Raw genomic sequence first — 144,179 nt, forward strand, 5'->3', positions numbered from 1 at the left:
TGATTGATAAAAGATCTGAAGTAGGAAGGCTGATAATATATATATATATATACTTTCTTCCCGTGGAAGACTTGGTTGACCCTTTACACTGTTTCCTAACAACACACCTCGCTGACATCATTTACACCCGTGTTGCGGCTATGGTACTTCGATAAATAAATTGAAATATAAAAGAATGACTATCATCAAAGTTTGCCTTACAATGAGAATTTGTTTTAAGGACTGTGAAATGAATTCGGTAACTTTCTAACATTTAAATAATGCACAAAATGGTATCAATTCCATAGGTATCTTGCTGAGCACGAAATCTAGATCCACCACAGATTTGATGAACTCTTTAACATTTAAGGAATGATCATATCTTCATAACATGAGTACCTTGTTAAACAGAATATCCGTATCACCTATGGAAAAAACTGAGGCTGTGACAGGGAGCTCCATGGCATCTAGAATATCCGGATGAAAACTAATTACTAAGTGAAAACTATCTCATCCACTGTCCTAGTGCTGTAAAGCAAATCGTTCTTCTATTCATTGTTGTATTCATTAAGGATGCCTTTTCCTTTGAAACCTGATCACCTTTTCACAGTGGATAGCCCTCAATAATGCCACGGGGATGAACATAAACTCTTAGAGTTATTTGTGGGGAACGAAGGGTTCATAGATTCCATTCAGGTGATTTTCATTGCATAATCAGTGGTTTGTTTGTTTTATGATTCAATTATATCTAGGAGCATATGATTTAGTGGCTCTTATAATGCTCCCCATGTTTTACATTATAATGATTGATATGCTTTTGAAAAGCAATTGGAAGGTCAAGGAATTTCAGCTGAGCGGGCAACTGGCAGGCACCGTCCATCCATAATATTTAGGGGTTGACTTGAAGTACTGAATAAATGTCGGGGGGCACTGTACATTAACCTATCTCCATTACATCACACTTTGAGCCTGCCAGCACATTCCGTATTGATGGTGGATTGTTTTCTCTCAACTCAGTTGACTATTTCCTTTTGTTTTTTGGGGTATTAGTGACAGCTAAAGCAAAATTTGCCTGCCATCTTTTCAAAATGAATCGAAACCCTCAGTGGGAAATCTTCATAATGCCTTCTGCACTGATGAAAGATCCCCACAGATTTCCATTAGGTCTCAGATTTATTCATGCACAATGATTAAGTAATAGAAGTAAGTTAAAAAGGGCAAACAGCAGATCCCTTTACCAGGGTATTTTGCAAGCTGACAGCGATGGTTTTGCATTCATGGCAGGCAGGGAGGGGATAGTAATGAATATGAATGAACCAAACAAATTTCGAAATTCGCTCACTTGCCCCACTGTTACTTCGTCAAACTCATCGTCATTGTACTTGGTACTCGCTAACTCTACTATGTGGACTTCTGTCCACTTTCAAATTCCACTTTAACTTCGTGTTTTTCCAGCAAGCGAGAGCTGTGGGTTTTCCTTTTCAGGGTTTTAAGTCAAAGATCCGAAGCTAAATAAGTGGAGGTGAATTCTCAGTGTCCACAGTCAATGATGAACACTGCATTTCTGATTTTCAGTTTGGGGATCAGCTTTATTTTTCAATGTGAGGTCCAGTGCAGGTGGGCCAAGTCCATGAATTTGATGGTAACCCTTAAAGCACTAGATATTAGACTAAACACTCTAGTTTTACAATGAATGACTGGTTGGTTTATTGTATTTTTATGTTGTTTCGTTTTGTTGGTCAAGTTAGAAAATACATCAGGCTTGGACATCATTATTAATATCATTATCAGTATTTAAGTAGGATTCTTATTCAAAATTTTTTTAATCCTATCACATCACTGAATGATTTAATAGTACACCTTATCACAATCTATTCTACCCAATAGGCTATTGAGTTTCTATACTATTTATTGAAAAAATAATAAATAAGTTTTTATTAAAAAACAATGAATATTTATTAGATTTATATACTATACCAATACACAATAAAAAAAATTAATGAATAAATTAATGATTGATTTATTGAATTTCCATTTTATCAGTTAAATAAAAATAAGTAATATTAAGTAAAGCAATATGAAAATATGAATAAATTAATAAAAATAATATGATATTGAATAGAACATATGAAAATATCAAAACAGTGAATCAATCATTACTTTATTACATGATTCAATAAGGCGCTCGCTTCAGTGGCTTTTTTGGACTTTCCCGTGCCGGAATCCAGCGGAACAAATTGAGGTGAAATATTGATTTGTGTTATTTAAATTAGTTTTTTGACTCTAGATTCAGCACCATCAAAAATTTCTAGGGCACTTAGATTGTGTGAGTTACCCATCAAACTTGTGATTTCAACAAATTGAGGTGAAATCTTGATTTGTGTTATTTAAATTGGTTTTTTGACTCTAGATTCAGCACCATAAAAAATTTCTAGGGCACTTAGATTGTGCGAGTTACCCATCAAACTTGTGATTTCAATAAATTCATCGAGGATTTTAGAAAAATTAAACCAGAAAAACCCAACAAAAAAAACTTCCAAAAAATCACGCTAAAAACAACTAGCTTCAATAATACTTTGAAATTCCTCCATATATCCCATTAATTATGTTATTAAATCCACAGCGTACGGCTTTTGCTGACACTGTTAAGGTAACGTCGCTCAGATCCCAAAAATGTCCAGTCGACTATCACATGTATGTGCGTAATGGTAGGCATCTTCGTCACCTTTTTGTAATCAAGTGTGCTCTTCCATCGTGGTAGAGTCATGAAATCCAGTAAGACCCTTCATTGGATAATTCAATATCACAGATTCCAACTGCATTCCAGAGTTTCTTCCGGACTGATCTGTAGTATTATTCCTTATAGGTTGGTTGACCATCCAAGTTGTTCTTAAGTAATAATGAGGCGTATCTGGCTTTCATTCCTCCCCCATTAATCATTCGACGATCTACTTAAAAAGGAGTTCAGGTACAAAGTACCACATGCGCGAAATGAGATATGGCTGAAAATGGAGCTGTCTTCAATGACTCGCCAAGTTGTTAACAGCAAATGCTACCACTATTGCTCAATAGTATGTTGATAACAAATCTCATTATTTGAAGGAAAAATAATTTTTTGTCAATGATTCGACCAAACCCCATCGTGGCCATGGTGTACATGCTAATATTAATGATAAAATATGACCAGGTAGTTGAACGCTAGTGTAATTTGGAATTTGGAATCAGGATCAAAATGCGGCCAATGTCCCTGTGGGGATATTGGAAGGCTTGTTTAGTTTAATGAACAACATAAAAATAAAGTAAATTAATGGTTCACTTATTATTTAGTATTTAATAATTTATTAGATAATATAAAATTTTATAACTTATTTTTATAATTTTCAATCATTTTTACAAAAGAAATTATTTAACATATATTTAAAAAATTATATATACATGTAACTTATTCTCGCAACACCAATTATTTGATCAAATTTTATTAGGTATGAAGATTATATATATCTAATACTAATAATATTAATATTAATATATAGATTATATATATCTAATACTAATAATATTAATATTAATATATAGATTATATATAATTCGATGATATAACCTGTTGTGTTTTTTAACATGAGGAAATAATATTTTATCATAAATAAAATAATTAGAGCTTATTTAATCTACTATTGCCGTGATTCCAATGTCCAGTATTCTATTTTATGTCAGGGTTTCCTTGTTGCTACATCAATTGTTGCCCATGACTAGCCTCCCATTTCTTTTATGTGAATGTAAAACTTTGTTTACACATAGATGAACAATCGTCCTAGGATAAAGATTGAATAAAAAATACGAAGGTTTAGTTTATATCAGTCAATTATATTGTAATATAATAATGATAAAATGATGATTATTATTAACATTTACTCATATTAGTATTAGTAAATTATATTGTAATATAATAATGATAAAATGATAATTATTATTAACATCTATTAATATGGTTTATGTGATATTAAAAAAATAAGTGATTAATTGATAAAGCATTACTAGATCATTATAATTTTTGTTAACGTAACAAGCTAAGAAGGTTGGTAGGATTTTGGAAATGAGAACACATGTAAGAGCCCAACAATCCAAGAGAAATTTTTTTTCATTCTCAATGATCTTAGTATTGGAAAGGTCACAAACTATTTTGTCCCAAAGTGTTTTGGGAATTGACCAATCCCTAGTTTCACCTCGAAGCTCATTAGAATTAGTTCTTACCTTGGCTTAGAATTTAAAAAAGTTAAATTATATTTTTAATATTAGTTTAATATAAAAAAGAATTATTTTATTAGATATAATTTATTTAGGTAGCTAAAATAATATATATTTTTTCTCTTTCTAATTTTAATTTTCAAAATTCTCATATATTTTAATTTAGAAATTTATATCCACTAAATTAAGTTATAACTATATTAATATAAGAAGTAATATTTAATTGATAACAATCTTATAATAAATAGACTCTTATATTTATTTATAATATTATTTTTAAATGAAGGAGTATCTGATTTAAAGTTAAATAAAATTAAGAAAATTTAAATTGTTTTAACCATGGTTTCATGGAATCATTCTCAACATTTTATATTCATAAAAAAGCCAAATTCAATTTCATTACGTTTCGTTAGCATTATTTATAAGAGATTTGAAAGTTGAATGTTGTTGAACACACAATTCGGTGGAAAATGAAATCAACTTTATTATAATGATCAAACAAATAATGTACATAGTGTACATATAAATACAATATGAAAATTGTTGATTCAGTTTCCAAGTTTTCTTGGACTCTAATAACTACGCACCATATATACACTAACCCAAACTACAATCCCGAATACTAGGTCTTTAACAGTCCCCTCTTAATTCAAAAGGATGTATCAAAGTACAAGAATGAGAGCTAAAATGCAAAAATGCATCACAACCAAGAGTTGAATGCCTCTCAAAAATGGTTTTCAAGGATGACCACAAACCAAGGATGGTGGTTTTTAAGATAACACCACAAACGATACTAAAATATGGGAGAACACAAAGGTATGAACCAATGATGGTTTAAAGATGACCACCAACTCTGGAACTATCATAGTAGTTCCTGAAAAAATTCTTAGCATGCCAAAAACATGCAATCATGTTCATAGAGTATAAAATCTCATGGAGCATAAATCAAAACAATTTGTCTACAAATCTGAATCTGATTTATGAGCTTGGGCTCTAGGTTGTAGCGGTACAACTATGATTATCTTTGACTCAGACTCGCTTGATAAATATTTAAACCTGTAGTAGACCATCGATTCCATCAATTCCTCCCTTGTCAGATACAGGGTGAGAATATGAAGTACTCTTCACTACAAGAATGGTAAACACTCTTGAACATAACCGGTGGTATGACCTATAAATTTTCTTAGCAATTTTAGACCAATCCCAAGAAGCAACCCACTCAAAAAAAAAAATTCTCTTGCAATACTCATATGCTTGAAACATTCATTTTAATGATGATTTTTCTTTCCACAATGTTCATAAAGATGAAGATCATAACAATGACCTTTCTTATGTCGAACTCTGTCACAATATTAGCATCTAACAATTTGTTGTGGGAGAGAATCATCCAAAAATCTAGCACTACGAAACTGTATAGTCTTTAAAAATTTAGGAACATAAAAAAAAACATCTTTATCATATCCCACACAAGTTTTATTTTTGTTGTGCACAATTTCTTCCCAAGGTCTAACAAATGTTTTGGGAACAATAGGTTCATCTTTATGTAAATATGCTCCTAAAGTGTCTCCATCAATCTTCAACTATTGATGGGAATCAGACTCAAAGAGGGAATTGTTCTGAACAAAAACCATTTCATAAACATAACAATTTTGTTGAAATTCATCTCGTTGGAATTGGGAGTCAAGTTACAGAAACTCGATATTCTCTTGTGCAGTTTGCAAACAATATCTAATGTTAGACAAGATGCCTTTGTTAAATTGGACTGTGTTATGAACAATACACAACATTATACTACTTAATAACTCTAGCAAATCATTGAATCTCGTCATTTTCTCTAGCTACCTATCAAAGAAAAAATGCAATCAACATTGAAAAGGGTGTAGGGTTCAAACGAAAATGAACCCACTTGCAATCAACGTAACCTCATCAAAATTTAAAATACCCAAGAGAAAACTTTTAAAGTGAAAATAAATATCCACTCATACATATCTTACTACCAATGTCACCATTTACATTTAAAATTTACTAGTTAAAGCACCTTTATCAATGAAAAAATAACAGCATGAATAGTGGAAAGAGTGGCAGCTATAGTGTTGGTGCAGTTGAGCCCGTTGTTTGTTGTATATCCACCATGATCCCTGATAATCTAGCCCTGAAGCTCATTCATGTCCTCTTCTAGGATTCAAAATCATCAAGTAACTGCGTATTGGTCTAAACTCCAAAAGTATATCTAGACATAAAGGCCTTTGCAGTTCTTGATATTTTCAGATGAATAATCTTTTATGATCTTTGAAAATTGCAATAATCAGGCTTCACTGTAGATGACAGTGATGGGGGATATGATATATTTGTTCGTTCTGATGCAACAACACGTTTTCCACTTCACACGTAGAAGTCACTACAACGTACGCCTTTAATAGTTATGCAACATTAATGAACACTGAAGTGTAGAAACTAAACCTAGAAAATAAAACGAGAAGAGCAAAAAAATGTTCAAGAGGCACACGTAGCCTTACAACATGCCCACTGGTTTAGAAATTTAATGTTCAGGACCATGCTAATTTGGTCAACATATGGCTTATTATTAACTACACACAAGATTCAAAGAATAGAGAAGGCATAATTGACTCCTGAATACATAGTGATTGTAGAAGTATCTTTAGTTCAGTGATTCTTCCGTTGCTTGATTCCAAATTGTCTATTGTAAACTCAAAATCATGTCTTTCCCCCGATGAAACTGCTTGAATTTCTCAACATGGGTACTGGCCCCACATAGAAATTAATCATATGAACATATAAAGAAAAATGAATATCGACATACTTGGGATACATCTCTTAAAATTTCTTTCGAAGGGTTGTTGTGACACAAATTTAACTTTTCAAAGACTAAAAAAAACCCACATATAGTGCTTCTTGTTAAACACTTCTTTCCCTATTCGTCTTTCTAGTCATGTATTTTAATGTGTTTTGATTCCAATCTCTATGTGTCTAGGTCCTTCATCTCTAAAAGTGGTTAGTTTATGGCCTAATCCTATTGCTTTGTCACAGGGAGAATCATGTTCTTGATGGATTTCAGTCTACAACAAATTGACTTCTAAGAGCAGCAATTCCATCCACAACATCCACATAAATTCCTCCAAAAGATAAATAAAGCTGGTACAAGCAACATATCATGGTTTATTTATTAGAATCTTCACGCAATCATCAACATTTATTTTTTATTTTATTTTTTTTATTTGAAAATTGTTACAGATAATTCACTATTTTTTTTGTTAAGCTTGGCAAGACCTTTCATTTTCTATTTATAGTCGACAAATTTACACCACATAGGTTGGCTAGGTGGCCTCAACTTGCCCAATGGGAAACCAAGTCTGTTGGCCACGTATCCCTGTTGTAAGCCATCCAAAAACAATAAAGTTTCAATCTTTCTAGCCAAGCTATATATGTCTTTGTTTCATGACTAGACTCTATATATCTATCTATCCCTATACATCCATGACGAAAAGTAAATGCTAACCACATATATAATAAAAGTAAACATGGTAAATTGACTAGCCCTTCTGCTCCTTCGATGTCGATTCCACAGGTGTTGGATCCTTGACTATTGCTCCAGGCATCTCAGACAATTCTAGGATGCATGGACTATGTCTTTCAATTATGTCCAGTCTAATGTCCTGCTTATGGAGTTGAAACTAAATTCTCTGCAGATCATGTTTGTAGCTTGGAATCCCTTGGAGAGAGACTGCAATCCCCACCGAGATCTATTCCATGGCCTTACCCAACAGGCTTTTCATTAGCCAGTAGAGGTATAATGTCTACTTGAATTGGGTTATCCTTCCTATGGTATTACCAGGGTCCAGGACAAGTGTCCTCTAGTTCTCCATCTCCTCCACTGTCTCACTGCCCTACTTTATTTCCTCTTCCCATTCTTCTAGAAAGTTTCGAATGCCTTCATCTATTCCCTCTTGGTATGTCGAAGTTGCTTCACTGATAAGGTGCTCCACTGATTTCCTTCCTCTGCGGGGTTTTGACATGCTCGGGTCCTTAACCTTTCCAACCTTCCAGCCCCATCTCCCATGTCCTCGCCCTCTCACTGGTCGAGCCATATTACCATGGTTTGATACCTGTTCACGGGAAAGATTTGTTAACCATAAGCACTGTAACATATTATATCCATGGTTACTGTCCCGATTGGAATTGCCAATATCAACATTCTCCCCATTCATTTCCTTTTTCCATTTGCTAGCAGTATTGGGGGCAAGATGGGAGGAGAGCCAGTCCTGAGAAAGGGTTGACCTCCCTATCCCTTCTAGCTTTTCACCCCTCCCTCCCTATTGCCTCACGTACTCAGTGTGGTTGAAAAACCTCGGCCAAGGCCATGCAACTGAGCTAAGCCTCAACACGACCAGTTTCCCTCCATTGAGTGCAGTCCCATTCCCCTCTGCCCAGAAAGCCATAACAATTCCTTTGCCCTCATCATGCCTGACATCCCCCACATGAGTCCTATCTAGTCTCTTAGCGCAGTAATTACTCCCAATTCCCCATAGTTTTCCATGGTTACGACCACTGGTCCAGCCTCCTACCCAACATACTAGTTTCCCTTTGCTACCCTCAACCTTCAATGCCAAGCTTCTGCCTACCCGACCCCAATGACCAGCCTCACTCATCCCATAGTGTTATTGGGAAAACTAGTGTCCATTCAGAGCTGCTAGTCCCACTAAGATGGGTAGATATCTTAGAAACAAACAAACTAAAGTTACTTGTGTTTTCCTTTATGAGAGATAGATGAGAGAGAAGCAGAGAGTACCAACCTCAGTCTTTCACTAGTCTCCTTGCTTGTTTCCTCTCTCCTTTGATAGAGCTTTCACCACTCCTTTCTCACTTATCCTACTTCAAAGAACACCTGTAGAGTCAAGGCAGCAAAATACCATCAAAGCATAGAGATCTATAACCATAAACAATTGTTATAGACATATTTGGGCACTACAACCCCAATCACATATGTCCATAAACCAAGGGCTTCTAAGTCCCTAAAAGTGTTGTTTCATACCCTAAAGGAGCAAGGTCAGCTAATTACATCATCTCCCAAACGTTTTCCATGAAAAACCACTCAAAACTGGTCAAAGCATGACCATACAGATTGCCCAGTGCAAAGGGTGCGATGCATCTCATCTTCCATATGCAAAAAGTGTGATGCATACTGAAAAGCCCTTCTATAGGGTGTGATGAGCGAGAGCAGACAAATGGGACAAGAAGTTTGCTAGGTGGAGACCCTGAGAATCTTCTAGAAGCTTCTCATTTGACACTTGCCTCCCTGAATTCGCCCAAAGATGAGTAGGAGATCATGAAATCTCCAAATGGAACCAAGAACTATCAGAGAGATGACACTAATCAAAATCCCAGAAGCTGACTCACCCCCCTGCAAATATCTATAAATGGATCCCTCATCCCAAAGATCCAAAGGTTGGAATTTGGTAATTTGCAAGAGGTGCTGTTGGTTTCTCTTTGAAGACATTTTTGGGTGATCTTGCTTTGTGTGAGGTGAAGAGGGCTTTCAAGCTGGGAGGATGGCGCTGGGTTAGACCAAGTGGTTGTAATCCTCTCTTCTACTACTTTTACTAATAAAGCTATTTGAGTTTTCCTCCATATTCTTGTGTATGTTGATATATGCATGTGTGTGGTCAATATATATCTGATCCTATATTGTTTACAGTGAAATATCTCTATGCTTTGATGGTATTATGCTGATATGAATCTACAGGTTCTCTTTGAAGCAGGACAAGTAAGGAAGCAGTGGAGAGATTCTGTCAAAGGGGAAAGGAAACAAGGAAGGAGCCAAGCAGAAGACTGAGGTTGGTACTCTCTACTTCTTTCTCATCTCTCTCTCGTAAAGGAAAAACAAGTGACTTTAATCTGTTTGTTTCTAAGATAGCTACCCGTCTTAGTGGGACTAGTAGCTCTGAATAGACACTAGATTTCCCGATAAAAAAAATGGCGACTCCACTGGGGAGTGATTAGTTTGATTGATTGTCTCTATTTGTTTGATTCATAAACCATAGATGGAGCCTGAAATTAAGCCAGCTAGCCTTCGAACTGCATTTTCTATGCAAGTGAAAAGTAGATCAATGCTGCTTTAGTCAATCTCCAGGTTTTTTTATGAACTGAACAATTGACTTGAAAACATCCTAAGTGCCTTTGAGGTAGCTTGAGTAACCTCATTAGATTAGCCCCCGTACTTTGTAGTTACTGACTATCATTTGCTCGACCTAAATCCCTGAACTAGGCTACAAACTATGACTAAAAACCGAGTTAAAGTCTCGTCCTTGGACCATCGCACCTTCTCTTCTTGGAAATCTGGATGCATCACACCTCCTATGTGTAGTAGGTGGGATGCATCCCTGTTTCCCTATGTTATAGGTGTGATGATTAGACAAGACAAGTTCTGCCCCCAGATTTTGGTTTTTTCTTCACTCTCTTTAGCTTTATTCAAGAGTTTTGCTATCTATGATCAGTAGACCACTATTGAAACCCCCTTTCTTTGCATCATCCAATCTCCATTGTGCAAAGATTTGTGAATGTTTTTATGTATTTTTCACCATTCACAGTTCTCATTTACAAAATGATAGCTTAATCAAACTGTCGTCTTTGGATCTGAAAGTGTCACAAGTTTCGTTTTCAGTCAAGGAAAAGAATCCTTCTCTTTTTGATAGTTGATTACACTGTTACTCTTGTATTTGATCTGAATTAGTAGTATTTCAAGTGTCGAAATCGGTTTTCAATTCAAAATCGTAAAGTGTCGTCTTGTCTCCTTTTCGTTTTTTGAAAAGAAAATCGTTAGTACTATCGCTTTGAAAGAAGGAATAATTCAGATTTGTACTTAGCATTCTTTTTGTCATTCACACATTAAGAAAACGAAAACAAATACATGCATATGAATTTTCATTTAGACTGCTTGTTTATTGTGATTTAGGACAGTGCATCTAGTGTGTGCTCTCTGCTCTATGTTGAAAGAATTTCATTTCTCTTTCATTAGTAGCTAGGATTTTCATTGCAAAAAGAAGATTAAACAATTGTTTATCATCTTAGATTGCATTTTAGGAGTTGTATATCTACATCATGCGGTGAACCTGAAAGGAAAATTTCTTAAGAAATATCAACTGTAAAATAAATTCAATGAACATAAAAATGCTTTGGAACCTAATGCACAACATCTAGAAGTCTAGGATAAAGATGTATTCTAGCATCGTAAATCCTGGTAACTGTCGCTTTCATCATAGGTTGGGTGATTCCTCGTCTTTGAGACGACAAGTGCCAGTATGGACTTTTGCTCCCACGTACCATCGAGTATATATTGGGAGACCACAATAGGCTATATCCTTTATCCTTAGGAAGCCGTGTCTGCCGCCCTATCGATCGCAATGCACTGAACACAGCATTCAGGAAGATTGGCTGCCGTACCGTAAAAGGTATTCTGCAGTTTTGCGATTGGTTGGTAATCCCTCTGTCTAAATTTCCAGAGTAGTCTCTTTCGTTCCTTTTTAGACTCCTTAAAAGAAAAGGTCCATCTGAGCACTTGTCACTTCAGGCTCATTAAAAATTGAAGGTGACTAGAGTCATCTTTAGCTTTTTCTCGACTCTTAAAAATTGAAAAAGCAAGTTGTGTCAAAGCATATAAAATTTATTTTTAATCGGAATAATGTCACTGTTCCCTCGTTGGTCTTAGGTTGAGAAAATGGAGTCCACCAACCAAGGATTTCCCCTTGGGGTAAATCCTAGTCCTTTCTCCTCTTGGGGAGATGTTGGTGCACCTCATATGGCCACATTGTCCCGTCCAAGATTGACAATTGGCCTGCCGATATGGCTTTTCTCAACCTCTGTTGTTCAAAGCACTGTGATTCCTGAACAATCGAATCAGCAACTATATGATACCAGAGTTCCCCCCAACCTTCTACTACATTTGTCTCTCCCTCTCCTTCTTCCTCTTCGCTTGGTGAAGATAGTAAAACTAAAAACCAAGTAACTGAGAAGAAGAAGAAGGGGAAGGAGGAGAAGAAGAAGGAGCCAACGAAAAAAAGGGGCAACTGTGCATCGTCTAGCAAAAATCCACACACTACACCATCCAAACCTAAATCTCCATGTGTCATCTGCAAAGGAGACCACTATCGCTGAGATTGTCCATGCATCCCACTGATCCTAAGGGACTGGTCTCCCTGCTTGCACAATCCAGTGTCTTCAACCTCTGACGATCATGTTGAAAGTACACCATTAACTAGTGAAATCGAAGTCACCGGATAGAAAGGAAAATCTAAGTTTCCCTGCAAACTGTGTGAAGGCGATCATGCCCTCCACCATTGTCCCTTCCTGGACGAAGCTAAAAGAGTCTTGGATAATCATCCTGCATCACCGCAGTGACTCCCTCCTCGATACAAGAAACTCTTGCCGAATCCATTGCTAGTTGAAAATCTGACTGACCCACCTATGGTGTCGATCGAAGCACCTATCATTGAATATAAACCCTCTGAGTCCACATCGGACCAAAGTCAATAGGTCGAGATGGCAGTCAACCCCATCTTGAATTCAGAAGATTTACCTTCAGGTGATACAGTCACCAAAGAGAATGAAAACGACACCGTTCAAATTCTTTTCGTAAACACAGACTCCAATGAACATGGGGGCAATCTGCCCATTCCTTTACCATAGGAAGGAAGTTTTTCAGAGTTGTATCCGACCATTTATTCGGTCCCACCCCCAAGAAACCTAGTCGTTTCCTTCGATTGAAATCTACTAGGCAGACCCCATTTACCATCTAATGTACCATTTCGAATCATAGTGCAAACTTACAAAATGGTCATGGTTGGTACCATCATAGATGAAGGGGCTTCTGTGAGTATCCTTTCCTCAACTACTTGGAAAGTGCTTGGTTCGCCATTGCTTTTGCCTGAGATGCAAAATCTGACAGGCTTCGATAAAGGAACCAGTCGACTGTTAGGGATCCTTCCAAGTTTGCCTATAACTTTGAGAAGGAAAACCATTTATTTGAACGTAATGGTAGTCCAAGGACCTTTAGATTACAATCTACTCCTTGGGCGTGACTACATTTATAGCATGGGAGCCATTGTCTCCTCACTCTTTCGAGTAATGTGTTTTCCGCATGAAGGCAGAGTGGTCCAGCTCGTAGACCAGCTTTCATTCCCTGGTTCACACATAGCTAATAGTCAAATGCCATCCCTAACAGGTCTTTTTGCACAAGGAATGTCTCATCAATCTCCAATTCGTCCACCTGATGAGCGCGAGTGATTCGGTGGTCGTGACTGAAACCCAGGGGGCATGCACCTTGGTCTGCTTCGGCAGGAAAACTTCAGGTATAGGGTAGGTTTCCGCAGAGGATATATGACTGGTTTGACACACCCATCCATTTAGGAAATTGGGATTATACCGGAATAAGATACCTCTGTTAGAAGGTAGGCCTTTCCCTATAGAACAAATGTTTTGTCTGCAAATTGAGGGGTAACCTGGGAAATTCTACTTCGCTATACCTGGGGACATGCAAACCTTTTTGCGTGAAAGTGAGGAACAACCATTTATTTTCTTAGTTTGTAGGTTCTTAACCCTTTAAACTCATAGGATTGGTTGTTCCCAGTTTACATAATAAAAGGAGTCGGAGCATAATTTTGAATGGTGCAAGCTCCCTAAAAAATGAACCTATCGATGAGACATCCTTATTATATGACTAGCACGAGCAGTTTTACGTGAAGTTAAAGCTCGTTAAAAATTAAACCTGGCAATGAGCATATGTTCCACCAGAGTTTAAGCTCATTAAAAAATGAAGCCACCTTCGGTAAATAACCATTGTGAACAATTATCATCAGATTTTGAGCCTTGGTCATGTTCTTACCATCACTTCCACTCTGTTTTAGCCGATCATTCGCCTCCATTTGATTGTTTACCCCTTTTGAGGAACAATTGCGACATGTGATCCTATTAGCCACCTTCTTTACACTGTCGTGATTGGAAAGTTCCAAATCTTACTTGGAACCAGCTGCTATCTGAAAACATCACTCGTTCCTCAAAAAACGAGTCTCCTTTAAGCTCTTTTCATCTAACTCGTAAAATATGAAATGATTGCCGAGAAATTGGCCTTTACAGCTCATTAAAGTGATTGGAAGTGCTATCCCTCCTCTAGATTTTAATCTTTTTGGACCTGAGGGATTATTACACAAAAAGATCGAGCGTTTGTCTTGTTCGGCTCATTAAAACTATCAAAAAGTCATCCCTTTCGTATTGTTTTATACTTTTTCGGACTTAAGGGATTATATTACGAAAAAGGAATATTGGAGTTTTCTTTCCATCTCTTTTCAGACTCTCTAAAATTGAAAAGGACTGAGTTATCCTTGTCGTTAAACTCATTAAAACAATAGTGACAAACTTGTCCATTCAGACAAGAGCGAGTTTCACTGTCGCTAGGCTTGTTAAAACATAGCGACGGGTTTGCCCGAAGGGAAAATTATAGAACAAGCATATGTTATCCTCCTCAAGCTTGAAAAAAATAAAGAGGTACTGGTTAGAAATGACTGGGGAAAATTGGGAAGAAAACTTGAAGAAACTTTATTGGTAGCAGGTCGCTCTTAAACATGACACTTTCACTCCATCAAGATGATTGAGTCGGGTTGGGTTATTTCATTCACCGGTCATATCACCATTGGTCCACCATACCATCCACTTTTGGGGTTAACGATACCAATCCATTTCAGTGTTGTCGATGTGTTCAAGAGAATTCGCTCAGAGAATTCACCTACCCAGCTTGTGTCTCATCCACTACAATACCTTCACGCTTCATTCTTTCATGACCGCCACCCTAAACCTTGTATCATCAGATCATTTTCACCTCTACAAAATCATTTGCTCTGTTCCGTGTCGTAGATGTGGGATCCATTAATGCCCTCCTACGATAGGTCACTTCTTGTTGACATCAGCTCATTATCCAAGAATCCGACCTTGGGACAACCCTTCCAGTACTTTGAAGCTTGCATGCCTCAATGGAAAGTTTCTCACTTCCGGTGGCAGGTTTACACTAATGGCCTTCGACCGAAAGATTTTGCGTGGTGTTTGACATCAACTCATGTATTCACACCACGTGAATTTTACTGCAGTACCTTGAGGGTCATCATCATCATCAGTGATTCCTCTCGCGTCTCTTAACAGCTTACATAATTGGCTGGTAATCAGGCAATGTCCTTCCATGTTCGACATCAGGACATCTTTTTACATGGATCGACTTGTACTTTTGGGCGAAGATTGAATGAGTTTTGAAGACCCCGGATCTAGTTTCATCTATCTGGGCTACGATATATTTAGGAAAATAAAGACATCAAATGTACATCATTGTTGCACACATAATCATCCAAACTAAGGGATGATGGCTTTACCAGAATCATCAGTCTGCACATAGACGATTGTCTGTCCTATGTACATGAAAATGAATTTATCAAGCTGAGCATGGGAATGCCCACCTCAGCTAGATCACAAAAATATTATGAAGATAATGCATTGTATTGTATCTTATTATAGGTCACCTTCCAGTGCGAAAAACCTTGGATCCTCATTATAAAGCATTTCACCTGACATCAAATCATTTACGACCTCATGCTTTAGGGGGCAACTGTTATAGACATATTTGGGCACTGCAACCCCAATCACATATGTCCATAAAACAAGGGCTTCTAAGTCCCTAAAAGTGTTGTTTCATACCCTAAAGGAGCAAGGTTAGTTGATTACATCATCTCCCATAAGTTTTCCATGAAAAACCACTTAGAACTGGTCAAAGCAGGACCATATAGATTACCCAGTGCAAAGGGTGTGATGCATCTCACTTGCCACATGCAAAAAGTGCGATGCATACTGGAAAGCCATTCTATAGGGTGCGATGAGCGAGAGCAGACAAATGGCACAAGCAGTTTGCTAGGTGGAGACCCTGAGAATCTTCTAGAAGCTGCTCATTTGACACTTACCTCTCTGCATTCGCCCAAAGATGAGTAGGAGATCATGAAATCTCCAAATGGAACAAAGAACTATCAAAGAGATCACACTAATCAAAATCCCAAAAGTTGACTCACCCCCCTGCAAATATCTATAAATGGATCCCTCATCCCAGAGATCCAAAGGTTAGAATTTGGTAATTTGTAAAGAGGTGCTGCTAGTTTCTCTTTGAAGACACTGTTGGGTGATCTTGTTTTGTGTGAGGTGAAAAGGGCTTTCAAGCTGGGAGGATGGCGTTGGGTTAGATCAAGTGGTTGTAATCCTCTCTTCTACTACTTTTGCTAATAAATCTATTTGAGTTTTCCTCCATATTCTTGTGTATGTTGATATATGCATGTGTATGGTCAATATATATCTGATCCTATATTGTTTACAGTGAAATATCTCTATGCTTTGATGGTATTATGTTGCTGTGAATCTACAGGTTCCCTTTGAAGCGGGACAAGTAAGGAAGCAGTGGCGAGATTCTATCAAAGGGGAAAGGAAACAAGCAAGGATCCAAGCGAAAGACTGAGGTTGGTACTCTCTGCTTCTTTCTCATCTCTCTCTCGTAAAGGAAAAACAAGCGACTTTAATCTGTTTGTTTCTAAGATAGCTACTTGTCTTAGTGATACTAGCAGCTCTAAATAGACACTAGATTTCCCGATAACAACAATGCAGGATCAAATGTACATTAACCATACAAATGCATATACAAATACAAGATTCAGAGATATACAAGCATATGGAGGAAAACTCAAATAGCTTTATTGATAGAAGTAGTAGAAGAGAGGATTACAACCAAGTTGTCTGATCCAGCATCATCCTCCCAGCATGAAAGCCCTCTTCACCTCATACAAAGCAAGATCACCCAACACTATAATGTCTTCAAAGAGAAACCCACAACACTTCCTTACAAATTACAAAATTCCAACCTCTGGATCTGTAGGATAAGGGATCCATATATAGATGTTTGCAGGAGAGTGAGTCAGCTTCTAGGATTTTGATTAATGTCATTTCACTGATATTTCTTGGATCCACTTGGAGATTTCATGATCTCTTACTCATCCCTGGGCGAATTCAGATAGGCAAGTGTCATATGAACAGTTTCTAGAATATTCTTTAAGTTTCCACCTAGCAAATTGCTTCTGACATTTGTCTACTCTTTCTCATCACACCCTACAGAAGGGCTCTTCAGTATGCATCGCACCCCCCATGTGTAACATGTGAGATGCATCGTACCCTTAGCATGGAGCAGTCTGTATGGTCTAGTTTTGACCAGTTCTGAGTAGTTTTTCAGGGAGAACTTCTGGGAAATGATGTAATCAGCTGACCTTGTTCCTTTAGGGTATGAAACAACACTTTTAGGGGTTTAGAAGCCCTTGGTTTATGGACATATGTGATTGGGGTTGTAGTGCCCAAATATGTCTATAACAGTTGCCCCCTAAAGCATGAGGTCGCAAATCTTCTGATGTCGGGTGAAATGATTCATTATGAGGATCCGGGGTTTTTCAAATTGGAAGGTGACCTATAATAAGATACAATACAATACATTATCTTCATAATATTCTCATGATCTAGCTGAGGCGGGAATTCCCATGCTCAGCTTTAGAAATTCATTTTCATGTACATAGGACAGACAACTGTCTGTGTAGCAGACTGATGACTCTGGTAGAGCCATCATCCCTTAGCTTGGATGATTATCTATGCAACAATGATGTAGATTTGATGTCTTTATTTTCCTGAATATATCATAGCCCAGATGGATGAAACTAGATTCAGGGCCTTCAAACTCATTCAATCCTCGCCTGAAGTACAAATCGATCCATGTGAAAAGATGTTCTGATGTCGAACATGGAAAGACATAACTTGATTACCAGCCAATGATGTAAGCTATTAACAAGAGCAAGAGGAATCACCGATAATGATAATGATCCTCAAGGTACTATAGCACAATTCACGTGGTGTGAATACATGAGTCAATGTCAAACACCATGCAAAATCTTTCGGTCGAAGGCCATTGATGTAAACCTATCACCGGAAGTGAGAAACTTGCCATTGAGGCATGCAAGCCTCAAAGTACTGAAAGGGTTGTTCCTAAGTCAACTTCTTGGATAATGTGCTGATGTCGACAAGAAGTGACTCGTCGTAGGAGGGCCTTAATGAATCCCACATCTACAACACAAAACGGAGCAAATGATTTTGTGGAGGTGAAAACGATCTGGTGATACATGCTTCAGGATGGCAGTCATGAAAGAATGGAGCGTTAAGGTATTGTAGTGGATGAGGCATTAGTTGGGTTGGTGAATTCTCTGAGTGACTTCTCTTGAACATATCGGCGAAACTAAAATGGATTGGTAGCATTAACCCCAAAATGGATGGTACCGTGGACCAATGGTGATATGACCGGTGAGCGGAATAACCCAACCTAACTCAATCATGATGATGGAGTGAAAGTGTCATGTTCAAGAGCGACCTGCTACCAATGATGTTATTCAAGTTTTCTTCCCTTTTTCCCCAGTCATTGCTGACCAGTACCTCTTTATTTTTGTCAAGCTTGAGGAGGATAACATATGCTTGTTCTATAATTTTCCCTTCGGGCAAACCTATCACTATGTTTTAACAAGCCTAGCGACAGTGAAACTCGCTCTTGTCTACATGGACAAGTTTGTCACTATTGTTTTAACGAGTTTAACGACAAAGATAACTCGGTCCTTTTCAATTTTAGAGAGTCTAAAAAGAGACGGAAAGGCAACTCCAGTAGTCCTTTTTCGTAATATAATCCCTTAAGTCTGAAAAAGTATAAAATAATATGAAAGGGATGACTTTTCGACAGTTTTAACAAGCCAAACAAGGCAAGCGCTCTATTTTTTGTGTAATGATCCCTCAGGTCCAAAAAAATTAAAATCTAGAGGAGGGATGGCACTTCTGATCGCTTTAACGAGATGGAGAGGCTAATTGCTCGACAATATTTTCATATTTTACGAGTCAGATGAAAAGAGCTTAAAGGAGACTCATTTTTTGAGGAACGAGTGATGTTTTTGGATAGCAACTGGTTCCAGGTAAGGTTTGGAACTTTTCAATCATGGCAGTGTAAAGAAGGTGGCTAATAGAATCACTCATCGCATCTATTCCTCAAAAGGGTAAACAATAAAATGGAGGCGTATGATCAGCTAAAAAAGAGAGGAGGTGATGGTAAGAACATGACCAAGGTTCAAAAGATGATAATTATGCAATCGCAATGGTTATTTACTGAAGGTGGGTTCATTTTTTAATGATCTTGAACTCTGGGGGAAAATTTGCTCATTGCTAGGTTTATTTTTTAACGAGCTTGAACTATGCATAAAACTACTCATGCCAGTCATATAATAAGTATGTCTCTCATTAGAGGTTCATTTTTTAGGGAGCTTACCCCATGCGCAACTTTGCTCTGGAGCCTTTTGTATGCAAGCTAGGAATGACCAACCTACGAGTTTAAAGGGTTGAGAGCCTACAAACTAAGAAAATAAAAGGTCGTTTTTCACTTGCATGCAAAAGGTTTGCATGCCCCCAGGTATAAAGTAGAGTTTCCAGGTTACCATATGGAAGTTCTCGCATTAGAAAGATTTTTCCATCCGCGTAGCAGACAAAACACTTCGTTAGCTTCGTCCATCGAAATGGACAAAGGGTGACTGTTGTTAGTGCCAGTCACATAACCTTTGATGGGGGAATCCTTTTCCAATCTAAATCCATTTTCCTAAACGGACAGGGGTATCAGACTAGTCATATATCCCACGCGAAAACCTACCTTATATCTGGGGTTTTCCTGCCAAAGAAGACCAGGGCGCATTCCCCCTGGGTTTTAGTCATAGTCACTGAATCACTCGTGATCATCAGGTGGACGGACTAGGGATTGATGAGACATTCCTTGTGCAAAAATACTAGCTAGGGATGGAATTTGACTAGTAGCTGTGTTTGAACCAGGGAATGACATCTGTTCAACTAGGTGGACCACTCTCCCTTCATGCAGAAAACACATCACTCGAAAGAGTGAGGAAACAATAGCTCCCATGCTATAAATGTAGTCACACCCAAGGAGTAGATTGTAATCTAGAGGCCCTTGGACTCCATCACATTTAGATGAACAATTTTCCTTTTCAAAGTTATAGGCAAATTTGGAAGGATCCCTAACGGTCGACTGGTTCCTTTGTTGAAGCCTGTCAGATTTCGAATTTCAGGTAGAAGCGATGGCGAACCAAGCACTTTTCAAGCAGTTGAGGAAAGGATACTCACAGAAGCCCCTTCATCTATGATAGTACCAACCATGATCATTATGTAAGCTTGTATTATAATTCGGAATGGTACATTAGATGGTAGGTGGGGTCACCCTAGTAAATTTCAATTGAAGGAAATGACTAGATTGCTTGGAGGAGGGACTGAGTAAATGGCTGGATAAATCTCTGACGAACTTCCTTCCTATGGTAAAGGAACGGGTAGATTGCCCCCATGTTCATTGGATTCTGTGTTAATGAAAAGAATTTGAATAGTGTCGTTCTCATTCTATTTGGTGATTGTATCATCTGAAGGTGGACCTTATGAAGACAAGGCTGGGTTAACTGTCGTCTTGACCTATTGACTTTGGTCCAGTGTGGACTCAGAGGGTCTATATTCAATGATAGGTGCTTCGACCAACAACAATGGTGTGTCAGTCAAATTTTCAACTAGCGATGGACTCGGCAAGAGTTTCTTGTATCCAGGAGGAAGTTGCTACGGTGAAGCAGGATGGTTATCCAAGACTCTTTTAGCTTCGTCTAGGAAAGGACAACGGTGGAGGGCATGATCGCCTTCACATTGGCTTCGCTTTCACTAGTTGATGGCGTGCTCTCAACATGATTGTCAGAGGCTGAAGACACCGGATTGTGCAAGTGGGGAGACTAGTTCCTCAAGATTCGTGGGATGCAGGGACAATCTTAATGATAGTGGTCTCCCTTGCAAATGACACATGGAGATTTAGGTTTGGATGGTGCAGTGTGTGGATTTTTTCCAGATGATGCATGGTTTCCCCCTTTCGCCATTAGCTTCTTCTTCTTCTTCTTCTCCTTCCCTTTCTTCTTCTTCTCGATTACTTGGTGGGGGAGCAACTCGGGAGAAACAAACAAAGTAGAAGGTGGGGGAGAAACTTCAGTATCATTTGGTTACTGATTTGATTACTGAGGAATTGCGGTGTTTTGAACTAAAGAGGTCAAGAAAATCCATACTGGTAGGCCAATTGTGAGTCCTGGAAGGGGCAATGTAGCCATGTGTGGAGCACCAACATCTCCCCAAGAGGAGAAGGGACTAGGATTTCCCCCAAGGGGAAATCCTTGATTGGTAGACTCCATTTTCTCAACCTAAGACCAATGAGGGAACAGTGATGTTATTCCGACTAAAATAAATTTTATGACGCTCTGACACAACTTTCTTTTTCAATTTTTAAGAGTGAAGAAAAAGCTAAAGATGTCTTTAGTCGCCTTCGATTTTTAATGAGCCTGAAGTGACAAGTGCTCAGATGGACATTTTCTTTTAGGGAGTCTGAAAAGGAATAAAAGTGAATACTCTGGAACTCTAGACAGAGGGATTACCAAACCAATCGCAAAACTACAGAATAATTTTTACAGTACGGCAGTCAATCTTCCCGAATGTTGTGTTCAGTGCACTGCGATCGATAGGGCGGCAGACACGACTTCCTAAGAATAAAGGATGTAGCCTATTGTGGTCTCCCAATATTTACTCGACGGTACGTGGGAGCACAAGTTCGTACTGGTACTTGTCATCTCAAAGAGGAGGAATCACAAAACCCATGATGAAAGCGATAGTTACCAGGCTTTACGATGTCAGAATACGTCTCTAGCCTAGACTTCTAAATGTTGTGTGTTAGGTTCCAAAGCATTTTATGCTCATTGAGGTTTATTTTACAGTTGATATTTCTTAAGAAGTTTTCCTTTAAGGTTCACCATGTGATGTAGATATACAATTCCTAAATATGCAATCTAAGATGATAAATAGTCATTTACTTTCTTTTTGCAATGAAAATCATAGCTACTAAGGAAAGAGAAATGAAGTTATTTCAACATAGAGCAGAGAGCACACACTAGATGCACTTTTACAAAATCAATTATCACATGCAGTCTAAAAGCAAGTGCACATGAATGTATTTTTTTCCATTTTCCTTAATGTGAGAATGACAAGAGAAAACTAAGTATAGATTTGAACTACCTTCTTTCAAAGCGACAGTACTAACAATTTTCTCTTCAAAAAACGAAAGGAAGGCTAAGACGACACTTTGTGATTTAAAATTCAAAATTTCTTTCGACACTTGAAATACTATTAATTCAAATCAAATACAAGGGCAAAAGTGTAATCGACTATCTAAAAGAGGAAGACTTTATGACACTCTTTTTCTTGATTGAAAATGACACTTGCGACACTTTCAAATCAAAAGACAACAATTCAATTAAGCTACTATTTGCAAAGGAGAACTGTAAATGATGAAAAATACATAAAAAACATTCACAATTACTTATTAATGGAGGCTGAATAATGCAAAGGAAGAAGGTTTCAACAGTGATATACTGATCATAGATAGCAAACCTACTGAATAAAGCTGAAGACAATGAAGAAAAAACAAAAATCTTTAGGCAGAAATAATCTCACTCAATCATCGCACCTATAACACAGGGAAACAAGGATGCATCTCACCTACAACACATGGGAGGTGCGATGCATCCATATTGCCAATGAGAGACAATGCGATGGTCCAGGGACGAGACTGAGCATGGTTTTCACTGACAGTTTTCAGCTAAGTTCAGGGATATAGGTTGAGCTAATGGTTGCCAGTAAACACAAAGTATAAGGGCTGATCTAATGAGGTTATTTAAGCTACCACCAGGGCACTTAGGATCTTTGCAAGTCAGATGTTCAATTCATAAACCAACTTGGAGATTGACTGAAGGAGCGTTGATCTACTTTGCAGTTGCATAGCAAAAGCATTTCGAAGGCTAGCTGGCTTAACTTCAGGCTCCATCTATAGTTTATAAAACAAGCAACAGTAACAAAACAAACAAACTATTCATTCCCCAACGGAGTCACCATTTTGTCATTGGGAAAACTAGTGTCCATTCAAAGTTGCTAGTCCCACTAAGATGGGTAGCTATCTTAGAAACAAACAAAATAAAGTTACTTGTGTTTTCCTTTATGAGAGATAGATGAGAGAGAAGCATAGAGTACCTACCTCAGTCTTTCGCTAGTCTCCTTGCTTGTTTCCTCTCTCCTTTGATAGAGCTTTCGCCACTCCTTTCTCACTTGTCCCGCTTCAATGAACACCTGTAGAGTTAAGGCAAGAAAATACCATCAAAACATAGAGATCTATAACCATAAACAATGTAGGATCAGATGTAAATTAACCATACAAATGCATATACAAATACAAGATTCAGAGATATACAAGCATATGGAGGAAAACTCAAATAGCTTTATTGATAGAAGTAGTAGAGGAGAGGATTACAACCAAGTTTTCTGATCCAGCATCATCCTCCCTACATGAAAGCCCTCTTCACCTTATACAAAGCAAGATCACCCAACACTACAATGTCTTCAAAGAGAAACCAACAACACTTCCTTACAAATTACAAAATTCCAGCCTCTAGATCTTTCGGATGAGGGATCCATATCTAGATATTTGTAGGAGAGTGAGTCAGCTTCTGGGATTTTGATTAGTTTCATTTCACTGATATTTCCCAGTTCCACTTGGAGATTTCATGATCTCTTACTCATCCTTGGGCGAATTCAAAGAGGCAAGTGTCATATGAGCAGTTTCCAGAAGATTCTTTTAGTTTCCACCTAGCAAATTGCTTCTGCCATTTGTCTACTCTTAATCATCGCACCCTACAGAAGGAATTTTCAGTATGCATCACACCCCCTGTGTGTAACAGGTGATATGCATCGCACCCTTAGCATGGAGCAATCTGTATGGTCTAGTTTTGACTAGTTCTGAGTAGTTTTTCAGGGAGAACTTCTGGGAAATGATGTAATAAGATGACCTTGTTCCTTTAGGGTATGAAACAACATTTTTAGGGGTTTAGAAGCCCTTGGTTTATGGACATATGTCATTGGGGTTACAGTGCCGAAATATGTCTATAACAGTTTCCCCCTAAAGCATGAGGTCGTAAATCTTCTGATGTCGGGTGAAATGCTTTATTATGAGGATCTGAGGTTTTTCAAACTAGAAGGTGACTTGTAATAAGATACAATACAATACGTTATCTTCATAATATTTTCATTATCTAGTTGAGGCAGGCATTCCCATGCTCGACTTTATAAATTCATTTTCATGTACATAGGACAGACAATCGTCAATGTGGCAGACTGATGATTCTGGTAGATCCATCATCCCTTAGCTTGGATGATTATCTATGCAGCAATGATGTACATTTGATGTCTTTATTTTCCTAAATATATCACAGCCTAGATGGATGAAACTAGATCCAGGGTCTTCAAACTCGTTCAATCTTCGTTCGAAGTACAAATCAATCCATGTGAAAAGATGTTCTGATGTTGAACATGGAAATACATCACCTGATTACAAGCCAATGATGTAAGCTGTTAACAAGCTGGAGAGGAATCATCGATAATGATAATGACCCTCAAGGTACTGCAGTACAATTCACATGGTGTGAATACATGAGTCTATGTCGAACACCATGCAAAATATTTCGGTCGAAGGCCATTTATGTAAACCTGTCGCCGAAAGTGAGAAACTTGCCATTGAGGCATGTAAGCTTCAAAGTACTGAAAGGGTTGTTCCTAAGTCAACTTCTTGGATAATGTGTTGATGTCGACAAGAAGTTACCCATCATAGGAGGGCCTTAATGAATCCCACATCTACAACACAGAATGGAGAAAATGATTTTGTGGAGGTGAAAACGATCTGATGATACACGGTTCAAGGTGGCAGTCAGGAAAGAAAGGAGCATTAAGGTATTGCAGTGGATGAGGCATTAGCTGGGTTGGTGAATTCTCTGAGTGACTTCTCTTGAACATATCGGCGACACTGAAATGGATTGGTAGCATTAACCCCAAAATGGATGGTACAACAGACCAATGTTGATATGACCAGTGAACGGAATAACCCAACACGACTCAATCATGGTGATGGAGTGAAAGTGTCATGTTCAAGAGCGACCTGCTACCAAGGAAGTTATTCAAGTTTTCTTCCCTTTCTCCCCAGTCATTGCTGACCAACACCTCTTTAATTTTGTCAAGCTTTAGGAGGATAACATATGCTTGTTCTATAATTTTCCCTTTAGGAAAACCTGTCGCTATGTTTTAACGAGTCTAGCGACAGTGAAACTCGCTCTTGTCTGCATGAACAAGTTTGTTTCTATTGTTTTAATGAGTTTAATGACAAAGATAACTCGGTCCTTTTCAATTTTAGAGAGTCTAAAAAGAGACAGAAAGGCAACTCTAGTAGTCATTTTTCGTAATATAATCCCATAAGTCCAAAAAGGCATAAAATAATATGAAAGGGATGAATTTTCAATAGTTTTAATGAGTCGAACAAGACAAGCGCTCGATATTTTTGTATAATGATCCCTCAGGTCCAAAAAGATTAAAATCCAGAGGAGGGATGACACTTGCGATCACTTTAACGAGCTGGAGAGGCCAATTGCTCGGCAATATTTTCATATTTTACGAGTCAAAAGAAAAGAGCTTAAAGGAGACTCGTTTTTTGAGGGACGAGTTATTTTTTTGGATAGCAGCTGGTTCCAGGTAAGGTTTGGAACCTTTCAATCATGACAGTGTAAGGAAGGTGGCTAATAGAATCACTCATCGCGGTTGTTCCTAAAAAGTGTAAACAATCAAACAGAGGCGTATGATAAGCTAAAAAAGAGTGGAGGTGGTGGTAAGAACATGACCAAGGTTCAAAAGCTGATAATTATGCGATCGCGATGGTTATTTACCAAAGGTGGGTTCATTTTTTACTGAGCTTGAACTCTGGGGGAACATTTGCTGATTGCTAGGTTTATTTTTTAACGAGCTTGAACTTCGCATAAAACTGCTCGTGCAAGTCGTATAATAAGGATGTCTCTCATTAGAGGTTCATTTTTTAGGGAGCTTACCCCATGCGCAACTTTGCTCTGGAGCCTTTTGTATGCAAGCTAAGAATGACCAACCTACAAGTTTAAAGGGTTGAGAGCCTACAAACTAAGAAACTAAAAGGTCGTTTTCACTTGCATGCAAAAGGTTTGCATGCCCCTAGGTATAAAGTAGAGTTTCTAGGTTACCATATGGAAGTTCTCACATTAGCAAGATTGTTCCATCCGCGTAGTAGACAAAACACTTCCTTGGATTTGTCCATCGTAATGGAAAAAGGGTGACTATTGTCAGTGCCAGTCACAGAGCCTTTGACAGGGGAATCCTTTTCCAGTCTAAATCCATTTTCCTAAACGGACAGGGGTATCATACTAGTCATATATCCCAAATGGAAACCTGCCTTATATCTGGGGTTTTCCTGCCGAAGCAGACCAAGGCACATGCCCCCTGGGTTTCAGTCATAATCACTGAATCACTCGTGATCATCAGGTGGATGGACTGGGGATTGATGAGACATTCCTTGTGCAAAAAGACTAGTTAGGGATGGCATTTGACTAGTAGCTATGTTTGAACCAAGGAATGAAAGCTGGTCAACTAGGTGGACCACTCTCCCTTCATGCGGGAAAAACATCACTCGAAAGAGTGAGGAAGCAATAGCTCCCATGCTATAAATGTAGTCACGCCGAAGGAGTAGATTGTAATCTAGAGGCCCTTGGACTACCATCACATTTAGATGAATGGTTTTCCTTCTCAAAGTGATAGGAAAATTTGGAAGGATCCCTAACGGTCAACTGGTTCCTTTGTTGAAGCCTGTCAAATTTCGAATCTCAGGCAGAAGCTATGGTGAACCAAGTGCTTTCCAAGCAGTTGAGGAAAGGATACTTATAGAAGCCCCTTCATCTATGATAGTACCAACCATGATCATTCTGTAAGCTTGTACTATGATTCAGAATGGTACATTAGATGGTAGGTGGGGTCTCCCTAGTAGATTACAATCGAAGGAAACGACTAGATTTCTTGGAGGAGGGATCGAGTAAACGACCGATAAATCTTTGATGAACTTCCTTCCTGTGGCAAAGGAACGGGTAGTTTGCCCCCATGTTCATCAGATTCTGAGTTAATGAAAAGAATTTGAATGATGTCATTCTTATTCTCTTTGGTGACTATATCATTTGAAGGTGGACCTTCTAAAGACAAGACTGGGTCGATTGCCATCTCGACCTATTGACTTTGGTCTGGTGTGTTGGAAATAATACTGAGAGGGGGGTGAATCAGTATTATCTAATTCTTTTAATAAATCTTCTTTATTTGTTCTTTGAATTATTTTTGCATGTCAGTACCATAAAATAATGAGCATGAACAAAAGAAAAACAGATAGTCACACCAAAGAGCACAAGATGTAAGGTGGAAACCCAATGTGGGTGAAAACCACCTGCTGCAATATGTCTCTATCTTCTTTCAAATTAGAAACTCCTTTTACAATGCTTTTGTACTGGTGCAGTCCTTTACCAGTACGCAGGCTGCAACCTGCAGAGAGCTACAACTCTCTCTCTCATTTTCCAGTCTCTCCTGGAAGGGAGCTACAACCCCCTACTTCTTTTCTTACAAGGACCACTTTTCATAAATTTTCAAACTGGATCCATAAGCATCAAATAATCATCAAGTATAAGAGAATCACCCAGTCAACTGTAGTAACCAGATCAACAATAATAGGACCAAACCCAGAACACAACAATGATAAACAAAGATTTTAAGAGAAGTAAGCACCCTTCTCAACTGCTCGCCTGCTTACATAAGCACCCTGCTCAACTGCTGGCCTGCTTACAGTACTCACCCTGCTCAACTGCTTGCCTGCTTACAGTACGCACCCTGCTCAACTGCTCGCCTGCTTACGTACGCACCCTGCTCAACTGCTAGCCTGCGTACCTCGCTCTGAGTCCATTGAACTGCCTGCGGACCTCCGCACCTGCAACCCTTCTATGTCTGCGTACCGGCGCACCTGAAACCCTTCTGTGCCTGCGTACTGACGCACCTGAAACCCTTCTGTGCCTGCGTACCGGCGCACCTGAAACCCTTCTGTGCCTACGTACCGGCGCACCTGAAACCCTTCTGTGCCTGCATATCGTCGCACCTGAAACCCTTCTATGCCTGCGTACCGGCGCACCTGAAACGCTTCGTTCCTGCGTATGTATGCACTTTTCTCTCACTGTACCTACGTACCTTCGGGCATAGATGATTTCAAGATTTCAGAAGTAACCCAGACAGTCAGATCTACAGATCTGAACATGCGCCGAAGAGATCTCGGTCCATTAGTAGATTCACCTTATTTAGATCTAGACCAGATCTAGCCCTCATAAGATATTCAACCAAAACACATACTCAAGCCAAATGATCTCCTTTGCTTTATATAGGAAAGCTCTTCCTTAAATCATGGATCAATACCACGAGCCGACACCATAATAACACAATACCGTCGGCTAAATACCAAGAGTAAAACATAAGAAAACCCCACATGTGAATTTCTTTGCCTTGAAATGTGTGCACTGGGGGTACGCACCTCCTGAACGGGATAACTGCGGGTATGTACGCACTTTATGTTACACTGACCTGCGTGTACGCACCTTATGCAAGGTGTACCTGCGTACCCCTTATTTTCTTCAATATTTGATAGCTGATCATCAATCTCTGCTGCTGACTTGAAGTACTGTGATCTATCACCTGAATGGGTTGCCATCAAGGACAACACTTTAGCCATAATGCCAACAATCTCCCCCTTTGGACTTGATGGCAACCTCAAAGCTTCAGCTTCATTCTCCCCCTTTGACATCAAGGGCAAAGGTTTATGCTCCCCCTAAGAACATACTCCCCCTGAATATGAACCGGATTTGCAACGAAGAACCATAATCCACCATGAAAGAGATAGAGACATATTGCAGCTACTTTCAAGATCTCCTTCTGCACATCCTCCATAATGCCAACAATGCATTATATGCTCCCCCTGAACCTGTACCATCAATCAGAAGAGGTTCAGCAATAAGATGATGCATCAACAACCCCCAGCTTTTGCCTGAGGTATTCAAAAGTGTCCCTGGGCAATGGTTTGGTGAGAATATCAGCAACTTGTTCCTTAGAAGGAACATACTCCAACTTGACCTTCTGTTCAAGCACTTGTTCCCGGAGAAAATGATACTTGATTGGTATGTGCTTGGTTTTTGAATGCATAACAGGATTCTTTGAGATGCTGATTGCACTTGTGTTATCACATAAGATGGGGATTGGTGGTGTACAAGTGATTTGAAAATCCTGCAAAGTCTGCATCATCCAAAGGAGTTGGGTGCAACAAGATGCAGCAGCAACATATTCCGCTTCAGCTGTAGACAAGGCAATCGAACTCTGTTTCTTGTTGAACCAAGATACCAGTCTGGAACCCATAAAGAACGCACCACCACTTGTGCTTTTCCTGTCATCCACGCTTCCGGCCCAATCTGCATCTGTATAAGCATGAAGTGTAAGATCTGTATCTCTAGGATACCATAAGCCATAATTTTGAGTCCCTTGAAGATATTTGAAAATTCTCTTCACTGCCTGAAGATGAGTCTCCTTCGGATTTGCCTGAAATCTTCCAACTATTCCAACTGCATGCATGATGTCTGGTCGGGTACCTGTCAAATAAAGTAAACTTCCAATCATAGATCTGTAGGTTGGTTGATGTACTGCTGCAGATTCATCATTTGCACTGAGGCTACATCCTGTGACCATGGGTGTACATACTGGTTTTGCATCTTCCATACCATATTTCTTCAAAATCTGTTTGAGATACTTGGTTTGAGATAAAAATATTCCTCCTTCTTTTTGTTGGATTTGCAAACCAAGGAAATATGTCAGTTCTCCTAGCAAGGACATTTCAAATTCTTTCTGCATGACCAAGGCAAAGTTTTGACTCATAGCTTCTTCATTGCTCCCAAAAATAATGTCATCTACATACACAACAAGTATTAGCAATTTGTCATTTTCAACTTTTATATAAAGATTGTTATCTGCCGATCCTTTTGAAAAGCCTTGTTGATGAAGATATTTGTCTAAACGGTAGTACCAAGCCCTTGGAGCTTGTTTGAGACCATAGAGAGCCTTTTTCAATCTTCATACAAGATTTGGATCATTTCCAAGAATGAACCCATCTGGTTGTTCAATGTACACTTCTTCTTCCAAGTCCCCATTCAGCAAGGCTAATTTCATGTCCATTTGAAATACTTTGAAGTTTTGAAAACTTGAGAGAGCAAGGAACATTCGGATGGCCTCAAGTCTTGCAACAGGAGCAAAGGTTTCTTCAAAGTCTATTCCTTCTTGCTGCGCATACCCTTTACAAACAAGTCTAGCTTTGTTTCTAATTACTTCTCCATTTTCATTCAATTTGTTTTTGAAGACCCATTTTGTCCCGATAACATTCTTATCTTTTGGTCTAGGAACCAGTTCCCAAGTGTTGTTCTTTTCGATCTGCTCAAGTTCTTCATCCATTGCTTTCACCCAACATTCATCTTTGCATGCCTCTTTCACATTTTGTGGTTCAGTAGAGGAGAGTAATGCCAAATAGCTTGAAGCTTCTGCAACTGTTCTTCTTGTTTGTACACTTGCTTCTTTCTGCCCCATAATCTGAGATTCTGGATGGTTCTTCTGAACATATCTGGATGGAGTCTTTTCTTCTATTCTTGTTTGCTCCTCAGGTTCTTCTTGAGGTTCTTATTGAGGTTCTTCTTCTTCATCATTCTGTCGTTGGGGGTAGCCTTCATCTTCTTCGATGTCTTCATGATGTACTTGCCTAGGAATGTATCCCTTCTCATCAACCACTACATCAATGCTGTCAACAATTCTGCCAAGTCTTTTATTGTAGCATTTGTATGCTTTGCTATGTGGAGAGTAACCAAGAAGAATGCCTTCATCTGCTCTAGGTTCAAGTTTGCCAAGCTGCTCATCATTATTCTTGATATAGCATTTGCTCCCAAAGATTTTGAAGTGCTTTACTGAAGGAGTCCTACCATTCCAGAGCTCATGAGGAGTTTGAGTGCTGTTCACCCAGACATTTGTTTTGTTGAGAATAACAACTGCAGCATGTGCAGCTTCACCCCAGAAAGTTGCGGGAGTTCCTGACTCATCAAGCATAGCACGAGCCATTTGTTGGACTGTTCTGTTCATTCTTTCCACAACTCCATTTTGCTGAGGAGTTCTTGCTGTAGAGAATTCTCTTCTTATCCCATGTTCTTCACAGAAATCGAAAAATTCATTTGAAGTAAATTCCCCACCTCTGTCGGATCTGAGGCACTTAATTTTGTGACCTGATTCATTTTCAACCAAGGCTTTGAAGGATTTGAATTTTTCGAATGCTTCATCTTTGTGCTTCATAAGTCCTAACCAGACAAACCTGGAGAAATCGTCAATGAATAATATCAAGTATTCTTCTCCTCGAGGTGTTCTTTTCCTAAAAGGACCGCATGTATCTGTATGTACTAGCTCAAGAGGCATGCTAGCTGATCCTTCTTTCTCTGGAAAGTTAGTTCTGGTTTGGTTTCCAAACTGACATGATTTGCATATGGTGTTGTCAGGAATTTTGATATCTGGAAGATCGCGAACTGCCTAATATTTGCATGCTTTCCTTATTTGTGAAAAGCTTAGATGTCCCAACCTCCGATGCCATAACCAGTGCTCATCATCCTTGCTCAGATAGCATTGTTGTTGTCCTTCTTCAAATATGTACAGATTATTTTGAGTTCTTTTGCCTTTGATCACTGTTTTACCTGTAACAAGATCACGAACAAGACATCCATTTGATCTGAATATAACCTCGGTTCTTTGATCACACATCTGGCTGACACTTAGAAGATTATGCTTCAATCCATCAACATACAAAACATTTCCAGCCTTGACCTTTTCTTTTAACTGAGCAATGCCTTTTCCTTTTATAGTTGCAGGAGTATCATTTCCAAAAGAGACTTTCTTTCCCTTTTCTAGAGTAGAATAAGACTCAAGTTTTTCTTTATCACCTGTCATATGCTTCGAACATCCACTGTCAATGTACCATAGATTTTCCTGTCCCTCTGCATAAAATGCTATCCCACATCTTTCTGTTTGAGGTTCCTTTATTCTCCATGTTTTGGTGCTTGAGGCTTTTTCCTTTTTCTGCTGAAACCTGCTCCTGCATTCAAAGTCTTCATGACCAAAGTTATTGCAAATAGAATATTCAACTTCATTTTCAAGAATCGAAAAGTTGTTATAGGTCCTTTTTGTAATCCCCGTCATACTTCTTTGTTTTTGAGCTTCCCTAGTCATGATCGTTTTATATGCAACACATTGAGCTGCTTTGTGACCAAAGTTATGGCAAGAAAAACATTGTCCATTGAAGAAACTTCTGTGGTTATCGAATCTACCAGCCAATTGATTGTAATTTCTATTGTCATCTATTCTTGAACCAAATTGAGAAGATTTTACCTGTGGTTGGTTGTAGCTTTTGTTCACCCTTAAGATGGATTGCCCCTGATAGTTTCTGTTTGTAATTCGTCCTTTCTTTACCTGATGATCTTCATTGTGCTTTTGCTCATTTCTTCTTGCTGCATCAAGATAACTTTTTGAGGTGGATGCTTGAGAAGTTTCTCCATTATAGCCCAGACCTATCTTGTTTAGAGGAGACCGCTGCACATTGATAATCTCATCCAAAGTTTCAGATCCTTTGACAAACTTGAGATTAATAGCTTTTGTTTTCTCAATCTCTTTTCTAAGACCAACAATTTCACCTTCTAATTTTTCAAGATGTTTTTCCTTTTCATCAATTTGAAATTGTAGAGTATCAATGATCATGTTCTTTTCTTCTATACATCTCTTGAGTCTAGTAATTTCATCATAAAGGTTATCCACATCTATAGCATCCATATAATCATCATCTTCAAATGCCATTAACAACTTATATTCATTACCTTGTTCATCTTCATCACTGTTTGATAGACCATCACTATCTTCATGAGTGTAGTAGCTTTTCTTATTTGCATTCTGTTTCTTGTTCCATCTAGCAGGTTCCTTTCCTTTATCCTTATAAGGACATTTTGCAGCATAATGACCTACTCTTCCACAAGCAAAGAATTTAAAAGGTAACTTACCTCTGAACCTTCCAGAACCCCTTTGAAGATTTCTGACAAAATTTGATTCTTCTTCCTCTTCTTCTGGGACGTGGCTCGCTTCATAATAATTTCCTTTGCTTGATGCCTTGAAAGCAGCTTCTCTTCTGTCTGATGGACCTCCCTTTCTCATTTCATAAGTAGTTAGAATTCCATGTAGCTGAGACATAGTAAGAATTCGTAGATTTTCCTTTTCTTCTATTGCAGATACTTTAGATTCAAACTTGGGGGACAATGATCTTAGAACCTTTTCAACCACAATAGCCTCTTTTATTTCTTCACCCAAATTTTTCATACAGTTAACAACCTCATCTACCCGAAGAAAATAGTTAGCCACACTTTCATCATTATACATTTTGAGAGTCTCATACTGAATTCTGAGAGTTTGAAGTTTAGCACGCTTTACCTGTTCATCTCCTTCATAGCTCGTGACAATTTTGTCCCATATCTCTTTTGCGGATTTATAGTGCATTATCTTCATGAATTCTGATTGAGATATACATCCTAATAGAGTACTGACTGCTTTCGCATTTGTTTCATACTTCTTTTTCTCGACTGCATCTGTAGGAGTAGCTGAAGGAAAAGCGTAGCCTGTCTCTACGATGTCCCAAACTTCTGTACCAAGAGATTGAAGATAGGCAGTAACTCTTACGTTCCAATAATTGAAGTTTGTCCCATCAAAAACCGGTGGCCTGATTGATGCTTCTCTCTCGTAGTTGCTCATGATGAACGATCTACCTTCAAGCGATCAAGCTTCTCTGAAGGACCTGCTCTGATACCAATTGTTGGAAATAATACTGAGAGGGGGGGGGTGAATCAGTATTATCTAATTCTTTTAATAAATCTTCTTTATTTGTTCTTTGAATTATTTTTGCATGTCAGTACCATAAAATAATGAGCATGAACAAAAGAAAAACAGATAGTCACACCAAAGAACACAAGATGTAAGGTGGAAACCCAATGTGGGTGAAAACCACCTGCTGCAATATGTCTCTATCTTCTTTCAAATTAGAAACTCCTTTTACAATGGTTTTGTACTGGTGCAGTCCTTTACCAGTACACAGGCTGCAACCTGTAGAGAGCTACAACTCTCTCTCTTGTTTTCCAGTCTCTCCTGGAAGGGAGCTACAACCCCCTACTTCTTTTCTTACAAGGACCACTTTTCATAAATTTTCAAATTGGATCCATAAGCATCAAATAATCATCAAGTATAAGAGAATCACCCAGTCAACTGTAGTAACCAGATCAACAATAATAGGACCAAACCCAGAACACAACAATGATAAACAAAGATTTTAAGAGAAGTAAGCACCCTACTCAACTGCTCGCCTGCTTACGTAAGCACCCTGCTCAACTGCTGGCCTGCTTACAGTACTCACCCTGCTCAACTGCTTGCCTGCTTACAGTACGCATCCTGCTCAACTGCTCGCCTGCTTACGTACGCATCCTGCTCAACTGCTAGCCTGCGTACCTCGCTCTGAGTCCATTGAACTGCTTGCGGACCTCCGCACCTGCAACCCTTCTGTGCCTGCGTACCGGCGCACCTGAAACCCTTTTGTGCCTGCGTACCGGCGCACCTGAAACCCTTCTGTGCCTGCGTACCGGCGCACCTGAAACCCTTCTGTGCCTGCGTACCGGCGCACCTGAAACCCTTTTGTGCCTGCGTACCGTCGCACCTGAAACCCTTCTGTGCCTGCGTACCGGCGCACCTGAAACGCTTCGTTCCTGCGTATGTACGCACTTTTCTCTCACTGTACCTGCGTACCTTCGGGCATAGATGATTTCAAGATTTCAGAAGTAACCCATACAGTCAGATCTACAGATCTGAACATGCGCCGAAGAGATCTCGGTCCATCAGTAGATTCACCTTATTTAGATCTAGACCAGATCTAGCCCTCATAAGGTATTCAACCAAAACACATACTCAAGCCAAATGATCTCCTTTGCTTTATATAGGAAAGCTCTTCCTTAAATCATGGATCAATACCACGAGCCGACACCATAATAACACAATACCGTCGGCTAAATACCAAGAGTAAAACATAAGAAAACCCCACATGTGAATTTCTTTGCCTTGAAATGTGTGCACTGGGGGTACGCACCTCCTGAACGGGATAACTGCGGGTATGTATGCACTTTATGTTACACTGACCTGCGTGTACGCACCTTATGCAAGGTGTATCTGCGTACCCCTTATTTTCTTCAATATTTGATAGCTGATCATCAATCTCTGCTGCTGACTTGAAGTACTGTGATCTATCACCTAAATGGGTTGCCATCAAGGACAACACTTTAGCCATAATGCCAACAGTGGACTGAGAGGGTCTATCCTCAATGATAGGTGCTTCGACTGACAAAAATGGTGTGTCCGTTGGATTTTCAGCTAGCAATGGACTCGGCAAGAGTTTCTTATATCCAGGAGGAAGTTGCTATGGTGAAGCAGGATGGTTATCCAAGACTCTTTTAGCTTCGTCCAGGAAAGGACAACGGTGGAGGGCATGATCGCCTTCACACAGTCTACAACGAAATTTAGATCTTCCTTTCTTTCCATTGGCTTCATTTTCATTAGTTGATGGTGTGCTCTCAACATGATCATCAGAGGTTGAAGACACTAGATTGTGAAAGTGGGGAGACCAGTCCCTCAAGATCCGTGGGATGTAGGGACAATCTCGATGATAGTGGTCTCCCTTGAAAATGACACATGGAGATTTAGGTTTGGATGGTGCAGTGTGTGGATTTTAGCTAGATGATGCATGGTTACCCCCTTTCATCATTGGCTTATTCATCTTCTTCTCCTTCCCTTTCTTCTTCTTCTCAGTTACTTGGTTTTTACTGTTACTAGCTTCACCAAGCGAAGAGGAAGAAGGAGAGGGAGAAACAAATGAAGTAGAAGGTGGGGCAAAAACTTCAGTATCATCAGGTTGCTAATTTGATTGCTGAGGAATTGCAGTGTTTTGAATGACAGAGGTTGAGAAAATCCATACTGGCAGGCCGATTGTGAGTCATGGAAGGGACAATGTAGCCATGTGTGGAGCACCAACATCTCCTCAAGAGGAGAAGGGACTAGGATTTCCCCTAAGGGGAAATCCGTGATTTGTAGACTCCATTTTCTTAGCCTAAGAACAATGAGGGAACAGTGACATTATTTTGATTAAAATAAATTTTATGACACTTTGAAACAACTTGCTTTATCAATTTTTAAGAGTCAATAAAAAGCTAAAGATGACTCTAGTCGCCTTCTATTTTTAATGAGCTTGAAGTGACAAGTACTCAGATGGACCGTTTCTTTTAGGGAGTTTGAGAAGGAATGAAAGTAACTACTTTGGAAATCTAGACAGAGGGATTACCAAACAAATAGAAAAACTGCAGAATACTTTTTATGCTACGAAAGTCAATCTTCCCGAATGTTATCCTCAGTGCATTGCGATTGATAGGGCGCAGACACAGCTTCCTAAGGATAAAGGATGTAGCCTTTTGTGGTCTCCCAATATATACTCGACGGTACGTGGGAGCACAAGTCCATATGGGCACTTGTCATCTCAAAGACGAGGAATCACCCAACCTATGATGAAATCGATAGTTACCAGGCTTTACAACACCAGAATACATCTCTAGCCTAGACTTCTAAATGTTGTGCGTTAGGTTCCAAAGCATTTTTATGTTCATTGAGGTTTATTTTACAGTTGATCTTTATTAAGAAGTTTTCCTTTAAGGTTCACCACGTGATGTAGATATACAATTCCTAAATATGCAATCTAAGATGATAAACAGTCGTTTACTTTCTTTTTGCAATGAAAATCCTAGCTACTAGGGAAAGAGAAATGACGTTCTTTCAAGATAGAGTATAGGGCACACACTAGATGCACTTTTCCTAAATCAATTATCGCATGCAGTCTAAATGAAAATGCACATGCATGTATTGTTTTTCAGTTTCCTTAATGTGAGAATGACAAAAGAAAGCTAAGTACATATTTGAACTATCTTCTTTCAAAGTGACAGTACTAACAATTTTCTCTTCAAAAAACAAAAGGAAGGCTAAGATGACACTTTGCGATTTCGAATTTAAAATTGCTTTTGACGCTTGAAATACTATTAATTCAAATCAAATACATGGGAAAAAGTGTAATCGACTATCTAAAAGAGGAAGACTTTATGACACATTTTTTCTTGACTGAAAACGACACTTGCAACACTTTCAAATCAAAAGACGACAGTTCGATTAAGCTACTGTTTGCAAAGGAGAACTGTAAATGATGAAAAATACATTAAAAAACATTCAGAATTCCTTATCAATGGACGCTGAATAATGCAAAGGAAGAAGGTTTCAACAGTGATATATTGATCATAGACAACAAAATACTAAATAACGCTGAAGACAATGAAGAAAAAACCAAAATCTGGAGGAAGAAACAGTCTCACTCAATCATCGCACCTGTAACATAGGGAAACAGGGATGCATCTCACCTGAAACACACGGGAGGTGTGATACATCCAGATTACCAATGAGAGATAGTGTGATGGTCCAGGGATGAGACTGAGTTTGGTTTTCAGTCAAAGTTTGTAGCTAAGTTCAGGGATTTAGGTTGAACTAATGATTTTCAGTAAGCACAAAGTATAGGGGATGTTCTAATGAGGTTATTTGAGCTACCACCACGGCACAGAGGATGTTTGAAAGTCAGATGTTTAGTTCATAAACCAACCTGGAGATTGACTGAAGCAGCGTTGATCTACTTTGCAGTTGCATAGCAAAAGCAGTTTGAAGGCTAGTTGGCTAAACTTTAGGCTCAGTCTGTAGTTTATAAAACAAACAAGAGTAACAAAACAAACAAACTATTCATTCCCCAGCGGAGTCACCATCTCGCTATTGAGAAAACTAGTGTCCATTTAGAGCTACTAGTCCCACTAAGATGGGTAGCTATCTTAGAAACAAACAAACTAAAGTTACTTGTGTTTTCCTTTATGAGAGATAGATAAGAGAGAAGCAGAGAGTGCCAACCTCAGTATTTCGCTAGTCTCCTTGCTTGTTTCCTCTCTCCTTTGATAGAGCTTTCGCCACTCCTTTCTCACTTGTCCCACTTCAAAGAACACCTGTAGAGTCAAGGTAGCAAAATACCATCAAATCATAGAGATCTATAGCCATAAACAATGTAGGATCAGATGGACATTAACCATACAAATGCATATACAAATACAAGATTCAGAGATATACAAGCATATGGAGGAAAACTCAAATAGCTTTATTTATATAAGTAGTAGAAGAGTGGATTACAACCAAGCTGTCTGATCAAGCATCATTCTCCCAGCATGAAAGCCCTCTTCACCTCATACAAAGCAAGATCACCCAACACTACAATGTCTTCAAAGAGAAATTAATAACACTTCCTTACAAATTACAAAATTCTAGCCTCTGGATCTCTAGGATGAGGGATCCATATATAGATGTTTACAGGAGAGTGAGTCAGCTTCTGGGATTTTGATTAGTGTCATTTCACTGATAGTTCTTGGTTCCACTTGGATATTTCACGATCTCTTACTCATCCTTGGGTGAATACAGAGAGGCAAGTGTGATATGAGAAGTTTCTAGAAGATTCTTTGAGTTTCCACCTAGAAAACTGCTTCTGCCATTTGTTTGCACTCACTTATCGAGCCCTATAGAAGGGATTTTCAGTATGCATCGCACCCCCCATGTGTAACAGGTGAGATGCATTGCACCCTTAGCATGGAGAAGTCTGTATGGTCTAGTTTTGACCAGTTCTGAGTAGCTTTTTAGGGAGAACTTCTGGGAAATGATGTAATCAGTTGACCTTGTTCCTTTAGGGTATGAAACAACACTTTTAGGGGTTTAGAATCCCTTGGTTTATGGACATAAATCTTCACCTCATACAAAATTCCATCCTTTGGATCTCTAGGATGAGGGATCCATATATAGATGTTTGAAAGAGAGTGATTCATCTTCTGGGATTTTGATTAGTGTCATTTCACTGATAGTTCTTGGTTCCACTTGGATATTTCATGATCTCTTACTCATCCCTGGGCGAATTCAGAGAGGAAAGTGTCATATGAGCAGTTTCTAGAAGATTCTTTGAGTTTCTACCTAGCAAACTGCTTCTGCCATTTGTCTACTCTTGCTCACCGCACCCTATAGAAGGGATTTTCAGTATGCATCGCACCCCCCATGTGTAATAGGTGATATGCATCGCACCCTCAGCATGGAGCAGTTTGTATGGTCCAGTTTTGACTAGTTCCGAGTAGTTTTTAAGGGAGAACTTCTGGGAAATGATGTAATCAGCTGAACTTGTTCCTTTATGGTATGAAAAAACACTTTTAGGGGTTTAGAAGCCAATGGTTTATGGACATATGTGATTGGGGTTGCAGTGCCCAAATATGTTTATAACACATAGTATGCAAAGCTCGGGTTCCCATTGCCACCCACATCAAGGTCCACACAAAACACAAGCAAGGTCAAATCTCGGTAGGCTAAAAGAAAAGACACATAGCCAAACTATTGTATCTTGACACCTCCTCCATTTCCCCGTGCATTTTCCCCAATTACCCTTCTCTAGTATCTCCCTCTCCCCCTAGCAATAATTAAACGAGGTTGACATTACAAAGGAGGCAAAGATCCAAGCTACATACACGTTTCTACTCCAAGGTTGATGTCGCTGTTTTCATCACCTTCCCTCTCTACTGTTCTATCTCCTTGCTCCACAAGCCAAATTACAATTCTTGCCCATATGTCTCATCTTAATTGCTATACATCCCACCTCTCTCGTGCCATCTCTGTCACATTTCCCACCACCCTTGCATGTACTCATGCCAAGGGCTACTGCACCCATCACTTTGACCGTGTGGGTGGTGGTGGTACATAGATCACCTGTACTCTTCACGACTGCCTGCAAGCACTTCCGTCCTCTGGCACACACCCTGATCAAGGTGTTACAGGTAATTCACTATTTTTCTATACATGTTAGTTAAAAAAAAAAAAAAACTCGTAAAAGACCATTACTTTATGGAAGACACTCAAAATAAAACACAACACATTCTTAATCTTGAATTCAAAATAAGCACCTCAATTCAATCACAAACTCTCGTTTGTAGCATAGAACTCTAGCCTTCTCTTTCGAATGAAAAATTCAATTATGGTAGTTTCTTCAATACAATATTTGACAACGCATTCATAGACAACATTTCATCAACTTTAAACTTTTTATGTAAATATAAATATGTGGTAACAAATATCACAATATCTCTTTCACCACATATCTCATATATCTGAGGGTTTCTAGAAAATAATCTCGAAGAGTCGAAGAATCATTTGGATCCCCTCACGCGTGTCACATTTGCATTCATTGCACTTTATCTTCCACGAACTTGTAAAGCTCATGCTCACTCTTCATGATCCTTTGTTAAGGCAGAGAAGATAGTACCCACTAGAATTAAAACTTACGTTGTGACTTTTCCTTCAAGAATTCTTTAGGATCTTCAGATTCAACAACACATGCAGAACTCCATGAATTTCTTTCATATGATCATAAAATGCACTGAGGATGTTCTACTTGCTCACATCTTGCTTTCTATTGTGATCCCTCTGGAGGTTCTTCGCACCATGTTGATTTTGGGAACCACATCTCATCGCATGGTGTAAACCAATATATTTATTACCAACAAGAGATCATACTCACGAGCCTCAAATTTGTTGAATAAGGACATAAAACTAGTGGCTCAATCTATTCAACATAGCAGATTAACCTCCGCTCTGATACCACTGTTAAAAACACAATTTGGTGGAAAATGAAATCAACTTTATTATCATGATCACACAAATGATGTACATAGTGTATATATAAATACAATATGAAAACCATTGACTCAGTTTCCATATTTCCTTGGACTCTAATAACTACACACCATAACACACACTAGCCCAAACTATAAGCACGAGCATTAAATATTTAAAAAATCTCATGGTTTACATAATACTTCAAATCAAAACAATAACCAACTGAATTACACATTCAATGTTATTAAATTTAAATAGAAATAATTTTAAATATTTATTCAATTATTAAAAATGTCTTTTACTATAAATAAATTTTTTATTACAAATAATTTTACTATATTTAAATATCACCGTCAAAAAAAGACTATCACACATAAATTTTATTTAAAAAATTAATGAATTTTAAAAAAATAATGAGTAATACTCACTTTATAGTTTTTGAGATAAATAAATTTTAATACATGTATGTTTTTCTATAAAGTGGAGCTAAACACTAATTTCTAACAAATACATGTTTAATGTTTAAATTTAATGTTATTGTGAATCAACCCTATCATTGAATTTTATTATATATTCATATTCCTAAGTTACTCTAATTTAAATTTTCTCCTTTTAGAATAGGTCAATATTTTAAATCTACAAAATGTTGGCAAAAATAAATATAAAATGATTAATTTTACAAAAACATTAAAATTTTACGTATGTATATGCGTATTAAATTTTTAATATTTTCTTAGATATATTCATAGCACCAATACAAATTAATTATAAATTTTGATATTATAGTTAGTTAAGAAATTTAAAGTTTTAATAGTAGATTTTAATATATTTTGAAATTTTAAAATTAATATTCATGAGTATTTAAAACAGTAATTTTTAATACACTCTTGTGTTTAATTTTTAGAGTGAGAATAAAAATGTTTCATTTATTTACAAAAATATTATGATTAGCCACATTTTAGCCAAGTTATATTGCCTTATTTTGGAAAAGAAAATTAGCCTTTGGCTTGAAAGACATGGTAAAAAAGCCAAAGACTAACTTGGGTTTAGGAGATATCACTCAAATGTTGACAATCTTGCTACAATAATATAATTGATCTCTTTTTTTGTTTCGTTGACTTTATAAAAGCTTTGGAGACCATTCATAGAACAAAGCTATGGAAGAGGGTAGAGGAGATAATGGTTCCTCTTGAGTTGAGGGTTGTTTTGACAAGATTGTGCGAGAATGTTTTTTCCAAGATTAACACCACTTAGGATTGGTCAAAAGAAATTAAATGTAATATTGGAGTCAAACAAGGGTGTCTCTTATTCCCTACCTTTTTTGGCATATATATTGATAAGATAGAAGAGTATTTCAAAGATACAAGTTGTGTTAGCCCCATACTCATTGGTATGGTCATAACTCTTTTCCCTTATACTGACAATATTGTTCTTTTTGAATGAGTAACTACAATCTTAGAGAGAAAATAAAAATCCTCTAAGTTTTTTACTACAAGATGGATATGATTGTAAATATCGACAAGACTAAAGGCATGATAATTAAATCTAGAAATATCATCCACCATACTTTTATTTATGGTAACATCTCGTTGGAGGAAGTTCCTTCATACAAATGTACGGGAATCGACATCCATCATAAGCTAAAGTGGAATTATATACCTTGAAAAGGATAAATGGAGGTTGGAAGGTTTACTATGGACTCTAAAATGATTGTAACTTGATAGATCTTTCGATCTTGGATAAGAAAAAAACTCCTCTATGATAATCTCGTTACTCCTTTTATTTTACCTAGATGTGAGGTTTGCATTTGTAGTATATCGAGATGTCATGGAGGATGATTGAACAGATCCAAAAGTACTTTATAACCTACAACCCTATGCTATCTTCCTAACTAAAGAAATAATTTCTGTTAATTTGGCAGCTCAGGGAAAATTTCCCTCCATTGGTCAATCTTCCTCGTCAAGGAAGACCCCTTTTATCCCTTAGATGGATATAAATACAAGTCAAGTGACCCTATTTTGGAGATAATCATCAAACATTCTTCTTTCTCGTCTTTGGTTTTGGCTCGCACAGGTTTAAAATTGGTTCTCAAGGAATTTGTTCATACAGGTTTGAAATTACAGGGTCCAAAGCCTGCACATGTGATTAGGTATTTTAGTTAGCAGCTGCGGGGTTGCCACTAGAAAATTTCGGCTACAACTGCATGCACGCAAGCTTCTATGTGCATCTAGAAAGTTTTAGTTGCATGCATATCTCTCTCTCTATGCGGCTGGGACCTAGGGTTTCATTTGATAGTTTACCGCATATTTCAACTGTTGACTGCAGATTTCAACAATTGACCACAGATGTTCACAATTGACCATAGGCTTCAGAATCATGGTTTCGACTAGTATTATTGCTTGGTTTATCTTTGGGATATAATTTGATTAATTTTTCTATATAACCTTGTGAATGAAAACATGCATTATTATACTCTCTCTTTGTTGAACATTTTATGATAATATAATAATAAGTAGAATTTTAAAGGGTTCCCCCTTATGGGGTTTTTCCCTGGTCTCCAACCAATCTTGGTGTCTTTATATGCGAATTATTTTCTTCTATTGTTCTTTTATGTTCAACTGAATTGATAATAATATTGTTCTTTCTATATAATTGTATAGGTTGCTAATGATGTTTAAATGTTGTGGGGTGAATTCAACATGTAAATAATGAAACACAATTATAAAAAAATGAATAATATAGCTCTAAGGAAAATTAACTTGGTATCAAAGTTGGGCTAAAGAAAAGCCATTGAGATCACCCTTGTGATGACACCTTTGAAGGAAGAAAGTGAAAATGGAGGAGACCTAAAAGAATGCTAGGGTTTGAAGGAAACCCCAAACAATCTAGGTATTAGGGTTTTATGGATATCATGAGGCTAGGATTTGGAAGAAACCCTGGGATATGACAAAATCTTGAGTTTTGGAGTCTTGAAGCCCTACCATGAACAATTAGAATTTGTTATAGCACTTGTGATAGATTTAGTGTATCCCTAGTTGGGCTAGTCTTAATTAGGTTCGCTTGATGATGAAGTATGGGAATATTGAAGGATGGATAGTGGACAATATTAAATTTTGAAGTTTGTTCTAAAAGGGAGATGATAACCTCTCGTTAAAAACAAGTGCCCTTTAGATTTGTGTTATTTCTTTGTGATACTAGACTTATTGTTTTGATTGTTTCTTAGATTTATGTTTTCATTGTGACAACGACCCTCCAAATTTTTTGCCTAAGTCAATTCTAGAGCCTACATAAACCATCATTTCGAGCCCCCTAGTGTCATCACATTGTTTGATTTATTATTTGTGTGGTTTCTCCTAGTTCTGCATCCTCCTACATCAATGTTTCCTACGTATCGTCTCCTAACCCTTAGAAGTGCTTAAGTTATCTATCCCATGGTAGGGTGAACTCATGACTTGTCTTGACAAAGAAATTTTCCTTACACCATACACATACTAGAAAAACACTCAAAAGCATAGAAAAAGTAAACAAAATCAAGAAAATCACCTTTAAAGGAAAAAGTGCACTCCAAGTTGGTGAAGACATGTGCTTGTGTTGAGCGCACTCCTTCAGTCTGAAGAACTGCACCCTACTTGAGCGAAAAACTTCATTTTGAGAAAGTGTACCCTACCTGAGCACACTCCTTCATGCCAAAGACATGCACTCTTCTTGGGTGCATGCATGAGATTCTTGTTGCATGTGTGCACTCCTAGGAAATAGGATCCCACTTAACTTCCCTTAACTAATTATTTCACTCATCGACAAGTGGCGATCATGCATGAATTAGTTTTGCATGCAAAATATTTTAAATCAACCCAGTTAATATTTCATTGGCATAAGCATTCTCATCTTAGTTGAGCACACAACTGTGGATCAAGAAACTCCTTATCAACCGACATTACAAGTAAGTCTTCCATGTCAAATATTTTCATTTCCTTTCATGGTTTCATTGTCATTCTTGCTTTTCTTGTTGTTGTTTCTTTGTTTTTTAGTTTCATTACTGGAATTTCTATTCAATCTTCATTCTGCAAGTGTTAATTTATTATCACATGCAAAAAATCTTCACATTATTCAACCCTTCATATTTCACCATGGATGCAACAACATCTAAGCCTGCATATCCATCTTATCATCATTTTTATCATGAAATCTTGTTGTTAAACTTATTTATGATCTTCCAACAGGGACAGCACACTTCTAAGACTTGAAGCCCAATCAAATTTGAAAATTGTGCCAAAAATAACCAAGTTTTCCTGTTGTGTTCACTTATTCACCATGAAGAATTGTGCCCTCCCTTGTGTGCATAAGCACACTACAAAGACTTGAAGAAATTTCCTTAATCCCTTCGGCATGTGCTAGTGCACCCTCCTGGACTTTTGGTGCATGAGATCATTGTGAATGCCTGAAGCTTGCCAACATGCTCCTTCATCCTTTCGGAGTGCGCCAGTGCACCATCTCTCCCCTTGAGTGCATGAGTTCATTGTGAAGATCTAAAGCATTGAAAACCCATTCCTTCATCCCTTCAAAGTGCACTAGTGTGCCCTAGATGGTTTTTTTCATTTTCATGAGTGCATGAGCATACTACAAAGCCTTGAATGACCCTTGATCTTCCTTCTTGCTTTGAAAGTGAACCATCCTTGTTTGCTTCATGCAAGTGATTTTTTCTCTCTTGTTAATAGATTTTAATGATCAATTACCTTTGATGGATATTTGTACATTATTTTCAAGTATTGTTGCATAGTTAGTTTGCTTTAAGCTAATATTATCATTATGAGTGTGATGCCTATTATCGGGAAAACTAGTGTCTTTGCAAAGCTACTAGTCCCACCAAGGCTGGTAGCTACCTTAGAAACAAACTAACTAAAACTACTTTCGTTTTCCTTTATGAGAAATAGATGAGAGGGGAATAAGGAGACCAACCTCTGTCTTGTGCTTGGTTCCTTGCTTGATTCCTCTCCCTTCTGATAGATCTTTGCTACTCACTTCCTTTTCTACCCAGCTTCACAGAGCACCTGTAGAATCAAAGCAGCATAACATTATCCAAGAACATAGATCTATTATCATAAACAATATAGGACCAGATATATATTGACCACACAAATGCACATAACATCAATTATACAAGAATGTGGAGGAAAACTTGAATAGCTTTAGTGATAATCAAGAAAGAGCAAAGAGGATTACAACCAATTGTTCTGACCCCACATCATCCTCTCAGCAAGAAAGCCCTTCCTCACCTCATGAAAAACTTAGATCACCCAACACTATGATATTGCACCAAGAAACCAACAACACTTCCTTACAAGATACAAAATTCTAGCCTCTGGATCTCTGGGATGAGGGATCCATATATAGATGTTTGCAAGGGGGTGAGTTAGCTTTTGAGAGTTGATTAATTTCCTCTCTCTGATAGTTCTTGATTCCACATGGAGATTGATGATCTCTTACTCATCCCTGGGCGAATGCAGAGAGGCAAGTGTCACAGGCAAAGTTTCTAGAAGATTCCATGATCCTCCACCTTGCAGAATGACCCTGCCATTTGTCCACTCTCGCCCATCACACCCCATAGAAGGGATTTTCAAGATGCATCACACCTACTGTGTGTATTTAGGTGAGATGCAGCGCACTTTGACCATGGAGCAGGTGAGATGGTCGAGTTTTGACCAGTTCTGAGCAGTTTTTCATGGAGAACTTCTGGGAGAAGATGTAATTAGTTGACCTTGTTCTTTTAGAGGTTGGAACAACACTTTTAGGGACTTAAAAGCCCTTGGTTTATGGACATTTATGATTGGGGTTGCAGTGCCCAAAAATGTCTATAACAGTTGCCCCCTAAAGCATGAGGTCGTTAATCTGTTGATGTAAGGTGAAATGCTTTATCATGAGGATCTGAAGTTCTTTCAAGCTGGAAGGCGACCTGTAATAAGATACAATACAATACATTATCTTCATAATATTTTCATGATCTAGCTGAGGCGGGCATTCCCATGCTCAACTTTATAAATTCATTTTCATGTACATAAGACAGGCAATCGTTTGAGTGTAGACTGATGATCCTCGTAGAGCCATCATCCCTTAGATTGGATGATTATCTGTGCAGTAATGATGTACATTTGATGTCTTTATTTTCTTAAATATATATCGCAGCCCGAATGGATGAAACTAGATTCGGGGTCTTCAATCTCATTCAATCTTCACTCAAAGTCAAGTCTATCCATGTGAGAGATGTTCTGGAGTCGAACATGGAAAGACATCGCCTGATTACCATCCAATGATGTAAGCTGTTAACAGGCGCAAGAGGAATCACCGATAATGATGATGACCCTCAAGGTACTACAGTACAGTTCACGTAGTTTGAATAAAGGACTTGGCATCGAACACCACGCAAAATATTTTGGTCGAAGGCCATTGATGTAAACCTGTCGCTGGAAGTGAGAAACTTGCCATTGAGGCATGCAAGCTTCAAAGTATTGAAAGGGTTGTTCCTAGATCGACTTCTTGGATAATGAGCTGATGTCGACAAGAAGCGATCCATCATAGGAGGGCCTTAGTGAATCCCACATCAAAGACACAGAACGGAGCAAATGATTTTAATGGAGGTGAAAATGATTTGGTGATATAAGGTTCAGGGTGGCGGTCATGAAAGAATGGAGCGTAAATGTATTGCAGTGGGTGAGACACAGGCAAATTCTCTGAGCGACTTCTCTTGAACATATCGACGACACTGACATGATGGATTGGTAGCATTAACCCCAAATATGGATGGTGTGATGGAACCATGGTGATGTAACCAGTGAATGGAACAACCCAACCCGACTCAGATGTGGAGTGAAAGTGTCATGTTCAAGAGTGACTTGCTACCGATAAAGTTTCTTCAAGTTTTTCTTCCCAATTTTTCCCCAGTCATTGCTGACCAGTACCTCTTTATTTTTGTCAAGCTTGACGAGGAAAACATATGCTTGTTCTATAATTTTCCCTTCTGGTAAACCCATCGCTATGTTTTAACGAGCCTAGCGATAGTGAAACTCGTTCTTGTCTGTATGGACAAGTTTGTCACTATTTTGGTTTTAACGAGTTTAACGACAAGGATAACTCGATCCTTTTCAAATTTAGAGAGTTTGAAAAAGGGACGTAAAGAAAACTCCAATAATCCTTTTTCGTCATATAATCCCTTGAGCCCGAAAAAGCATAAAACAATACAAAAGGGATGAATTTTCGGTACTTTTAACGAGCCGAACAAGACAAGCGCTCGATATTTTTGTGTAATAATCCCTCAAGTCCAAAAAGATTAAAATCTAAAGGAGGGATAACACTTCCTGCCCCTTTAACGAGCTGGAGAGGCCAATGGCTTGGCAATCTTTTCATATTTTACGAGTCAGTTGAAAAGAGCTTAAAGGAGACTCGTTTTTTTAGGAACGAGTGATAAATTCGGGTAGCAGCTGATTCCAGGTAAGGTTTGGAATTTTCTAATCATGGCAGTGTCACAAGGAAGGCTAACAGGATCACTCTTCACAGCTGTACCTCAAAAAGGGTAAACAATCAAATGGAGGTGAATGATCGGCGAATATAGAGTGGAGGTGATGATGAGAACACGACCAAGGCTTCAAAGGCTGGTGATAATACATTCACGATGGTTATTTACCGAAAATTGGTTCATTTTTTAATGAGATTAAACTCTGGAGGAACATTTGCTCATTGCTTATGTTTATTTTTTAACGAGCTTGAATTCCACGTTAAAACTGCTCGAGGCGGGTTTATTTTTTAACGAGCTTGAACCTTGCAGTAACACTGCTCGTGATAAGTTTGCATGCCCCCAGCATAATAATGCAAATCGAGGTGCATGCCCCCCAAGCTTCATTGCATTCAACTCGGTGGTTGGAATGAAGGTTTACCTTTGAGATTTGGAAAGGGATTTGTTTCATTTTTTAATGAGGTTGACATAGTAAAAGAACTATCCTCATGACTCCTTGTTTCATTTTTTAACAAGGTCGACACGAGATAAGAACCGTCCTCGGAATCCACCGTATTTACAGTATTTGATAGAAAATAAAAAACTGAAGGATGATTAAGGTCATTGGAATAATCTTCATTGTAATCTAGGAGATAGGAACGATTGTGGTAATCTTCCCATGGTGCCTCTCCTAACATCATTGACTGAATTATTTCTTTGTCTGTAGAATGTTCATGCGACCAAGGATTTGAAGAGGTACCATATTCCTTAGACCTATCTATCCGAACACTCGATGAGCATTGATTTGGGTTTCCCCCCCAGGCCAAGAAAATTGATTGCTCCAATATTTCTAAAATGGCGATGATCCATGCTGACAAAATGTTTAGGAATATTCCGAATCCATTAGATATAGAAGATTTCATATTGCAGGTTTCCACTGTGGCCACTTCTGCTAGATTACTTGGAGGCGATAGGGCAAAAGTACCCATTAAGGCAGGGTCTTTTAGGAGACCTACTCTGATATTTTGAAGCGAATGATTGCTTCCATGGATCATTGGAATGCTTCCCGTAACTTGTGAACTGTTGGGGAGAAATGTTTGTTGGTCGACAATTGTAATTCCTCCTTGAAAGGGAAATGAAATCTTCCTAAAGTAGGTCGACACAACTGCGGCCATGGCATATATCCAGGGCCTTCCCAGTAGGATGTTGTAATCGAGGTTTCCGTCGATTACTTCAACATCAATTTCTACTGTTTTTCCCCCTAGTTAAACTTGCAAGTTACTTAAAATCCCGTATGGAGTGTATGATCGTCCATCAAATGCTTTTAACATTGTTGACAATCGTGACAAGGGTGGTGAGCCTAAATTATTCCAGCAACTCATCGACATAATACATGTAGATGCCCCCTCATCAATAATTGTTCGATGAACAGTTTTGTTGAGGGATTTCACTTGAATAAGGAAATATAGTTGAGCTGGTAACTGAGGGTCATATCCTTTGTGATTAAAGGATACAAGATTGGAATCCGTTGGGTCAATCCCACCTATTACTGATAATAGATCTTGCTTTTGGGAGAGGAAATTTTGTGGTACCTCAAGTTTCGACATAGATGACGGCGATTGGGCCATGTCCTCTACTATATTATAATTTTGTGCTACTTTGGCATGAGGATTAAATGTCGATTTGTGTACTACTCCCTTTGGCAGCTTTATCATTGGTTCAGGAATGATGGGTGGCACAACTTCGGTCAAAGTTGTTGTCGAACTACTAGGTTGTTCATTAGCCTTGTTATTCGACAGCTGTGGATTCCCGTAATCTTTATTCCTTATCAAAGCATCATTTTGCTGCTTTGAGATAGACAACATAAGCACTTGGGATCAGGAAGCATTTTGATTAGCAACCAGTTTGGTTCCCGGGTTTGGAAACAGATCAGTCAATATTGCTGAGGTTTTTGAACTCTTAAAGAGTTTCTTAACTTCAGCTTTATGTGGACAATCTCTCGTCTGATGATCCTCATCGCATATCTGACACCCCGCAGGGGGTTTCCTTTGCCCGGAAGGGTTTGCAAAAGGTTTTTCAGGAGATGACTCATCTTGCTTCTTTTTTCTCCCTTTCTTTTTCTTCTTTCCCCCTGGTTGCTTCAGTTGTCTGCCCTTGTCGGTCGACACGACATTTACCTCTGAGGTGAGAAGTTCTTCATTTGCATTTTGATCAGAAATCTTACGAGCTTTCTTAGATGTAGCCTTTATCGATTTCGTGCTTGTTGTACCTATCACGCCATCGCTGGCATGAGAGTCTTTGTTTGATTTAGGAGGGGGAGGAATGGAAAATTCTGGTCTAGGAGCATCAGGTATTTTATCGTAGAGCGTGCCAAATTGAGTATAGATCAGGTCTAGATATTGTGCACGAGAAATAACTTGCTCTTCAGTGACGACTCCTCCCTTTGCCACATCTTCTGTGATGGAAGGTAATAATGACTTAATAAACCATTCAGCTAGCAGTTGATCAGGAACATATGTTTTTACCATTCTACGACGATGTCACCACTCATGAATATGATCAGATATGGTAGTGGCCGTTGTTTGTTTGAAATTCGTAAGAAGCTCTGTTCCTATTTCGTACCTTATTGGTAACTAAAAATGGGTTTAAAAGGTTGTGGCTAGGGTGCTGAAGTTATCGAATGAAGCTCTAGGCAATTCGATATACCATTTTGCTGCCGGACCAGTTAACGTTCGCTGAAAAAGGCGAACCCTAATCCAATCATCGTTTAGAGTGTTAGACAAACACCATAGATGAAAGGTCATCACATGATTCGACGGGTCTTCACCTGGATTTCCATTAAATTTAGGAATATCTGACGGAAGTTTATGCGGAATTTCCGGCCACCAAGGGGCAGAAGCAATTGGATCATTCGTCAGTAGGTTTAGATCTATTAATTCTAAAGTTTCTACAAAGGGCAACTATTGATTCAGGTTAGGCGAAGCATACCCAGGATAAGATGGAATCGCCTGAGCAGTGGGTCTTTGCATACCAGCATAATGTATTTGATGTTGGTAACTTTGATAAGGTTGGTGGGCATAACCATTATAATATGGTTGTTGATAACCACTTTGGAAATGCGGTTGCCCATTACTTACAAATACTTTTTGCTCAGGTCCTTGATATGATTGTGGAATGGCGGTTGTTGAGATTGAACCAGCCATGGTTGTTGGACCATTTTCTATTGCCCAATACTGGATGATTGACCAAGATGAGGAGTCATAGTACTTGTTTGAGCCTGAGTCGCTCCAGATAAGGAGGCACTAACCTGAGGTTGTGATTGAGTCGTTGAGATAAGAGGCTATTGTATTTCAACCTGAGAAACTTGGGGTTGACATACAACAGGTAGCGCTTGTACTTGCGACGCAGTCACCATTGCTGGTATAGTGGGAATATTCGACATAGGGTGGACTGGTTGCATTGAATATACAACCCTTGGTTGCTGAGGCAGTATTGGTACCCAACCGTTGGATGTAATACCAGTTTGACCTGAACTTTGTTGTAAACTCCCATATGGTTGTTCTCCGGGAGGGAACAATGAAAAGGCATACTGCCCTCCATATGGTGGCAATCCAATACTTAAAGGGTAGATTGGCCTTTGAAGTACATTGGATCAATTTGTTGAGTTTCAACATAAGAAATACTAGATGATAATCCGGATGAAGAAATAGGAATTGACCATGTCGTCGAAACAGTCCCTAATTGGACTCCAACTTGTTGTTGATAAATTGTCGGGACAGATGGTATACCGGCGAACATCGTTGGAGTAGCAGCAGGAGGCTCTGCAGCTCTTGTGTCGAATGACACAGTCCTAGATGTCGACAGTTGTTCAGACATATCTAGTCTATCCAAAAGATTTTCTAGCGATTTCGCTTGACTTTCTTCCAAGATTGCGGATTACTCGATCAACTAAAAATCAAGGGGAAATATGTTTCCGAATTAAATAAATTTTAGACACTTTGACACAACTTAATTTTTCAATTTTTAAGAGTCGAGAAAAAACAAAAGATGACTCTAGTCACCTTCGATTTTTAATGAGCTTGAAGTGACAAGTGATCAGATGGACCTTTTCCTTTAAGGAGTCTGAAAAGGAATGAAAGAGACAGCTCTCGAAATCTAGACAGAGGGATTACCAAACCAATCGCAAAACTGCAGAATACTTTTTATGGTACGGTAGTCAATCTTCCCGAATACTGTGTTCAGTGCATTGCAATCGATAGGGCGGCAGACACGGCTTCCTATGGATAAAGGATAAAGGCTATTGTGGTCTCCCAATATATACTTGACGGTACGTGGGAGCACAAGTCCGTACTGGAACTTATCGTCTCAAGGTGGAGGAATCACCCAACCAACAATGAGAACAACAGTTACCAGGCTTTACGACACTAGAATACGTCTCTAGCCTAGACTTCTAGATGTTGTGCGTTAAGTTCCAAAGCGTTTTTAGATTCATTAAATTCATTTTACAGTTGATCTTGCTTAAGAAATTTGCCTTTCAGGTTCACCGCGTGATGTAGATATAAAATTCCTAAAATGCAATCTAAGATGATAAACAATCGTTTAATCTTCATTTTGCAATGAAAACCCTAGCTACTAAGGAAAGAGATATGGCGTTCTTTCAACATAGAGCAGAGAGCACACACTATATGCACTGTCCTAAATCAAGCCAACAAACAGTCTAAATGCAAATGCATGTGCATGTATTTGTTTTCAGCCTTCTTAATGTGTGAATGTTAAAAAGAAAGCTAAGCATAAATCTGCATTATTTTTCAAAGCGACGTTACTAACAAGTTTCTTTTCAATACAAAATGAGGACAATGACGACACTTTGCGATTTTTAAATGAAAACTTACTTTCAACACTGGAAAAACTACTAATGCAAGTCAAATACAAGAGTAACAGTGTAATCGACTATCAATAACAATCGGATTCTCTTCTATGACTGAAAACGACACTTGCGAGACTTTCAAATCAAGAAACGACAGTACGATTACGCTACTTCTTTGTAAAAGAGAACTGAAAATGGCTCAAAATACATAAAAACATTTACAGTCCTTTGCACAATAGAGGCGGAATAATGGCAAGGAAGGGGGTTTCAACAGAGGTGTACTAACTACAGGCAGCAAAACTCTTGAATAGAGCTAAAAAGAGTGAACACAGAAACCAAATCTAGGAGCAGGAAAGGCCTTGTTTGATCAGCGCACCTGTAACATAGTGAACTAGAGATGCAGCACACCTACTACACTCGGGAAGCGCGATGCATCTAGAATTCACAGAAGAGATAGTGCGCTGGACCAGGGACAAGACTTTACTGGGTTCCGGGTCACAGTTTCTAGCTCAGTTCAGGGATTTAGGCTTAGCAAGTGGTAATCAGTAAATCAATCACAGGGGTAGATCTAAAGAGGCTACTAGAGCCACCATGTTATAGACATTTTTGTGCCGTACAGATCTAAGCATGAAATTTCCATAAACCAAGGGCTCCTAAGTCCCTAAAAGTGTTTTTCTAACTCCTAAAGGAACAAGGTCAACAAATTATAGCTTCTCCCAGAAGTTCTCCACCAGAAACTGCTCAAAACTAGTCAAATCAGGATCATTCAGCTGCTCCACTAGCTAGCTGCGTTGCAAAGCACCCAAGTACACTAGCTAGGTGCATTGCAACGCACCTAAATGCACTACCAGGGTGCGTTGAGCAAGAAATGACAAGTGGCAGAGTCATTCCACGAGGTGGACAGACAATGGAAGCTTCCAGAATCTTCTCCAATGACACTTGCCTCACTGAATTCGACCAAGGATGAGTAAGAGGCTCTCAGTCTCCAAGTGGAAGCAAGAACTGACAGAGAGAAGCCACTAATCAATTCATGAGCTGACTCATCCTCTTTGCATACATCTATATATGGATCCCTCACCAAGAGATCCAGAGGCTGGAATATTGTACATTGCAGAGAATTGCTATTGGTTTTGAGATAGATATCAGAGAATTGGGTGATTTATGCTTTGTTGGAGGTGAAGAAGGGGCTTCTCTGCTGGGAGGTTGATGCTGGATCAGGAATCATCGGTTGTAACTCCTCCTAGATCTTCTTGTTATATCAATAAAACTATTTGAGTTTCTCCTACATGCTTGTGTATCATTGATGTTTGTTACATTTGTATGTTTAGCTTAAATCTGATCCTAAACTTTTTATGAGTATGAACCCATGTCTTTGTATAGTTTCCTTCTTTTGTGATCTTGCAGGTACTTGGTGAAGCTGGGCAAGTAAGGGAGCAGGTAGCTGGAAGCTGTCAAAGAGAAGAGAGATCGGATCAAAGGACTAGCGCAAGACACAGGTTGGTTCATCCTATTTCTCTTTGTTTATAGTTCATAAAGGAGAATACAAAAGTAGTTTTCTCTGTTTGTTTCTAAGGTCACTGTCAAACATTAGTGGGATAGGGTCGTTCTAAATAGACACTTTTCCCATTAACAAAATGGCGACTCCGCTGGGGACGATCGTCTAGTTCGTTTGTTTGTGTTTCTCTTGTTGTTTGTTTCATAAACTTAGAAGTAGCGAATCGAACTGCATTTGCCATTAACAAATGCAAAGTAGACATTTGCTGCTTCAATCCATTCATTGGATCTGTTTATGATTTGAACAGCTGATTCACAAATGATCTGATTGCCCTTTGTGATAGCTCTTAGACCTTCATTAAATCTACCCTCTGATTGTGCATTACTGATTGCTTTTACTCGGCCAAAAACCATAGATTAAATTGCAAACCGTGACCCAGAACCCGGATAGAACTCTCGTTTCTGCCCCAGCGCAGGCTCTGTGAAGAGGTTCTGCATTTCAGCGCAGTTCCTGAGAGGGAAACCTGCGTTGCAATCTAGTTTCTTTGTGTAACAGGTGCGTTGATCAGCCTGGCCCTGTGCTGCTGAGGTTCTTTGCTTCATTTTTTCAGTTTTTGTCTCTGATTTTTGCAGCCTGTGATCAGTGTATGTGTCTGTTTAAAAACCCCTTTTCTTTGTTGATATTCCGACTTAGTTGTACAAAAGAATCTGTAGATGTTTTTGTGTGTTTGTTACGTCATTTACAGTTTTTCATTGCAAAAGTATAATAGTCGTACTGTCGTCCTTTGATTTAGATCTATCGCAAGTGTCGATTTTGATCATAGGAGAAAATTTATTTGCTGTTGATAGTCGATTATGCTTTTACTTTTGCCTTTGGCTTGAATTTGTCACTTTCTAGTGTCGAAACGAGTATTTACTTCAAAATCATAAAGTGTCGTAATCATCTCTACCTTTTGATTTCGAAAAGAAGCTTGTTTGTGTTTGTCACTTGAAAGCAAATTCAGATTTGTACTACAACTTTCTTTTTAGGCATCAATATTAAGAAAGTGAAAAAACAAAACACATGCATGTGCATTTGCATATTGGCAGTCTGTTTGGCTTGATTTAGGAAAAGTGCATTTACAGTGTGCTCTTTTCTCTTTGCGAAAAGATTGTGTCTTTCTTTTCCCTTAGTAGCTAGGATTTTCATTGCTGAAAAGAGATAAAAGCTTGTTTATCATCTTTAGATTGCATTTTAGGAATTACATATACATCTCGTGGTGATACCAAAAGGAAAACTTCATAAGAAAGATCAACCTAAAATAAATTCAATGAACTTAACAACGCTTTGTAACTTAACGCACAACATTTAGAGGTCTAGGCTAGAGACGTATTCCGGCGTCGTAAAGCCTGGTAACTGTTGTCCTCACTGATGGTTGGGTGATTCCTCCACTTTGAGACGATAAGTACCAGTACGGACTTGTGCTCCCACATACCGTCGAGTATATATTGGGAGACCCCTATAGGCATAAAACCTTTATCCATAGGAAGCCGTGTCAGCCGCCCTACTGATCGCAATGCACCGAACACAGCATTCGAGAAAATTGACTGCCATACCATAAAAAGTATTCTGTAGTTTTGTGATTGGTTTGGTACTCCCTCTACCTAGACCTCCAGAGTAGTCCCTTTCATTCCTTTTCAGACTCCTTAACGGAAAAGTTCCATCTGATCACTTGTCACTTCAGGCTCATTAAAAATCAAAGGAGACTAGAGTCATCTTTTGTTTTTTCTCGACTCTTAAAAACTGAAAAAACAAGTTCTGTCAAAAGCCTCTAAAATTCATTTAATTCGGAAACATACCTTCCCTTTATTTTAGTTGATCGAGTAATCCGCAATCGTGGAAGAAAGTCAATTGAAACCTCGTCGTTCGCGGAGGCTTACGAGTCAACCGTCTTTGTCTCCGGAAGCGAAACCAGTGCGGACAAAGCGAACTCGTTTAACCGGTTCCAAGTCTCCTATCAAAGTTAGAACAAGTGTTCCAACGACATCAGAGACTCCGGTTACTCCAAACATTTCTGGAATCCCTGCCTCGACAGAAGAAGTTCAACAGCCACAGAAGGACAGTGGTATTGATCCTAGTTTGAGAATAAACACTTGTGTTTCTGAACAAGTTCCATCTATAGCCAGTTCAGAGAGTCTTACTCTTCAAACATCTGTCGCTGCCTCTTCGGCACCAAAAATATTTTACGGACCTGACGGTCTTCCCCTTCCACCCGATCTGATTGCGATAGAAGAAATTGTAGAAGATCCTCAAGCAGGTACTCCAACGCACTTTGGAGTCGGGATCACTCTATATCCTTTGACATCAGAAGTTAGCCTACCACCAGCGGAAGTTCCTGTAGAATCGCTAGGTAATATTTTGGATAGACTACAAATGTCTAAACAACCATCAACATCTAGGACTGTGTCTTCTGACACAGCGACGGCAGAACTCCCTGCTGTCACTCCGATAATGTTCACCGGCATACCATCTGTCCCGACTAGCTCACAACCGCTAGAAGGAGCCCACCGAGGGGCTATTTCGACAGTATGGTCCATTCCTGTTTGTTCATCCGGAATTATATCCGGAAACTCTTATGTTGAGTCTCAACAAATTGATCCATTTGGAGGTCAATTTTGGCAGTCCGGTCCCCAAGGACAAACAATTCCCTTGAGTTCTGGATTACCACCATATGGGGGGCAGTATGCCCTATCATTATCCCCTCTGGGAGGATATCCATACGGGAGTTCGCAAAAGCATTCAGGTTATACTGGAATTACTTCAAGTGGTTGGGTACCTATACTACCTCAACAACCAAGAGTTGTGTATTCAATGCAACAATGCGTACCTATGTCGAACATACCGACTACTCCAGCTATTATGACGGTGTCGCAAGTACAAGCGTTGCCTCTTGTATGCCAACCTCAAGTTTCTCAGGTTGTAATGCAACAGCCCCTTGACCCTGCAACTCAACCACAATCGCCGACTAGTGGGTCGACACAGGTCCAGATGGGTACAATTACCCCTCACCTTGGTCAAACGGTTAGTATCGGGCAACAGCACATGGCTTCACAACCGTGGCTGGTGCATTACCAACAACCACAATTCCAACAAGTATACCAAGGTGCTGAGCAACAGATCTTTGCGAACAGTGGACAACCGTACATTCAAAACGGTCAAAATCAACCATTTTATAATGGTTAAGTCCACCAACCTTACCAAACATACCAGCATCAAATGCATTATGCCGGTATGCAAAGACCAACTGCTCAGGCGATTCCATCGTATCCTGGGTATGCTTCACCTAACCTGAATCAACAGTTACCATTCGTGGCAACTTTAGAGTTACCTTATTTAAACCGGTTAACAAACGATCCAATTGCTTATGCCCCTTGGTGGCCAGCGATTCCGCATAAAATTCCATCAGATATTCCTAAATTTAATGGAAATCCGGGCGAAGATCCATCAAATCACGTGATGACCTTTCATCTATGGTGTTCATCAAACACCCTAAATGATGATTCGATAAGACTTCGCCTCTTTTAGAGGACGTTAACGGGTCCAGCGGAAAAATGGTACATTGAATTGCCTAGAGCTTCGTTCGACAACTTCAGTACCTTAGCCACAACCTTTTTAACCCATTTTCAATTACCAATAAGGTATGAAACGGGAATAGAACTGCTTACCAACTTCAAACAGATGACGGCCACTCACATATCTGACCATATACATGAGTGGCGACGTCGTCGTAGGATGGTAAAAACGTACGTTCCCGATCAGCTATTAGTTGAATGGTTTATCAAGTCATTACTACCTTCCATCACGGAAGATGTGGGAAAGGGGGGAGTCGTAATGGAAGAGCAAGTGATCGCTCATGCACAATATCTGGACTTGATTTACACTCAGTCCGGCACGCTCTACGACAAAATACCTGACGCCCCTAGACTGGAATTCTCAATTCCTCCTCCTCCTAAATCGAACAATGACTCTCATGCCGGCGATGGCGTGATTGGCACGACAGACACGAAATCGACAAAGGTTACATCCAAGAAAGCCCATAAGATTTCAGGTCAAAATGCAAAAGACGAACTTCTTGCTTCGGAAGTAAATGCCGTATCGATAGATAAGGGCAAAGAAACCAAACAACCAGGAAGCAAGAAGAAAGGCAAAGGGAAGAAGAAGAAACAGGATGAGTCATCTCCTGAAAAACCTTCTGCAAACCCTTCTAGGCAAAGGAAACCCCCTGCAGGGTGTCATATATGCGATGAGGATCATTGGACAAAAGAATGTCTATACAAAGCTGAGCTTAAGAGATTCTTTAAAAGTTCAAAAACCTCACCAGTGTTAACTGATGCATTTCCAAACACAGGAACGAATCTGGTTGAAAGTGGAAATGCTTCCCCGTCTCAAGTGCTAATGTTGTCGATTTCAAAACAGCGGAATGATGCTTTGATTTTGACAAGAAATAAAGATTATGGGAATCCGCAGCGGTCGAACAACAAGGATAAAGATCAACCGAGTAGTTCGACAACAACTTCGACAGAAGTTGTACCACCCACCATCCCTGAATTGACGATAAAACCGCCGAAGGGAGTAGTACACAAGTCGACATTTAATCCCCGCGCTAGAGCGGTGCAACATTATAACATAGTGGAAGATTTGGCCCAATCGCCATCCGCTATGTCGACTCTTGAAGTACTACAAAATTGCCCATCCCAAAGGCAGGCTTTACTATCGGCCATTGGTGGGATTGATCCAAAGGATTCCAATCTTGTATCCTTCGACCACAAAGGGTACGATCCTCAGTTACCAGCTCAATTAGCTTTCCTTGTTCAAGTGAAAGCCCTCAACAAAACTGTTCACCGAACGATTATTGATGAGGGGGCATCCACATGTATTATGTCGATGACTTGCTGGAAAACTTTAGGATCTCCAACCTTGTCGCGATCTGCGACAACATTAAAAGCATTCGATGGAAGGGCATATACCCCATACGGTATCCTAAATAACTTGAAAATTGAAATAGGAGGGAAAACAGTAGAAATAGATGTTGAAGTAATCGATGGAAACCTCGATTACAACATCCTACTGGGAAGGCCCTGGATATATGCCATGGCCGCAGTTGTGTCGACCTACTTCAGGAAGATTGCATTTCCCTTCCAAGGAGGAATTACAATCGTCAACCAACAAACATTTCTCCCCAACAGTTCACAAGTTATGGGAAGCATTCCAATGATCCATGGAAGCAATCATTCGCTCCAAAATATCGGAGTAGGTCTCCTAAAAGACCGTGCCTTAATGGGTACTTTTTCCCTACCGCCTCCAAGTAATCTGGTGGAAGTGGCCACAGCGGAATATGAAATCTTCTATATCTAATGGATTTGGATTCTGAGGACGGTTCTTATCTCGTGTCAACCTCATTAAAAAATGAAACAAGGAGTCATGAGGATAGTTCTTTTACTATGTCAACCTCATTAAAAAAAATGAAACAAATCCCCTTTTCAAATCTCAAAGGTAAACCTTCATTCCAACCACCGAGTTGAATGCAATGAAGCTTGGGGGGCATGCACCTCGATTTACGTTATTATGCTGGGGTCATGCAAACTTGTCATCGAGCAGTTTTAGCACATAGTTCAAGCTCGTTAAAAAATAAACATAAGACATGAGCAAATGTTTCCACCCACGTTTAAGCTCGTTAAAAAATGAACTATCCCCCAGTAAATAACCACCGTGAATGAAACATTTCAGCCATTAAAGCCTTGGTCGTGTTTGCACCGTCACCTCCACTTTTCCATTGGCCGATCATTCACCTCCATTTGATTGTTTACCCATTTTGAGGAACAACTGCGAAGAGTGATTTCATTAGCCATCCTTGTGACACTGCCGTGATTGGAAAATTCCAAACCTTACCTGGAATCAGCTGCTACTCATTTTATCACTCGTTCCTCAAAAGACGAGTCTTATTTAAGCTCTTTTCAACTGACTCATAAAATATGAAAAGATTGCCGAGTTTTGGCCTTCCAGCTCGTTAAAGCGACCAGAAGTGCTATCCCTCCTCTAGATTTTAATATTTTTGGACCTGAGGGATTATTGCACAAAAAGATCGAGCACTTGTTTTGTTCGGCTCGTTAAAACGATCGAAAATCCATCCCTTCTGTTTTGTTTTATACTTTTTCGGACTTAAGGGATTAGATGACGAAAAAGGAATTTCGGAGTTATCTTTATGTACCTTTTCAGACTCTCTAAAAATGAAAAGGACCTTGTTATCTTTGTCGTTGGACTCGTTAAAAAGATTAATAGCGACAAACTTGTCTTTAGACAAGAACGAGTTTCACTATTGCTAGGCTCGTTAGAACATAGCGATGGGTTTGCCCGAAGGGAAAATTATAGAACAAGCATATGTTATCCTCCTCAAGATTGACAAAAATAAAGAGGTATTGGTCAGCAATGACTGGGGAAAAATTGGGAAGAAAACTCAAAGAAACTTTATTGGTAGCAAGTCGCTCTTGAACATGACACTTCCACTCCGTGCCTGAGTTGGGTTGGGTTGTTTCATTCACCGGTCACATCGCCATGGTCTCGTCGTACCATCCACATTTGGGGTAAATGCTACCAATCCATCACATAAGTGTCGCCGACATGTTCAAGAAAAGTCATCCAGAGAAGTCACCTGTGTCCCGTCCACTACCATACATCATACTTCATTCTTTCATGACCGCCACCCTGAACCATATATCATCAGATCGTTTTCACCTCCATCAAAATCATTTGCTCCGTTCCGTGTCATTGATGTGGGATTCATTAAGGCCCTCCTTTGACGGATCACTTCTTGTCGACATCAGCTCATTATCCAAGAAGTTGGTCTAGGAACACCCCATTCAGTACTTTGAAGCTTGCATGCCTCAATGGCAAGTTTCTCACTTCCGGCGATAGGTATACATCAATGACCTTTGACCGAAAGATTTTGCGTGGTGTTCGATGCCAAGTCATTTATTCACACCACGTGAATTGTACTGCAGTACCTTGAGGGTCATTATCATTATTGGTGATTCCTCTCGCGCTTGTTAACAGTTTACATCATTGACTGGTAATCAAGCGATATATTTCCATGTTCGACTTCAAAACATTTCTCACATGGATCAACTTGTACTTCGAGTGAAGATCGGACGAGATTGAAGACCTCGGATCTAGTTTCATCCATCCGGGTTGCGATATATATTCAGGAAAATAAAGACATTGAAATGTGCAACATTGCAGCACAGATAATCATCCTACCAAAAGGATGATGGCTCTATCAAAACCATTAGTCTACCATCAGACGATTGTCTATCCTATGTACATGAAAATGAATTTATAGAAGCTGAGCATGGGAATGCCCGCCTCAGCTAGATCATGAAAACAGTATGAAGATAATGTATTGTATTGTATCTTATTACAGGTCTCCTCCCAGCATTGAAAGAACTTTGGATCCTCCTAATAAAGCATTTCACCTGATAAACGGCCTCATACTTTAGGGGGCAACTGTTATAGAAATTTTTGTGCCTTACAGCTCTAAGCATGAAATGTCCATAAACCAAGGGCTCGTAAGTCCCTAAAAGTGTTGTTCTAACTCCTAAAGGAACAAGGTCAACAAATTACAGCTTCTCCCAGAAGTTCTCCACCAGAAACTTCTCAGAACTAGTCAAATCAGGATCATTTCAGATGCTCCACTAGCTAGCTGCGTTGCAAAGCACCCAAGTACACTAGCTAGGTGCGTTTCAATGCACCTAAATGCACTACCAGGGTGCGTTGAGCGGGAAATGACAAGTGGCAGAGTCATTCCACGAGGTGGACAGACAATGGAAGCTTCCAGAATCTTCTCCAATGACACTTGCCTCACTGAATTCGACCAGGGATGAGTAAGAGGCTCTCAGTCTCCAAGTGGAAGCAAGAAATGATAGAGAGAAGCCACTAATCAATTCATGAGCTGACTCATCCTCTTTGCATACATCTATATATGGATCCCTCACCAAGAGATCCAGAGGCTGGAATATTGTACGTTGCAGAGAATTACTGTTGGTTTTGAGATAGATATCAGAGCATTGGGTGATTTATGCTTTGTTGGAGGTGAAGAAGGGGCTTCTCTGCTGGGAGGTTGATGCTGGATCAGGAATCATCGGTTGTAACTCCTCCTGGATCTTCTTGTTATATCAATAAAACTATTTGAGTTTCTCCTACATGCTTGTGTATCATTGATGTTTGTTACATTTGTATGTTTAGCTTAAATCTGATCCTAAGATTTTTATGAGTATGAACCCATGTCTTTGTATATTTTCCTTCTTCTGTGATATTGCAGGTACTTGGTGAAGCTGGGCAAGTAAGGGAGCAGGTAGCTGGGAGCTATCAAAGGGAAGAGAGATCGGATCAAAGGACTAGCACAAGACACAGGTTGGTTCATCCTATTTCTCTTTGTTTATAGTTCATAAAGGAGAATACAAAAGTAGTTTTCTCTGTTTGTTTCTAAGGTCACTGTCACACCTTAGTGGGATAGGGTCGTTCTGAATAGACACTTTTCCCATTAACACACCACAAGGGCAATTAGAGAGCTTGTAAATCAAATTTTCAATTCATAAACAAAACCCGGAGATAGATTGAAGCAGCATTGATCTACTTTGCACTTGCATATCAAATGAAATTCGAAGGCTAGCTGGCTTGACTTCAGGCTCTGTCTGTAAGTTTATAAAGTAAACAAATGCAGATAAACAAACAATCTATTCGCTCCCCAGTGGAGTCACCATTTTGTTATCGGGAAAACTAGTGTCTATGCAGAGCTGCTAGTCCCACCAAGGCTAGTAGCTACCTTAGAAACAAACAAACTAAAACTACTTTTATTTTCCTTTATGAGAAATAGATGAGAGGGGAATAAGGAGACCAACCTCAGTCTTGCGCTTGGTTCCTTGCTTGATTCCTCTCCCTTCTGATAGATCTTTGCTACTCGCTTCCTTGTCTACCCAGCTTCATAGAGCGCCTATAGAATCAAAGCAGCATAACACTATCCAAGAACATAGATCTATTATCATAAAAAATATAGGACCAGATATATATTGACCACACAAATGCACATAACATCAATTATACAAGAATGTGGAGGAAAACTTGAATAGCTTTATTGATAATCAAGAAAGAGCAAAGAGGATTACAACCAATTGTTCTGACCCAGCATCATCCTCTCAGCAAGAAAGCGCTTCTTCACCTCATGAAAAGCTTAGATCACCCAACACTATGATATTGTACCAAGAAACCAGCAACACTTCCTTACAAGATACAAAATTCCAGCCTCTGGATCTCTGGGATGAGGCATCCATATATAGATGTTTGCAAGGGGGGTGAGCCAACTTTTGAGAGTTGATTAATGTCCTCTCTCTGATAGTTCTTGATTCCACTTGGAGATTGATGATATCTTACTCATCCCTGGGCAAATGCAGAGAGGTAAGTGTCACAGGCGAAGTTTCTAGAAGATTCCATGATCCTCCACCTTGCAGACTAACCCTGCCATTTGTCCACTCTCACCGATCGCACCCCATTGAAGGGATTTTCAAGATGCATCGCACATAATGTGTGTATTTAGGTCGGATTCAACGCACTTTGAGCATGGAGCAGGTGAGATGGTCGAGTTTTGACCAGTTCTGAGTAGTTTTTCATGGAGAACTTCTGGGAGAAGATGTAATCAGTTGACCTTGTTCTTTTAGAGGTTGGAACAACGCTTTTAGGGACTTAAGAGCCCTTGGTTTATGGACATTTATGATTGGGGTTGCAGTGCCCAAAAATGTCTATAACAATGCCACAAACATGTGTTTGAGCTACAAGTATTGTCACCCTTTCATCATCTGTTGGAGCCATGCTTCCCTATAAAATGGCCTCCATATAAGTATTATAAGAGAATGTTGAGGAACCTATTGAAGTTACAAAGATAACCATTCCAATATATGCAGATACATAGTGCTTTATTTATAAGAAAAGGGTCACATGGAGAAATACATACAACACATTCATGAAGAAAAGTTTTGTTGAGAAATTAGGGGACATGGAAGTGTACATCAAAATTAAGAGGTCTACGATGCAGAGGATTGCATGTAGATTCCCTGTCATCCCTTGTGTAGAAGTGATTGAGTGGATCATTACAAACATGGATGACTCTTATCTTGTGCTTTGCAGTGAAAGTGGTTGTCAACTCGCCACTTATTATGGATAAGACATGAAAACATACTATAAGATAATTAGGCCCACATAATATGCAAATAATGACTTCTACACTAGATGGGATGACCTCGTCATAAGTGAAATTATTAGATCCTAGTTTTGAGAGCCTACTAATTTTCTCAATCACCCATTCGCAATTTATCCGACAAAGATCCTCAGAGATGTATATCAATATCTGATAGCCATGTGTTGTCGGTTGCATCGGTGCATGAACATTGAATTGTTTGAGTAAATCAGGATATATATGCTCAACATGGTGGTAACTCATGGAAGAGTCTTTAATTGAGCAGATATATTGTCATTTGAGTTGTAGTGTCATGTGGGGAAACAAAAAGCATCTTTGAGGGTGAATCAGGTGCCATTCTACATATATATATTTCTTTTAGATATAACCTTTGTGCAATATGCGTCTTGAGGAATGTACTAGAACTATACCCCTAAGAACAAGTTCCTAGTTTACTTACACTTCAAAGTGTTATTAGAATCAAGATTCAGAGGCACATATGATAGATTGGACGAGCACTTTTTTGTATTTATCTTTCATATGATATTCAAGATCGATCCTCCTTGCATGACTGATCAGGTAACAAAGTCACTACAGGATATCATGGATTGGTTGGTAGTGCGTAAGGGGACATCAAATGTATGCAATGTCACATTTGATCATTTGAAGAATAAGATCATGCAACAGAGGCATAGATACTTTTTGAAATATCCTCAGATTCCAATCTTAGTTTCTATAGAGAAGGTGATATTTTGAAACACTAGAAGGAATTCTAAGGTGATCATGGTAGAAAAAGTTGTTATTGCCACAAAATCACACGATAACTATGGATATATTTTGAGTGGCAATGCTAGGCTGAGAAGAGCAATTTATATGGAAAAGAAATAGGTAGAACATCTTGTGGCAGAGAATCCATGGTTATCATCCTATTTTCAACACCAAAAAATGCCAGGCAACCATGCAGGAATAACTAGGGCTAATGGAGGACACCATGGTACGGTTATATGATGAGATGATAATTATACAATAGGTGGTGGCTCCTCTTGTTGGAATCCAAAATAAAGCAAAGGAAGTAGTAAAGCTCATGGAAGTAGCAAGGAAAGTGATTGACCATATTTAGGAGTGGGATTTCAAGTATTTATATGTTCTGCAAACTTTGGAAAAGAAAGACATTATTTCTGCTAAAATTGATAACGTTCAGCTGAGACTCCACCTACATAACTACTCGCATATTAGAGCATAGTCGATTAGTACTATTGTTGCCTATAATCAATTGCATAATGGTTCTGAGTCTCTAACATAGAAGCATGGGATGCTTGCAATAGGAACACTTGAAGCAATCAGAGGTAGAGAAGTCATCTTCTAGGAGAGCAGGTAATATATTGAATAGATCAAGAAAGAAATAGAACATGAAGGCTTAGTTGTCACCAAGGAAATTATTCAATAGTATGTTGTCACACCAGATAAATCCCATATGAAACTTTCATGGCTATGTAATAATCTATAGTCAAGATCCAAGGCTATATTAACGAAGGCACTGGAGATGAAGGTGCACTACATAGGGGACTTGCCAGTTTGGGTCAAATCCATCTCATTAGAGTTCAAAGCATGGTATACTTGCATTACAAATGAACTCCATGAGGAAACAAATGATTTTTCAATTTGATGAGCATTTGTCACATTATCATTTTTGTCTTATTAGGCTATCATCTCATATGTAATTTGTCTTATGTAATAAATTGTATGTAATGAAGTACAAGGGACACATGTGGAATGTGAATAGTCACATATGGAATGTAATGGGTCATGAATAGAATATGAATAGTAATAGAAGTCAAAGAGTCTTGAGGAAGTTCAAATGTCATTATTATTTGTTGTAAATATATCCTCATAACTCAAGCTAAGCACTTGGATACATAGAGGTATTGCCTTGGCTTCTATTCTAGTACATAGGAGATAGATAATTCTTTGGAGAAGTAAGTTGTGGCTTCATGTTCCACTACTAGATATAGTGTTTAATTCATGTAAAAATTTACTTGGGATCTTTCACTCTTAATCAAAAGATCTATGAGCCGACACTTCTTCATACATGTATCATAGATATAGTAGGACTATTATTCTTATGTTTATGTTATATATCACTTTAATCAGATAGCAAGTTAATGAACTAATTTGTTGCTTAGATATGGTTATTATTGAATAAGTGTTGTTATGCTTTAATAATTGTTGTTTATTATGTGGACTAATCTACAGGTAATCAACAAGCCTTTCTCTTCCTCCCCGGGTCCCCGTTTAGTTTAGTACTATTAATTTTCTAACCGGTTGCTAGTTTTCCTTACCAGTTATGGAAGTCTCCCTCATGCACTTTAATTTGGGTGTCTCACAAAGCTCACATACTTGCTGCTCAAAATAGGTGTTTTGTTCTCTTGTATGTAATCATAAACTAGGCATATATTTGAAACCTTTCTAATGGTGGCTTGATTGTATGACCAGATTGGACTCCTACACTAAATAGTGTGAGGTCTAATTGTGACTTCACATCAAGGATATCCCCTTACACTATTGGCAGCATCCAACACCGTCAAAATTTTTGGCACTGGAAGGCGGGCCAAATGACAAACTAAGCCTATAAAGTTTGTTTGAACCTCTCACCTTTAATTTCTTCATCCCATATCATAATCCCGATGTGTTTTTCTGAAGCTTTAGATCTTTCAATCCCTATGAAATGTTTACATACCTTGCCACATCTTAAATTAGATGGAAATGGAACAAAAACCATCTTTGATTAAGTAATTGAATTTGTTCAATTTTGTTATTCATGTGGCATTTATTCCAAAGAAATCCTCATGCATATTTTTACCCTTACATTGAATGGTCATTCGAAGCAAGGGTGTTATTCTATACCCACTACTATTGTTTCATATTTAAAACATTTGGTTAACGAGCTTCATCGTGTTTTTGACAAATATGAGTATGAAGATGTTACTAATCAAATGGATAAACTTAGAATGGAACTGAATGAATCTCTTGAACATTTTGCTAATATTTTCCTCCATATTTGTTATGAAATCTCGTATGAGGATGTGGACAGACATTTCTTGGATTAGAAGTTTTGATTCTTAGTCTGGGCATCAAAGAAATATTTTGAGGTTGATTTATCGTGTCCTCCTTATCAAGAATAATTTCAGCACCTTGAGGAAGAACCGAATATGATTTTTTTCTCATGTCCTCCTCCTTTTGATGTTTCGTATGTTAGACCTAAACCGATCACTGAATTGGAAGATCAAACTACTGATGATGAAATAATTCTTCTTTCACATCTCTCCCCTGATGATGATTCCTCTTATCTTATCAGTCAAGCATCTTCAAATCTTGATATTTCATTAGTCTATATTTTACCCATTAATCAAATTAAAATTTTTGTGAACCATGGCCCTGATGGTTTCCTTTTCTCTGAATTATATGTGAACGATTCCTTGAGTGACATGGATGAACCTTTGTTTCTACATGAAGATTTAGATTTATAGGAATTCCAATTGGAGTCTAAAGTTATCATTGAATATTTTCTTTCAGGTATGACTCCTTTTGATAAAGAATATAGCATGCTTATCATTGAGGATTTTTGTTGTAATATTGAAAAGTTATGTGATCAACCTCAAATATTTGAATTTCACGATTCGAATAATGACTAGTTTTGATAAGAAATTGACCATGCCTTCTTGGAATCCAAAATTAAGTTAGGTAAGTAGGACACTTCAGCCTACATTGATGGTTATCTTAGGTTCCTATCACCATGACAGTATTTGTGATTTCAGTTAGTTCATGATTCTTTCGCAAAAAATTTCCATTAATTTCATCACATGAGATGCCATCTCTCTCTTGAGGGATGCTCATTTTCTTCAAGTAAATTTTTTCAACCTTCAAGGAAGAAGGTTTAATTTGGTTATTAAATTTCCACCTTTACATCCCATCGCAAGAAAATATTTAATTTGTTATGTGGAAATAGTGAAGGATATTAATGAATATTTTACATCATCCATCAAAGGATTTCACTTGCACGACAACATGGATTGTGGTTAACCTATTAATGTCGGTTATGACATAGATATGTCCTTCCTTGGTATTTCTTATCTAATTTTCCCTAAAGCTTGTTTCCATGATCCTACCTCGGACTCATTATAAGAGTCTTTTTAGTCCAGACCCATGTCTCGTGGCTTGTACTTTCATGTGCTTCATTGAGTCTTGTATGGTCATAGACCTGGTGAATATTGCTATTGTGGAGTCTGTTGTTTGATAGAGAAGTTGAGTGTGACATGCTGTTGTGATTCCACTTCTTGTTTTTATGTGTTAGTGCATATGTTTGCATTGTTTATCCTTTTCACTGCATTGCACTTTATTTGGGTTACACACAATCACATCCTTCAACCTAAAGGTCGAGAGAAACTTCTATGGATGCATTAGAAGTTCCACTTCACATGACCTGACCATGTAATGTTTAGTTTAGGGTAGGATAGGTTACACTTAGTTAGATTCATTGCATGCATGTTTTGTGTTTTCATTTTTCTTGTTTTGGCTATTTTTCTTTTATCTGGTCTTGCATTAAGTTGGTTTTGAGATTCAAGATGATGTGGCTTAACTTTTGTGAAAGGAAAGTTGTAGTAGAATGAAACCCTTAGCTTATTTGTTACCATATTCTTTTTTTGGGTTTACATTCTTCAAGTTAAAGATTTTCCAATGGAAAATATCATCCTTCAATTGGGAAGCTATAGGAAAACTATGATACCCACATCTATTTAGGATTATCTCTATTACATTTGGTCATATTTATGAATAGTGTGTTCTTGGTTATTTATTTGAGTAGATTAATATAAGGGGAAATATTTTAGCGATCAAGGAATCAGAAGTCTAAAACCTATCTCTAAAACCTATTATGTTCTCAATATGTCAAGATCCCTCTTCTACCCATTTAAAAACAATAAGTGCCTATGCATAGTCTTATTGAAAAGAAGGAAAAATATAAAGGGTGAAAGAAGAGAAAGGCGTCCTATGTAGGGAGGTGAAGCAAGTAACTTCGCCAGGGTACTTCTGAGGCTTGTTGGCAGTGAATAAATTCTTGTGTTCCTGAAGCTACTCAACTAGGGTACTATCCAGGCTTGCTATCAGTGGAGAAATTCTAGAGATCTAAAACTCACACTCTGATTGTTTTTAACTTGCCATACTATATTACCCTTACTTACATCAACAAGATAATTATATGGATTTCTTTATGTTGTGTTATGCCAAGTAATGGAACAGGGAAGACTATATTTTTATCTAGGTAAAAGTGGAGATCTGATGTAACCCACTGACTAAATCAATACTTTGTCGAGAATTGAGACTTAGCTCATAAATGAAATCATTTCAGAGAAGCTAGGGTTCTCCTAGTGTGTCACCAAGTGATTTCGCTATGATAATGACCCTCCAAAAAAATTTCCTAAGTCAATTCTAGAGCCTACATAAACCATCATTTTAAGCCCCCTATTAAATTTCCTTTTTTCAATGCACACACTAGAAAAGCATTCAAAAGAATATAAAAAGTAAACAAAACTAAGAAAATCACCTTTAAAGGAAAAACAAACTCTAAGTTATTGAATACATGCTCTTGAGTTAAGCACACTTGTTCGTGTTGAAGAAGTGCACCCTCTTTTATAGCACTCCTTCATGCTGGGCAAGTGCACCCTACCTAAGCACACTCCTCCATGTTGAAGACATGCTCTCTTTCTGGGTGCATGCATGAGAATCTTGTTACATGTGGGTGCACTCCTAGGAAATAGGAGTCCACTTAACTTCCCTTAACTAATCCTTTCACTCGTCGATAAGTGGTGATCATTCATTAATTAGTTTTTCACGTAATTTAAATCAACCCCTTTAATCATTCATTTTCATAATCGTTCTCATCTGAGTTGAGCGCATAGATGTAGATCAAGAAACTCTTCATCAACCAAAATTACAAGTAAGCCTTTCGTGTTAAACATTTTCATTGCCTTTCATGATTTCATTGTTGCTCTTGCTTTTCTTGTTGTCATTTCTTTATTTTCCAGTTCGATTATCGGCATTTTTGTTCAATCTTCATTATGCAAGTGTTAATTTTTTGTTGCATGCAGAAACTCTTCACATTCTTCAACACTTCATATTCAATTATGAATGTGACAACATCTATATAATCTTGTATATCGCTCCTATCCTCATTCTCATCATGAAATATTATTATTAAGATTGTTTAGGAATTTCTAATAGGTAGAGAACACTTCTGGAACTTGAAGCCCTATCAGCCTTGAAAATTTCACCCAAAAAAACCAAGTTTTCCTTTTAAGTGCACTTATTCACTGCGAATAACTACGCCCTCCCTTGAGCACATGAGTGCACCATGAAGACTCAAAGCACTTTACTTCATCCCTTGAGCATGTGCCAGTGCACCCTCCTTTCCTTTTAGTGCATGAGTGCATTGTGGAGGCCTGAAGGCTTGTCAACATGTTCCTTCGTCCCTTTGGAGTGTGCCAATGGGCCCTCTCTTTCCCCTTAAGAACATGAGTGTGTTGTGAAGGCATGAAGCCTTAAGAACCAATTCCTTAATCCCTTCAGAGTGCTCCAATGTGCTCTAGATGATTTTCTTCACTTGCTTAGGCGTATGAGCACATTACAAAGTCCTGAATGACCCTTGACCTTCCTTCGTTCTTTGATAGTGCACCCTCCTTGTTAGCATGCCTATTTTGTTAGGCATGCAAGTGATTTTGTGTTGTTGATGATAGATTTTAATGATTATTTACCTTTGATGGCTCTTTGTACATAATTTACAAATATGGTTACATAGTTAGGTTACGTTAAGCTAATCTTGTCATTATGAGTGTGTCACAACAAACAGGTGTTTCAGCTACAAGTATTGTCACCTTTCATCATTTTTTGGAGCCATGCCTCCCAATAAATTGGCCTTGAAAGAAGTCTTAGAAGTAATAACTAAGGAACCTATTGAAGTTACAAAGCCATCCAGTCCAATTTATGAAGATACATAGTAATTTATTGATAAGACTACAGAGGTCACATGGAGAAAGAAAACTTTTGCTGAGAAGTTGTGGGACTTGGAAGTGTACATCAACATTAAGAAGTCTAGGATGCACAAGATCGCATGCAGATTCCTTGTCATCCCTTATGGAGAAGTAATTGAGTGGATAATTACACACATGGATGACGCATATCTAGTGCTTCATAATGAAGGTGGTGGTTAGATCGCCACTTATTATGGAGAATACATGCAAACATACTACAAGATGCTTAAGCCCATGAAATATGTAACTAATGACTTCTGCACTAGATGGGTCGACCTCACCCTAAGTCATATGATCATATCCTGGTGTCGAGAGCCTAATAATCTTCACCATTATGCATTTGCAGTTTATCCTACTAATATCCTCAGAGATGCACATTAGCATTTGATAGCCATGTGTTTTCAGTTGCATGTGTGCAAGAACACTGAAGTATTTGAGTAAAAGTAGATATATATGCTCAATATGGTGGTAACTCATGGAAGAGGCTTCAATTAGGAAAATATATTGCCATTTGAGTTGCAATGTCATGTGGGGTAGGAAAAAGTGTATTTGAGGGTGAACCAAGAACCAAAATTCTACATGTATGCATTTATTTTAGATGGAATCTATGCTCCTAGTAATGTACTGGAACTAGACCCATGACAAGAAGTTCCTAGTTTACTTTCACTACAGAGTGTTATCAAAATCAATATTTAAAGGAACATATGACAAATTGAATGAGCACTTATTTAAAATTATCTTTCGTATGATATTCGAGATCGATCCTCCTTACATGAATGATTAGGTAAATGAGTCACTATGGGATATCACAGATTGGTTTTCAATGCCTGACGGGACATACATCAAATATTTTAGTTTCCAGATATCCCCTCATCTCATGTCATGGTGTGAGAGTAATAAGGCGGTCATGCAGGAAGTAGAAAATCAGTTAGACAAGGGATTATCAAGATTTCTTCATAGGAGGAAGAAAGCCTCTTAGCCCACCTTCCTGTTGAGGATAAGGTTATTTGAGTTGAAGAGCTACAAGGGGACAAATGCAAAAATACACGAAATGGAATGCTTTCACTTCACCACTAAATACATTCATGGATAGGATCCCATGAGAGTGTGTGGGAAAAATTGTGAAAGGATCAATCATAGTACATGGTATTCTTTGATATATACAGTAGAATATGAGAAGGTAAACAATTGGTATAATGCAAACATGAAGGCACATCCAAGGATGGAAACCAGTTCACCCCAAGATCCACTAGCTCAAGACTTATAGGTACAGGAGGAAGAACAAATAACCCCTCAGGTAAGGAAAGTAGCTCCCAAGAAGAGGATCAAATATGATTTGATAGGTGTGAGTGGCAGAAAGTGGAAAGTTCATCCTCTAAACATAGGAGTTATTCAAGCATAACATGAGAGGAGAGAGTAAGAAGAAGAAGAGGAGAAGAGGCAACAAGATGAGTTGATTCAAAAGAAAAAAGAAGAAGAAAAACAACAAAGGTAATCTCAGGAGGAAGAAGCAACATAGAGATTGGAAGAAGAAAATTTGACTTAGGATATAGAAGAGGAAGAGTTGGAGGAAGAAGATACCATTCAACCCATGGATGATGAGCTAGGATCTCTGGAGGAACCTCCTCTCACAAGTGGTCACCTTTAATTTGGAGATATGGGGATCACAAATACACTGATATACAAAGTCATGGATGTATGCATTATCACATTTGATCTGCTTAAGAAGAGGATTATGCAGAAGAGGCATAGATAATTTTTGAAAGATCTGCATAATCTAGTCTTAGTTGCTACAGAGACAATGATAATTACCAAGACCAAAGGCATTACTAGGGTGGTAATGGAGGAAAATGTTGTTTTTTACATGATAGCACAAGATAAATTTTCATATATTTTGAGTGAGTCTAATGTTAGGCTGAGAAGAGAAATTGTTCTTGTAAAGAAACAGGCAGAACATCTTGTGGCAAAGAATCAATGGTTGTCATAAAAAAGTTTCAATATTGTAGAATGGAATGAAACCATGAAGGAAGAACTAAGGCCAATGGAGGACGCCATGGCACGGTTATATGATGAGATGATAATTATACAATAGGTGGTGGCTCGTCGTTTTGGCATATAGAAGAAAGCACAGGGAGTGGTAAAACTCCTAAAGTAGAAAACAAGGCAGTTGACCATCTTCAAGACCGGGTTATTGTATCCAGATGATCTGCAACATTTGGAAAAGAAAGATAGGATTTCTGCTGAAATAGAGAGAGTTCAGATAAGATTCCACCAACAGAGCTACTCACATCTTTGAGCATATTTGATTAGTAATATTTCTTCCTATAATCAACTGCATAATGGTTTTGAGTCTCTAATAGAGAAGCATGGGATCCACACAATAGGAACAATTGAAGCGAATAGAGGTATAGAATTCATCTTCTTTGAGATCATGAAATATATTGAATATATCAAACAAGAAACAAAATAGGAAGGCTTGGAGGTAACCAAGAATATTATTCTAAAGTATGCCATTGCACCAATTAAAGCCAGTATGAAACTTTCTTGGCTATGGAATAATGTATAGTCAAGCTCCAAGACCATATTGACTGAGGCACTGAAGGTGAAGATATGCTACATAGGAGGCTTTCCAGTTCGGGTCAAAACCATCTCAGCGAGGGCTATAACATGGAACACTTACATTAAAAATAAACTCCATAAGAAGGAAAATGATTTATCAATTTGATGAGAATTTGTCCAATTATTAGTTTTGTCTTATTAGGCCACCATTTCATATGTAATAAATGGTATGTAAAGAAGTCCAAGGGAAAAATGTGGAAAGTGAATAGTCACATATGGAATGTAATGAGTCATTATAGAATATGAATAGCCATAGAAGTCAAATAGGCATGAGAAAGCTCAAAGGTCATTGTTATTTGTTATAAATATCGCCTCATAACTCAAGCTAAGGGCTTGGATACTCAGAGGTCTTGCCTTGTCTTCTCTAGTAGTACATAGGAGATAGATCATTCTTTTGAGAAACAAGTTGTGACTTCATGTTCCACTACTTGATATAATGTTTCATTCATGTAATAGTGTACTACTTCATGAATGAAACACTATATCTAATTCATTCATTAGCTATGGTTTTTATTGAATAAGTATTGTTATGCTTTAATTTTTTTTTTTATTACATGGACTAATATGTAGGTAATCAACAAGCCTTTCTCTTCCTTCCCAGGTCCCCCTTTAGGTTAGTACTATTATTTTTCTAACTGGTGACTCGTTTTCCCCACAAGTTGTGGAAGTCTCCTTCATGCACCTTACATTGGGTGTCTCACAAATCTCATACTTGTTTCCCCAAAGAGGTATTGTGTTCTCCTGTGTGTAATCATATCCAAGGAATATATTCGAAACCTTTCCAATGGTGGTTGAATGATATGATTGGATGGAACTCCTACACCAAACAGTGTGAGGACTACTTGTGAATTCACATTGGGGAGATTTACTTACAATGTTGGCATAATCCAACGCTATCAACACCTTCCTACATGAATATATGAATGCTTCTAACCTCCATATGAGATGTGATAAGCATATTCTTCTTGAGGATCATCTTAGTTACAAGAAAAGAGAACTAGTGTAGGAAGTGAAGCTTTGGTGCTAGAAAACGAAAGAAGTACCAGAAGAAAGTATTTGAAAGTTTTCAAAGAAACATCATTGAATTAAAAATAAATGTTACAAGTTCCAAAGTGTTGTAGCAACTACAACCATCCTCCAAAATTTTTCCTTTTCTTTGTTTTAGAGCCTCATGTTGGCTTAGGGGGTCCTGACCTAGGTTCAAAGTTAGTTACACCAACCAAAAAAACCCCACATTGCTAGCCATTTCGGAAACAACCTGCATAGTGCAGGTTGTAGTCTCACCTGAAGCAATATTAGGGGATGCAAGAACCAAGTTTCTGTATCGAGAGATGATGTGATGAGTTTCTATAGCCCAGATCTGCCTTCGTGCAGGTATAATCCTCTAATAGATCTTAAACCCTGAAACTGGTCTTAAAGACCTTCAACTCCTCGCAAAACCCTTCCATTTCGTTATTCAGATCCTAAGAATATAGCCCTGCCACTTTCATGCGAATAAGCATGCCTTCTAAGGTTTCTGTGGCCAAGATCTTCCATCGTGCAGAGATTTCCTCCAATAACTAACTTAGTTTGGATTTAGAACTTCGCATACATCACTCAATCATCTTATTAAGAAAAAACATATTCAATTAACCCAATTCATGCAGGTAAGACACACTACTCCAAGAAAAAAGTATTCAGAGTGAGATAACCAGATAAACATATAAATCACAGATGAAAATATTTCCAACCCAAAATCTATCTTTATTAATCATAATCGGTTCAGTAAAGACTTCAACTACCCTGCATACTCAGCTACAAGGGTCCATGCACTTAATTGTGGACTCTTCTAGGCCTCTGCACACTCAGCTGAGGAGCCTTTCCTTCACTACTGATAGGAATAGACCTTCCTGGATATCAAACCCATACAATATCATTCATTCATTCATCTCTCTATTCTTATATATTGAAGGTTATCTCTAATACTCCCTATGACTCACTATTTATAGCTTTTCTACTACAATACCATGGCCCCTGGCCCATCGGTGAGTCTTCCCAACCGACCAAAACAAGGATCCATGACCCCTTTGAATCCTATGTATCTACATGCTCTACATCCAAATTTTGCAGAGACTTTACATCTTTTAAAAAATTCTCTACAAAAAATGACTAAGTTAATTCAATTATACCCCCGGGGATCCCATCCAAATAGGACCCCAACAAAAAGATCATGACTCACCCTCGAGTCACTTGGCTGGTTGTTCCACTTTTTGTTAGAGATCAATGAATTCCTTGGTCAATGTTTGAAGCTCTGTAGTACTCCGTTCTACTGCTTTTTGTACCTCCTGGACCAATTTCTCTATGGTTGGCCCCTCTACTGCGAGTTGTGTAGTATGTTGGTTCTACTGCATGGGCTTCAACTTTTCATGAATAGTCTATGAGAGTTGGTTGGATTCCTCTGTCAAAGGTTGAAGCCAGTCTCTTAGCAGGGACTGCTTTTTCTCTAACTCCTAGATCTGCATCTAAATCACCTTGCATTCCTGCAAACGTGCGAAGCGTTGGATTGGCAGCAATGTCTACGCAATCATATTGATTTCATCATATTTTTGTTGTTCTTCCCTAATTTCTGTGTTCAACTACCGTATCTTAGGGTCCTCCTGCAATGTATCCCAAAGGCCCATTGCCTGATTGAATAGCTGGTCGCACCCTTGGATTGTGACATCTAGGTGACCCAAGGATTCTTTTATAGCTGCCCCTCCTTGTTCTCGAACTTCTCACGGTGTAGTTAGTTTGAGTTTGACCTCTTCATCTAAAACTCAAAAGTGACTCGCCCAACCTCATATTTGGCGTCGCCCACCACAGTAGCTAACTTCTTGGCTTTTGTTTCAGCTTGTGCGTCATCTGGGATATGTAATTCAGGAACTATTTTACAGGCCTATTCAATTACTAACTCTAGGTTTCTACTTTGTGCTTGTATCTGCTCTTTCTCCTTCAGCACTTGTGGCTTCTCCTCATATATTTTTTCATTGTTGACTTTACACTCACTGAGGACCATAAGGGCGTGTTACTCCCTGATATGAAATTCATCTGAGACCCCCTGATGCAATGCGTGGAGGGCTTGGAGTGGCAACACAACCACATTGATCCAAATCGCCTTGATATTTTCTAGTGTGTTGTGGTATGCCTGGTTATCTGCTCACAAGAATCCTTCTGGTAAAGTAATGATCCTTAACTCCATTGTTCGTTCCACTTCTGGAACACTCACGCTCGCTTGAGTCAGGCTCGCTTGCACTGCGCCCACTTTCCCAACGCTAACCTGGATCTGATCGGCCTGGATCTGTAGCTCACACAAATCCTTCTACACACTCCCTAGTGTCTCCATGTATTGCTGCTTAAAGTGTGACCATAGCTTGGATGTGGTATCACGAACCTTGTCACTGATTTCATTTAAATCTCCCTCTCTGAGAACAAGAGGGTCCACCTACAATTGTTTATTTGATTTTCACTTCTTTAACGGACCTGTTGCTGTCTCTTGGGTGCGATTCTAGAATTTAAATCGGGTGGAAACATCCTCACCCCCATCATCTCCTTGTGATGATATCTCCTTCTCATCAGTATGCTGCGAAGCCGATTTGTTGCTTGCTTCAGTATCTTGTTTTTCCTTCGTAGCCTAATCCTTAGCTGCGCACTCCTTCACAGCCCGCTCTTTCTCTGCAGTTGTCGTAGAAACAACTTATGTTTTCTTCTGCTCGACAGCCTTCTCCCATTCGACTGTCTATTCTTTTTCTTTCTTCTTTTTTGCAGCACGGGTCTATGCAGAGGAGCTTTCTCCTACTTTGCCTGTCTCAACATCCAACTAGGTAGGTTTGCACCACTCTACTGGTATTTGGTCAGTTTAGTGTCCTAAATTTCTCTACATAAATTATCAATCCAAATATCGTAAACTAATGAAGTGTAGTGCACTGTTTGTGCTAGATAACCCTTCTTACTTCATTGTTTTTGTGTTTTATGTTGTTTTGGGGGTTCTTGGTCTTTAGTTCCTAATGATTTACAATGTAATTGTCAAAAACTTAAATCTAACTTTCGCAAAGACTGCTAAAAATATAAAAATGAAACAGAGCTTAAGAAAGACTTGGAAGAAGAGCTTAAGCAAGAAATGAAAACAAAGTTTCTATTCCCGTTTCACTATTATATCCAAATCATGGATTAAAACTGAAAGTGAAATTTACAATTGATGTCTAGCTAATTATAGAAATAAAACTAAATGAAATACTTAGTTACTCTGCCTCTCAATTTTGGGAGAAAGTCTCCTTGGGATGACTTTTGAGGAATTCTGTACTTCATTATTCTAAGAGAAAAACAAATACAAATATGTAGCAAAGACTCATTGTATAAACGAAATGTTCAACCACTTAGTTTAGGATGAATTATCAACTTGAAAGGTTTTTCATAAACATTCATTAACACCATGAGTCAGTAAGCTAAAAATAAAATAGCAAAGATAGTAAATGGCACTGATTAGTCTAATTGAGAATTTAAGGTCTAGTAAAATAGTGAATGAAGTAAACTAGATTACATTACTGAGTTTCATCTTCTGAACTACTGATAAACTAAAAAGAGATCAAGCAAATGGAAGCTACTCTAAATTATGTACACTGTTAATAAGAAAATGATGGAAATTGCATTATAACATTGTTAGTAAGAAAATGATTATAAATGTTGTGAAAGAAAATGATGAATTTACAGTTAACAAGAAGAAGAAAAATGAAATTAAATGAAATGAAATGAAACCTTCTTCAGTGCAGGGGTTCTCTGCAACTTATTAGGCTATGCTTGCTCAATCAACTCCAAGAAAACTCCTTCAGATTTCCATAAAACATGCGGTCTTCATATTAAAAATAGGGACACAAAATGCCCAGGAATTACAGAGTTTAAAACTTCGATTTCACAATAAACTTTCACTATTACTACTCACTTCTTCGGTCCTTTACACAGGTATTTATAAGAAAAACCATACAACTGTTTGTGGAGAAAAACATGCTATAGCTAAACACGTAGAAGACAAATGTGCGAAATTTCTTCCTCGACTGCTGGAGACATAAATCCAAGACATGGTGGCTGTTGGATTCGGTTGTACAGGTGGTTGTTGGAGTCCGTAGGTATAGGTAGCTGTTCCGGATAACGCTTCCCATCATTGTGAAACGTGTAATTAATCATGAAACAGAGTCTTGTTACCTTCGGTCTCTGTGTTTGACTTCTTCATTGATCGTAGTCTTATGCCATCTTCTTTGTCGATCTGGGCTAGGTGAATAGGACAGGGTCCATGTCACAATGATTTCCAAGTTGCCCATGTAGCTAGTTTCTCCTTCTGACACCTGGAACTTGTTAAAGCATGAAGGTAGCTGCAGAATAGCCGATTAGCTATATAATAGACTGCGTTCCGTAGCTAATATACAAAAATTTATTCAAACAACAAAATATAAAAGCATAGCATGTAAATCACTAAATGTCCTCCTCAAGATAGTATATACCAGTCATTGATGATGAGAATCCATCTTTTTCATGGAAAAACAAAGAAAAGAAATGATAAGAGTTGCTAGGGAAAGAGTAATTTTAGGGCTCAACATACCCCCACTACAAAATCATTGCAGGTCCCCATGCAATTTTCAACAATGTGAACTTATTTCTCTTATTGCATCTGTTTTGACACTTCTGCCAGCACATCCAACTTCCTTTTCTTACTTCTCTTTGCATTGACTGCCATCTTGGGATTCTTCATAAGAAATATGTATTTGAGGCTTATAAGTGTTCTACTCAGCTTCCTATTTTTACTTTTTAGCTTCCTATTTTTCTTGTACCATAATCCTAAGTGTAGTATTGTGCTGTCATGAATGGCTCTATCCAGCTTGTTCTATTCCCTCAAGGTTTCATTTTCTTTTTGAATGTGCCTGTTCAAAATCTCTAACTCAAAGATTTCTTGTTTGAGAGAGCTAGTTAAAGATTCTTGTGGAGTGACAGGCTGCTCTAGATTGGTTGAGGATCCTGGATCCATTTAGGTATTATTTTTCTCTAATGACTCTATGTAGTCATAAATTTGCTATAGTACTCGATCTATGCTAGGAGAAGCTCTGCTTGGGCTGCCTTCAAAATTCTATGGAAGAGAGTTTTGTGGACTGTGTTCAGATGGAATACTGTTAGGAGATTGAACTGGGGTTTCTTCCTCTAAGTTTATGAACTGGGATTCTTTTGATGTTACCTTCTTCACCTTACCTTGGAGTCTAGAGATCCTTCTCAGGTTTTGGAAGCTTATGGTTTCTTCTCTTGTGTCCTTCTTCCTCTTTCCTATCTCCTTATTTTTATTGATTTGCTCCTTAATCTTGGTCAGTCTTTTAGAGAGTAACTGTTCATCTTCTTGTGGTGATGAAGGTTCAAGAATGTCTTCATTTATTTCTTTAGCCCTCTCTTTCATTTTTCATTTCTGTTTAGTCTGCTTCCAAACCTCTGGTTTAGAAGTTGTTTCTGCATCATTATTTTGTGAGGAGGTTTGAATATTAATTTTGATATTTCTCCTCCTATTTTTCTTAACATGACTTTCCTCAGGTGACTCTGGAGCATCCTGGAAAAAATTTCTTACTTAGAAATCTTCTCGTATATCCCCTATACTTCTCAAATGGAATTCAACTAGTATGTTGACTAATCCATGATGATACATAGTTGTTTCTATGGATTCAATTTTCTTTTGGACATTTGTAGCCACCCTTCTCAGACTGCTTAGAAGGAAGAAGGGAAGATTGATGGCTCCATTTTCTAAAAAATTCATTAATAAACATATATGGTAAACATGCATAGACCCAAATCTTCCTTCACATGTAATGAATTTTTGCAAATATTAACAACATATTACTCCACTTGTTCTTCAGTTCTGAAATAGGATTCCCCTTTCTAAATATTGTAACATCCATACCTGGGTTTCTAAGAATCACTTTCCAAGATTCACCATGAAATTCCTTATTTTTAAACCATATTTCTCCTTGTCTTGGCAGCTCTGTTTCTTCTGCTATGAAGGATTCTGTGACTGCAAATTTTATATCTCCTATCTCCACTTTTGTGCCATCAAATGACCTTGCAAAAGACTTGGTAATTTCCTTGTGGTAGCCGTTAAAATTTTCAATAAAATTTAACCATCCAGCATTCTATAGCATCCCTTTAAGCTGTGGATACCCCTCCATATACTTTACCCCTACGAGCTCTGTTCTGAAAATAAGCCCCATATCCCTTGTTTTCGGTTAACCTTCAAAATTACTCTCACTGTCTATAACATGAGTGCTATTTAAGAAATGGAATGACTGTGTATATAGAAATGGAAACACTGTGTATATGGAATGACTGCGTGAATATGAGAGAAAATCTTAAGAGTTTGCATGTAATAAATAGACAGTAAGAGTTTAGAGAGTCATAGATAGGTAGGTCACATTATTGTCTTGACCGTTAACAGGTGTAGTTGTGGAGGACCATTTGAGTACAGGTTATGGAGTTTGAAGCAGAGATTTGTTATGAAAGAATCATTGAGACTATTTGTCATTAAAGACGGAAGATATGGCGGAGACATCGTGGCGGTCAAATCAAATGATGGTTGATTAAGGAGACATGTGATTATACATACTATACAAACTTATGTTTTCAAATTTCTTTTTGAAATAAATTTTTGCATTTACCTTTCGCTTGCTAATTTTTTTGATGCTGATCCATACGTACCCTGAGCATGATTGGTCTTCAAAAATTGATTTTTCTTCAATTCCCTACATAGATGGTTTTATTATGAATTGTACACTTGTGCTTGAACTGATAAATAAATTGTATCCGCAGAATCAGATTAGCTGCAGAATAGAATCAACTACAGAATGTGAAACAAAAAGTGAAATATGGCTTATGGATCATGAATTAAATGGAAATGGCTATTTAAGTGAAAATAAAATGAGATGTAAGACAAGATGATAAATGAAATGGAGATGGAATGAATACTGAAAAAAGGAAAAATTTATTGATGAAATATGACAATGGGATGAAGTGAAACTATAAAAATAAAATGGAGTGAGGTGAGATGAGATAATGATTTTTGCAAAATCTAGACTACAAAGTGACTGTGGCTTTTTGTCACTACTTATTATAGAAAGAAAATGAAAAATATAGGGTCTCAGAATTTTCTGATTTTCACCCTGTATTTTCTGTATAAGTATGCAAATCAATAATTGGTTTTCAACTTTATACAACTTATTATATATATATATATATATATATATATAGTAAAAATAAAGACTAAGTTAGTGGAGAAGAAGAATTCTTCTTCACTAACTTTATTTCAGAATTGTCCTAGAAGATCTTGATGAACTCCTCTTTTGAAATTGGTTTCTGATATATTTTTAATCTATGACCATTCACAATAAGAGTAGTTTTACTTTCATCTATTGTTCTAATCCTCACTGCTCCATTAATAAATAATTTTCAATCTCATATGGCCCAAGCCAATGAGTTTGAAACTTCCCTTGAAAATCTTCAAACATTGAATCAAATAACAACGCCCAATCTCCCACTTGAAACATCTTTTCCTTGATATATTTGTCATGCCGTTTAGCCCTCTGTTGTTGGACTATATCAGTCCTTTGAACTGCCTCTTGCCTGATTTCATAAAGTTCATTTAATTTCTCTAGCCTATGCTTTTGTGCCTCTGATAAATCTAGTCCCAGTTGGACAGTCATCTTGAAAGTTTTGATTTGGAACTCTATAGTGAACAATACGTGTTTCCCATAAACAAGTTCATAGGGTGTATGTCCTGTTGTGTTCCTTAGTTCTATAGGCCCACAAGGATTTAGGAAGCCTTTCTTCCCAATCTCTTCTATGTAGATGCACATTCTTGGTGAGGATTCCTTCAATCACTTTATTTGTAGATTCCACTTGATCATTTGCTTGTGGATGATAGGGAGTAGATTTCCTATGCTTGATCTTGTATTCTTCCACAAGCCCTTCCACCATGTTAGATGTGAATTGAGATCCCTGATCTGTCACAATTTCTCTTGGAACACCAAAACGAGTGAATATGTCCTCAAGAAAAAATTAATTATAGATTTTTCATTAGCAAATGGTAATGCTTTGTCTTCAACCCACTTACTGACATAATCAGTGCATACCAATATATATTTTTTCTACTTAGATGGAGGATTAAGTGGTCCAATAAAGTCAAAGGCCCATTTTTCAAAAGGTTCGATGAGTACCTGAGTTTGTAATGGTATTTCATTTGAGGGAGCAGGTTTCCCTACCGTTTTGTAGTTGTCACATCTCCTGACATATTATTTAGCATCTCTGAAGATGGATGGCCAATAATATCCTAAATAAAGGATTTTACAAGCTGTCCTCATGTCAGCAAAGTGTCCACCACATGGCTCATCATGACATGCTTTAAGAATCTAGGGTATTTCATCTTCCTTGACACACCTTTTGATCATAAGATCTGGCCTTGTTTTATACAATTCGTCAGTGATCCATGAATATCTTTCACTTTCCTGAATAATTTTTCTTTTCTCTCTAGGAAAAAATGTGAAGGTAACTTTCTTGCGACCAAGTAGTTAGCAACATCTGTAAACCAAGGAGTTTGAGTAGTTATTGCAAAAAGATATTCATCAGGAAACTTATCTTCAATCGAAGAATCTTCTTTGATACTCTGAATCCTGGACAAGAAATCAGAAACTATGTTTTGTTTTCCAAGTCTATCTAGCACAATAATGTTGAATTCTTGCAAAAGTAAAAGCCATCTTGTAACTTTGCCATTAGTAATAGGTTTATTCATAAAATATCTAATTGAAGAGTGATCTGTATGAACAAAGGTTTCATAGCCTATTATATAGTGTCTGAACTTGTTAATTGCATGAACAACATCTAAAAATTCGTTTTCAATCACAGTATAATTCAACTCAGCGGGAGTCAAATTCTTACTTGTATAGTAAATGGCATAAGGAATCAATTATTTTTGTCCTAATACAGCTCCTAGAGCTGTATCTGAAGCATTTGTGGAAATATGGAAAAGGAGTTTCCAATTTGGATCTCTTAAAATGGGTGCTTCAGAAATTTTTGCTTTCAAGGTTTCAAATGCCAACTAGCAATCAAAAATTCCAATTGAATTCACAATCTTTGGTAAGCAATTTGAAGAGAGGGTATGCTATTTTAGTGAAGTTTTCTATAAATCTTCTATAGTACCCTGTAAATCCCAAAAAACTTCTAACATCCTTTTGGCAATTTGGAATTGATAATTTAGAGATGACTTCAACTTTAGATTTGTCAACTCTAATTCCATCTCCTGAAATGTGATGTCCTAAAACAATACCTTCTATAAACATCATAAAACATTTTTCATGGCTTAGTGAAAGGTTTGTTTCCTTACATCTTTTAAGAATTTTTTCCAAATTTTCCAAAGCTTCTTCAAATGTATTTCCATAGACTGTAAAATCATCCATATATACCTCTACACAATCATGTATCGGATTAGAAAAAAATCCTAGTATTGCTCTTTGGAATGTTGCAGGTGCATTACATAACCCAAAAGGAAGTACTTGGTAGGCATAAGTTCCCCATGGACAAGTAAATGTGGTCTTATCTTGATCTTCAAGTGCTACCTGAATTTGATTATAACCACTAAAACCATCCAAAAATGAGAAATACTTCTTACCTCCTAATGTATCTAACACTTGATCTATAAAAGGGAAAGGAAAATGATCTTTAAGGGTTGATTTATTCAATTCTTGGTAATCAATGCACACCCTACATTTACCATTCTTTTTGGGCATAATTACCAAAGGAGAAACCCATTGGCTATCTAAAATTGGGTAAATGAAATTTATATTTAGTAATTTTTGGAGCTCTTCTTTCACAATCTCTCTAAGATTTGGATTCATCCTTCTCTGAGGTTTTCTGATAGGTCTACTATTTTCCTCAATGTAGATGTGATGGATACAAGTCTTAGGATCAATGCCTTTCATGTCAGTGTATTCCCATGCAAATGCAACATAATGTTTTCTAATGTTTTGATTAGCTCTTCTTGTCGTAGTTTCTCCAAGTTTTTGTTTATGTTCAATGTCCTACCTGGAAAAATTTCAATTGTAGAGCTACCAAAATCTTCCATAGAATAGAGAGACATTTGCCTAGATGACAAATATTCAACATTAGATTTTTCTTGAAAATTCTCATGGTTATATTTTGAAGATGATTCAAAATTTTCCAATGAATTCAAAATTTGACTCTCTTCACTAATTTTTGAAATAGTAAAGAGAGGTTGAATATCATCTTCATCATCAATCCATTCTTTGTCATCTATTTCTGTGATTGATTTTGCTAGAGGATACAGAGTAAATTTCTTTGATGAATTACCATAACAAATATACATGTCACCAGATCTACAACTAATAAAAACATCAGCTGTGGCCAACCAAGGGCTTCCTAATATAAGTGGATGTCCTCCTAGATTGTTCTTGGGAGTTAAGATCATGAAATCAAAAGGATATTCCCAACAATATAAGGATACTGAAATATCTTCTAGCACAACATCTGGTTTAATTACTGATCTATCTGCTAGTTGTAGCAAGATAGGTGTGTAGAGAAGATTAGGAAGTTTAAGCTGCTCCATAGTTTGTTTACTCATGATGTTTATTGCTGCCCCTAAGTCAATCAATGTATTTGGAATTTGAATTCTATTGATATATTTTTTGACAATTGGACTTCCTGGACCCACATATTTTTGTATGGTAGTTTTTTCCATCATTATGTCTGCTATTTTTCCTACCATGTGAATTTTTTTGTTTCTCTTGATTTTCTCCCTGGTTTTTTTTATGCTCAACTCCTTTATTGTTTTGGCTAGAATTGGAATTTCTCTAATGGCTTGTAGCAAAGGAATTTTGATATAGACCTTCTTCAATTCATCTAGAAAATCATAGTTGGGCAACAAGATCTATTTTTCTACCCCTCTATCAATTTTTAGTCTATCAGGAAAAGGAGGTGTAGAAGTAGATGTTGGTTGCTCAATGATAGGAGTTGTGTTCACTGATTATTTTTGTTTTTCTTTTTCAATGCTATGGTTTTGGAGAAATGTTCCCTCAAAACTTTTATTGACTTTTAGAGAATCTTCCTTAGAGCTGTCTTGTTCCTAAATAACTACATAAGGTCTTTCCTTTTATAATATCCATCCAAATCTTAGTTGAACATCATTAAGATCTAGAGGAGTAATCATGTTAGTTGAACTGTTGTCCTTCTGCCATGTAAGCATTTTAAGGGTTTTTATTGTTGGGGTTTGGTAATGGTCGGGCATGTAACTAATTTGGTTTCTACTGAAATGGTAGTAAGAGTTGAGGATTTTGGTTTTGTTGTGGAAATGGCAATGAAAGTTGGGGATTCTGATTTTGAAGTTGTGGCTACTGATTTTGTTGCTAAATGTGTGGGGGAGGATAATTTTGATATGATGAAGGATATTGGTAATATTGAGAAAATATCCCATAAGGATTTTGTACTCCTTGTGCCCACGTTTGAGATTGATATTGAGGTTGAGGTTGAGGCCAAGGTTACTGCCAAGAATTCCAGTTTGGTGGGGGCTGAAGATACATTTGATTGTTAAATCCCTGATTTTGTGGCCCCAGCCAAGGTCTTCTAGAAAAAAACAAAGAGGTTCTATAGAATTTGGGACTATTTCCTCTTGAAAGATAGCCTTAAGACCTGGGATTGAAGGAAAACCCTTGGTCTCATGGCTTTTTGAGAAAATCATACAAGTTTCTACAATTTTTGCATCTAAAGGGAACTCACTTAGATCATGTTTTTTTTTGTGCATTTTGGACAAAAAATGGCTAAAGCATCAGCCTCAGTTTTTTGCTTGTTTTGTATTTTAAGGGTGTCTAATTGCTCACTAAGGCTCCCTAGAATGTCAGTTTTAAACTCATCAAGCATATTGCCAATTTCTGCCCTACTTACAGATCCAGTTGCAGATTTGTTTACTCTAACAAGAGAAGGATCTCTCGACCCTTTCCCTGTTTTAGATTTCCCTCTTAAGAGATGAACACACAGTTCTCCTATATCATTTAATGGAAGTTGAGAGATATCTCCCTTCCCCATCATGTTAAGGATATCTATCCACTTATCTCTAATGGTTTTTAATAAAAGAGCTTTCAAGGTTTCTTCATCTAAACTGTTCATCTTTGCTCTTTTCAAATTATAGTTGAATCTCTCAATCAAATCTTCTAAGTTTTCATCTTCTCTTTGCATCATTTTGAACACTTCATCTTTGTGATTGGTAGGCATGTAATAATCCAAGTACCTATCCAAAAATGCCTTTTTCATGTCATTCCATGTTCTAATGGATTTAGTGACTAACCCCATGAACCATTTCAAAATAGCTCCTTTCAGTGTTGAAGGAAACAATTTAAATTTTTGAGAGCCTTCTAGATAGTCATAAGTTCTGCACAAGACTTCAAACTCAAAAAAAAATGTTTCAGGATCCTCACTTTTCAACCCATAGAAGTTTGGGAGGACAGAAGGTGAGATATTTTTCATTGTGGAATTTGCTTCCTCATCCACTATAGGTAATCCAAAAGAATTATCTATTTCCCTATTTCCTCTGCCTCCTCCATTATTTCCTCTACCTCCTCCATTATTTCCTCTACCTCTCCCTCTAACCCCTCCTCCAAACAGTGAGAATTATCCATCTTGTTCTTCTTCTACCATTATAGTTTCTTCAGAGTTAGTATAGTGTTCAACCTGCAAGGTTACATCCTCCTCCTCTAGTTCTTCTATTAATGGAGTATGGGAGAGATGCTCTACTTCTTCTTTCTCACTAGGTATTCCTAATTCTTCAACTACAATGTGCTCTCCTGTGGAGGTGAAAAAGGCTATTCCTGTTGTTGGAGATTCGAATTTTTCCTCCCCTAGGACTGACTTAGTAGATGAAGTAGGAGATTATTTTGATTGGATTTCTGCCCCTAGAATTCCAGGAGTCCTATGGCTAGGAGTATCAATTTGGGATGGAGGTGTGCATTTTCTTGTTCTTGGTGGAGTAGGTGGTGTTGTAGGAATTGAACTTCTGCCCCTATCTATAAATCTACCCCTAGAGTCTCTTTCTCTATGCATGTCATTGTTTTTTTTTTTGAATGTAAGAGATAAGGCTACCTAGTTACACTTCCCTGGCAACGACGCCAAAATGTTTGGTCAATTTAGTGTCCTAAATTTCTCTACATAAATTATCAATCTGGGTATCGTAAACTGATGAAGTGTAGTGCACTGTTTGTGCTAGATAACCCTTCTTACTTCGTTGTTTTTTTGTTTTATGTTGTTTTGGGGGTTCTTGGTCTTTAGATCCTAATGATTTACAATGTAATTTTCAAAAAATTAAATCTAACTTTCGCAAAGACTGCTAAAAATATAAAAATGAAAACAGAGCTTAAGAAAGACTTGGAAGCAGAGCTTAAGCAAGAAATGAAAATAAAGTTTCTATTCTTTTTTCACTATTATTTCCAAATCATGGATTAAAATTGAAAGTGAAATTTACAATTGACGTCTAACTAATTACAGAAATAAAACTAAATGAAATAATTAGTTACTCTGCCTCTCAATTTTGGGAGAAAGTCTCCTTGGGATGACATTTGAGGAATTATGTACTTCATTACTCTAAGAGAAAAACAAATACAAAGATGTAGCAAAGACTCATTGCATAAATGAAATGTTCAACCACTTAGTTTAGGATGAATTATCAACTTGAAGGGTTTCTTAGAAACATTCATTAACACCATGAGTCAGTCAACTAAAAATAAAATAACAGAGACAGTAAATGGCACTGATCAGTCTAATTGAGAATTTAAGGACTAGTAAAACAGTGAATGAAGTAAACTAGATTATATTACTGAGTTTCATCTTCTGAACTACTAATAAAATAAAAAGACATCAAGCAAATGGAAGCTACTCCTAAATTATGTACACTGTTAATAAGAAAATGATGGAAATTGCATTATAAAATTGTTAGTAAGAAAATGATTATAAACACTGTGAAAGAAAATGATGAATTTATAGTTAACAACAAGAAGAAAATAAAATGAAATGAAACCTTCTTCAGTGCAGGGGTCCTCTGCAACTGATTAGGTTATGCTTTCTCAATCAACTCCAAGAAAACTCGTTCAGATTTCCGTAAAACACATGGTCTTCATATTAAAAACAGGGACACAAAATGTCCAGGAATTACAGAGTTTAAAACTTCGATTTTACATTAAACTTTCACTATTACTACTCACTTCTTCGGTCCTTTACACATGTATTTATAAGAAAAATCATACAACTATTTGTGGAGAAAAACATGCTATAGCTAAACACGTAGAAGACAAATGTGCAGAATTTCTTCCTTGACTACTGGATAGATAAATCCAAGACATGGTGGCTATTGGACTCAGTTGTACAGGTGGCTGTTGGAGTCTATAGGTATAGGTAGCTATTTCGGATAATGCTCCCCATCACTATGAAACATGTAATTAATCACGAAACAGAGTCTTATTAAATTCTGTATCTGCGTTTAACTTCTTCATTGATTGTAGTCTTATGCCATCTTCTTTGTTGATCTAGGCTAGGTGAATAGGACAGGGTCCATGTCACAATGATTTCCAAGCTGCCCATGTAGCTAGTTTCTCCTCCTGACACCTGGAACCTGTTAAAGCATGAAGCTAGCTGTGGAACAACCAATTAGCTACAGAATAGGTTGTGTTTCGTAGCTAATATACAAAATTTTATTCAAACAACAAAACATAAAAGCATAACATGTAAATCATTAAATGTCCTCCTCAAGACGGTATATACTGGTCATTGATGATGAGAATGCATCTTAATCATGGAAAAACAAAGAAAAGGAATGAGAAGAGTTGCTAGGGAAAGAGTAATTTTGAGGCTTAACAGTTGGACATCCAGCCACAACCTCCTGTATATCTATGTCAGACATTAAGTATGACATCTTGTTCCATATTTCTTGAAGGTCTTTCATCACGCGGATCCATAGATTGTGAAAGTCTGCCTTAAAATATGTGAAGGCCCGCAACTGCTCTAATAAGGTGGGAGATAACCTCGGCCTTTGGTTTATAGCCATGTGATGTCCATCTCAATGAAGACCCAAAAAACTTGGATTTTGTAACCATTCTAGATATTATGTCTACCACAACAAAGCGAACTTCACCGCCTCAGGGAGGGTCTCGTTTAGCGGAGGGAACTGACTATCCTCCGAAAGCCTCCATACTACCAAAATAATGATAAATAAGAGACACGCATAGTGGAATGACTGGATCTTCTCCTATGCCTCGCGATAATTCACCAAAAAATCTCTACAAAGATATTGGACCCAGTTATACTTGACCCCGTTCGCACATTGTGTTGCTAATGAAATGAGGCACTTCATCTGCACGACACTTCTGCATTATTCTTCCTGTTAGGATATAAGTTGCAAACTGTACCTCCTGATATGTTATGGATCGAATAGAATATACTCACTTTCCCTTTACCACCCCATACTCAATCTTTATTTGGTTTGGAAGTTGTTTTTCTAAGGATTTTCCCACAAATGCCTTTGCCGGGTCCGCTCCTTTATATGGTAGCTTAGTAATACTATGGATTAACATATTCATGATGGGGATAGGTTCACCTAACCATAAACACCCATCATTCACTAAAGTCAACAACTAGCACACAGACGTCGTATTGACATTGGAGCGGCTAAAATGAGGTAGTAATAACATGTGTAAAAGCTCTGCCAACTAAACTTCGTGAACCCATTTCATTGGTTCCAACTTCGTGACCCCTGTATCTTCATAGTATATGTGGGTCATATACTGATTTGTTGCTAAATGTGGGAATTTATCCTGGTCTGCGAGGTCCCAGTCTTCCATCTATAATGCTGGGATGCGTGTTAAAATCATACCCTCAAATTGAACTTCAGATGGGAGCAGTGGTGTAGCAATTGAAAATTTGTTGGAATCATGGTCTTTGGTCACCTTCTTTTGTCCTCTTTGCAAAGGCACATATGATGGAAGCATAATGATTGGTTTTGTGTCCTCAGCATCTAGCTCCTCAATCCCTTATCGGAGTCTCTCTTCATCAATATCTAGGGGCACAAAAGGTTGCATTTTCTTATCCATTTTTCCCTTCTACAGCACCTCCTGCGGATGTTTTCGGGGTGAGTAGCACACTGGTTTGATGACTGACTTCTTTTTCTTTGCCTTAGAAGCAAACTATTTGGGCCTAAGTGACATCAACTCCATAGGTACTGCTAGTGTATCTTCTATACCTATAGCTTACAAAGATGGGGCCTCAGACACTGTGGCCTCAAAACTCATAGGCTGAGATCTCTTCTCCAAAGAAACTCAACGCAACATATCAGAATAATGAACTAGCCCGGGGTGCTTGAACAAACTCTCCCACTCTTCTCTGCGCATGCAAGAAATTCATAGGCAAAAAAGTGTTTCTTTGCAAACCAACAGGACATATTTATAGCAATTTTCGAATTCAAATCCAACTGTTCCCTCCATAAATTTGTCATAAAATGCACCTTTAGCGACATATTTTCAAATATTGTTGCCTTAATTTCCGCCTATCCTCTCCCCCTAATGGAATTTTCTCAGTTCAATTAGCTACAGTGACTCCAATGACTATTTTTGGGTTGGGTTGCGAGACACCCTCCTCCATGGTGTATTATCCTAAGTGTAGCTTCATCTGGTGCACCCTTATCGATCTTCATGCAGCCTGGCTGCTTCCATGTCCTCCTAGTTGGGCAGTGTAGTTTATAGTCCTTCACTCCCTTTATGCCGCTTGGAGCACTAGGACTATCCTGCATTCATATAGTCATTGAGAAGGGGCATGATCCCTTATGTTGACACCTAATCTTCGTGATTGGGGGAATTTGTAAATAAATAAATCAGGAATGTGAATAGTCATCAGGAGATGAACTAAACAATCACTCCTAATGTATATAACAATGACCTACCTATGGAATAACAGACGAATCAATTTTTCTACCTTTGGAGAGTTACTGCCTGGCCTGACATGGTATCAGAGCCAGTCCTAAAAATAGTTGTAAATCCCTTCATTTTTGCCACTGCCTCTGTCCTGAGCGCTGCTCTGCCTCTGTCCTGAAATAGTTTGCCACTGCCTCTGTCATGAGTGCTGCTCTGCCTCTATCCATGGCCTGACATGCTCAAAGATGCGTTGGTGCCTCTATGCAGACCTATCCAAGCTCATTTTTCTCTCACGTGACCGAGTTGCTGTACGCTGAAGGCGTATGGTATTGGGATCTCAATATCTCCAGTAACATTTACCTTTGCTATGAAAAGTGCCTCTTCATTTGCCCAAACCATTCTACTTTGCTGTAAAAACCGTCATTTCATTGCCCTGTTCGACTTGCATGATATGTGAACGCTATTCTATGGTAATTTCAACGAGAGGCATCATAATCAAGGTACATCATTTTTAACTACTGTCGCTCTGAATGCCAACTCTTTTTTTTCCTGGATCCGAGAAAGAGGAATTGAGGGTATCTGAACGTATTGGTGAAGGCTTTCTAGAAAGAGAGCATAGCTATCTCCAGTGGAAGTGGGAGTTCCAGAACGGAGAAGAACGCAAAGACAGGATGCATGAATATGAGACGGCACCATGAATGGCCTGACATGGTATGAGGATTGCGTTGATGATTTGATATACAAAAGATTGATTAAACATTTCTAACCCCTGATAAATGGACTGGTTGAGAAGCCTCTTTGTACGCCGCTAAAAACTAGACAGAATCCTTTCTTTCCCATGTGGGCTGCAACGCAAGTTTTGAAAGTTTAAATAAGTTCTCAGTGCTGACGGCAAGGTCACAACGTTTGGATATTGAATGCGCAGTGGTATTATCATTTTGAATATTGAATGCGCAGTCCTATTAACGTTTGAATGCCTTTACATTATAAATGTTTGAATGCATTTGCATTATTAATGTTTGAATGCGTTTGCATTATTAACGCTGTTGAATTATAGCTGAATCCGCTCACTATATTTGTTGAGATTGCAACAAGATGATGGAGCTTAGTGAAAAGAGTCGCCTTCACTAAGTGGGCCCGCAGGCTATTTTTGGTGCAAGTCTATTTTTAGACATATGGATCATGTCTATGGATTGCAGGTTGCTGTTTATGGATGATTGATCTAGTTGGGAAAAAATAGATGGACTTCTATTTTTGATGAAAGTGTGAGTGATCACAGTGTGAGTGATCAAAGTCTATTTTTAGACTGGCTGTCAAAAATAGAAAAGTCAAATATTATTTTCTCACAATAATATTTGGACTATAAACTTAATCTTATTCTCTTGGAGCACTTCAGTTTGAGCCACAGAGGTGGCACATGCAGCGGTCAGAAGGAAATACGCTTTTCTTATGAGTCAGTTGAGTTGTTACATGCATGACTTCAGTTAGAACTCAATCAGTTGAGTTTGGTGGAGTTGATTGTGGAGTTGATGGAGTTGTGTTCAGTTTAGCTTTGTTAAACTGGTTGTATTTAGTCTAACTGGCAAATAGACTAGAGATGAGTTGGGTGAATTAGTTATTAATTAATTCACAAGTTATTAACTCATAATACAACTAATGAATACGTCAGTTAACTCAGTTGCATGTCAGTGCATGTTCAGTTCAACAGGGACAGGTGGTAGAGAATCAGATTGCTATCAGTTGTGACTATAGTTGTGCACCAGATCTTGCACAATCAAGGGATTGAGTATGCCAATGAGTTTGCTCACGTATTTGCCCACATTATAGCTTGTGCTCACGTCCAACAAAGTGTGAGTGACTATTTTGGAGGTGAAAAACGAGTTTGGTGAGCCATTCTCATCAGTTCTTGAGCAGGTATTGAGCAGTGGAGGCAGGAAAGCAGTGTTGTAGGGAAAAGTATCCGATTCGGATGACCCTATCCCACTCTAAGGGTGATAGTACCTCAGCAACAACTGTAAAGAAAACTACTTAAGGTTTACTTCTTTATGAAATCAAGAGAGAATGAAGAAATGCACTAACCGTTGCCTTGCGCTTAATGTCGAATCCAAACTCTTCTCTTTGCTGCTTGCTCCCAACTCCTTGCTCTTTTGCTGGCCCAGCTACAATGAGATTCTGCAAAATAACAAAGAAGGAAACTACAAAAAGCATGCAATCATAACTGATTCAAGGATTAGCATAAATCAAATATACAATTATCACAATACATCATTGAAACAAGTGCATATAGAAGAACCTCAATAGCTTTTATTAATGGAAGAAATAAAGTTCTGAGAATGTTACAACCATTGAAGACCCCAATCCAGCAACACCTCCCAGCAGAAAGAATTTCTCCTCTTCACCTCCTTCAAGCAATCACCCAATAGTTCTATAGTGAAACCAACAGCATATCATTACTTTGCACAAAATTCCAGCCCCCTGAGCTCATAGGAGAGAGCTCAATATATAGATGAATTGAGAAAGGATGAGTCAGCTTGCAACTAATGTGTAGTTGCCTTGTGTCCTCTCTCTCTTCAATTGATCTTCAGTTCTTGAGTCCACTTGGAGAACCTTGCTTCCACTTGGAGAAACAGAGCCTCTGACTCATCACAAGGCGAAATCCTTGATCCAAGTGTCATTTTTGGAAGATTCCAGAGTAATGAATCAGTGTGCCACTTGTCCCATCTCGCTCAGCACAGGTGGCCTTTGTTCTACCTGCTTTGCAATGCAGGTACACCATGGAGGAGTTGAGTTTCAGCGCAGAAGCCTAGTGGAGCACCTGCTTTGATTTCAGGATTGCTTGTTTTTTAGTGTTTTCAGGTGGAGAACTGATCTGAGAGCTGTTGGTTTGCTGACCTTGTTCCTCTAGGGGTAGGAACATCATGTTTAGGGACTTTGGATCCCTTGGATTATTGACAATTCATGCCTGATGCTGCAAGGCACAAAATTGTCTATAACAGATGCCCCCTAAAGTATGAGGTCGTTTATCAGGTGAAATGCTTTATTAGGAGGATCCGAAGTTCATTCAATCTGCCGAGAAGTGTCCTGTAATAAGATACAATACAATACATTATTTTTCATACTTTTTCATGATCTAGCTGAGGCGGGCATTCCCATGCTCAGCTTTATAAATTCATTTTGGTACATAGAACAGACGATCGTCTGATGGTAGACTGATAATTCTCTGCTGAAATTATCATCCTTTGAGAAGGATGATCATCTGCTGCAATGATGTACACATCAAATGTCTTTATATCCTGAATATATATCGCAGCCCGGATGGATGAAACTAGATCCGGGGTCTTCAATCTCTTCCGATCTTCACTCGATGTACAAGTCGATCCATGTGAGAATTTCTTGAAGTCGAACATGGAAAGACATCGCTTGATTACCGGTCAATGATGTAAACCGTTAACAAGCGCGAGAGGAATCACCGATAAGGATGATGACCCTCAAGGTACGGCAGTACAATTCACATGGTGGGAATAAAGGACTTGGCGTCGACCACCATGCAAAATCTTCTGGTCGAAGGTCATTGATGTATACCTGTCGCCGGAAGTGAGAAACTTGCCATTGAGGCATGCAAGCTTCAAAGTACTGAAGGGGTTGTTCCTAGATCAACTCCTTGGATAATGAGTTGATGTCGACAAGGAGCGATCCGTCAAAGGAGGGCCTTAATGAATCCCACATCAGTGACACAGAACGGAGCTAGTGATTGTGATGAGGTGAGAACAAACTGTGATGTATGATTCAGGGTGGCGGTCATGAAATGGATGAAGGACAATGTATGGCAGTGGATGGGACACGGTTGACTCTTTGCAGAACAACATCTCTTGAACATATAATGACACTGATGTGATGGATCGGTAGCATTACCCCAAATGTGGATGGTGTGGCGAGGACCATGGTGATGAGACCGGTGAATGAAACAACCCAACCCGATGTGATACGGAGGACAAAGTGTCATGTTCAAGAGCGACTTGCTACCATTAAAGCTGTGAGGTTCTCCCAATTTTTTCCCCAGTCATTGCTGACCAGTACCTCTTTATTTTTGTCAAGCTTGAGGAGGATAACATATGCTTGTTCTATAACCTGCCCTTCGGGCAAGCCCATCGCTATGTTTTAACGAGCCTAGCGATAGGTAAACTCGTTCTCGTCTAAAGACAAGTTTGTCGCTATTTAATGAATTTAACGAGTCTAACGACAAGGATAACTTGGTCCTTTTCATTTTTAGAGAGTCTGAAAGGGTACATAAAGTCAACTCCAGAATTCCTTTTTCGTCATCTAATCCCTTAAGTCCGAAAAAGTATAAAACAATACAGAAGGGATGAATTTTCGATTGCTTTAACGAGCCGAACAAAACAAGCGCTCGATCTTTTTGTGCAATAATCCCTCAGGTCCAAAAAGATTAAAATCTAGAGGAGGGATAGCTCTTCCGGTCGTTTAACGAGCTGGAAGGCCAAAACTCGGCAAACTTTTCATATTTTACGAGTCAGAAGAAAAGAGCTCAAAGAAGACTCGTCTTTTGAGGAACGAGTGATAAACAGGGATAGCAGCAGATTCCAGGTACAGGTTGGAATATTCCAATCACGGCAGTGTCACAAGGATGGCTAAGTGAAATCACTCTTCGCAGCTGTTCCTCAAAATGGGTAAACAAACATATGGAGATGAACGATTGGCCAAATGAACGGATGGAGGTGAGACTGCAAGAACATGACCAAGGGCTTTAATATGACTGTCAAAGGTTACATTTACCAAGGTTATTTACCGGTTCATTTTTTCTGGGTGAGCTTGAACTCTAGGGGAAGATTGCTCACAACTTATGTTTATTTTTTAACGAGCATGAACTATGTGCTAAAACTGCTCGGATCTTGCGTTTATTTTTTAACGAGCATGAACTGTGTGCTAAAACTGCTCGATTATACCAGTCTTAATACAAGGAACGCCTCAGGTGAGGTAGTCATATTTAAGGAGCTATACCTCACTAGTTACTCCAATTTGGCAAGTTTTAACTTTTGCCCCACATCCTTTCTTTATGCAAGCTGGAAACGGATAATCCTACGAGTTTAACGGGTTAGACCTACAGGTTTAAAGGGAGGACCTAAAAATTTAAAAAATAAATAGTCGTCCCGTGCTTGCACTCCAAAAGGTTCGCATGCCCCCAGGTATAAAGTATAATTTCAAGGCTACCCCTCCTCTGTCCCACCTCTGTTTTTCTACTTGTCGTCTTGCTATATTTTTAACGATACTTGTCTTCTCGTTATTTTTCGGTGCCGACGGTACTTGTCTTCCCATCAGTTCACTTTTCGATTTTTGCAAGATCGCAACAGATAAAACATTGGCGTTACGGAGGGAGGTTTGCCTCTTACTTATTATCCGAAAAATGGTTTTGTTCGCTGCCGCAAACTAAACTCTTTTTTCCGGCGATGTCTATTACTAGGTTACTAAAGATGGTGACCACTTGTTGCAGCAATTTCATCTCTTTCTTTGGAGGCTGCCCCTACTTATCCTTCAAAACATATGTTTTAATGGGTGAGGCTTGCCTTCAAAGATGGTGGCTACTTGCTGCCGCAAATGGTCCCCTTCCTCGGTATCCTACTTACCTAGACAAGGGGAGCGAGAAGCTGATTATCTCACTCACATAACTTTGACAAAATAACTTTATCCTAGAACAACCCTCTCTTCCATGCCGGACGGGGTACGGACTAGTCATATTCTTCTGCGGAAATTAACTTTATACCCAAGGTTTTCTCTGCCCAAGGCAGGGTGCATGCCCCCTGGGTCCCAGTTCTTTCTTCCGAATCACTCGCATTCATCGGGAAGTAGAACCGGGGGTGGAGGCATTCCTTGAGTGAATAAACCATTAAGGGATGGTATTTGACTATTTGCGATGCGTGATCCTGGAAATGAAAGTTGGTCTACGAGCTTGACCATTCTTCCTTCGTGCGGAAAACACATAACTCTGAAGAGTGAGGACACTATCGCCTCCATGCAATATATATAGTCTCGTCCAAGGAGTAAGTTATACACCAAGGGTCCCTGGACGACCATGACGTTCATATGAACTGTCTTCCCCTTCAATGTAACGGGAACATTGGGGAGAATCCCTAACGGGCGACTGGTTCCTTTATCAAAACCTGATAGATTTCTCATCTCAGGTAAAAGCGCCGGGGAACCCAGTGCTTTCCAAGCAATAGAGGAAAGGATACTCACAGATGCCCCTTCATCAATGATAGTTCCATCCATCACCATTCTATAGATTTGGACAATGATTCTGAATGGTATATTGGCTGGTAACCGGGGTCTGCCTAGTTGGTTCCAATCAAAGGACACAACCAAGTTGCTTGGTGGTGGGACCGAATACACGGCCGGATACGACCCTGACGATGTTCCTTCCTGCGATAAAGGAATGGGCGCATTGCCCTGATGCTCATCAGAGTCTGTGTTGATGAAAAGAATCTGGATGGTGTCATCCTTGTTCTCTTCAGTGAGGGTGTCATTTGAAGATGAATCTTCAACGACGATGTCATTTGAGGATGAAACCTCTGAAGGAAGAACCGGGTCAACTGCCGTTTCGACCTTTAGACTTTCGTCTGGTCTGGATTCAGTAGGTTCATTCTCAATGACCGACACTTCAGCTGACCACTTGATCGGGCCAGCTGGATTTTCAACTATCGAGGGACTTGGCACGAGTTTTTGGTATCCAGGAGGAAGTCGTAACGGTGAAACCAGACGATCTTCCAAAACTCTCTTCGCCTCATCTAAGAATGGACAACGGTGGATGGCGTGATCGCCTTCACACAGTCTGCAGGGTGATCTTGGTCTCCCTCTTTGTCCTTCACTCTCGCTAGTTGACGGAATGCAATCAACATGTCTATCAGAGGTTGATGCTACCGGATTGTGCAACCTGGGGGACCAGTCCCTTAGTATCCGGGGAATACAAGGACAGTCACGGTGGAAGTGGGTCCCTTTGCAAATGACACATGGCGATTTAGGCCCGGTCGGTGTAGTGTGTGGATTTTTGTCAGATGTATTTTGCTTGCCCCCAGTCGCCTTCGCCATAGGCCCCTTCTGCTTCTTTTCTCTCTTCTTCTTTTCCTTCTTCTCCATGGGAGGCTGACTTTTGCCGGCTCTACCTTGCGAAGATGAAGGATCAGAGGAAGAATTGTAAGAAGTGGAAGGCTGGTGGGTAGCTCTAGACTGGTCTGACTGTTGATTCGACTGCTCAGGATTAGTGGTGATCTGAACTACATTAGTTGAAAAGAGCCATACAGGTAGGCCAATTGTCAATCCTGGAAGTGACAATGTGGCCATATGAGGTGCACCAACATCTCCCCAAGAGGAGAAGGGATTGGGACTTCCACCAAGGTGACTTCCTTGGTTGGTGGGCTCCATACTTTTCAACTGAAAGATCAACGTGGGAATAACAGGTGATTATGTTCCGATTAAAATAAATTTTATTAACAACGCTTTAGACACAACTTTGCTTTTTCATGTTTTAAGAGTCGAGAAAAAGCTAAAGATGACTCTAGTCTCCTTCGATGTTTTAACGAGCCTGAAGTGACAAATGCTCGGATGGACTTTTTCAGTTATAGAGTTTGAAAAAGGCCAAAAGAAACTACTCTGGAGTTCTAGGCAGAGGGTGTGCCAAACTTTTCGCGAAACCACAGAATACGTTTTACGGTACGGGTGGTCGATCTTCGTGAATGCTGTGTTCACTGCATCGCGATCAGTAGGGCGGCCGACACGGCTTCCTATGGATAAAGGCTTTGTTCCTATAGGGGTCTCCCAATATATACGCGACGGTACGTGGGAGCACAAGTCCGTATTAGTGCCACCGACTCTCAGGAGGAATCACCCACCTTCGTAGAGATCGACGGTCACTACGTTTAACGACGCCGGAACACGTCTCTACCTAGACCTCTATGTGTTTGCGTTATGTTTCAAAGCGTTGTTAAGTAAATTGGATTTATTTTAATGTTGATCTTGCTTAGCAGTTTGCCTTTAAGGATCACCACGAGATGTATGTAACAAATTCCTGAATGCAGTCTAAGATGAGAAGCAAACTTTTCAATCTTTCAACTTTGAAAATCTTAACTACTGAGGAGAAGAAAGGCAAATCTTTTCACACAGATCATAGAGCACACACTAATGCAAAATTTCCTAAATCAGCATGCAAATAGTCAAATGCAAAATGCACAATGCATGTATTTTCTTTTCCCTTTCTTAATGTTGATGTATTACAAAAAGAAAGTTGTTATATAACTTTGATTTCGATTTAAAGCGAAAACAAACAAGCTTGTCCAAAATCAAAAGACACCTTAAGATTTACTTGTTTAATCACTGGAAATACATGAAATCAAACCATAATGACGAAAGTAAAAAGACTAATCAACTATGGACAGCAAACAAGCTAACTCTTTAGACCAGCAAAATGCCTAACACAGGTTCAGATCTAAGAGGCCAAAGCAAGACTATTTCACTTTCGTTATGGGAAATTGTAAATGATGTAAGAAATACAAAAGAACAAGTACAATTTCGTTATATAACAGGGGCGGAATGATGGCAAGTAAGGTTGGTTTCAGAACAGGTACAAGACTGGTAACTGGCTGCAAAATCTATAGTGAAAACAGGCAAGAAAAAGGGAGGAAACCCCAAATGCACAAGGCAAAATTGGGCCAACGTAGGTGCTGCACAGCCAGTCTGGCTCTCAGCGCAGTTAGCCCCTTCGGGACCTACGTTGCAAAGTAGGTAGCCTGTGTACTACCTGCTTTGGAAAACGAAAGTTGCGTTTTCTCAGTTTCCGGGTCACAATTTTCTCAAAAATTCACAGTGTTTGCTCAAATCAGAAGCTATCAGTCAAGTACACACTAAGGGATGACAAGGAAGATGAAAAGCTATCACTAAGAGCTTATAAGGATCCTTGTAGATCAGCTCTTCAAATCATGAACCTGCTCAGAAATGAGCTAGAGTAGCTCCCCTCTACTTCGCTTTTGATATAGTCAAAAGCTTTTCGATTTGGTACTCTTTTGTTCAGGAAATGAATAGCAAAATACTACAAACAATCAAACAGATACGATCCCCAGTGGAGTCGCCAGTTTGTTGTAGGGAAAAGTATCCGATTCGGATGACCCTATCCCACTCTAAGGGTGATAGTACCTCAGCAACAACTGTAAAGAAAACTACTTAAGGTTTACTTCTTTATGAAAGTAAGAGAGAATGAAGAAATGCACTAACCGTTGCCTTGCGCTTAATGTCGAATCCAAACTCTTCTCTTTGCTGCTTGCTCCCAGCTCCTTGCTCTTTTGCTGGCCCAGCTACAATGAGATTCTGCAAAATAACAAAGAAGGAAACTACAAAAAGCATGCAATCATAACTGATTCAAGGATTAGCATAAATCAAATATACAATTATCACAATACATCATTGAAACAAGTGCATATAGAAGAACCTCAATAGCTTTTATTAATGGAAGAAATAAAGTTCTGAGAATGTTACAACCATTGAAGGCCCCAATCCAGCAACACCTCCCAGCAGAAAGAATTTCTCCTCTTCACCTCCTTCAAGCAATCACCCAATAGTTCTATAGTGAAACCAACAGCATATCATTACTTTGCACAAAATTCCAGCCCCCTGAGCTCATAGGAGAGAGCTCAATATATAGATGAATTGAGAAAGGATGAGTCAGCTTGCAACTGATGTGTAGCTGCCTTGTGTCGTCTCTCTCTTCAGTTGATCTTCAGTTCTTGAGTCCACTTGGAGAACCTTGCTTCCACTTGGAGAAACAAAGCCTCTGACTCATCACAAGGCGAAATCCTTGATCCAAGTGTCATTTTTGGAAGATTCTAGAGTAATGTCTCAGTGTGCCACTTGTCCCATCTCGCTCAGCGCAGGTGGCCTTTGTTCTACCTGCTTTGCAATGCAGGTACACCATGGAGGAGTTGAGTTTCAGCGCAGAAGCCTAGTGGAGCACCTGCTTTGATTTCAGGATTGCTTGTTTTTGAGTGTTTTCAGGTGGAGAACTGATCTGAGAGCTGTTGGTTTGCTAACCTTGTTCCTCTAGGGGTAGGAACATCATGTTTAGGGACTTTGGATCCCTTGGATTATTGACAATTCATGCCTGATGCTGCAAGGCACAAAATTGTCTATAACAAGCAGTGGAAGAGATTTGGAGATCAGATCTGAGCTGTATTGTGTGTAACAGAGGTGGATATACTTGTGAGAAGTATTATGTTGTGTAATGTTACATGACTCAATCATTAATATGCAGATAGTTGGGGTTTTTAGCGAGATGCTTTCCCCGGGATACATACTGTGTTAATGTGTGAATGCTCTTGATGTTTTATTGTTATTGATGCTGCTATATTGATGATCAACATAGAGGAGCTTATGTATTGTGTATGTTTTCCACAATAGTACATGATCAGGATAATCTCCATTGAATATGTGTTAAATTATTCAAAATTTCTACATGGTATCGGAGCTGCTTGATTTGTAGAAGAGATTTTTATAGGATATCAAGTGAGGATTGATCATCAGATCTACTATTCAGGAAGTGTTTACATTCTATTTCTCTAGGCAGAGCCTGTAATCGGGCCAGGTAGCCTCTGGATTCATCCTTCCTTTGGAAGGTGAGATATCCAGTGAATGCCCATACAATCAATCTCTGTACGAGAAATATTGTGTTCTCACGAATTCTAGATCGGAAGCAATTGAGTTGGTTGCCGGTGGAAATCGAATTTGCAGCAGTGAAATGTCTTTCAACGGATTGCAAATGTTATTCCAAAGCAAGAGCGACCTGGCACTCAAGGATAAACTCAGTAACAATAATGGTGAGAATGGATCTTCATCAAAGGTATCTGATGAAGAGAATTGTGCTTTGGCTGCCAAAGCAAAGAAAGGGAAGAGCAAGAAAGCTTCTCAGTCTGGTGCGAAAGGCAAGAAGCAGGATATGTCCAAGGTGAAGTGTTTTCACTGTCACCAGCACAGACACTATGCCACAAATTGTCCGCAGAAGAAGAAGAATAAGCTAGCTGCTGGATCTGCAGGGGGAGAGGCCTTAGCTTCTCAGCTTGAGCTTGATTTTTCATTGATTGCATGCTTGGTTTCAAGTGTGATGGGATCATTGTGGTTCTTGGACAGTGGTGCGTCTTTTCACATGACGGGAGATAGAGATTTGTTCTCTGATCTGGAGGACAAAGATCTTGGAGTGCACATCGAGATGGGAGATGATGGTAGATACAGTGCGACCGGTGTCGATACCATTTCCTTTGAGAGGGAGTCTGGTAAACCCTTTGTATTGAAGGAAGTCATGCATGTTCCAGTATTGAAGAAGAATCTCATCTCAGTGGCGATGTTAGAAGACAAGGGGCATGATGTTGTTTTTAGCGAGGGAAAGGCCTTCCTGCACAGCAAGACAACTGGTGAGACCCGGAAGATAGGGGTTCGAGTGAGGAACCTTTATCAGTTGCATGTAGATGGATGCGCAACAATGGCAGGCAAGGCAGAAGGATTGGTGAGCCGGGATGATGGCGAGTTGTGGCACAGGAGATTGGGTCACCTTCACCATGGAGCCTTGAAGATACTGCAGCAGATCACTACAGGGCTTCCTAAAGGCACACTTGCGCAGTCAGATCAGTGCAAGGGGTGTACTTTGGGGAATTTTGTGAAAGCCACCTTTCACGAGAAGGATAGTCGCGCCACGACGATCCTTGAGAGAATTCACACAGACGTGTGTGGACCTTTCTCAGTTGCTTTGACAACAAAACACAGGTATTATGTGAATTTTGTTGATGATTTCTCTCGTAAGTGCTAGATCTTATTCATGCAGAAGAAGAGCGAGACATATTCAAAGTTCTGGGAATTCAAAGCACTAGTCGAGAAGGAGTCGGGGAAGAAGGTGAAGGCTCTTAGGAGCGATAATGGTGGTGAATACATCTTGGATGAGTTCAAGGATTTCTGCAAGACAGAAGGGATTCGTAGAGAGCTCATAGCTCCCCATAACCCACAGAAGAACAGAACGATTGTGGGTGCTGCACGGGCAATGTTGCATGATCAGGGCCTATCCATTCACTTGTGGGCAGAAGCATGCAATATAGCAGTTTATGTGCAGAACCGTTGTCCTCATAGGATACTTGGCATGAGTACAACTGAGGAGACTTATTCTGGTAAGAAGCCTGATCTTTCTCATTTGATTATTTTTGGTGCTAAGGTTTACATGCATGTGACGAAGGATGCCAGGAAGAAGTTGGAGCCAACCGCAGAGGTTGGGATATTTGTGGGGCACACTGATACGCCCCACAAATATCGTGTGTATTTGCCAGACAGTGATAAAACTGTTGTGCGACGAGATATAAAATTTCAGGAGGAGAAAGCCATGAAGTGTTCGCTTGAGAGGGAGCTACAATTGCATGTGGATGAGGACCTATTAGTTCCTAAGGATGAGCTTCAGGACGTGGATTAGCCACAGGATGAGGTTCATGGAGTGGAAGAGACCACTCATGCAGCGCCAACCATCAAAGGGCGAAAGCGCTTGATAGAAGTTGAGCGACTGGCTCAAGATGCAGAGAAAGTTGTAGGACCACCTACAGCCCAACGTAGGCAGAGACAGTCACCTGATCGGTACACTGGATACATGGCTCTTATGAGCAAGTGTGTTGTGACTGAGCCATCCTCTTTCGAGGAAGCTGTGGAGGATCCCGCATGGGTAGACGCCATGGTGGAAGAGTATGATTCTATTGTCAGAAACAGTGCATGGGAGATTGTTCCTAGACCAGAAGGGAAATCAGTGGTGGGTTCGAGATGGATCTACAAAGTTAAGCAGGCAGCTGACGGGAGTGTGGAGAAGTACAAGGCAAGATTTGTTGCCCAAGGCTTTTCACAGATTGAGGGGATCGATTATGAGGATACCTTTGCACCTGTCGCAAGGTATTCTTCCATACGGATGATTCTTGCTCTCTCAGTGCAGATGGGATGGCACATTCATCAGATGGATGTGAAGACTGTGTTCCTCAACGGAGTGATTGAGGAGGAGGTGTACATTGAGCAACCTGAAGGCTTTGAAGTCTTCAGCAGCAAGTCACATGTGTGCAGGCTCAAGAGAGCGCTGTATGGGTTGAAGCAAGCACCACGTGCTTGGTACACATGGATAGACAGCTATTTCACAGGACTTGGATTCTCCAAGAGCGAGGCGGATCCTAACCTATACCAGATTGTGGTGGAGGGTAAGTTGCTTATCATTGTACTGTATGTTGATGATTTGATTCTAACGGGTGATGAGCTGTTGATACTGTCATGCAAGAAGGATCTTGCTACAGAGTTTGAGATGAAGGACTTGGGCCTCCTTCACTATTTCCTGGGATTGGAAATATGGCAGCGCAGTGGTGGACTGTTTGTTTCTCAGGGCAAGTATGCTCGGGAGATACTGGAGAAGTTCAACATGCATGGCTGCAAGCCTGTTGATACTCCTCTTCCTGAAGGTTGGAGGAAGGAGGATACCACTTCGGGAGAAGAAGTGGATGCCACTGTTTATCGACAGTTGGTGGGGTCGCTGATGCATTTGGTCAATACACGACCTGATATATGCTATGCAGTTAACCAGCTTTCACAAGCTATGGTTAAGCCTACCAAGCTCTTCTGGAAGGCAGGCAAGCATGTATTGTGCTACTTGAGAGGCACATCGGGATATGGTTTGTGGTACAGACAGGAGGATGAGGTGAAGCTATGTGGCTTCACGGATGCAGATTGGGTAGGGAGCCCAACAGACAGAAAGAGCACATCAGGAGGGGTCTTCAGTATTGGATCGACAACAATTTCTTGGTACAACAGGAAACAAAGATCCGTGGCACTCAGTTCAGCGGAGGCCGAGTATATGGCAACAAGTTTGGCTGCATGCGAGGCTATATGGATGAGGAAGATCCTAGTTGGTTTGTTCGGTTCTCATTTGGATCCTACTGTGATTTACTGTGATAACCAAAGTTGCATTAAAATCTCGGCTAATCCTGTATTGCATGACAGATCTAAACATATTGACATCAGGTACCATCATATCAGAGATTGTGTGCAGCGGAGGATCATGTCACTTTCGTACATTCCAACGGAGGATCAGGATGCTGATATTCTGACGAAGGCTCTCACCAGGAGCAAATTCGAGTACCACCGAGGCAGGATAGGGGTTGTTGATAATCCATATCTTGTCGAGAGGGAGTGTTGAGATTGCAACAAGATGATGGAGCTTAGTGAAAAGAGTCGCCTTCACTAAGTGGGCCGGCAGGCTATTTTTGGCACAAGTCTATTTTTAGACATATGGATCATGTCTATGGATTGCAGGTTGTTGTTTATGGATGATTGATCAAGTTGGGAAAAAATAGATGGACTTCTATTTTTGATGAAAGTGTGAGTGATCACAGTGTGAGTGATCAAAGTCTATTTTTAGACTGGCTGTCAAAAATAGAAAAGTCAAATATTATTATCTCACAATAATATTTGGACTATAAACTTAATCTTATTCTCTTGGAGCACTTCAGTTTGAGCTACAGAGGTGGCACATGCAGCTGTTAGAAGGAAATACGCTTTTCTTATGAGTCAGTTGAGTTGTTGCATGCATGAATTCAGTTAGAACTCAATCAGTTGAGTTTGGTGGAGTTGATTGTGGAGTTGATGGAGTTGTGTTCAGTTTAGCTTTGTTAAACTGGTTGTATTTAGTCTAACTGGAAAATAGACTAGAGATGAGTTGGGTGAATTAGTTATTAATTAATTCACAAGTTATTAACTCATAATACAACTAATGAATACATCAGTTAACTCAGTTGCATGTCAGTGCATGTTCAGTTCAACAGGGACAGGTGGTAGAGAATTAGATTGCTATCAGTTGTGACTATAGTTGTGCACCAGATCTTGCACAATCAAGGGATTGAGTATGCCAATGAGTTTGCTCACGTATTTTCCCACATTATAGCTTGTGCTCACGTCCAACAAAGTGTGAGTGACTATTTTGCAGGTGAAAAACGAGTTTGGTGAGCCATTCTCATCAGTTCTTGAGCAGGTATTGAGCAGTGGAGGCAGGCAAGCAGTGGAAGAGATTTGGAGTTCAGATCTGAGCTGTATTGTGTGTAACAGAGGTGGAGATACTTGTGAGAAGTATTATGCTGTGTAATGTTACATGACTCAATCATTAATATGCAGATAGTTGGGGTTTTTAGCGAGATGCTTTCCCCGGGATACATACTGTGTTAATGTGTGAATGCTCTTGATGTTTTATTGTTATTGATGCTGCTATATTGATGATCAACGTAGAGGAGCTTATGTATTGTGCATGTTTTCCGCAATAGTACATGATCAGGATAATCTCCATTGAATATGTGTTAAATTATTCAAAATTTCTACAATATTCGAGTATTGAATGTGTATTAAAGCTGAGTGCATCCGAAAAAAGACTGTGGGTATTAACGCTGAGCACTGTGGGTGTATATATATATATATATATATATATATATATATATATATATATATATATATTGGCCAAGTCTGTGGTCCAGAGTATATATATATATTGAATGGTTTTCTTTCTTAAAAGAAAATAAAAGGGGAGGTGATATGGAAAGGGGAGGATATTTTATAAATTTTGGATACATTTGAAGAAAACTTAGTGCATAAAGAATTTGAAATCTGTTGCCCTTTTGAGTACAATTTCACTGTATATTAGCAGAAAGTTTTTTATCAGCAGAAGTTTTTTTATCAGCAGAAGTTTTTTATTAGTAGAAGTTTTTTTTATCAGTAGAAGTATTTTTTACAGAATGCATTCAATCATCTCTTTGGTAGGAATAGTTCTCACTGGCAAGGAGAACTATCTTGAATGGTCCCGGATGATAAAACACACCCTCATCTTCAATGAGTTGTGGAAAGGAGTGTGTGTTGGAGAAGGAGACAATGACCCAGTGCAGCCTACATCAGACAAAGAGCTCGTCATTTGGGAAAACAAGAACAACAAAGCCTATGCATTAACCACAACATCTGTAAATGAAGAAGTAAGTCACCATATTTCATCATATTCAACTGCCTTTGAAGCTTTACAAAAGCTTAAAGAACTCTATGACTCACATTCTGCACTTGAAGTTGTTCAACTCATGATTAAACTCTTCACTCTTGAACTGAAAAATAATGATCCTCTTGCTCTTGCATCTGAAGTAAAGTCTATAATGCATGATATTAAGTCCACTAAGGTTGAGCTGGATATCCCTCTTATTGCTTTTCTAAAGGCACTCTATCCTACCTACTCCAATTATCTTGAGTCTTTACAAGAAAATGGAAATCTTAAAGATATAACCTTTGAATCTCTTGTGAAAAAGTTTGCTGAAAGAGAGAAAGCCTTTGGAAAGAAGACAGCTCCTGAATCCTCTAAAGAGACTGTGTGCCTTGCTCATAGAGAAAAGCATCCTACTCAAGATTCTACAAGAGGAAGAGGTGGACGAAGAGGAAGAGGAAGATACTTCAGAGGCAGGGGGGGCAGACATTCTCAAGGAGAAAAGGCAGATCTGCATTACATTCGCTGCAAACGAAATGGATCACATGATGCTTCTACATGCAAGCTACCATGGGACAAAATTGAGCAGAAAAGAAACCAGCAGAAAGGTAAAATTGATGATACAGACAAAGGTAAAGCACTTGAATCCGCTCACTATATTGAGGCACAATGTAACATTGGAGTAAATGAAGATCTGTTTAATGCTTCACTTGCTTCTTCGAAAAATGATTGGTTGCTTGATTTAGGAGCAACCTGTCATATGACTTATAGAAAAGATTTTTTTGAAGATTTCACTGACAATGTTGATGGAGCAGTATACTTTGCAGATCAGTCAAAAATCAAGCCATCAGGGCTTCGCACAATCAGGATTAAATTGCCTGGTCTTCCAAACTTTCTTCTGGATCATGTTCTATATCTCCCACAGCTCAAGAGAAACTTGTTGTCCTTGGTCCACATCTGCCAGCAAGGTCACTCCATTCATATGTTTGATGGAAAGCTTGAGGTAAGAAAAGCATCTGACCACTCACTTGTCATGAGGGGAATAGAAGAAGAAAGACTTCTCAAACTGCAAGGAACCTCTGCTCATGCACAACATTTCTCATATATTTCTCATCATGAAGAAGGTACACTTCCATCAAGTTTATTATGGCATGCTATATTTGGACATTTAAACTATGGCAATCTCCGTTTATTGAAGAAAAATGGTGTTGCTGGTTTGCCTAAAATTCCTAGGAAACATAAGCAATGTGATGCTTGCATTCTAGGAAAGCATAGCAAACAGTATTTTCATGATTCACATTCAAGAGCACATAGGAAGCTTGAACTCATTCATTCATATATATGTGGTCCAATGCCTGTTCCTTCTGCAAATGGAAATAAATATATGATGACATTTATTGATTATTACACCAGAATGTGTTGGGTTTATTTATTTAAGAACAAATCTGATGCTTTTCAAACATTCAAGAGTTTTCATAAATGGATTGAAAATGATGCACAATCTCATATTGGGTCTATTCGCACTGATAATGGAAAAGAATATACATCAAATGAATTTGAAAACTATATTCGCCAACATGGGATCAAACATCAAACAACCGTGCCTTATAATCCCCAACAGAATGGTGTAGCTGAAAGAATGAATAGAACAATCTTGAATATGGTACGATCCATGCTTTTCTTCAAAAATGTAAAGATAATGTTTTGGGCTGATGTTGTTCTATGTGCTGCATATATAAAGAATAGATGTCCATCTAATGCTATAAGAAACAAGACTCCTTATGAATTGTTGTATGGACATGTTCCTTCGGTAAAACATCTCAGGATATTTGGTTCCACCTGTTATGCTTTGATACCAAAGGTACATAGAAACAAACTTGGTGCTAGAAGTCGTAAGTGTATTTTCCTAGGGTATTCAAACACCTCTAAAGCATACCGTCTCTATGATGAAGTAAATAAAAAGTTTGTTGTATCTACAGATGTAATTTTTCTTGAATCATCCAAATCTGACAATGTTGTTGAGCGGCAACTTGATCGCTTGGATAGATTCGCAAAAATGAAATCATTTCAAGAATTTGATAATCAGATTCCACATCTTGAAGGGGGGATTCCTATACTAGATCAACATGTGGAATCTTTTTCTGAAGAACAATATCCCTACATGAAACTCCAACAACGGATGATGCTTTAAGTGATGTAATTGATAGAATTGGGAGACTCAATATTGATTCAGTCCCAACTCAATCAACAGAGCAGCCTGGACCATCTCAGAAAGGTCCCCCAAAGTGGCTGACAAAGACACTTGAAAGTGTTCATCTTGATGAAATTGGAAAAACAGGAACCAAAAATTTAAACCGACAAAATGGAGGTGATGTAGATGACCCTAATTCACCTCTTGATATGGATGTTACTTATGATTGTGAATTGAACTTGTCTACAGAGTTTGAAACAACTTCCTTCAAAGAAGCTACTTCTCACGATGAATGGAAAGAAGCGATGCAAAAGGAGTATGATTCCCTCATAAAGAATGGCACTTGGAAGTTGGTTGATTCTCCATTTGGAACCAAACCAATTAGCTGCAAGTGGGTCTACAAGAACAAGTACAAAGCTGATGGCTCACTTGAAAAGAACAAAGCTAGGCTTGTGGCAAAAGGTTTTGCATAGAAGGAAGGGGTCGATTATGAGGAAACTTTTTCCCCCACAGCAAAATGGGCCACCATCCGAACACTCTTTGCACTAGCAGCTCAAAACGGTTGGAAAGTCCATCAAATGGATGTAAAAAATGCATTCTTGAATGGAGATCTAAAAGAGAATGTTTTTATGTCCCAGCCTCAAGGATTTACTGCAAAAGGACATGAACATAAAGTATGCAAACTTGTGAAGTCCTTATATGGCCTCAAACAAGCACCGCGAGCCTGGTATGAAAAACTAACTGAGCATCTTCTGAAACTCAACTTCAATCATTTTGATCTTGATGATGCAACTTTATTTTTCAAGAAAGTTGGCAAAACAGTTGTGTACCTTGTGGTATATGTAGATGATCTTTTAATGACAGGGAACAATGAAAGCTACATTGCATCCATAAAGAAGGAATTGGGGAAAAGTTTTGAAATGACTGATTTGGGCTACGTTCATTACTATCTTGGTATTGAAGTAACCCAACATCCAAAATCCATATTTCTTTCTCAAAATAAATACATTGGAGATTTGTTAAACAGATTTGGCATGACAGAGTGCAATCCTCTTTCTACTCCAATGGAACGAAACTTAAAGCTCATATCTATTGAAGGAAAGGAATTTGAGGATGCAACAAAGTATAGAGAGCTTGTAGGAAGTCTCATCTACCTCACTACTACCAGACCAGACATTTCATTTACTATTGGAATCCTCTCCAGGTTCATGCAAAAGCCTTGTGAGGGACATTGGTCTGCTGCAAAAATAGTTCTAAGGTACTTGAAGGGAACTCAAGACCTTGGAATCATGTATACACAAGTGGACGACTTCAGCTTGATTGGATACTCTGATTCAGACTTCGATGGAGACAAAGAACTGGGGTATCTACTTCAGGATATGCTATGAGTCTTGGATCAGGAGTTGTCTCCTGGAGATCACGCAAACAATCAGTTCCAGCAGATTCCACAACAGAAGCAGAATACATGGCAGCAGTTGAAGCAACGAAAGAAATTGTGTGGCTCAGGAAATTTTTTGAAGATTTGCAGGTAAAACAAGTACAATCAACTCCACTCATGATTGATAAAACCTCTGCAATAAAGTTGGCCAAGAATCCAAAGTTCCATGATCGAAAAAAGGATATCAATACTAAATATCATCTCATTCGACATCATATTGAGGCCAAAACAATCCATCTCCGTCATTGTTCCACAAATGAGCAAATTGTAGACATCTTCACCAAAGCACTTGGAAAGGAAAAGCTTGAACGATTCAGAATGATGCTTGGACTCACCAACATCCCTTCAGATTAAGGGGGGGAATGTTGACACCTAATCTTTGTGATTGGGGGAATTTGTAAATAAATAAATCAGGAATGTGAACAATCATCGGGAGATGAACTGAACAATCACTCCTAATGTATATAACAATGACCTACCTATGGAATAAACATAAGAATCAGTTTTTATACCTTTGGAGAGTTACTGTTTGGCCTGACACCTTGTATATAACTTTAGCCAGCTTCCATTCACTTTTCCCAGAAAATTTTCACCATTCAGCTTCAAGAGCTAAACTGTGCCACCCTCTGTAATTTCTTTGACAATATACGGTCGTAACCAATGCATCTAGAATTTACTCAGAAATTTGGTGAACTTGCTATCATATAACAACATTAGATCATTTATCTTGAAAGTACGAAGCTTGATATGGTGATCATCCCATGCCTTTTAACATTCCTTCTATACTTGTTGGTGGAATCTTACGAGAAATCGGTCTTCTTATAACTCTATTAGCTATGTGAGCCATTCCTCCAAGGCCTCGTGATCCTCCATATCTATCAAAGCTTCTATGCACAGACTAGGTACAATGTACTTCATAGGCATTACCGTTTCGACCCCATAGACCAATTTGAACGACGTTTTCCTTGTCAGCTTCTTAAAGATTGTCCTATAGCCCCATAGTACTATAGGTAAGCACACATCCTAATCATTTTGCTGCGCATTTTATACATTTCTCAATGCATTCTCCACAATTTTGTTAAAAGCTTCGACTGTCCCACTCACCTGTGGGTGATATGGTGTGCTCTTCTAATGGTAGACCTAAAATTCATCTATCATTGCGTCAATTGTTTCATTCAGAAAGTGTGTTCCCCTATCACTCATTAATACTTTCAGGCATCCAAACCACACTAAGACATATTAAAATAAGAAATTTGTTATAGTATCCGTTATAAAATCCCTCACTGGCTATGCTTTCACTCATCTGGTTAAATATTATGTGACAATGATGATGTAGCACATGCCCATCCTCTTGCCAGGTGGCCGAATTGGCCCAATAGAATCCATTCCACACTTCTCAAATTTCTGCAAAGATACCTAAGGATGTAGCAATAGTTCATCCCTCTGTGACATTTTTCTAGTTCGTTGACATGCATCACACACCTTACAGTATGCTTTGGAATCCTTGTGCAGTGTTGGCCACCATAATCCTGCACACAAAATCTTCTGTGTAGTTTCTTTTCCTGTATAATGGTTTTTCCTGTATAATGTTGGAGATCAGATGCACAACAATCATAGAAACATATACACAGCGATTTTAATCATGCACAGGAACACAGCTTTTTTAACGTGGTTCATCCAACCACTCTGGGCTACGTCCACACAACTAAGGCATCGACAATATTATTAATCAACAAATAGGAGATTACAGAAACTCTCACATTACACCCAGCTATCCGTATGACCACCTATTTTATAGCAGGGAGAATCTAATTGCCTCTCACATCAAATTTAGGATGCATTAATTTTCTCCCAACAACCTGGAGCTAATCCAGCAACAGATTTTCTATTGTTGTCACACACTGGGATTTTTGCCTATTTCATCTAAAACAGAAAAATATCAACAATCTCCACCTTGACAACAATTAGCCTGATGCCCTGTTTGATTATTATTTTTATATTTTCTGCAAGCCAAGAGAAGCCAAACACCAACGTATCTTCTCTAACAAAACTGGTTTTGTGAACATGTCTGCACAGTTTTCCTTTGTATGCACTTTTTCAAGAGAGACTCCCCTTTCAGTGATAACCTGTCTTACAAAATGGTACTTAATTGGAATATGCTTTGATTTACTATGATAGGCCGGATTCTTAGCCAAATGTATTGCACTTTGACTATCACAAAGTAATCTGATGTTGTCCTGTAACCTACCAAACTCACCAAGCAAACCTTTCAACCAAACCGCCTCTTTGCAAGCATGTGAAGTAGCAATGTATTCTGCTTCAGTAGTGGATAAAGCAACAATGTTTTGTAGCTTTGACATCCAGCTAATAGCTCCACCTGCAAGAGTGAAGACATACCCTGAAGTTGACCTTCTCTTATCCAAATCACCTGCAAAATCAGAATCAACATATCCGCAAACAGATTCACTACTCTTATTGTAAGTAATACAATAACTACTTGTGCCTCTCAAATACTGAAGCACCCATTTCACTGCTGACCAGTGCTCTTTACCTGGATTTTCCATGTACTTGCTGACAACCCCAACTGCATGTGAAATATCTGGTCGCGTACACACCATCGCATACATCAAACATCCTACTACATTGGCATATGGAATTCGAGACATATAATCCTTTTCTTCATCTGTATTAGGACATAAACTGGAAGAAAGCTTGAAATGGGAAGCTAAAGGGACTGACACAGGCTTCACATTATTCATACCAAACCTCAAAAGTATTTTCTCAACATACTTCTGTTGTGATAGCCACAGCTTACCATTACTCCTGTCTCTGAAAATCTCCATGCCCAAAATCTGTCTTGCTGCTCCTAGATCTTTCATATCAAACGTCCTTGCCATCTGAGTCTTCAACCTGTTGACTTCTTCAATGCTTTTGCTTGCTAAAAGCATATCATCAACATACAACACTAAGATAATGAACATGCCATTATTTAACTGCTTAAAGTAAACACGATGATCATATTCACTTCTTACATATTTCTGACTCAACATGAAAGAATCAAACTTCTTATACCACTGCCGAGGCGACTGCTTCAGGCCATATAATGACTTCTTGAGTCTGCAGACAAATTTCTCATTGCGATGGTGAACAAACCCTTCTGGTTGTTCCATATATATTTCCTCATCTAAGTCTCCATGTAGAAATGCAGTCTTAACATCTAATTGCTGCAACTCTAAATCAAGCAAAGCCACTAATGCTAACACAATTCTAATTGAAACAATTTTAACCACTGGTGAAAAAATCTCATGAAAGTCAATACCAGCTTTCTGAGAAAACCCTTTTGCAACCAGCCGTGCTTTGTACCTGTCTTCCGTATCATTCACACCCCGTTTCAGCTTGAAAACCCATTTACACCCCACAGTTTTCTTGCCTTTTGGAAGCTCAACCAGATCCCATGTACCATTCTTACTTAAGGCCATCATTTCTTCCTTCATGGCTGCTTTCCACTTGTCACTATTTGAACCTTCTACAGCTTCCTGATAACACAAAGGTTCATCATCATTAGCGGTCAAAGCAACTGAAGTAACATGATCATCATACCTTCTCGGAGGGCGTTTGATCCTTGTAGACCTCCTTAAGAAAGTTTCTGGTGCTTCCAAAATTGGTTGTCTATCATCTGTAGGAACTTCTTCATGATCGCCATCTGAGACCTGTTCATGACCTCCATCTAAACCCTGTTCATAATCTGATTCTGAAACCTGTTCATGACTAGAATCTGAACTATGGTCGTTATGACTATCTTTAGAAATGCTGTCAAACTGAATGTGTTGGAAATCAAATACATCATCCTGTTTGAATCTTCTATCTACATCTAACTGTACAAGAGAGGATTCATTAAACTTTACATCTCTGTTGATGATGATTTTGCTGGTAGTAGGATCCCACAATCTATATCCCTTTGTTCCATCACCATACCCAACAAAGATATACCTTTTAGACTTTGGATCTAATTTAGTTCGCTGATGTTTAGGCACTAGAGCATATGCTTCACAACCAAACACTCTGAGTTTAGAATAATCACAAGGGTGTCCTTTCCATACCTCTTGCGGAACCTTGCAGCCTATCGCCGTTGATGGAGATCAGTTTATCACATAACAAGCTGTTGCCACTGCTTCTATCCACAACTCCTTTTGCAACCCGACATTACTCAACATACACCTTGCTCTCTCTAGAAGAGTCCTGTTCATGCGTTCAGCAACTCCATTCTGCTGAGGAGTATAAACCGTGGTCTTATGTCTCTCGATTCCTGCATCCTCGCAATAGCTGTCAAACTCTTTGGAAGTAAACTCACCACCACTGTCAGTTCTTAAACATTTTATAGTTCTACCAGTGTTGTTTTCTACCAATGCTCTAAACTGCTTGAAAACTGTAAAAACATCAGACTTCCTTTTCAACATGTAGACCCACACTTTTCTAGAAAAGTCATCAATAAACGATACAAAATATGACGGGCCACCATATGACGCTGTAGGGGTTGGACCCCAAACATCTGAATGGATATAATCAAGTATTCCTTTACTAGTATGTTTTCCTGTTTTAAACTTTTGTTTACTTTGTTTTCCAAACAAGCAATGTTTACAGAAATCTAACTTTCCAGATCTTAGATTAGGAAGTAACTTGCAGTCAGCCAAAATTTTCAACCCTCGTTCGCTCATATGGCCCAACCTTTGATGCCATAGGCGAATGGAACTACTATCCTGTTCAGACACTGACACATGATCTGACCCAGTTCTACCTTCTAATTGAAAAAGATTTCCTACCTTCTTAGCCTTCATCACTAGTAAGATACCTTTATAGATTTTCATAACTCCACCTTGAATTACAGTTTTATATCCATTCATATCCAGTGCTCCTAATGAAATTAGATTTTTTCTTAGATTTGGTACATGTCTCACATCAGTTAACAATTTGGTTGTGCCATCAAACATTTGCAGTTGTATACTTCCTATCCCAACAATACTGCAAGTGACATCATTACCCATGTACACGACTCCATCATCAACTGATCTATATGTCTTAAACCAGTCTCTATGTATACACATGTGGTTAGATGCCCCAGAATCTAACAACCAATGTTGATCATGTTTTGAAACATTAACAGACAATACCTCATCACTCATACCTGAACCAGATACTGAACCTGTATCTGTGGTGTTGGCTTCCTTCTTTTCTGTCGAAGAGCCTTCTTTAGCAGCCTGCTTTCGCTTCCAACAATCCTTTTTTAGATGTCCAGCCTTGCCACAATGCCAGAACTTCACCTTTGTCTTCTTTCCTTTGGACTTTGAACGAGAGTCGCTATGCTTTCCCCCGGAGTGTCTCTCTCTTGAGCGACCTCTGGCCATCATTACCTCTGACGTAGAGGTGTCTGCATTCGACCTCTTCCTCGTCTCCTCAGACAACAAGGCTCCAACAACATCGTCAAACTCAAGAATGTCTGCTGTACTAAAGCTTATGGAAGTAGCAAAGTGATCCCAGGATTCGGGAAATGAACACAATAGAGTTATTGCCTTATCCTCTGAATCAAATTTCACATCTAGACTGTCTAATTGCACCAGTAAGGTATTAAACACATTCAGGTGATCAGTAATCGAGGTACCTTCTTTCATCCGCAAACCATAAAGCTGCCGTTTCAGGAGAATCTGATTTGTCAAGGATTTCGTCATATACAGCTTCTCCAACTTCATCCACAAACCAGTGGCAGTCTTCTCTGACACAATGTTAAATAAAACATCATCAGCCAAACATAACCGAATTCCGCTCAAGGCTCCGCCATCCAAGTCATTCCACTCATCATCTGTCACAGGGGAAGGCAGTTTGGACCTGCCCAACAACGCCTTTGCCACGCCCTACTGTACCAGCAGATCATGCATCTTTACCTTCTAGATCTCGAAATTATTTTTTCCATTAAATTTCTCGATTTCGAATCAGGCACTCTGAGTTTTCGCCATCTCGTCTAAAACAAAGAATCTCCAATTTTAACAAAAAACAAAAATGAATGTGAATAAATGCCTATGCCTCCGATTATTTTTGTCTTTTAACAAAAAAACAACCCCCCTGTGCTTTACTGTTTAAACCTCAGAGTTCCATGTAAAAAACAAATGGCGCTTGCTAATAATTACAAGAACCGCGCCAAATAAAAAACGGTGTAAGGGATGACAAATTGGCGCGTTTATACTTCTAAAATTCGCGCTAACCAGAGAATTGGCGCATTGGCGCTCTTAAATAATGTGTTTCTGCGCTAATTCAGTTGGTTGGCGCGACTGGTATTGAATTACCCGCGCCAAGCAGAAAACGCACTCACCAAAAAACAAAAAAATGCACTCACCAAAATTTCCTGGGTGTTCTGGCATTACACGCAGGTCCTGGCAGCTCCAAAGCACAGCAGCATACCCACGCTGGTTCAATTCCACGCAGCTGTGTGTATGGTTTACCTCCACGTATGGAAACGCTGTGTATATAACTTAACCACGCAGTTTTAATATACCTCCATCTGCACGCAGGTGTTATAATTCATCGCCACGCAATTCTCAAATATATATCCACGCAGTTTTTGTTTTTAAATACACAAATCCACGCCGTTTTGCAGCACCAGCAATTACTATGGTGTTTGTGGGCGCATAGAGTTCAACACTAAAACCGCACCAGCACAACACTATTTGAAGACCAACGCACCACGCAAGTTAAATCGAAGGCTCACCTCTTTACGCAGTTAATACGCACCTCCTCCACTTGCCTCGTTCTGCATTCCCGCAAGGCAGAGGCAAACACAAAGTTCTGAGATTCAATACATACGAAGAGCAGCACGCCAACAGAGCGTTGTGAAGAGGAGAAACTCAAATCAAACACTCCTCAAAATACTCCATAAATTCAATCTAGAAGCATTCGACATCCAACTGTATGGCAATCCACGACGCACTTGCATGGCAATCCACAACTCTTAATAATTGCAACAACACGTCCAGCGTGTAGATGCTGCCTACAATTGCAGTGTATAGCTCCAACACGTCCAGGAGCTTCGATTTGTGCACATCATAAATCTATATAGCGCCACAACAATCCCTACGCTCCACGCGGCTTCTTCAAACCTCCACGCAGTGCACCATACGCACCACCAGCACACAGGTACACAGGCAGGTTTGAAATACCTCCACGCAGATTTGAAATACCTCCACACAGGTTCACACGCTGTGTCAACACCTCCAACACGCTCTGATACCAATTGTTGGAGATCAGATGCAAAACAATCATAGAAACATATACACAACGATTTTAATCATGCACAGGAACACAAATTTTTTAACGTGGTTCACCCAACCACTCTGGGCTACGTCCACACAACTAAGGCATCGGAAATATTATTAATCAATAAACAGGAGATTACAGAAACTCTCACATTACACCCAGCTATCCGTATGACCACCTATTTTATAGCAGGGAGAATCTAACTGCCTCTCACATCAAATTTAGGATGCATTAATTTTCTCCCAAAAACCTGGAGCTAATCTAGCAACAGATTTTCTATTGTTGTCACACACTGGGATTTTTGCCTATTTCGTCTAAAACAGAAAAATCTCAACATATAATGGCCTCCTGTAGCTCTTCCATGAGCTTCAGCGAGAATACTATCATGCTCACTATTTAGAAGATATCTCCACAATATTCTGTCTATCCCCATTTTGTACAAATGTCCCGCAATGACCAAAAAATACACTTCTCGATTGACTAGTTCTTTCTTCTGTTGATTTGTATATCCTTCAGGCGCCATCTCTATAGTTAATAATTGAATAATGTCAACAAAATGTTCATCTGCTACACCTACTGTAAAGAACTGTGCATCTAGTAGCCCTTCCTCCAAATTATTGGGTTCTTTGCCTATTTCGATCCTTGACAGGTTGTCTGGACTGGTGTTCAACCAACCAGGCTTCACAATAACATAAAAATCATATTCCTGAAATAATAATAACCACCTACAAATATTTCCCCCCAACAAAGGCTTGTTGACCTGGTAATTTAAGGAAGAATGGTCTCTATACATTTTGAAATGACCCCCTAACAGATAATGACTGAATTTTTGCAGTGCGTAGCCCATGGCCAACTCCTCGTGCTCCATCGTTGAATAATTTTTTTCAGCGTTTGATAACTTCCTACTTGTGAAAGTTGCAGGATGGTCCAGTTCACCTTCGCATGCCTGTGTTAATACTACACCCAACGTAATGCAAGAAGCATCCACATGTACATGAAAATCCTTCTTCCAATCAGGAAAGGCTAGGATTGGTCCAATTACCATCTTTTCTTTTAACACATCTAAGTAGCACTGACATTCCTCATCCCAATAGAATGTCTCATCCTTCGTTAGCAGTTTTTCCATAGGCGGGGTAATTAGAGCATAAGCTTTAATGAATTTTCTATAGTATCCAGTGTGTCCTAACGTCGCACGCAACTACTTGATGTTCCTAGGGGCCTCCAAGTTCACAATCACAACAATATTTGCAGGGTCCACCATTAATCCTTGCTTACACACAACATGACCTAGCAAGATCCAAAAAGGAACACAAAATATACATTTTTTGAAATTAAGTGCAATATGGTATCTTCGACATGTATCCAACATAAGGCACAGACTTGCTACACGATCTTTTACCAATCCAAACATGGTCATGTCATCGAAGTATACTTCCAGAAACTTATGAATGAATTCTTTGAACGCTCCTATGACTACACAGGAAAATATTGCAGGTGCATTCTTTATCCAAACATCATAACAGTGTAGTGAAAGCAACCCCACTCTTTCACAAAGGTGGTTTTTCTTCTATCCTCTGGCACAATCTTAATTTGATGATAACTAGAAAACCCATCAGTAAAGGAATATGCCTCCTGCCCTTTGACATTTTCTAACACTTCATCTGTAAACGACGTTGGAAATGGATCATGGACACATGCATCATTCAACTTCCACAAATCTACAAATCCTTATTTAGCCCTTTTGTTTCTTCTCTTGGACTACCATCGAGCTCACCCAATCAGACTCTTCCATAGGTTCTATAATGCCAACATCCAACATTTTATCTAGCTCTTTGTGAACCTTCTCCTTATACTTAGGATTAGGCAATAAGGTCTATGTTTGATAGGCTTCGCATTTGGCTTCAATGTGATCCGCATAACACCCAAATCACCAAGCATGCCCTTTAAATATGAAAACTTAGTGGGGAAGAGATCTTGGTATTCGTGAAGTAATTCAACAACTTTGTCTACTGTAGTGTCATCCCAATAGTCTCCAATATTCACGAACTTCGATTCTTCTTCAGTGCCAATGTTTACTTGTCTTTGTTTTCAAAGGTGTGGAGATGTCTGGGTCCTCTACTTGTGGTCCTTCTATTATGCGATGCCCTTCTGTCTCTAGAATATTGATATTCCTCAGGTCTTCTTCCTCCTCTTCAATGGTCACATTATAACATTCCAATGCATGGCATAGTTGGGTGCTCCAATCCAGTTAGGTCCTTTTCATAGGTTCCTCCATCGTCTTGAAGATAACCACTTTAATCTCTTAAAGCGCTTCGTCAATGTTGTCAAACTCGTCTTCGAAGCTAAAAATCAATAAGAAAGTTTCTTTCAATACATCCCATTCCATAGTGTTTTGGCGGAGCTTTGTTTCGAGATACTAGTTCATAGGGATGGTATCCAAGGTATAACAAAATATATGTACCCATTCTAGCTATGGTTTTGTCCCCTACGCCTTAGTTAGTTTTTACAGGTGATCGTGTGGATCATCCTTCCCACGAAACTTCTCAGTCATTCTGGTATTAGCGTACCCAAATCATAAATTAATCATTTTCCTATAATCCATCTATCCAACAAAGCTTTCCTTATGCATACCCCACCATTGTGCGGGGGTAGCGTGCAGTGATGAGCCTCAATATTGCAACAAGAATGTGGCAACTCCCAATGCTACCGACTTTAATTATCAAATTGGGTTTCATACAAAATTAAGAGGTATCAGCACTATATGTGCAACATATAATGTGTCCTTCCTCTGCTGTCATGAGAGAAAATAAATGCTACCTATTTGCAGGAATGAAATATTGAATTTAAAAATGCTTGTAAAGTAACATGAAATCCTCTTTCTACTTATTCACACACTTGGTTTGCAAGAGAACCTTATTTTAACCCTATTTGTCACATGATATATTTTAACTAATATAAGCATGAAATCTGATCTAGAGAGTACTAACTATTGTGTGCATGTGTAAATATAAAATAACTAATTTTTTAATATTTTTTCTTTATAAATGCAAATGCTAATCTTTCCTTGATCTTTGGTAGGGGAGATAGGTGTGGAGGAAGAGGGGTACAATATTTTGATGGCTTGGAGGTCAAGTAGGGGCCTAATCCCAGCTTCAATAATGATTTTCTCAATTCAGGCTCAAAATAGGCCACTACAGGATTTCCTATAGGATGTATTAGTTCTCCTACAAGATCCCCTAGTTCTCCTACAGGATCCCCTGTTTTACTACATGATATTACATATTTACTATACAAAATTATAATTCACCAAATTACAAAGAAAATCAAATCCAAATTGGATGGGAGAAATTTTTTTATCGACTAGGATGTCTTAGGTCACCATTCCAAGTGGAATCACTCAAAAATACCTCTATTAACCCACACTAAAAAATAGCAGAAAATTACTAGTCAAAAATCTAGAAATTCGAGAACTAGTGAGCTAGTAAATCTATGAAATGCCTAACCTAATCAATTGAAAATTAAATGCGGTAATTTTTTTTTATGAACTAAAATGTTTCTTTTATATAATGCAAGTGGAACCAACTTTATTGAAGCTCATTATCGTGCTCTAAAAAATAGCATAAATTTATTGTTCTTTACCACAAAGGAGTTTCAGAAATCTAGATTTGGGAATAAGAAAGCTAATCCAAGTAGCTCAATGATTACTATGACCTTCCAAAGATTTTCCAAGGATGAAATGATCCTTGTGATCCTTCAAAATAACTTACATCAACCATTTAACCCAATCCTAGAACAATAAATCATTAATACTAAATGCAGAAATAGAAATAAATAAAACAAGAGATGCATGTGAATAAGAAGTGAAAAGAAGGAAAGAAAATAATACAAATGGGCTATGAGGCTCCTGGAATGGCCAAGGAAAAGGAAACTTAGAGACCTACAGTGGAGAGTAATATTTAGAAGCTGAACAAGACACCAATCTTCATTATTTTCATCAATACAATTACATCCCTGCAAGAAAATACAATTCAGCTGCACAAATATGAGATCTCTCCACAAGAACACTAATGAAAAATATGTCCCTAGAGGAAAATTCAACTTATTGCTTATAAAAAATGATTAGGAATCATTCCCCACGAATGGAGGAATCTTTCCCCACCAAAATCCCTTGATTAGTGGATCTGGTTCCCAATACTAGGAATCTGCATTAAATGGTAGGGAACACATTCCTAGATTTTCTCAATCATTAGAGTTTCACAATCTGTGCCATAATTCTGTAATATCTTGTTGATTTATTATTTAATAGTGATCCTCCTATAGTAGGGAGCAAGTCCCTAAATTATCTCCTCCTCCAAATCTTCATGATCTGCCCAATATTCTCATAATATTCCACAAAAATAAATTATATTAGGCACAAATATCCATTTATTCATAAATCTTCCTAATGAAAATATAAAGTTAAAAATACATTATCTAATGAGAAAATAGACGTTTAATGTGCCAAAGGATGGTCATAGGCCTTAATTTATGTTTAATTTAGAGTGTTGGGAACGGGTCCCCTAGGGTCAATTTTGGGGTTAAAACCCAAGTTTTGGGGCAGAAAGCCCAAGTTTTTGTATAAAAAGTGTAAAGTCTCCACATTGGTCCACGGACCATGTGATTGTATAAATAGGGAAGTCTTAGAAGAGTCTAAGGCAGTTAAGTTCAAGTAGGTTTGAGTCATTGATGAATGTAATGGGTATGTGAGAGCTAAGAGAAAAGAGTCTTAGTGCAAGAAAGATGATTTTCAGCTATGTGCACAGAGGCCTAGGGTAGAAGTCTGTAGCTGAATGCGCAGACCCCTACAGCTATGTGCGCAGGGTAGTTGGAGTCTGTAAAGAGGATATGAAGCATCAATAAAGAGAATTATTCCGGAATTATCTGTGTATGATCTATTTTACTTATGTTATAAATGCATGCGATTATGTTATGATGAATATTGGGTTTATGTTTTAATGCTATATTGATGCGCGAATCTAAATGTTTTACTTTGTTGTATGAACACAAGTAAGAATATCTATTTATGTGAAGATAATCGTAATTCATTTTAAAGATATCCAATACTTAAGCTAATCTGGGTAAATACAACAGTAAAAGTTCTTACAGAGGCATGTAAGTGTTTGAATCGCCTATTCACGGTACATGAGGGATAGTCATAGACCTTTGTAGAGGTCTAAAGGACAACTAAGAAGAGTGTATCAATAAGCCTCAAAAGGCTTATCGACCTGCACAAAGGAAGGTTTAGGGTATAAAAACGACATCACTACCATATCTTGGTGTGGAAACTTGGTCCCTACATACCCCCATATTGCTTCGGGTGAAACTTTAGTCTTCACTTTGTGGATTGATGTCGAAAGGGCCAGTAGTGTAGGGATTTTCTTAGCTATTTAATGTTGAACCTGGGTTAGGGCCCATCAAGCCAAAAAATGGTTCCGTTGCCGGGACTGATATCTACATAACGATATGTGTGATGTCGCATCGCTAGAGTCCAACTAAGAAGGAGATCAAAGATTGGCTGGATAGAAATATCCACGAACTTGTAGCGCAAGAGAACATGAATCCACGATTGTCAAAAGAACAATGGTTAGAAAGATATCTGTACACAGAGATACATGAAATCTTCTTATGTTCCTTCCCAGTTGAATTATATGAGTAGATCGGGAAATTGGCAGACGACCAAGGAAGGTGGAGGTCTGACGATCCAATAGTTTGGACCTGGAATTAGTGTGGATTTCGGAAGCCTCGGAAGACAAGATCGCATGCGCTGTTGACCGTTGGCTCAATCGTATCATAGGAGGATTTGTGACAAAGTTCGTAGTCGATACTTCAGTTAGTTACAATGGAGTAGAGTGCCGCTTCTTCAAGGGACCGTGAGGTAAGTATTTAAGGTCTTTAAATACTTGGATTAAGATGATCTTGTGTGAAAAGCAAGTTATGAAGTTACCTTGATGTCTGGAGCCATATGAAGTGGAAATATATTCAAGGGTAGAGGGAAAGCAGACCTTGAATATAGCCCATTGAGTGGACCTCCTCTAAGTGACGACGAGAAAGCAATACAAGCTTCTCCACAGAGCATTGTTGAACTGATAAGCCAAGGGTTCCCACGAATAACTCATCCACCCACACCACATCCATCTTCAACTCCACCACATATGCCTTCACCCACACCAACACCACCTCCGCCACCATAAAAAATGGCGAATTCAATAAAATTGCCTGTGTTCAAGGGGTCAGGAACTTAGGACCCAGATCAATTTTGGTTCGTCGTGAAGGGTGTATGGGAAGCTCAAGGTATTAAAAATGATCAAATGAAGAAAGCAATGTTGGTTACTACTTTGTAGGAACATGTGATAACATGGTACATTAAGTATTGCACTGATAATTCAATGGCTTCATTAGCATATATTTAGACCACGCTAAATAAGGAATTCAGTAGACCTTAATTTGAAGCTCAATCAATTATGGGATTTAAGGACATCATGATGAAGCCTAGATAGACATCTTGGGATTTGGGTAAGAGGTTGAAGTGTACAATCCATGAAGCCAACATGAATCTTACAGATGGGTAGCACCGCGAATGGTTTGTGGTTTCGCTCCTGCCCCATCTAAGGGTTTCTTTGTCACAAGAAAATATTGGAACCCAGGCAGAAGCCCTAGAGATTGCAATGATATTGCATGAGACATTGATGCAAGATGTTAATTTAGGGGTTTAGCAGATTCACATGTAGCTGCAAAACTTGTGCCTAGAATTTCAGAGTTTGAAGAAAGATAGAATAGCTCAACCAGAGGTGCGTGAAGAAGTTTGGTGCCTGAAGTGCAAAAGTTAGGGGCATGAAAAATATCACTGTCCAGTCTTCATGAATTATGTTGCAACAGGGTGACTGATGCCTCTAAGTTCGGAAGCTCAACAAGGGAAAAGTACAGGGCCTGTGCTATGGTGTGCTATCTGTTAGGTAGCTGAAAACATGTGACAGAAAATTGCCATTTGCTGCAAAAATTTGTACAGACACCGCAACAACTCTTCTATAACTTCTGTCAATCAGTGGGTCATGATGAGCATAATTTCTGTATTTATGAGCTAATCATGGACAAAACGCCTGCATATAAGGTGTAGGTAGAAATGCGGCCTCCATACCAAGGTGCTTTGGGAGTACGAGGCGAATATCAGGGGTGCAGATGATGTCGAGGTGGAGGGGGACAAGTTATTTGTTACAACTGTGGAGGACCAAGACACTATGCACGGGAGTGCATGAACCTGACACGTTTTTCATGTCGGTATTGTACTTAGTTTGATCATGCAACTAAATATTTCCTTATATTATTGGCTAAGATACGTGAAAAGGGGGTGCAGCCTCAAAAACCAACTCAGAACCTACAAATGATGAGGGTTGAACCTCACGAAGAGGATCCTAAGGTAAATATTGTGCTATGGAGTGGAATGACAACTATCGAAGATAAGGGGAGGAAGCCTGAAGAATGTGAATGGGTCCGTAAAGCTCTAGAAAAGGAGATTGGGATCTAGAGTGTGCAAGGGAAACATTTATGGAAGCAAAGAAAAGCTTCACTGAGGCCTCTACCTCAGGAAGTTAGGAGAAGCCAACTGAAGAGATGGACCCTTCCATGCTTACTAATTTCTTAGAGACTTGTATGAGGCCGTTGTGCGATAGCAAGGTTGTGAAATGACTGTAGGAGTTGATAAATAAGTCTGTCAGAAAGGAAAATGCTCTTTATGGACCGCACATAGTTAGTAATATTGGTAAGCATAAGGCAAGAACAGGGCGTAAGATGAGGCTCACTGCACAGATAGGAGAATATGAGATGGATCAAGTAATTCTAGATCTAGGCTTAGATGAGAATGTTTTTCCTAAACAAACATGGGAGAGAATGAGGAGGCCTGCACTGCAGTGGTCTCCGATTCAGTTAAGAATGGAAAATCAGTAGAAAATCATCCCCATGGGGAGATTTCAAGGAGTAACAGTTGACATTGAAAGCATGAGCGCGTTAGCTGACTTTGAAGTAATAGAGATTGTGGATGACATCAATCCCTACCCTACACTCCTTGGGATTGATTCAGCCACTAACATGAATGGGGTGATCAATTTGAAAAAGAGAAAGATGATATTTGAGAAGAAATCACTCCATGTAGTAGTACCCCTGGACCCTGCAGAAGGACTGCACTATACTGAACCGGTCTGCAATTATGAAAGCGACGATGATTTGGACAAGATTTATAAGATAACGACACGTGACCAGGATTGGGTGAATCTAACAGCAGATCGATGCATTGCTTGGGACCACGAAATTTCATGCACTTCAGATTCATATGAGGAACTGGATGACTGGCAAAATCGTCTACATGAAGTATCTATGTCGCGCTATAATATGATGACTAAATCACTGCACTGTGTATCATTAGAGGTAAGAAGTCTGCCTTATTATGATGGTTGAATAATGTTGATAAATTTTTTGATGCATTTGAGAGGGAAGTGCTAGACAAGCATCACTTCCAAGCCTTGGATTGGACATTGTACGCTATACCTATGAGATGGTGGGGTACACACAAAGATAGTTTTGATGATTGGCGCATGTACAAAAAGATAATGAGATTGTGGTTTGGTCACCCATAAGTTCGGCTAACAAAGAAATATGATGGAAGGAATGATTTGTGCGATCACCTGGCCAAATAGACTAAGGTTTATGGAGTGGAGCCATAACCTGATTGGGTGCATCTCTTTTTTCATACTTTAGATGTAATAATGATGAACTGGTACTTGGAAACAGAGCTCCGCCATGGCACTAAAAAATGGGACGTTTTGCAACAGTGATTCTTGATGATGTTTAGCTTTGAGGATGCGTTTGAAAGTTTTGATGAGGCATTTTAGGAAGTCAAGGTAGCAATATTCAGAGTACCACATGATCCCGTGGACTTAATTCAACTAGATTGGACTAGTCAGCTACGCCACATGCTGGAATGCTACAATGTGACTGCCGAAGAAGAGGACAAGGATCTGAGGAACATTAATATCCCAGAGACCGAAGGTCACCACGAAGTTGAAGGACCACAGATTAAAAATCCAGATATCATTGCGCCGCTAAAAGCAAGACAAGTGAACATTGGAACAGAGGCGGAGCCATAATTTGCAAAGATTGGGGATTACTGGGATCATGCCATGGTGGATAAAGTCGCTGAATTGCTCTGCGAATATGAGGACTTGTTCCCTACGAAGTTTTTAGATTTGAAAGGGATAATCGGTGACTTGGGTGTTATGAAAATTATGTTGAAACCAAACATGAAGCCGATCAAGAAAAGGTCTTGCCGCCTCAATCCAAAGTATAAAGAAAAGGTCCGCTTAGAGTGGATAAAATGCTTGTAGCAGGTATTATTGAACCAATGGAAGAATCTAATTGGGTGAGCCCAATAGTGGTCCAGGAAAAGAAGCAGAAGGATGAAATTAGGATATGTGTAGAGCTCAGGGAGTTGAATGATGCCTACATACATGATCCCTTTCCAACTTCATTCACTAAGGAAGTGTTGGATAATGTAGGAGGACATGAAGCATATTCGTTCACGGATGGGTTCTTGGGGTACCATCAGATCAAGATAGCGCCTGAAGATAGAAGTAAGACAACCTTCATGACAGAATGGGGATGCTTTCGCTTTACTGTGATGCCTTTTGGAATAAAGAACGTGCTGGTGATATTTTTATGTGTAGTCATCACAATGTTCAAGGATTTCATTCACAAGTTTCTCAAAGTATATTTTGATGATTGGATGGTATTTGGGCTAGTGAAGCACCATGTAGATAGCCTATGCTTGATATTGGATACATGCTGAATGTATTAGATTACGCTCAACTTGAAGAAATGTTTGTTCCGTGTTCCTTTCAGAATATTGTTGGGTCATGTAGTGTGCAGATAAGGCTTAATGGTAGACCCTGCTAAGATCACGTTATAGTTAATTTGGAGGCACCAAGAAGCATGAAGCAGCTGTGTGCAACATTGGGGCATATAGGATACTATAGAAATTCATCAAGAGTTACGCCCAAATTACCGCACCAATGGGAAAGCTTCTCAAGAAGGATGCTACATTATGTTGGAGTGAAGAATGTTAGCAGAGCATGGATATGTTAAAAGAGAAAATGGGCACCGCGCCAATCCTAGTCTTCCCAGACTGGAAGAAGGAATTTCATGTGCATGTGGATGTGTCATGTATTGCGCTAGGGGTAGTATTGACAGAAGCCGGTGACGGAGATTTGGATCACCCTATAGCTTTTGCAAGTAGAAATTTGTCTAAATCCAGGAAGAATTATTCGACCACAGAATGTGAAGGGTTGGCTATGGTGTATGCACTCGAGAAGTTTAGACATTACCTATTAGGCTAACACTTCAAGATGTATACATGCCATTATACATAGAAGTACCTAGTTAACAAGCCTGTGTTGGGGGTGAGATATGCAGATGGTTGTTGGTGTTCCAGGAGTATGATTTTGAAGTCACTGTGAAGCCAGGATGAATGAATGTAGGGCCAGACCATTTGTTGCACATTGAAATAGGAGAGGAACCTACTAATTTGGAGGAAGGACTGTCAGACATGCAACTCTTTACAATTTGCATCGAAGATAACCACTTTGAATATATTATACACTTCCTAACGACGGGAACAAATCTAGAGGGGTATACTAGCCAACAAAAGAAGGAATTGGTGGTGCGCGCGGAAGACTTTTCTATCATTGTAAGACATTTGTATATAATGGGATCAAATGAAATATTTTGAAATTATGTGCCAGAATTTGAATAGAATAGAATCCTTTCTGAAGCTCATGGAGGAGCCACGGGAGGACATTATGTAGGAAAAGAAATAGCACAAAATATTTTACGTGCTGGGTTGTGGTGGTCGACGCTACACAAGGATTCCAAGGCTTATTGTAAGGGATGTGATGCATGTCAGAGGATGGGTAGGCCATCATGGAGGGATGAGCTACCAATGAATTCGCAACTATCATTACATCCATTCGAGAAGTGGGCGATTGATTTTGTAGGATCGATTCAACCTCTAGGAAAGAAGATGGGCACATGGTACACCATCACTGCGACTAAGTATTTGACCAAATGGGCGAAGGAGCAACCTGTGAAGGACTGTACAGGGGCAACAATAGAAAATTTCATATTTTAGTATGTGTTGAGTAGGTTTCGTTTCTTAAATATTTTTATGAGTGATCGAAGTATGCATTTCCTTAATGCGACAATTAGTGTGTTGACGAAGGAATTCCAAGTTTATCCTCAGAAGAGTATGCCATATCACCTCTAGGCCAATGGGATGGTGGAAGTGTTTAATAAGATATTGGAGAATGTGTTGATCAAGATTTAGAATGCACAAAGGAATGATTGGATGTGCACATACCCGCAGTGCTATGGGCTTATAGAACAACTTGCAAAAAGCTAACTGGACAAATGCCTTTCAAGCTAGTTTATGGCATAGAATTTTTGATGTTGATGGAGTATATTGTTCCTAGTCTACACATTGCAATGTTCACAGGAATGGAAGATCGTGGAGCCCTCGAAGAGAGGCTCACGCAGCTGAAAAAACTGGAAGAAGATAGATTTCTGGCTAGATTCCATTAGCAAGTTCAAAAGGAGCGCGAAAAGGCATGGCACGATCGACACATCAAATTGGGCACCTTCAAGGTAAATGATTTGGCTTTATTAGATGACAAAAAGTTTGAAAATTTTCTAGGAAAATTTCAAATGCATTGGTTGGGGCCGTATGTCATTAAGGAGATTATCGATGGTGGAGTAGTTCAACTAGTGAAGTTGAATGGAGATCCATTTCCAAGGAAGGTAAATGGCAGCCAATTGAAGCCATACACCGAGGATCCAGCTAGATGACTATATGGTGGAAGCACAGTATTAGCACTCTAGGTAGCTACAAGGAAGCACGGGACTATAAAATACACTACTCGAGTTATAGAGCTACCCATCGAAGGAACTACGCGGAAATAAGGAACGTCACAGTGTCAGTAGAAGCGCAAGGGGAGTTGTGCTATTAAAGGATAGACCACGCAGGGAAGCTAGAAAGTGACCATTATGGTCACTATTCATGATTTGATAGTGATAAAAAGACTAAGTGGAGTGGGGGGAGACATTTAAGTCAAAATTTAAGTGCAAGATCTTTGAAAATCTACCACCAATCTAGCATTTATGAGAATATTTTGGGGGGAATAGTCAGATTTGAATTCGAAATTGCCTATAAATTACAAATGGTCGCCCAATGAAAAAATATTTGCATTCTAAGAATTGAGGTGTTGAGCTATCACGCACGCATGAACCTAGAGAATTTCAAGTCTTTGGTGGCGAGTTCAGTGTTTGACAAGTTGCCTGAGGAAACCTAGGAGCTCCCTACTAGCCTCATGTCGGTGCCCATAGAAACCGCAAGTGTTGAAGGATTGATGGCCTCTGAGGGAGTTGCCCCTGAGGTTGCAAGTGTAGAGGTGCCCACAGAAAAGCCAAAATCATCGAGGTCACCCAAGCCGAGGCCTACACCGACTAGAGTGGGTCTAAAGATGAAGAAGGATAAGCAGAAAGCAACCCAGGTAGTGTTCGAGTCCCTAGGAAAGCACCAAAAGAAAGACAAGCCTACAACGTAGGAGAAGGGAAAGGTGGTAGACCTCGAATCTGATGAGGGAATGGAAGATACTCATATAGGCACAAAGGATATTGACATCGAGGGAGTAGATCCCATCTCCAAATTACTAGAATACATCCCCCCGCGCCAAGGCAAGGTGAAAGTCTCGAAGGACCCAGATGAGGGAAAATTTATTTTGAATACCCTATTGATACCATACTAGATCAAATTTGAAGGCCTGCACTTGGTGCGCAACCCCCATCCCAAGCTAGAGGATTGGGACTTGGCAGACACAGAGTGATTTGCTGACTTAGATACTGATACCTTTATGACTCGTGTCTTCTATAAGGACTCTGGTGTCACTGTGCTGGAACCAAGGAAATGGATTAGAGGGGTGCACAAGGCAAGATTGTTGAACCTGCTATGGGTGCCACATTGCAACCAGGCACCCAAAACTTTCATGGTGATTAAACAATTTCTATGCTTGGTGCACAACAAGTGCCTGTGGTTGGGGGAACCGATACCAATCAAAGATATGCTGATCCATAGGATCACCCCTTACTACTGCACTCAGGGTTGGATCTGTCCAAAGCATTTGGCGAAAAGGTGGGCGAGCACAACCTCGTCGAAAGAATGAAGGACAAGTTCAAGCTTGTCAAGAAACCACGCGGTTACTCAATCTCCAGCATAACCGACCCCGGGGTTAAGGTAGCCACCCAGATTTTGTCTAGGAAGATCATGAGAAAGTGTCATGCATATGAGGTGCTAGCACGGGTTGTGTCATTAGTAGCTCAGTGCACAGAAGGTGTACAATTTAATTGGGCATGCTACCTCTGCAGTGAGTTTCTCACGAACTACAAAGAAGCACAAGACCATAGTAAGACCTTCACTTATGCCTAGATTTTACTCTTAATTGTGCTGGTTGCATGGGAATTTCGGGAGGATAGCCAGTTTCCTCCCATTGACTCAAATCTTCCAGAAGCAGCGAAGTTTGCTTCACTCTGGAGTATAAAGGACGCCGAGAGGGTGAAGGATAGTAAGATCTTCTAGGTGTTGATGGAGGAAAGCATCCACACCACAATCAACTGCAAGCTGAGGCTCTCACCAACTACCTTTGAGCAGTTGTTAGGATATGTGGAGTTCAAAGCAGACTTGCATTGCATTTACCTTAGAGTGCGTAAGTACGCTAACCAAAAGTGGTATGACCTTCCATACTTGGCAATAGATGATGCAATAGCAATGGTCCTAGAGTGTTGGACAACAAAGTGGCCCACAACCTCAGATTTGTTAGCTGGGTCCAGTAAGTCTTTCACACAGTAGAAGAAGGAAGAGGCTCGGTTAAAGATGCAGCAGTTGGTCGATAGGAGGAAAAAGGAGGCTAAGGAAAAAGCTAAAGCAGAGTGTGCTACTAAGGAGTAGGCAAAAGAGAAGGAAGAAGAGGAAAAGTGCGACTCTGATAGAAGTCAGAATTCCCCTTCGCCACATATGGATGAAGAAGAGCAACAATCAGGATAGGGTGGTGCAGACCTGGAGACTACTCCATTCTAGGTTAAGTGCACTTGGGAGTAGGAAAAGAAAGGGCAATGGAAGAATTCCAAGGCCATGAAATCATCACTTGACTCGATCACTTTGATAAAAGGTGATCTGAATGACATCTGGGACACAGTAAGGGACACGACCACGGAGCTATCGCATCAATTTGAGCAACAATAGAAGCAAGCATTTGTTGCCATTCAGACAGGGTTGCACTAGCACCAAATCCAAACTATTGAACTACAAACTAGTGTCAAGCAGGGTATCGCGGTGTCGACTAGTGTGGCGCCAGGGACCTTTGAGGAAATGAATATGGTCCACTCCATGGATCCTCAAGTTGTCGCATTGTCGGATGGAGCTTTAACTGCAGAAGCAGAAGTTGAGAGGGCCACCATCAGCACACCCAAGAAGGTTGGATTGAAGTTGTTCGTGCTTCCAAGTGAATCCCTTCACACCTTGCAAGATAGTGTGATCGTGGAACTTTGGGCCCGAGATCAGCATGCACTGAATGTGATCAACAAACAAAAGGATAACAATGACCAGATGTTTGTAGAGAATACTTCTGCTATTTATCTCCTTAAAAATATTTAGGAGAAGAATGAGTACACAACAACTGTGGTAGCTGAAGCATACAGAACTGTCCTAGAGCTGCATATCCTAGAAGATGCGTCGGTCGACACCAGAATTTGGAAGCCCACTGTAGGTGTGCATGATGCAAAGATAGAGATAGCTAAGGTTTAGTTTGAGTTGAGCCTTAAGATCACATAGCTTGAGTTGAAGACCTAGCCTTTGACTCCACCATAATTCAGAAAGTAGTGTGAGGAAGCTCTCAATGATGCAGTTGCAGCAGTAGATGCTTCGGTGAAGGATTGCAATACGCTCTTTGAGTAGTCACTCGAAGTAGTTACCAATCTGCAGGAAGATCCCAACCCACTGTTGGGCATGGGATCCCTTGCAACAAGTTTTGGGGCTCAAAGCCCATGTTTTGGTCAAAGATGGTGTAGAACTCTATGAAGTATGGGCATGAAGCATGAATTGTATAATCGAGTAATAGGGTTGTCCACCCTAAAATATTGTAATTTAATGTAAATTTGTGTTGGCCTACACATGGTCTGCGAACCATGGGATTGTATAAATAGAGCAAGGCTCTAAGTTTAAAGACAGTTTTTGAAGCTTAGTGGAAAATAGAATAATGAAGGCATGGTTAGAGTCTAGAGTGGAATCTGAAGTGTACTGGGTCGTAGTGGTAGGAAGAGGCTTTGTAGTTGAGTACGCAAAGGCCTAGTAGAGTCTACAGCTGAGGGCGCAGACCCCTGCAGCTAAGTGTGCATGGCAGAGTTGGGTCTGTACTTGGGATTGAAAGATAATAAAGAGTATTTTATTCGGTGCATCTGTTTTGAAATCTTTATGTTGATGTTATTCATTACTTTTACTATGTTTATTTACTATGCGCACTTGATGAATACTTGTATGAATGCTTATAAGTGAATTTAATCTAAGTAATTAGCCAATGGAGACTAATTAGGGAAGACTTGGGTAAATAACATGGGTCACGTTGTGGCTCGAGCTGCGCGAAGACAGTATCACAGGGCTCGAGGTACCCGCAGGTGCGCGTAGCGCAGTAAGTGCGAAGGTTGGAATGCGTTCAAATCACCTCATCTTAGACATCCCCAGGGTGCAGTTCTAGAACCCTCCCATACTACTTTGGGTGAAACCTCAGTCCGCGCTCTACGAACTATTGCCGAAAGGGCTAGTAGTACCGGGATTTGCTTGGTTAAATCACTTCCAAACCTGGGTCAGGCCCCACTAATCCAACAAATGGTTCTGTTGCTGGGACCAGGATATGCATAAGGGATGTCTGATGTCATGCCACTAGAACCCAATAAAGAAGGAAATCGATGAGTGGTTGGATAAGAAGATTCACGAGTTCGTGGTGGACATGACCATCAGTTACAACGAGGTAGAGTGACATTTTCTCAAGGTACCACAAGGTAAGTATATTAAATCTTTGAATACCTGGATTAAGATGCTTTTATGTCAAAAGTAGGTTATGTGAATAAATTAATGTTTGGGACTGCATGAAGTGAAATATGTACAGAAGCGGAAGTAACGAATAATTAGAAAATAGTCCTTTAATTTCAGCCTCGCAGGAGAGCGAGGACGTCGAGCTCGCAAAGGTTTCTTCAAGAAGCGCAGTCAGTTTGATAAGGCAACGGATTCTACGGTTACCACCCACACCGCCACCCACTTCACCTCCTTCACCTCCATCTCCACCCACTCCACCTCCACCACCTCCACAGTTCAGTATAGCGAGCGCGATCAAATTACCAATATTCAGAGGTGTAGGGAATGAGGATCCAAACAAATTCTGGTTCGTGGTAAGAGCAGTATGGGAAGCACAAGGTGTCACAGACAATGACATTAAGAAGGATACATTAGTGAGCGCACTGCAGGATCGCGCATTAACGTGGTACATCAAGCACTCTAACAACCACCCAAACGGAGGAATAGCAGAGATCCAGAATGTGTTGAACAGAGAATTTAACAGGCCAAAATCAGAGATGCAGTCAATGATCAGGTTTAAAGAAATCATTATGCTCCTAGGCGAGACTCCCTTGGATCTGGATCAATGGCTAAAGAGTATGATCCATGAAGCCAATATGACGTTGACAGATGCACAACATCGTGCATGGTTTGTAGCATCTTTGACACCGCACTTAAGGATGACGCTATCACAACAGAAACTTTCTACCCAGGCCAAAGCATTGGAGATGGCGATGAGATTACATGAGACCCCAATACAGGACCCTAGGTTGGGAGTTTAGAAAATCCAAGTGCAACTACAAAATCTATGTTTTGAAATGCAAAGCTTGAAGTAGGATAGGGCACTACAGCTAGAGGTGCGTGAGGAAGTATGGTCCATAAAATGTAAAGGTCAGGGCCATGACAAGGATCACTGCCCAGTGTTCGCGAACTACTTGGTAGGAGGAGGGCCAATGCCATTGAGACTGGAGGTGTAGGCAGGGCTGAGTGTGGCACTGGCTTTATGGTGCACGATTTGTCAGATAGGAGGGAACACACGACGGACAATTTTCATTTGCTACAAAAATATACACAGACACCCCAGCAATTGTTTTGTAATTTTTGCAAGTCGGTAGGCCATGTTGAGCGCACTTGCCACAGTTACAAACTAATGATGGATCAGGCCCTATCCTATAGGATGTAGACCGAAACTTGAGCCCTCTTCCCAGATGTGACGATGGCGTGTGTTGGATTTCAGGGGTGAGGTCGAGGAAAAGGTGGAATGGGACCAGGAAGGGGCCGCGGACAATTAAGTTGTTACAATTGCGAAGGACTAGTGCACTATGCCCGCGATTGTACCAACCCGACAAGGATATCCTCTTCGTATTGTGCTCAGTTTGATCATGAAACAATAGAAAGTCCTATGTTAATCACAAAGATGCATGAAAGAGGGGTATTCTAGCCTCCCTCGACTCAGAATATACAAATGATGAGGTCTGAGCCACACGAAGGGGACCCTAATGTAAACATGATGCTCAGAATCGACACAACCACGGGAGAAGATATGGGGAAATAGCCAGAGGAATGTACATGGGTTTGAAAGGCTCCTGCAAAGGAACCCAAGTTTGACTTAAAATGTGCAAAGGAGACATTCGTGGAAGCTAAGAAGAGCTTCGTGGAGGCCTCCACTTCAGGTAGTAAGAATCAACCAGAGCCAGTAATGGATCCTTCAATGCTCACTACCTTTCTGGAGACATGCATGAAAATACTGCGTGATAGCAAGGTGGATAAAGGAATATAGGAACTAATCACCACGTGCATAGGGCCAGGAGAGCTGTGCATAGTTAGAAAATTGGGGAAGCATGCATTGCGCACTAGAAAGGGAATGAGGTTGACTACACATATTAGGGAATATGAAATGGATCAGGTAATCCTAGATCTAGGTTTGGACAAGAATGTATTACTGAAAAAACATGGGAACGCATGGGCTGTAGAATTTTGTAGAATTTTTCCTACAAATCAGCTAGCTTTGATACCATGTAGAACTTTTTCTACAAATCAACTAGCCCCGATACCATGTAGAAATTTCCTACCTGTAGATCAACTTGGTAATGCAATGCACTAAAGAAAAACACTTGATCTAATTCTACAAAAAATTTAGCAGAAGCTTAATCAACCATGAGAAACATCAATAAGAACACATATAACTGATAAGAAGGAATCAAACGCACATAACACAGAAGATATAACTAAGGGAAAGAACAAGCCTAAAACCCCATCTCTGTATTATTATACAAGTGGAAATATGTCTGGATTACACAAAGCCTTAGCTAGGAAGTTATACAGCTCTCAATACAATCCCTCTGATGCTCATAGATAGTCAAAGGCTTCTCACAAACCTTCTCCTCTACCCTCTAAGCCTCCTATTTCTATGCACAATTTTTCCTGGGTCCTCCAGCTGCAACCTGTGCGATTCTCACCTCACACACAACACTGACCTTTGAAATAACTGCACAAACCTGAAGGAGATCAATCCTCATCATGGATGAGATTCCTCTATAGGAAAAATATTCATCCAACTAATAGTACATTGTCCCTTATTTGATCTCAACTCGGTCTCTGTCTGAACTGACATGCATGAATTATTTAAGCTATAATATTTAGTTATTTGAAAATACCAGTTGTTACATGCATGCAAGCATTAACAAACTGAATCTCATTAATTTAACAACTTGTTAAATTAATCTAACTGGACTTGACTCAGTTAACTGAGCCAACTAATTACAACTCATAATTACAACTCATCCTCATCCTTTAACTGATGGATAAATCCCTCAATCGAAGGAGAAACTGTTGCATGTCCTCACATAGACTTCAAATTCATAATTCCTTAACTAATTAACTCAAACTGAATTAATTAATTAATTTACAAACTATTGTTAATATCAAATTCAAATTTTACTTCCTATTTTAGACAAGGGACTGTCTAAAAATAGGAATCCAACTTGAATTGCTAAAAATATAACTTCCATTTTTAGCACTTCCATTTTTCATTCCCTATTGCCCAATCCAGCACTGATGCCCAAACTGCTATTTTTAGCAGTGATACTTTTAGCACTTCTATTTTTAGCGATTTCTTGTTTCCAATTTTCAACACTCCCTCTCAACAAGAAAGGATTCCTCTCGAACTCAATCTTGTACCTCTGGAATGTTCTACATGCAACACATTTACCAAGTGTGGTTGATCCAGCAACTCTTAGAACAAAAAAACTCCCTGTTAGAGCCTAGATTTGTCTCAGGTTGAAAAGACAAGGTTCTAGGTCCACATAAAACCACGATCAGCCTTGTAGCTAGCCCTACGAGGACATGAGAGGGCTCTCTCCAGGTCAATCGTAGCGAAAGTTACTCAATGGGGTTGGAGATGACTGATTTAACAACTAATTTTGGGCTAGGTATTAAGTGCAAAGGATTTGATTTGAGTTTTTGGAGGTTTTGTTGAAAAAAATGGGAAAGGCAAATTGGGCTCGGGGATGAGGCACAGTTTCTGCAGAGGTCTGATTGGGGCAAGGAAGGCGATCGCTTTGATGCTTTAAAGTGAGTGAGATGGATAGATCATAATGGTGAGGCACTACTTAGAGCAAGAGAGTCTAAAGAATTTTCCTTAAATAGATGAAAACATGAAAATTTAAACAAATTCAAAGGAAGAGCATAGCAGTTATGGATTCTACCTTAATCACTCATTTGCTCAAATTCAGAAGAAGAAGCATGAAAATGATACACATAACACTAGATAAACTTACAATTACTCAGAGAAGCACACCATCAAAACATAAAGCCACATGGATCCCAAACAGTGCTAGAAAACCCTGGTCTTTCCTTAGCCAAAAATGCAGAGATAGAATGTACAATAGAGTGCCAAACTTTTCCCAAGAGTCCAACCCTGAAAATGACTTAGAAATTACATGATATAGACTATACCAACCCATTCCCTTGCCTCCAGGGGTCGAGCTCATCATTCTAGGAGTTGTTTCAACCAATTCTAAACAAAGCACTAAAATTTAGGCAGTCAAAACAGCTTGCCTCTATAAGGTAGGAAACTGATTCATTCATTAAATTTTCATTTTTTGGTGAATGAATCCTATAGAACAAGTAAATAAATACCAAAAACACATCATTTTCACCCAATTACATCAAGATAGGTCAAAAATAACATCACAAAGAGAAACTAGTCAAACTGGCTGAATTTTTGAGTTGGAAGGTGAAAAATTGGGCAAAAAACCTCTGTGCGCCGCGCCAATTTCTGTATGCGTCATGCCACTTTGGTGCTGATTTTGAGGTACTTTCTGAAGTCCAAATTGATCCCAAGTGTGCTTGTTGGAAAGCACTACCTATCTACTTTCCAACCCAAGTGGAATTTCTGAATTTGGTGCCAATTTTCCCCTCCAAAACCTCAATCTCCCAAGACTGCTTCCTGTGTGAAATTAGGGACAGAGAGGTCATTTTTAGGGTGTTTTTGACCTCCTTAGGACTCAAAACTTGCCCAAACTTCTTGGCCATGCACCAGAAGTCATGATTTTTCATGAAAAAATCAAAACTATAATTTTTTTTGCATTTGGAGCTTCCAATCATAAGCGCTCGGCATGTGGCGCGGCGCACTGGGAGAAAAACCCTCTTTTTTGTACAAAAATTTACAAAAATACCAAGAATGCCCCAAATTTATTGAAATTTGGGCTGGAGCTTCTTCATCAAGTGTTATGTTGGGCTAAAGAGGCCTCTACCAATATCTAAAGACGATCGAGCTCCCTTTGCCTCTTTTGCTTCTTTATTGCCTTCCTCAATTTCGCCTTCAAATTCTTGATTCGGGCCTTGCACACCTTGTTTCGTGCCATGTAGTGGAAAGCCATGTGTCTCAAAAATGCATGGTATGTGTTGGCCTTATCCAACATCCTCTCTAAGTGCATGTTAACTCTCTCGAGATTGGCCTCCCGATCCTCATTAATCTCTTGCTCCAATGACGTGAGCTCAACTCTTCTCCTTTGTGCATCTTGGCGATGCTCACGAATGTTTGTAGCTCCATGATTGCTTGCTGATATTCAAGCTATTCGTTCCTCTACTCCAAGTGTTTCATGGTCCACTTAGCCTTCTCCAAGTCAAGGGATAAGGCTTCGATCTCTGTTTGCTGCTCTTGGATGATCTCTCTAAGTTTGGCATTTTTTGGACCCGTATCTGTATCATCATCATGAATGAGAATGAAGTCAGTCTCTCTTTCACCTGAAGGCTCACCTAAAGGCCCCTCATCCTGCATTGGCCTCTTTCCTTTGTCTTGTACCTGTGATGCTAATGGAGGAAGCGAGGCCCCTTCCACCCTGGGTGGAGATAACACTCCCTTTGCTGCTACAAACAAATGTCTGGTGCCTCTTTGAGATGTGATGAATATTGGCACACTAGCAGTCTCATGGCGCTCATACTTATGAGAAGGTTCACCTTCATGATTAACCTCTGATAATCCCTGTGAAGCTATGAAGAAGCCACGAGAGATGAAATCATCCCAAGTGATGCCCTGCAATCCAAGCTGACGAACCATGAAAATCTTAATAAGAGAAAAATGATAGACACTGTTAAGTTGCTGTTGATGGGTTTTATGTCGTATAAAGGTGGTCATCCTCTCTATGTTCCAGCAAATGAAATAGGGAATGTTCATCATCCGTACCCAGGTGAAATGCATGAGCAACCTGATGTGATAAGCATAGAGACGAGAGAACTGTCCCTCACAGCTGAAATATTTCATGATCAATCTCATTAGTGGAGCATATTCATCTTTCAGATACCAGAATGGGAGCACTCTCTTGAGCTGCCTCAAGAAATTGGTTTTGATGTATGGCTCATAATTCTGCCAGACAATCTTCTGTTTCTTGTGCCATGGTTCACCAATGTTTGGTATACCGGTTGCTAATGAGACAGATTCTGGTGTAAGTGTGAAGGTGACACTAGCCAAGATAGCTTGATCTTCGTGCAAGTGTAGCACAAAAAGACGAGCCAACTCATGATGAAATTGGACACTAGCCACCTTTTGACAAAACTCATAGCATGACTGATGCTGAAAAAAGTGCATAGAAAGAGGGAAGGCCTGCAATTCTGTAAGGGTAGTCGGTTCTTCCCTAACATGTCTGCCACTTTTAGGAGGCCTCCGAGGTGCCTGTTCTTCCAAGGGAGAGTCACTTTCAGTTTCCACTTCATAGTCTAATGAATGCTCAGATGCCATGACTGTTGTACAATATACCTTGAAGAAAAGATGTTGTTGTATATGGACTGTGCTAGGACTACTCCTTATGAAACTACTGTGTTGTAATGCAATATAGTTGGATTCTGCTGCCAAGGGGAAAAGCAAATGCAGCCAGGGAATGTTAGGAAGGGGAAATAGTAGGGGATTAGGGAATATTGAAATAAATTTAATTAGGGAGAGGAGGGGGATTTTATATATGGGAATAGTGTTTAGGGTTTGGGATTGTTGTATAGGATTGGGAGATTTTTATAAGGGCTAGGGTTTTGGGGTTTTGGGATTTGAATGTAGGAAAGAAAATGTAGGATTGATGAGCTTAGTGGGGGGGGGGGGGTAGGAAATGATGAAACAAGGGAGAAATGGGGAAGGAGGAGAGTCCTTGGTGACAAATTAAAGATTTAGGAACCCACAACAATCTTCCTTTGAAGGCACTTTAGAGGGAGGGTTTGGATTTTTGTGTCAACCGTTACCACCCATAAACCACCATCATGTATCACAAAATTTGATGCAACATCAAGAAGAAGGCCCTACCTGGAAAATCCATGCAAGGAATGAGCAACTTGAAGAGATTTGAAACAATTTCGGGCTTTGGACTGTATGCACCGCGCCAAGAACCCAAAGCACCGCGTGCTCCCAGTGCGTCCTGCCTGTTCAAAATAACACTGGGCAAAAACTCCCAGTGCGCCGCGCCACCTGTTCTGTGCGCCGCGCCGGCTGGTTGCAGGCAGTTTCACCCCAAAACAAGCACTAGCTCACCCAACTCAGTTTGAAATTCTTTTCTTTGACCTTGGCATGCAAAATGAGATTGATCTTCATGGAAAAGGCTTATAAAGACATTGATTTGATTTTTGGTTCCTCAAAACCCATTTTTGTAATGTTTTGAAATTGGCACTTTTTCACAATTAATACAACTCTGACTTTTTGTTTCCTCCTTGATTTTTTGTTTGAAATGATGAATTTCTTGACAAATTTTTGCAGGAATAGCTGACGTGTGATTTGGAAAAGGAGACCAGGGCTGCGCTTGAAGAATTCAAGAAATGAGTATTTTGGAAAATTATTACAAAAAAAATGAAATGTCGACTTGTCTTCAAAATAGAGTTTTGAAGAAAAGTCATAATCCATCCATATGACGATAAAAAATCTTTGAAATAACCACTTATCAAGAGCCTCCTTCTGGCCTGCTAGCTTTATTAGACTTTGTTGAAGACCAAATTGACTAACCCTAGACCTAATGACTAAAATGATTGTTATGACCTAGAAACTAAAACATGACTGCAAATGACTTTTAAGACTTGATTTTGATGAACAGACCTGAGCTAGAAGTGCAAAGCATGAGGGGAATGAATGACAAAAGCCCTTCCGACAGATTTATGGCATGCTACTAACAGAATGCAACTGATTGAGTGAGATGGGACACCTAAACATGAAATGCAAAAATAGTTTTGCTCTTTGACGGAGGGATGACTAGACCAACTCTAACATTGGCTCAAATGGGGATGGTAGCTCCTTGGAGGTGCCAAGAACGACAGATCTCTGGAAGAGCTAGACAGTGCCTTCATCCATTGGGCTATGGAGTCATTATTTCGACAAACAATACAAGACTCTGACTCAATTT

The sequence above is a fragment of the Pinus tabuliformis genome, chromosome 7, assembly GCF_031772625.1.
Source record: "Pinus tabuliformis cultivar Carrire ecotype Pingquan chromosome 7, CPIR1, whole genome shotgun sequence".
In the NCBI taxonomy this organism is placed as follows: Eukaryota; Viridiplantae; Streptophyta; class Pinopsida; order Pinales; family Pinaceae; genus Pinus; species Pinus tabuliformis.